The sequence below is a fragment of the Grus americana genome, chromosome Z (genome assembly GCF_028858705.1).
Source record: "Grus americana isolate bGruAme1 chromosome Z, bGruAme1.mat, whole genome shotgun sequence".
NCBI classification, from domain to species: Eukaryota; Metazoa; Chordata; class Aves; order Gruiformes; family Gruidae; genus Grus; species Grus americana.
This window is the reverse complement of record NC_072891.1, coordinates 32,078,741-32,191,770: the sequence shown is the minus strand read 5'-3', so window position 1 is coordinate 32,191,770 and position 113,030 is coordinate 32,078,741. Positions and strand designations below refer to the sequence as shown.

The 113,030-nt window shown below is 38.9% G+C and overlaps 2 protein-coding genes across 4 annotated transcripts; one reads left to right on the top strand and one right to left on the bottom strand.

Moving 5' to 3' along the window:
• Positions 1–10,076: 10,076 nt before the first annotated feature.
• On the bottom strand, positions 10,077–55,571 carry LOC129199194 (uncharacterized). Of its 2 annotated transcripts, XM_054809216.1 has the most exons (8): positions 55,499–55,571; positions 40,622–40,854; positions 32,721–32,885; positions 30,651–30,773; positions 30,161–30,208; positions 27,711–27,799; positions 26,130–26,222; positions 10,077–18,672 (listed from the first exon to the last, which is right to left on the bottom strand). In XM_054809216.1, exons 2-8 carry the CDS (start codon positions 40,674–40,676, stop codon positions 18,484–18,486), a joined length of 762 nt encoding a protein of 253 aa, XP_054665191.1. In that variant the 5' UTR covers positions 40,677–40,854; positions 55,499–55,571; the 3' UTR covers positions 10,077–18,483. The 2 variants fall into 2 exon arrangements, with proteins under 2 accessions (XP_054665191.1, XP_054665194.1); XM_054809219.1 differs by lacking the exons at positions 40,622–40,854; positions 55,499–55,571 and adding an exon at positions 36,241–36,285.
• A 298-nt stretch (positions 55,572–55,869) lies between these two features.
• On the top strand, positions 55,870–111,544 carry KIAA2026 (KIAA2026 ortholog). Of its 2 annotated transcripts, XM_054809214.1 has the most exons (8): positions 55,870–56,674; positions 59,150–59,350; positions 67,736–69,162; positions 81,172–81,248; positions 86,707–86,796; positions 98,975–99,090; positions 102,727–102,911; positions 105,142–111,543. In XM_054809214.1, exons 1-8 carry the CDS (start codon positions 56,085–56,087, stop codon positions 108,756–108,758), a joined length of 6,303 nt encoding a protein of 2,100 aa, XP_054665189.1. In that variant the 5' UTR covers positions 55,870–56,084; the 3' UTR covers positions 108,759–111,543. The 2 variants fall into 2 exon arrangements, with proteins under 2 accessions (XP_054665189.1, XP_054665190.1); XM_054809215.1 differs by lacking the exons at positions 55,870–56,674; positions 59,150–59,350 and adding an exon at positions 67,059–67,093 and having other exon boundaries at positions 105,142–111,544.
• The last annotated feature ends 1,486 nt before the right edge of the window (positions 111,545–113,030 follow it).

The following is a 113,030-nucleotide window of genomic DNA, read 5'->3' as shown; positions in this document are numbered from 1 at the left end:
CTATGAGATATAGACTACGAATCTAAGACATTTTAGGAATTCTTTCAGAGATATTCAGGAATTTTATAATTCATGTGGGTGATGTTATCAGGTAATAGACTTTGCAATAAAATCTCTATAGGAATAGTGCTAAAAATACAACCAAATGGAAAAACAGAAATAAAAAAGGCTTTACCTTTTCAACACAGGATGTGGATTTGTGTTACACTTTACCCACCATAACTGAAGACTCTGGCTTGTGTTAAATTGTGGAGGTCATACAATCACAGATTTTACCATCTGATCTAAAACTAATATGTCAGAAAAATTCCACATAATCAGCTTTTTGATCTGCAATATCCTGCAGTAACACTATTGCTAGATCTAACTAAGTAAAGGAGTGAGCAGGGCTGCCTGGTTTAGGATCGACTTGCTGTTAAAAGTAATGTGAATCCACACTGCAAACTTGAACTGCTGCAAGAACCAAAGTGTATGCTGACCTGACACCTCTCATTTTTATCATTCTTGACTCCCACAAGCCAAGCATTTTTGACATGCCTCTGTTCCTGATTTTTCTTTGCCATGTTGCCTTTGCAAGGTTTCTAAGGAGGATGGGTTACTTCATGATAGGATAACTATGTCTGTGACTTGCTGTAATGCATTATAAGAGGATGGAAGTTCCAGAATCTAACCCAATTTAATTTTTTGCCAGTATACTCTGTGGGGTTTAGGGTCTTTTATTGTGGTGGTTGTTATGTGTATATATCTGTTCTACCATCTTTTACACTCGCAGGTTATCAGCCACACTTTTGTACAAGAAACTGAAGTTCATTGTTTTGGGGGGACACCTTGCACTTGCAAACCTGCGGATCACAAATGGAAATGCTTTTTCATTTGTTCTGAGCAAAGTCTCCTGAGGCAGTGCAGCTCACCTTTTGCAGTTACAGCATGGCAATACGGTGCTCAAGGAAATGCAAACCCAGAGAGTGGTAAGGGAGCCATCCAGTGGACTATTGTGAAACATACAACCAACACAAAATTAACAATCTCAGAGCGGTTTTTTCTGCCTTTTTGGTTGCAAGATGTTGGGTGTTGTGCTTTTATCCAAAACCTACTTCTCCTTTACTTTTTGTAAAGGAAAGAACTAAATTGTAAAGAACTAAATTTCCCCAAAACGTGAAAGTTTTTGAAGGTCAAGATATGGAGCTGCATTTTCTAGAATACTCATTCAATTAAATTGTGAACACCAAGCTCAATTTTTTTTTTTTCAATGTATGTAGTGGAAAGGGAAATGTGCTATATAAAAATTATTGACGTTGGAAGCTATTCATTTATCCCTTTGATTTCTATTCTGAAATACAGTTTAATCCTAATGAATGTTTTCAGTTTTAAGTGTGTGATGTTTTACCTGAATTTAAAGGGTTTCCAAATTCTCAGTAAGAAAACCGCAGTATGTAGGCTGATCCCTTTGATCAGGGAGAACAAAACCTTCATAACAGTTGTTGCAATAGGTATGGATTGCATTTGGACAGAGTTGTGCGTGTGTTCATCCAAAGGTGCACAATGCAATCCTGTGCTAAACTCTCTCATTATAAACAAAGTGAGGTAGAGAGTCATGTACCAGGATCCCCTGCACCAGGGACAGCTTCCCATAGTTATCTAACTGTACTGTAAGTCCAGAACATCTTGAAACGTGGTGCAAAGTGACCATATTTCACATACTTCTCTCACAGGAAGTCCAGTTCTGTATTTTGAATAAAACAGGACCATTTTATTTTGTCCTTTCTTTCTGTTAGTCCAACAAATCTAGTTTAGGCTATTTTAAAATATATTTTCTGCAAAATGACTGATTTTAAAAGTAAACATTAAGGAATTGTAAATAATATGCACTTAGTTAAAAGAAACAATTTGATTATTTAATTAATGCTGGCAAAACAATTCATGCTGCTATGAGATACAAGGCTTTCAGATCTGATATAGCATATACTGCACACCATGTTTCCTGTTAACTCAAACCAGATAGAAAATGGTTCTTTCTCTTTTCTCTTGCTGATTTTATTCCTTGGCCTCCTTGCTTCTTGTTTTTCTGTTTCTATTCATTTTTTGGTAGTATTGGCAAGAAGAATACAGTTTCTTGCCAACACTGGGCTTTTTTGTATGTTGGGGGAGGAAAGATCAACAAATAGACCTTCTGTATTGATTTCCAGCAGAACTGAGGGGAAGTAATCCAAAGTGTATCCTTCTTGCATCTGTTTGTAAAGGTCTGGGGGTGGTGAAGAAGTCTGACTTTAGAATGTAATAACAGGTTTTAAAAAAATGGTAATTTAAGAACATGTAATAATTTTCCATGGTGGAGCTGATAAATAAATTAAGCTATTTGGTTACAGAATATATTTCATTGGCCTATTTTTACTGTTAGAAATATATCAGTATGTTGTATGATTCATAGCTACAATATGAGCAACTATATGAGTTATAGAAACTAAACTGCTAGATGAGAATGCAAAACACTCCTTCTTAGAAACTTTTTCAGCATCTCAGGCAAAATGGGACATGCATCTCAGGCAAAATGGAACATACATCTCCATCTAGGGATTCAGGTTTTTTACCATCTTCCCATACAGCTGTTAACAATGAGGCTAATAGCTAATCTTTTCCTAGTCTTTGATTAAGGTGTAGCACCAAATTATATTTGATTTATCTGTTTGCTGAACTTACCAGTTACTGGAGAATATAAAGCATTTTCACAGTGCACCCTGAGAAAGGGGCACTTTATTTCTGAGATTAAATTTTGAGCCCATGAAATCATATTTCAATTAGGAACCTATTTTCAAAGTAAATTGATTTCAAAACACGAGTTAAAATTACTTTCGGGTTTTACATCTGCCTCTGACTTTCTGCCAGTTATGAGGCTTTGGCACTGTTTTTTCATGTTTTAAGCAAAGTTATTCTCTTCTTGTTATGTTAAAGACCCATTCAAACAAAAGAGGATTGAAATACAGTCTTCCTTGTGCAGCTGAACCGGCAAGTATTCAAGAAACAGAACAGTTACTAGGAGATCTGAGAAACCATAACTCACAGTAGCCCTAAAGCCTTTCTAGAGTCTGTCTCTGCCAACACTAGCAGGTTCCAAAACAAGAAACCTCAGAGCCACTGTTTTCTTAATGCCAACTCCTTAGCACTGCCACTCCACCCTGGTTAATCTGGCCCAGAAACTGATATACTTCTTTTTTAATTATCTCAGGCACTTGTGCATTACTATCATCTACCAGCAGTCCTGACTAACCAGGGAGGTCCCAGTTGGCTGGAGGTTAGCAAATGTGGCACCCATCTACAAGAAGGGCCAGAAGGAGGATTCGAGCAACTATAGGCCTGTCAGTCTGACCTCGGTGCCAGAGAAGGTTACGGAGCAGATCATCCTGAGTGCCATCACGTGGCACGTGCTGGACAACTAGGTGATCGGGCCCAGTCAGCATGGGTTTATGCTTGACTAACCTGATCTCCTTCTATGACAAGGTGACTTGTTTAGTGGATGGGGGAAAGGCTATGGGTGTTATCTACCTGGACTTCAGTAAAGTCTTTGATGCCATTTCCCACAGCATTCTCCTGGAAAAACTGGCTGCTCATGGCTTGGACAGGCGTACACTTCACTGGATAAAAACTGGCTGGATGGCCAGGCCCAAAGTGGTGGATGGAGTTAAATCCAGTTGGTGGCTGGTCACAAGCAGCATTCCCCAGGGCTCAGTACTGGGGCCAGTTCTCTTTAATATCTTTATCAATGATCTGGACAAGGGGATTGAGCGCACCCACCGTCACTTTGCAGACAACACCAAGCTGTGCGGGAGTGATGATCTGCTTGAGGGCAGGAAGGCTCTACAGACGGATCTGGACAGGCTGGATTGATGGGCTGAGGCCAATTGTATGAGGTCAACAAGGCTCAGTGCCAGGTCCTTGACGTGGTTTAGCCCCAGCCGGTAGCTGGGTGCCACGCACCACTCACTCACCCCTCCCCCGGCGGGCTGGGGAGGAGAATGGAAAAACAACGGCAAAGCCTCGAGGGTTGGGATAAGGGCAGTTTACTGGGACAGCAAGGGAGAGGGAAACAATCAACAACAGTGCTGATAACAGATATTCACAATGGGTGATAACAAAGAACAATTTACCGATCCGACAACCGACCAACCGACCGAACGCTCAGCCTGTCCCAGAGCCACACCGAACCCGCCCCTACCCAACTAGCCCCCTTTTATGGTGAGCATGATGTCACATGGTATGGAATAGCCCATGGCCAGCTTGGCTCACCTGTCCTGTCTCTTTGTGAAATTAACTCTATCCTTGCCAGAACCAGGACATTATCCACCCCTTATTCCATACCATCTACGTCATGCCCAGATTATTTCACAGATCTCATTCCCTTAATTCTACGGGCTATCGCTCTAAAATGCCTGTCAAGTTCATTTAGTCCATGGCTTTTGGGTTCCATCTGCCATTACAGTCTCTCAGAGCAGGAGCAATGGTGCGTGCTACTGGATTGTTGCACGCTACATCCAGAGTTTTCACGGCCGGTGTATCTGGTGTGGTCCATGATCACAGTCTGGATGTCAAAGATGTGATTTTTTTAATGAAGTTCCTGGGCACCAGTTGAAGTCAGTTCTAGTTCCATCATCATGGCACTTTGTTCAGTTTCAAAGTCCATCCTTCATTAGTTTTGGGTGATTCTTATGGTCATACCATTGATACAGTATATAGCTATTAATATCATACAATTTGATTTATTGGCTATTTTCACCTAAAATCAAATCCCCTTGGGGTACACACCGGACTTCCCCATCTTTTCTCATCACCCACCAAGCACACCCTGGTCCCTGAGCAAAAGCAATCCCACAGATGGGCTTGCCTTTGCCTGAAGCGGAGATAACCCAAACTGTTTTACCCAACATATTTTTCATGCGCACTACAGGAACTTTATCCCCTTCTACTGGGCGTGGAAGTTTTGATTGGGCAGTGCCAGGTCGATTGGCAGATCCCCTAGTGTTAACTAACCAGGTGGCCTTTGCTAAATGGGTGTCCCAGTGTTTGAGGGTCCCACCACCCATTGCTCTCAGGGTAGTTTTTAGCAGTCCATTGTACCTTTCAATTTTCCCAGAGGCTGGTGCATGGTAGGGGATGTGATACACCCACTCAATACCATGCTCTTTGGCCCAGGTGTCTATGGGGTTGTTCCGAAAACGAGTCCCATTGTCTGACTCAATTCTCTCTGGGGTGCCATGTCGCCACAGGACTTGCTTTTCAAGACCCAGGATGGTGTTCCGGGCAGTGGCATGGGGCACAGGATATGTTTCTAGCCATCCAGTGGTTGCTTCCACCATTGTAAGAATATAACGCTTGCCTTGGCGGGTTTGTGGGAGCGTGATGTAGTCGATTTGCCATGCTTCCCCATATTTATATTTCAACCATCGGCCTCCGTACCACAGAGGCTTTACCTGCTTGGCTTGCTTGATGGCGGCGCATGTTTCACATTGATGGATGACCTGTGAGATGGCGTCCATGCTCAAGTCCACCCCTCGATCACGAGCCCATCTATATGTCGCATCTCTTCCTTGATGGCCTGAGGTGTCATGGGCCCACCGAGCTATGAACAATTCACCCTTACACTGCCAGTCCAAATCCACCTGAGCCACTTCAATCTTGGCAGCCTGATCCACCTGCTGGTTGTTCTGATGTTCCTCAGTGGCCCGACTCTTGGGTATGTGGGCATCTACATGACGTACCTTTACAACTAGCTTCTCTAGCCGGGCAGCAATATCATGCCACAATGGGGCAGCCCAGATGGGTTTGCCTCTGCGTTGCCAGTTGTTTCGCTTCCACTGCTGTAACCACCCCCACAGGGCATTGGCCACCATCCATGAGTCAGTATAGAGGTACAGCGTTGGTCACTTTTTCAGCAATATCTAAAGCCAGCTGGATGGCTTTCACCTCTGCAAACTGGCTTGATTCACCTTGTCCTTCAGCAGCTTCTGCAACTCGCTGTGTAGGACTCCATACAGCGGCCTTCCACCTTTGATGCTTTCCCACGATGCGGCAGGACCCATCAGTGAAGAGGGCATATGGTTTCTCATCTTCTGTTAGTTTATTATACGGTGGGGCTTCTTCAGCACGTGTCACCTCCTCCTCTGGCGACATTCCGAAATCTTTCCCTTCTGGCCAGTCTGTGATCACTTCCAGAATTCCTGGATGACTGGGGCTTCCTATTCGAGCCCGCTGTGTAATCAGCGCAACCCACTTACTCCACGTAGCATCGGTTGCATGATGTGTAGAAGGAGCCCTCTCTTTGAACATCCAGCCCAGCACTGGCAGTTGGGGTGCCAGGAGGAGCTGTGCTTCAGTGCCAATCACCTCTGAAGCAGCTCGAACCCCTTCATAGGCTGCCAATATCTCCTTTTCCGTTGGAGTGTAGCGGGCCTCAGATCCTCTGTATCGCCGACTCCAAAACCCCAGGGGTCGACCTCGAGTCTCCCCTGGTGTTTTCTGCCAGAGACTCCAGGTAGGGCCATTCTCCCTGGCTGCAGTGTAGAGCACATTTTTTACATCTGGTCCTGCCCGGACTGGCCTAAGAGCTACGGCATGAACTATTTCCTGTTTAATTTGTTCAAAAGCTTGTCGTTGCTCAGGGCCCCATTTAAAATCATTCTTCTTCCGGGTTACGTGGTAGAGAGGGCTTACTATTAGACTGTAATTCGGAATGTGCATTCTCCAGAAACCCACAACGCCTAAGAAGGCCTGTGTCTCCTTTTTGTTGGTTGGTGGAGACATGGCTGCTATTTTGTTGATAATATCTATTGGGATCTGACGCCGCCCATCATGCCACCTTATTCCTAAAAACTGGATTTCCTGCGCAGGCCCCTTCACCTTACTTCGTTTTATGGCAAAGCCAGCCTGCAGCAGGATTTGGATTATTTTCTTCCCTTTCTCAGAAACTTCCTCTGCTGTGTTGCCCCATACAATGATGTCATCAATGTATTGCAGGTGCTCTGGGGCTTCACCCTTTTCTAGTGCAGTCTGGATCAGTCCATGGCAAATGGTGGGGTTGTGTTTCCACCCCTGGGGCAGTTGATTCCAGGTGTACTGGACTCTATCCTTGCCAGAACCAGGACAGTCCTGTACTTGGGTCACAGCAACATCATGCAACTTTACAGGGGTTGAGGGGGGAGAGGCTGGAAAGCTGCCTGGCGGGAAAGGACCTGGGGGTGTTGGTCAACAGCTGGCTGGATATGAGCCAGCCATGTGACCAGTTGGCCAAGAAGGCCAACAGCATCCTGGCTTGTATCAGAACTAGCGTGGCCAGCAGGAGTAGGGAAGTGATCATCCCCCTGTACTCGGCACTGGTGAGGCCACACCTTGAGCACTGTGTTCAGTTTTGGGCCCCTCACTACAAGAAGGACACTGAGGTGCTGGAGCGTGTCCAAAGGGCGACAAAGCTGGTGAAGGGTCTAGAGCACAAGTCTTATGAGGATCGGCTGAGGGAACTGCAGTTGTTCAGCCTGGAGAAAAGGAGGCTGAGGGGAGACCTTCTCACTCTCTACAACTACCTGACAGGAGGTTGTAGTCAGGTGGGTGTTGGGCTCTTCTCCCAAGTGACAAGCAACAGGAGAAAAGGAAATGGCCTCAAGTTATGCCAGGGGAGGTTCAGATTGGATATTAGGAAAAATTTCTTCACTGAAAGGGTTGTCAATCATTGGAACGGGCTGCCCAGGGAAGTGGTTGAGTCACCATCACTTAAAAGACATGTAGATGTGGTGCTTAGGGACGTGGTTTAGTGGCGGACTTGGCACAGTCTCTTCCAACCTAAACAGATCTATGCTTCTATGATTCTATGATTACCAGTGTGCACAACGTTTTTAAAAGTGTGATTGGTAATTTGGCCTATTTTAGGCCAAAGTAAGAGCAGCATGAAAAACATTTGGTGTTCTAACGCAAGCTGAAGCATAACATTCAAACCCAAGGAAAATGATGGGGCAGTACCACTGCATTCAGCAGTACCGTGATATTTAGCATCTTTAAATGTAGCTGAACTTTACAGTTCAGCAGTGGAATGTAGAGGACTCAGGGGCAGATCTTCCATTAAGGACAATTGAGTTCAATACCACCACATCTTTACCACAAATCACCTTGGTAATATCTTTATTTTCTTTGTGCTGAACACAGACAGAGGCAGTCCAAATGCCAGCAAAAATGTATCATAACCACAGAAAAGGATGGTGCCATAGCTTCCAGGAAGGTGGGGACTGGCTAAAAAGCATCACAACTGCCACTCTTACATCTCAGGGTATAGCCCACATTGCAATCTGTCTTCGCCCCCAAAAATGCCTTCATCAGAATGCCTTCTGCATTCATCGACAGTTAAGTAACACAGAGAATAGATTTATGTAATGAAATTATTTTAATATTAACCATTTATAAATTAGCATCTCAGTGTACAGCCAATAATCGCTTTGTTTGCCAAATGCATAGTCCACTGTGATAAGGTGTATAATTGGGTTTAACAATGGAATTACACTAATGTGTCTGGATTCTCTTATCAGCATGTTATCAGATAAACTACTAGCTGTTCTGTTCCTTAGCACTAGTACTACACTATTGCTTACAAAGTAGCTCCATGCTTGGAGTGGGAGAATCACTTATCAACAGCCTACTTCATCCTTACTGTTAAAAAAATGTTGTTATTATTAGAGTTGTTAAGAGAGTAACTGTGTTCACTGTATTTATTTAGTGATTAAAGGTTCATAGTCAGAACTGGAACCTCACTGAGATGTTATTCAAACACAGTTTGTTTCGAGTTCTATTTAAAGTAAGGCACAATAAGACAGTATAACAAATGATAGAACGGGGTTACAGGCAAGAAAGGATAAGGGTTATAGTATATTTCTGTGTCTGACCTACTCTCTCCTGTAGAGCATTATACTTTTTGTGGATTTTAACACATTTTGTGATTTAAGTGGAAGCTTAGGGAGTAAAAGTCCCCCTGGGCTAAATGACTAGAAAGTAGATGTCTGTTACATCTCTAGTTTCACAGCCAGACTTTATGACTCAGCTGATCCCTTCCATTTCCATGGTTGTTCTGTATTTACACAGGTAGTTCATAACTTTCAGCAATCCATGGTAAATTCCCGGCCTTATGAAATTTAATTTCAAAGTCAACTTCAAGGCATATTACTACATTTAGGGGATTACCAGATGGAAGCTGAAAAATTACGGCAAATACACTGAGGTTAATCTTAGGTTGTAAATAAAAAAGTTAGTTCATCATCATGAGTTAAAGTAGTGCTTTTGGAAATTGAACAAATTACCAAAAGACAAAAGAAAACATTGTCATATTGTCTGTTTGCCCATAAAAGTACTGGACCCTGTCCTGCCATAAAGACTACAGGACTGAAGCCCAAGATATACTCACTTCAGTGTGAAGCTAAGTATACTGCCACTTAGTTTTGCAGATGGCTTATAATGAAGATATGGTGTGTCTGTATTTCTAAATTTTCAGTTCAAAGCTATCAAAGCCTTAAATGTATTTCAAATAATCAAGAGGTAAGCTGCATAAAGTTAGCTGATTTTTCCTGATCTTTGTCACATATTAAAAAGTACGCCATAACAGACTTAAGAGAAATATACGTAGGTTAAATTTTATGGCGCTGTAAGGAAGATTGTGGCAGGGCCTTGAACACGTGAGCAGGCTCTGATTGCCATGAGAAGCCTGTAACCCTCTTTCTCTGTACCCCTCTCCCTCTGCAATCTCTTCGCCTCACTGAGTGCTTCACTGCTTTTATTTAAGGTCAGCTCACTCTCCCTTGCAGAGAGGCTGACCCTTGCTGCTCCCTGGTGGGTTATCTGCCACTTCTTCTTCCAAATGTCTGTATTAGTGCCTCAGAATTGCATCCCTATTTTTTAAAAAAAAAATAAATGCAAATTCCAGAAAGTTCTCCTGTAGATCTCACAGTCGAGTTAACCTAAATAAATTGATAAAAATCTTCTGGAGTGTGAGAGTTTAATAAAGACCCACGATAAAGATTTGCAATAAATCTTTCTCCTCTGCCTCTCTGGAAACAAACAAACAAACAAACAAACCAAACGAACAAAAAAAAAAACCAACACAGCATTTGGGAGGAGAGATCAGGTTTACTTCAGTAGGGTTAGCTGAAATAGATTTTAATTAGAACACTGACAACTACTAATTTGATAACAAATTTCAGATGCCTTCTAAAAAAATTTATGAATCTTCTATTAAACTTGCCAATCCTCTGGTGTCTGAATTTTTATATATATATTAATTTCTGCATTACAGTAAAGGCAGATAATGTTTCTATTTTTAAGCAGTTTCTGGTAATTAGAATCATATCTGAAACTTGTAACACAATGCTGGAAGTCTGTGTCCACAGTTGAAACTTGTTAAATTTTTCTGAGATTTATATAGTACACATATACCCAAGCACTGTAGATCATCTGTTAAAACTAAGTTCAAAAAAATATTCAGGTTGAAGTCCTTTCTAGCTTCCTGTAAGTAACTTGTTATGTTTCATCAGAATAAAAAACATATGAAATCACTTTCGTTTCAGTTTTGAAAATAGCAATTCAATACTAAAAGGTCAAAATCAATCCTGATTGGTACATTTGCAAGAGGCTTTGCTTTGCTTTCCTTTGAAGTTCATACTCTAAAGTGTTCATACTCTGATAGTTATGGAGAATGTTAGAATCTTATTATCTAGCTGTGAGAATGTGTGTGGACGTCAGACATACCGCAGAGCTGCAATTCTGCGCTAGAACAATACCGGAGGAATGTGTGTAGGACTGGGAATCATGAGTTAGAACTCTGGCTTTGCCATTTGCTATCGCCTGGTCTTGGCTAAGTCATTTTTCTGTCTCTAGTTTCCTCTATTTAAAATGTACACAATACAATTTGTATTCACCTTTATTGCATGTTAATATTTTACAAAATTTTTGCTTATAAAGTACTATAGGATTGTGAAGTGCTATTGAAGACTTTACTAGTGCAGACTATGTAATTGTTTACAATACCACAACTTCAACCATTTTGCTTATTTACAATTTTAAGATGTGGAATAAATGGAAAAAACACAGTTGGTTTCCACCCAATTAGTACATTTGGAGAATGATACATATCTAATAATACCTTGTGAAGGTATATGAATACAACGCAAGCTAGGGAGCTAAGTTTATAGTTTTAGTACACATGGTACAGTTACTGTTGTCAGAAAGAATTTTTCAGTTACATCTAAAAAAAGTAGATAATGCAGTACTGAAAACACTGGACACAGAATTAAGAAGACATTGTAGAACTCTTACAGTAATATAATCTACCAACAAAAAGATTACTAAGGGTTCATATATGATGATTTAGCGCAGTGTCCTTCTGAACAGAAAAATTCATATGAACAAATGTTTTATTCTTACCCAAAGTATTTTTATCCTATTTCTATCTTCCTGATGCCCCTCCCAGAAGCAATTTTTCCTGGCATAAATTCCTCTTAGAGGACAGAATCACCAGCAATTATCATAGAGTAACTGAGGCTGGACAAGACCTCCAGAAATCCTGTAGTCAGCTCTGCTGTTCAAAGCAGGGTGAACTCAAACATGTTAGTCATCACTTGTGACGCACATCATCGCTTTTTTCTAATTCATGGCTAGTCTTGAGATCCATCTGGTCATCATGAACAAATCTTAAATTTCTTGTTTTCATCTACTACAAGAACTGGGGTTTGTGCTGCATCCAGATTATACTTTGTAAACTCGAATTTCAAAAACATTGAGCAATTATCCCTGTTAATTATTAGACTAATTTAAATGATAGATAATTGAGAAAAATGCATACTGTCCAGACATTGAAATGCCTCTCTATATTTTGTCACATGGTCTTTAAAAGTATAGCTAGTTGTTACCACCTCAGTGACATGGTTTTGAAAAAAAAAGTTACAGCAAAGGCACCTCAGTGTGACATGGTAAAATATTAATTTCTCTACTCTTTAGTGAAACCCATAGAATAGTTTTAAGGCTTATCTTAAGAGTGAAGCTTAATTGTCAGCAAAGATTGCCTAACTTTACAGAATACAGAACATATTTGTTTATATATAGGCAATCAACAAATGGTAGTGGTTAATACTAGTTTTAATACTAATGTATTAGTATGACTAATAGTCTAGTATTTAGTATGACCTTATTCAAGGTCATATCATTAGGAAAACAATATTAAATTAATTTCAGATAGAAAATGTGGAGCTACCAGTAACAGAAGCAGCAAAGGTCAGAATGTATGGGTCTTTTAAAACTGTACATTGGATTATATAGCCCCTATTTCTAAATAATAACTTTATATCTAGAAGCTCAGACTGAAAACAAAGCAAACTCATAATTAATTACTAATTAACTACTTTCTGTCTTTCTAATCTATCAAAAAAATGAAGTTGAAACCAGATTGAGAGATCCTGCAAATTCTGTAGTAAAGCTGCAGCAAATACTGAAGAACATATGACTTTCTAAATAAACAAAATGTAAGTACTCCACATGCATGGATAGCTGTATTTAATTTTTTCCCCCTGCATTTCTCCTCATACAGAAAAAAAAGTAATTCAATACGCCACTTAGACAGTTAACATGATGTCTACCAAGAAGCTAAATCTTCAAACAACAGACAATAAATACATTTAATATCAGTTGTGTATGAGCACATACCTGCTATAAACCCCAGGGCACCATTATGGTTAGTCTATCTCATTTGGAGCTCACTGTACAACTGCAGAATAACCTGGGGCCAGAGGTGAGCAGAAGCGTAAAAGGATTTTTTTAAATATACCTTCATGACTTCTTCGAACTGTGATTTGCACTCATTTGGGAAATTTGGTATTATGATAAAAGGGCTTTAGGACCAATACAGAGATTTCAAGACCTTGTCCTCTGCTCAGCTATGTGAGAACTACAGATTTTTATCTGACATTAGTGTAGTTAACTCTTCTATTTGTTAGTTTGGCAGTGGGAGGAAGGAATGCACAGAGAATCATGCTATTCTTTCTATGCTTCATTTTCAAACTTTTTCTTTATCCTTCCCCATTTTATACCTATTAGCTAGTTTTTTTTTCTTGCATATATTTCTGCTCTCCATACTGTGTCTTTCTATTCTCATCTGTCTTCTTTCTCTATATTTTTCTCTCCAATTTCAATCCTTTTCCAGACTTTCTCACCCATTTTTCAGGTACTTTTCATATTCATTCTCTGTAAGCCACCTTAGAATCCCTTTACCAATAAACTGGCAGCAAAGATACATTAAACGACAGTTTAGTTTTTCTTATCAGTGTCTGCTAATCACTTCAGTTAATTGCATTGACAACAGTTAGGCTTGAAGCCCGCTACACCAACTTGTTTAGAATACTGGAAATCTAACTACTTTCTCTTTGTAAATATTTTTATGAGAAAGCAGTGCAAATGTCAGTCTTGCTGGTGTAGTGACTAACTGTCAGCCACAACTTCAGTGTATATGAAAGAAAAATCTATTTACTGTAGGAATTAATTATTCTGATAGTAATTTGCATAACTTGTGGAATTCAGGTAACACTTGTAGCTAGGTGTATTAGATCTTTTAGCTTTTAACATTATTAGAGTACCTAATATACATTCTGATTTCTTTAATAAAATTGTAGTTTATTCATTACTTTTAATAGCAGGGTGGGGATCCTCACAGAACTGACCAGACTTCAATATGATGAGATGTGCTTACTGTATTTTGTGAGATCATTCAAATATTGAGAAGACTATTACTGCAAGAAAAACTATACCAGAGACAATCAGGTAAAATGTCAGTAGCTTTTAAATTCACCTGATAACCATATTGCAATTACTTTTTATTTTCTAAATGAACCCTTGCTCTCGTTACACAGTTTTCTGCGTTGACATAGGCCATGTGCTTCAACTGGAGTTTTCAGAAAATCAAGAGAGAATCTTTCACTTATTATGACTATTTTTTTTCTGACACTGAATGTATTTTCCCTTTGGCTCAAGCCTGCATGTAGTCATGAAAATATTGTGCTTTGGGATGAAATCAGTAGGATTTATTTTGTTTGCTTTTGTATGGTTCTTCTGTATGTTTGTGTAGGGTGTATTGAATATTTCTGCTCTTTGGATTAATCACTGTGTAAGTTCTGAGACACTGAAGCTGCCTTTGAATCATAGAATCACAATATAATTTACATTGGAAGGAATCTCTGGAGGTCATTTTGTGAAACCATCTAGTCAAAGCAGGCTTACCTTCAGCATTAGATGAGGTTACACAGGGCCTTGTCCAGCTGAATTTTTAATACCTCCACAGATGGACACTTTATAATCACAAAACCTGTTCCATTCCATACCCGAATGATTAGGGGACTGGAGCATCTCTCGTATGAGGAAAGGCTGAGAGAGCTGGGTCTGTTTAGCCTGGAGAAGAGAAGACTGATAAGGGATCTGATCAATGCTCATCAATATCTACAGGGCGGATGTCTAGAGCATGGGACCAGACTCTTCTCAGTGGTGCCCAGTGACAGGATAAGGGGCAACAGGCACAAACTGGCACACAGGAAGTTCCATCTCAATATGAGGAAAAACTTCTTCACTGTGAGGGTGACCAAGCACTGGAACAGGCTGCCCAGAGAAGTTGTGGAGTCTCCTTCTCTGGAGATATTCAAAACCCGCCTGGACACCATCCTGTGCAACCTGCTGTAGGTGATCCTGCTCTAGCAGGGGGGTTGGAATAGATGATCTCCAGAGGTACCTTCCAACCCCTACTGTTCTGTGATTCTGTGAATATGTGATTCCATTTGTTACATATCCTTATAATTTTTTTTTTCTTTACAGGCAGTCAAAATTTCCCTTGGTACGACTTGTGACTACTGCATATTGTCCTTCTGTTTTGCACCTCTGAGGAAAGTTTGTATCCATCTTCTCTACCATCCCCCTTCAGCTCGGTGAAGAATCGCACTCCTCATCTCCAGGCTAAACAAACCCTGCTGCCCTAGCCTCTCCTCCTCAAATGCTCCATGCTCCTAACCATACTTGTGCCTCTGCTCAGCCTTGCTCCAGTATGGGCTGCAAAGCCCAAAACGGGACACAGTACTGCAGATTCGGCCTTACAAATGCCAAATAGAGGGGAAAGATTTCCTTCCTTGACCTGCTTGGCTGACCCCTTCAGTCATTCCAGACACAGGAGATCTAGGCCCTGTATCAGTTGGAAATAAATATCAGGGTTTGGAAAAAGAAAGAAATTTTTTATTTTCAGCCGCTGAGGACTTTTTTGTAGCTTGCTGATGTGCTAAAATTTGGATACAAGGTTACTGCCGTTCACCTGAAGTCCACGAGATGGTGCTAGAGAAGGACGACTTCAATGAACCGTATGTTGAGTAGGAGCTGTAGGTTAGCAGCCGCCGTCTTTCGTCCTCAGCGCTAGTCAGCCCATGTAATTTGCCAGAAGCAATGAAGAGAGGAGCTTGCAGACAATCTGCTCCTCTGCAGCTATTCATATATACAGGGAATACAAGGAGTCTTATTTAAAACACACAAATAGCGAAGGAATTTAGCCTGCATATGATTTCTTTGGTTAGACAAATTATGGACAAATAGAAACAAATCCTGGATGACATTAAAAAAATAGCTGTTTGTACACACATTCTACTTCAAAATTCATGCCATGTATGTCTAAAAGCAGCAACACTCAAGACAGCATACTCTTCTGTCTAAATCAGTGGGTAACTACAAGATACAAACATATTATTGTATCTATTGTAATGACAACATCATCACATCATCCTATCTGAGAAAAAAGAGCCCTTGACTTCAGACTGAGTGACTGGAAGGGTGAGAACTTCACACCAGGGAAGAGGCATAAATGAGTCTTTGTCTATTGATGCATTACTAAAGATCGTTAATAGAAACTGCATGATTTGGAGTACTTACAAGTTTTAGTACTGTTGCAATTGCACTAATGCTAGATGGTTATATTTTGTTTAGACAAAACATAAAAACATTCATTAGACTAACAATTTCTAATTCTAAGTAAAAGTTAAATAATATCAGTACTGTTTTGAAAATAAACTGCAAAATAGTAATTATATTTTATATTCAACTGTTAGACACATTGCATAAATGTTTTTGTATTGTAAAGTGTTGGAGGCTATGCTTTTCTAAAAGACTTATTTGCTTTAATTTTCTATTTTTAAAATAAAATTTCTACATGTTTTCCACCTCAAAAAATAAAAACTTATCTGCCACTTATGAGACACTCAGATTAGTGGGAATTTGAAAATGTCAGTTTGAAGAATTTGTATGAGCAAAATAAGAGTCCAGGAAAGCTTAGGATCCAGAAATTGTTAACTTGTTTTTCTATGTACATTTATAGTTACAAAGCTGGCTGAATTTGTTGTGTTTTCTGAGAAAATTATTGAATTACATTACTGTCTTATATCTCAAACCTGAAACTTCACAAAATTACTACTGCTGCTTTCCATAAGGGATTTTGTCCCTTAAATTGTTTTTAAAAAATCTTATTTTTAAGATAGATTGTAAAAGTACAAAATTCTGCATATAACCATAATTTAAGTTTTAACTGTAAAATAGATTCAAAATTCACTGTGGTCGATGTTACTTTTTTGCTGACATGCTTGGTATGAGTTTTATGATGAGTTGTCACCTTTTCATCAACTTACCATCCAGAGAGCATGTTCTGAAATTTAGTAAGGTGATCACATTACTAATAATGTATATGACTGTGAAGTATTAGTGTATCAGTGAAATTATTATACTTGATACATAAATGAATTTATTTCTTGTGCAATATAATAGATAGTGCTAAAATAATTTTATTCTAGTGTAATGTACGCCGAAGTCAGTATCTAGAGTTTGGGGTTTTTTTCTTCCCACTGACTTCACTGAATTCTTAACAGATCCAGAAGTTGTAAGTATTATTTAGGGAATGATCAAAAGCTCTCTTCTGTTCAGTCAGCATTGGAAGCAACAGAATGATTTTCATTATTTGAAGAATACAACAAGCCTAGCAGTGAAACTCCACACTGCTAGTGGGCGGGCAGGGGTAAGAAAAATCTTTTAAGCTCTCACAGACCTTTGGAGTTTGGTCTGCTATAGATAATTGCCTTATTGTAATGTGCATTGGTGTGATTAACTGACGTTAGGATTCCTATTTCAGGTATGCATTGTTTATTATATTTACACGGAACAATTCCTGCAAGTGCTGTGTAGCTTGTAGGTTGTTCCACTGCAGCTAAGGGACAACCTCTTGCAATAGGTGTATGATGTCTATCATTTATACACATACATTCTCAAATGACTTGCATGAAGGAAAATTGCCACTAAATTACAGTGGGGCTCCAGGCACAGCAGTGGAGAACCAGATCATTAACACCTAGTGATCCTGTGTACACTTTTGGTTTGCCTCCTATTGTATTTCAAATGTTTTGTGCCTTGCAGGGTATGATCTATGGACATTTAAGTGTCAACATCTTCCATTTCACACCAACAGACCCTGTTGCTAAAAGGCAGGTACTCCTCCTGCTCCTCCAGTGTACCCCACATAGGCACCTAGTGTTTATTTTATTCAGACATTTTGAACATTTAATTATTTTTTCACATGTTGCTTTCTTCACTCTGCTTTGCAGCTGAACACATGATTGTTTTTCCCTCTGTGATTCAGAGATGGAAACCAGTATGTCAGAGCAATTTTCTGCTGGTGTTCACAGGCATCTGTTATGCCCCATCAGTTCAATGTGCCTCCCTCCCTCTGCCTGCACGTTGTGAGCCTGACGCTCTGAGTACCTTTTCTTAGAGAGCTGCCATGCTGGGTAGATGCTGAAATTGCATAATGGAATACATGGGCTGACTTGGAGCCACAGGGGTGGACAGATCTTCTCTCTAACTTTCAGCCTCTTCCTTTGTTCTCAGTTAGACCTAAGAACACCTTTTCTGCTCCTTTCCCAAAGGCAACCAGTCAATCAGTCAGTCAGGACTTACACATACGCGTTCAATAACTTCTAAATGTTTTCTTCTCAAGTTCAGGTGAGCTCATAAGACACTTTTTTTAAAAAAAGTAAAATGTTTACCACATAGAGAACTAACTGTGCTTTGTATTTTGTATTGACGTATGCTTTTCTTTATCCCCTGTCTTTGAAATATCCCCTGTGTATTTTTCCACTTCCAGAAGAATTCAGCTCCTTAAAAACATAATTGTGCGGTTAAGACACGAAAAGATTTATCAGTTAGTATTTCTTTCAAACTTAGCCTTTCTCTTTTCCTATTGAAAGTACAGAAATAAAGGATGTTACTCATGCAAAATGGTGACTCAAGAAATTACAAAAAAGGAATAATTAAGCCAAAATGGAAATCAGTTGATCTCAACCTTCCTTCTCTTCTCTTAGCTTATTATAGGCATTGTATGGACACTTCGGCCACTGAAACGTAGACAAGTTACTTTTCCTGTAAATATGACACCCTGAAGTAAAAATTTTTGTCCTCGTTTGGTTCTTTGTTTTCTGGCTTGCGAATATCAAGTGAGTCATCATTCACATACAGGTAGTAACTGGTATCCTCATAGCATTGGAACTGCACCGAATCTCCTTGGTAATGCATGATGAAAAAGTGATTATCTTCACTCAGCTATGAAAATACACAAAGTAAAGAATATATGTTACATTTTTAAAGCCTTTCTATAGAGTATCATGTGACAAAAATTCATTTATGTTGCTGGCTTGTTATATTTTGAATGCTTTTCTCCCGTGACATATATTTCCCAATTTTAAGATAAAGCTTTGGCAACACCTAATCATCTTGGGACAGATTCTGTGATAACTATGAATAAAATAATACCTGTCTCCCTCAAAGGACTGAGTATTTCCAGACCCATAGCTGCATTCCTTTGCTTCACAAAAAGACAAGCAGTTTTCCTCTGCAGTATACCTGTTATTGGGATAATTATGATTTTCACCTGGTTATTTTCTTACCACAGACCTACCCTGTCAACTGCCACTAGCAGCAAAATGTCAATCCACATTTTTTTCTTGCCTCTTTTGGAGTAATTTAGAATGTTATAGTACCAATTACTCTTAAACATCTGTTCTATTATCTATGATCTTTCTGTAGTTTCTCCAGTTTCCAATAGACTTGTTTTAAGATCCATCTTTGGAGGAATGGCTATTGTCAAAACAGCCCATGTCTGTGTGTGGATGTGTTTGGGTTGTCTAGGCACCTCAGGGTGAGGATGGGGAAATAGTTACCAGAAAACAGCATCCCAGAGAGAGGAAGAGTATGTGCTGAGAGTTAGCCTCTGAAACCATAAGCCCTGGACGCTAGCCACACTGTTAAATCTGCAAAAACTGATAAACTCAGGAGACCAAGGAGCTGCTGAACCTGCCCAAGGCCTCCAGCACACACTGGCACCTGCGATGGGTCACGTAACCCACACCATATCCAAGAAGGCAGCGGCTGCTATAGGTGGACAAAGACTACAGGGCAGTATATGTAAGCACACCTGCTGAAACGAGGGACCCGGTGTGTGACTCTGTGCATAGCTGCCTGGAAACCTCTGGAGTGTGGGTACGAGCCCCTGCTCCTCAGTGTACGCACTGAGTGAGGCAGTAACTGAGAGGACTGTGTGAATCGTTATCTGCTGCTAATAGTAAGTACTTAATTAATAAAAGGTTGAGATTTGTGTTTCCCCCAACTCAACCTCTTGTCATGGAGCAGGGAACTTATGATATCTTTTGAGGAAGACTGAGTTGGTAAATGAACGCATCATAATAAAATTATTTCATCTTCCCTTTTGAGTGATGTGTTTGAACACTCTTATCCTACCCACAGGATAGTTCTATAAATCTGACCAGTCTGGTGTATTATCATTGTACACAATGCTTAAGGGGACCTCTAAAATGAAACTGAATGCTTAGGGAAAAGCAGGAGGATATTAAAGAGTCCCAGCTACGCTGGAGATTACAGCTTTGGCAATAACCACCTTTCCATGGCAGGAGGAATGTGTCCTTTCAGCCCATATGACAACAGGGGAAGGAAAGAAAATGTCCTGCAAGTTATTGCAGGGTATGTGAAAGAAACTTGAGGATGCAACTCCTGTATTAGCAAAGCTATAACGGGAAGCAGCTAAAACATTCTGTCTTGATCAAGCCAGTGTAACAGAAGACTATCTGCAGCTTCAATCCAAAAATTATGTTTTAAAAAATACTATTAAGAAAGTTGAAGACAATTTGTCCCTTCTAGGGATTCAAAAAGGTAATAAGGAAATACAAATGGAATAAGATAATCTGGTGACTTCAGCGAAAAAAAAAAAAAAAAAAAGGAAGAAAGAAAACCTGCAGAAGCAAGGAGAGGAATTAATGTGTACAATGCAGAAATTCACACTAGACCAAGGGAGACTCCAATAGGATCTGGTAAATTTGAAATCAAAATCAAGATGTAAAAATTAAAAATACCTGCTGTATCTGCATGAAATGATGGAAAATTAGATGGACAGCCACCACAGGAAGATGATTTGGGTAATGATATTGTGTGACTGGGAGAAGAAAGAGGAGCTGGGAGTAGAAGCATACCCAAACATTGCTAGGGCTGGTAGTTGCAGCAGGTCATTGAAGAACAAGGTGTTTTGCAAGAAATCATGACACAGATAATTTTCTATTATGGCCTGTTAAGAAGGCTAGTAAGAAAACTTGGTGAATACAGTGGACTACTGCCAGATAAAGTTCAACCTGAGGACAGCTCCTATGGCAGCAGGCATGCATGAAAGATCATTTGCAAGTTCCAAGAAAAAAACAACTGGGTTTCAGTTACAGATCTGACTGTTTCTTTGCCATTGCATTAAACGAAGAAATAATTTGTAGGTTAGGTTTCACATTTAGTGACAAAAAATACACCATTACTCATGTCCCACAGCTGATTCACAATGCACATGCAATAGCATATGTATATTCATGTTAGAAAAATGCTACAAATGTTATCTCCACTGGTTAAAGAAAAAAACATTGTTTTATGGAATAGTATGTTAGCTATGGGAGCTACAGAGAAAGATGTGAGAGAGTAGTATCCAAGTTTTAAAATAAACTAACTCAAAATGATTTAAAGTCAGTTTGCATTAGGCACAATGAGCATTAGCCCAGACTCAGTTCAACTGCTGCACTCTAAACCAGGAAGCAGCTAAAAGATAAAAAGGAATGTATGTGAAGTTGTCATAGTTTAACCCAGTTGGCAACTAAGCACCACGCAGCCACTCGCTCACTCCCACCCACCCCCCGGTGGGATGGGGGAGAGAATTGGAAGGGTAAAAGTGAGAAAACTCATGGGTTGAGATACATATAGTTTAAGATGTAAAGCCAAAACCGCGCACACAAGTAAAGCAAACCAAGGAATTGATTCACCCCTTCCCATGGGCAGGCAGGTGTTCAGCCATCTCCAGGAAAGCAGGGCTCCATCACACGTAATGGTGACTTGGGAAGACAAACGCCATCACTCTGAATGTCCCCCCCTTCCTTCTTCTTCCCCCCGGTTGTATATGCTGAGCATGACATCATATGGTATGGAATATTCCTTTGGTCAGTTGGGGTCAGCTGTCCCAGCTGTGTCCCCTCCCAACTCCTTGTGCACCCCCAGCCTCCTCGCTGGTGGGGTGGGGTGAGAAGCAGCAAAGGCCTTGGCTCTGTGTAAGCACTGCTCAGCAGTAACGGAAACATCTCTGTGTTATCAACACTGTTTTCAGCACAAATCCAAAACACAGCCCCATACTAGCTACTATGAAGAAAAACAGCTCTATCCCAGCCAAAACCAGCACAGGTGGCCAGCTGAATCAGAACAAATCATCTTACATTGTCATGACATGTTACACAATGGAGTATAGGGCATACTACAATATCAGATGAAACAAGGAAATGAGCACATGATCAAAAACTGCATGAGTCACAGAATGATGATAAGCAAACTAGTAAAACTGAGCTGTCACCTCAATTGTATCAAAGAAACTATGGACCTTGGAAAGTATTATAAATTCATTATATGGCACTTTGGATTTGTGACTGAAACAGGATAGATGACACAGCAGTGTTTTGCCTATTACTGAGCAGTGCTTGCACAATATCAAGACTTTCTCTTTTTCCCACTCTGCCTCAGCGAGGAGGCTGGGGGTGTGCAAGAGGCTGAGAGAGGACACAGCTAGGACAGCTGTCCTGGACAGGCCAAAGGGATACTCCATGCTGTATAATGTCATGGTCAGCCATAAGGACTGGCATAGAGGAAGAAGAAGATGGGGTTTTTTTTACTTCCAAGTGGCTGTTGCTCAGAGACTGCTCAGAGCAGAACATTAATCTGCTTATGGGAGGAGGTGAGTAAGTACTTTTGCGTCACTTGGGGTTTTTTCTGACCTTCACATATTATACTGGTTTGCTCTTGCTATTCTCTGCCCTGTCCCACTGGTGCGGAGTGGGATTGGGTGAGTAGCTGAGGGGGGGGGGGTTTGGCAGCTGGCTGGGGCCAACACACCCTAGTGCTTTTTTTCTCACAACTGGTCCTGTCCTGACAAACGGTAGGTCTGTGCTTCCAGCCCTGGGGCACTTGGTTCCAGGTGTTTTGGACACCCCGCCACATGAAAGCGAACTGTGGCCTGCACTCTGCTGCCAAAGGGGTCAAGAAAAATGCCTTGGCAATATCAGTTGTAGCACACACTCTGCCACATTTGACTCCCACCCGTATTGGAGCTCTAGGACATCTGATATAGCAACACTCAATGGTGGCATGACTTTGTTCAGGTCAGAATAGTCCACTGTTAACTTCTACCCTCCATCAGACTTGCACACTGGCCATATGTGAGTGAACCCTGCAGATGACTCCTTGGGTCTCCAATAGATGAATCAACTTAGGGACCCAAAAAATCCCCACAAGTCTCATGCCGAGAGCCAAAAAGAACTGTGGTGAGTTGACCTAAGCCAGCAGCCAAGCACAGTAAACATGGCATTGTCATTACCGGACAAGGTCAAAAGTTCTGAACCAAGGTAATTCTGTGGACCTCACTTGCCAGATTTTGCCTGTTTGGGGCTTAATTTTCTTTATTTTGGCCTATCCACAGAATGTGAACTACTCTCCTTGGTAATTGCCCTCTATACTATTTGTTTCCCCTGTACTCCCTCCTCCTATGATCTGTTTAGCTGCCTGTATCCCAAGGATACGGGCCCAGCTCTGATATATGGCTGCATAATTTTGGTTCAGAGTTCTAAGGAAACTGCTAATTTATGAGACAGCCTGCAAGAAAATAAAAAGGGCATGAAACAGTAGCAGTCTAGTTGAGAACTCTGTGTCAAATCAAGCCATTAATGTCAACAGTGAATGCTAAATAAAACTCATTTCAACATCATAACCATATGCTGGTTTTGGGGGGGGGGGTGTCAGAAATGACTGGGATTAACACTTTCCTGTGTGTGGGCTACATCAAGTGGCAAAGTTTGTAAATGTAATCTTACTTGTGCTAAAAGAGACCATATTGGCTAGTGGAAAAATTGTTTATAAAAGGTGGGAAATATCCCATCATTGTCAACATGTTGTGGGGAGATGGTTGGGAAAAAGTTTTCTGTGGTGAGGCTAAAGGGAAATAGTGCTCTGTGTTTCTTAATTCATGGTGTTATGTGGGGTTAACTACATTGGCTTGTATGATATTATTAATTATGATAAGCATGCTCTTATAGAATTAAAATAATTACAGTTATAAGTAACTGTAAGCCTGCTCCTGAGTGAACCGCTGGGCTTGGCCTCTCCACTGCTGCTCCAGTTGGGCAACCACCAGTGTGTGCACTGTGTGAGGCAGTAACTGCATGTACGATGCAAACAGTTTTCCACTCTTACCAGCATAGTAAGTAACCAATAAATATTGGTTGTGATCTGTGTTACATCCCTGACTTAATCCCCTATCAGAGTAAGATGTTATTATAAACTATTATTTGCTGTTACAAGCTGTTATTATTTCATTGTGATAATAACAGCCTAATTAATAAAATATGTTTTAATAAATATGGTGAACTGTGTCTCCATAAGGCTTCGTTACAGAAATGTAAATTTACAACACTATATGCAATTCTTCCTGCTGATATAACAGCAGGCTCCACAGATTCTCATGTTTCTGGTAATTCTACTGGCAGTCTTCCAGAAAAAAAAAAAAAAAAATCCCTGTCTTTAAGAATTGCTGTTGAAAGCTAGCAGACTAAATATCACATTGCAGCACCACATAGCTTTGTCATTGGCGATGAGAAGTATTTCTCCATCTCAGTCAACTACTCCCACACTTTTTTGTCCCAAGGACAGTGGAAGCTTAATTCATCACACCAGAAATTTTTTCCTGATCAGTGCACTCATTCTAGAAGGTTTATTAATTATCAGATGATTCAGACTTGACTATGATTTTGCCTCTTGGCCTGACTGAATGTGGTTCAAGTGCAGGCTGTTGACTCCTCACACAAATGAGTAACATTTTTTTTCTTCTGCTCAAAATCCTAGAATTGCTTAGGTTTGAAAAGACAGTTAAGATCTTGAAGTTCTCAGCAAGAAACCATGATAAGTAGATCACTATCTGTCTTGTTAGGTAATTAAAGGGTTCCCAGAATTAATTTTTCATTTTAATTATCTGTTTAGAAACCCAGAGTGATGAATAGGTCTCTACAGGCAACTGTTACAGCTCTTCTTTCCAGCTGTCCCAAAAACTAATTGTTTCCCTATGAACAGCTCCACAGAAAAAGGCTTATCTTTTTCTATAAAAAAGCACATGAAATACATTTTAGAAGAATGCAATATGACTGTGGTAGTTTACATCATACAAGGAGGGGACTAGAAGTTGCCTTATAAATTTCCTAAGCTTTGTTGCTTTCTCCTTCTCTGTAGAGCCAAGGAATACTTGTGGCAAGTACCTCAGCAGGAACTTAATCTCAAGGACCCACGTGGATTTTCCAGACCCAGTGTGTAGAAGATCTGTTCATTAACTATTAAAAAAAATTAATAGTACTGTGGGTCATACCTTTGAAAGACCATTTCAGAATGGCTTCACACAAGAAACTTCTTATGATTTCAAATTACCAGAACTCCTTTCTGATGTAGGAGAAATGTTAGCAATGTTAGAAATATCAGGCTGGAAATTCTAGGTTTTCAGTGTTTCACATTCACTGTTATGAAGTTCTGAAAGCTATCTGATCCCAGTTAGCTTTAAATTTGCTCACTGAAATTGGAAAGATTGTCTTTTCAATGCCCCTGAATAGTAAATCCACAATTTAGCCACAATGCTAACAAAAATCAATATTAGCTACATTTCCTTAGTTTTTCATTTTCTCTAGGTTAGAAGATCTGTCTAAGATATCTTATAGAACAACTGAAGTAGCTTCCTTCCTGTGTTCACAATGTTTTATCATTTCTATCTAGAGAAGAGCAAATAAAATCAAGCTTTGGTCACAAAAATGTGTTAAGAAGCCACCTGGCTACCTGTATTTCTATACAAAATGCATTACTTCTGATTTATAATCATCTGCTGATACAGAATTCAGTCTGAAAGTACTTCAGGGACTGCTTACTTTTAATTTCTTATTTATATTCAATTTATATCTATCTATATATCTATATATATATATCTTTCATGGGTTTATTACTTCCCAGAAGTTTTTGACTGATGGATTTCCTATTTCTTAAAAACATTGTTACTCTTGTAATTTGACCCTTCTGGATCCGCTAATACACTCATCCAGACTTTCTAGATCTTGTCTAAGAATTTGTACCAGGTGAAAATTACTTTGTATCTCCCTGCATTTTATATAGGCATAATAGTATGGGAAACATCTCCATCTATTATGTTTTAATTGAAAGTCAGATATTTTGTCTGTAGATTGAAGGATGTATTCATACACACAAGTCAAGTCAAAAGTATGGAAAAGTTCTTATTTTCTTTTTTCTGAGGAAAATACTAAAAATCAGCTGACGTACAAAAGTAGACAACTAGTCACTTAATGAGTAACAATAGGATGCATTTAGCTGCACTTTTTTCACACCTATGTTTGCACACACGCTCTCACACACGTTTGATCATGATGATATACCTGTTTCAAGTCAGGATCTTCATGGTTGCATGTTTTCATGTTGCGTCTTTCCGCAAAAGGATAATCTGGCTCTGAACAGGAAGCTTTTAAGACCTGTGTTTACAACCACCGAGATTGGTAATTTTGTCTTCATATTTCGCTCTTTTAATCCATCAAATGTAGTATTAATTCTAAAGAAAACTCTCTTTTTTATAAAGTCCATTAATGATTACATTCAAGTTATCCAAGATGAGTAAGTTAGTAAGTTCTTAAAACACTTCCATGAATATGTTCCTCTTTTACCATTTGCAATGCAAAATGAATTTGGTTGAAAGCAAATACTGAAGACAGTCCTTCAAACTGCTTAATACCCAGATTCTATTTTGCAATGCAGCCAAGACTGAATCATGTTGTAACAGAATACCAAAACTTTATCATGATAAAGAGCCTTGTCATCTTCCATATCAGAATTCCTGTTGAGATTAAGAAAATTAGTTGTATTCTGCTGAAAAAAGAAAAGTCCATGATCTTCCCAAGGCTTTTACATATTTGGGAGACACTGACTATGTCTCACCTCATTTTCAGATAAGAACTGGTTTTAATCATGTCAAGAAACATAATCTGGTATAAAATCCATTAGGGCTCAACACTCAGGTTTTTTCCCTGATTTGGTGGAACATCTTTCAAATAATTAATTTATGAAAAGGTAATCTCTGAACCAGAAAAATCCTTTTAAAATAGTTGTTCTTTCAAGGACAGAAAGGAAAATCCCAGTGGGATAATAGGGATAAATATAATTAATGAATCTTGCAACATACATTTCCCCAGATAATTTCAGGAAATAGATTTTATGGAATGTCATCTCTGAATTGAAATCAAATGAAAAACATCAAAGACTTAATTTGCGGAAGTGTTTGGTGATTTACACCATGCTCCATAGCCAGCATTAGACAAAGGGTCACTCTTTATCTGAACACAGCCTGTGTAAACAGAGCTTAAACTTTTGCCCTGTTTTAGAGAATAAACTCCAACATAACGTTCTTCCTCAGACAGATTTTAGTAAAGGTTATAACCCTCCAATAGGGAAAACAATCCTTGCCGGCCCTTCCTATAGTAGACAAATCTTTACAAGACTGGAGAACATGAAAATGCTCTGACAACAGATGGTAAATGTCTAAAATAGGATACACCATTCAGCTGTATTTTATTTTCATCACACTCCTTATTTTGTAATCAGGTTCCTTAGGAGAAAATAATTCTCTTAAACTCATCTCTTACCAAGGCAGCGTTCCTGCTTCTTCCTCCCCTTTTATTTCTTGCATATTTTCTGTTAAGAAGCCCCCTCTCCCTCCACAGAGACTGGAACCCAACATCCTCCACTGTCTTCCAGTGACAGTAGTCAACTACTTAACCCAATGATTTTTGCAATAACCTACTTTAAATATTTCCCCAGATGGAATAGAGGGAGGTTGTCAGAACTTGTGAAATGTGGAAGGTGGTAAGTAAAGGAAAATTAATTTGAAAAGGTCTGTAGGGGAAATGTACTGTCCTACAGTAAGAAAGAGCACCCACAAGTTACAAAGGAAATAAAATACTTCTTACCTTCAGAGACAGCTGCTTCTTACCCTTGCACAATAGGACAAATTCATTAAGCTTTGACCTCTGCGTGAGGATCACCAGATTTTTAGAATCTGTTTTACATAGAAGGGAATATTGTAATAAAATGTGTATCCCTTTGTAAAACGAAGCATAGCTGGAAATATTTTGTAAAAAGACAACATTCAGGTTCACTTTACATAGATAGGCATAGGAACAGAAACAAATATAATCATTCTTGATACCATTCCCTTCTGTAAAGTATTTAAAGTCTACGACTTTATGATGCTTTAAATTTGCCATGTATACTTTGTGTTTGTAGGTAATGTATGGAATATCAGTTATACATTAATATACATAATATGAACTATAAAAGCATACATATTAGTACTTAATGCATACATTTAATATACATGTTTATGTAATATACCTATGTATACATCAGTATGGAAAATGTAGGATTTTTCCCTTTTTATTTTCTGCATGCTTTCTAGGTCAAAATCTTTCCACTATCATAATTGTGGGTGCATTGGATTTACTCCCTTTTGAGATAACACTGTTTTTTTCAACTGCAGAAAATAACAGTATATCAATAATATGGGATATTCCTCAGCCTGATAAACTGACAATATTCATTACCTTTTAGTACTTCAAAGCCTCAGCAAAAAGTAAATAAATTAAGGTACCCTTTGTTAACTAATACAGCATACAAGACCATTACCTAGCAAAGCCTGTGACATTAATAACTATCCAGTGTTGTTATAACTATCTGCCTTGCTGATTTACTTCAAACATTACCATTTGTGCTTTTAAAAGTACCTCATGTGTACTGTTTAAGACAAAAAATATAAAAGAATGTAGCAGTTGATCACTGCAGTCCATCACTGAGCAACTGAATACAAATTTTACAGAGGTTAGGTAATTATGCATTAACAGTTGCAGTTAAGTAGATTTTTTTTCATGTTACCAAAGGTATTTTTTGGCCTCTGAAGGATATTCTGAATCAGCAAAACATATTCATCCCATCTGACTGATTTTAGCTGCTCTAATCCTGGTCCTGATTTTAGTTGCCCTAACTTACCCTAACGGTAATGCTTTTGTGGAAGTCTTCTGAAGGAATTTTGTCTGAGCCAGCTACAGCATGAAAATAGCATAAAAATCCTTGTTAAAAATTGAAACGCACTCCAATCTAGTGCATTTACTCAATTTACATATGTATTCAGATAAATGCCATAGAATTTAGAAGGTCTAAAATTCTGCCATTTTTATTACTTTTTGTGACATCAGTTTAGATTACCTCAGCTGCAATTGTCCACCTTCAGCTGTAGCAGGTAAGAGGCACATCAGCAGGCAAGAGATTTCATATCCAAGTCAAGAGTGTTTTGACTTAGAGGTAAGAGTGGCAACAAAAGGGGGATGCAGGAGTCCAGCCAGTTGACCAGGGACATATGTCAATATGAGTTACATCCAACTATCCTTGGCTTTCTCTGTCTATGGAGTTTATTGTGACTTGCTTATACATTGCTTAGTCTGAGTAAATCTGAAGGACTCTAACTTTCCCTATCATCTCTGAAAACCAAGACAAGTGGTCTATCAGGCAGGCAGTGAATGGCAAGGAAAGGAAGGAACTTTTCCATGATTTCATACATGATACTTGCACTCTCTGATGGCCTTTGGGTGAATTACCTAGCCTCTCTGGCTAAAATCTTACCAGCCTCTAAGGGGCAACTGTACAAATTCATGCATGAAATTAACTAAATACAAGAAACTACTTCTTGCTTGGCTGTCCCTGAAATGCAAAGCGTTGGGATTTGGGTGGGTATCAATATTTTACCCTGTTACCTAGAAATCCTCATTTGGCTATTGTTCAAGGTGCAGTCCTGGACCAGCTGGATATTTGCTCTCATCTATCACAGCACTCCTTTATGGTTGAAACTGGAATACATTTCTCTTCTACTAGAATACCTGAAACTAATGTATCTTTGATTTTCCCAATCATTTCTTATGCTTACAATATGAAAGTTCCAAAAATGTGTCTCCTCTTTCTTCATAACCATTTCTTTTGTTTTTTCCGCTCCTGTTACAACAGTCTTTGCTAGCTAAGATCCATGTGCCAGCAATACAGCACACACACTTTTTTTTAAAAAAAAAATTCGGATTTTCTAGCTCGTATACATCTATTTCCTCATATACATTTGCCTTCAGTCCATGGCATTACTCATAACTTGCTATGACAAATTTTGTGACTGAAAAATTCTTATGGAACACAGAAAGGCTCTTTCATTTTAAGAATTGTCCAGCAACCCAAACTAAAAGAAAATCTGGTATAATATGTTACTTCTAATGTCAAGTCTATATATAAAACGTTATTAACTCTTTTTCCTACTCTCAAACATCTCTTCAAAACCAGACACTAACAAAGAGAATGATACCTCTTATTCCCACAGAAGTCTTACCAGTAACTGCTGGTTCATTTCTTGTGAACACACTTAACCATGCAATATCTACAACAGAAGATATTTAACAAATACATGGAATTAGATAGTTACATTCATCAAATTTAAAAACATCACAAACATATCCAATCTAAACCTCCCCTGGAACAACTTGAGGCCATTTCCTCTTCTCCTATCGCTTGGTACTTGGGAGGAGAAATCAACACCTGGCTACAACCTCCTTTCTGGTAGTTGTAGAGAGCCATAAGGTCTCCCCTCAGCCTCCTTTTCTCCAGGCTAAACAACCGCAGTTCCCTCAGCCGCTTCTCATAAGACTTGTGCTCTAGACCCTTCACCAGCTTCGTTGCCCTTCTTTGGACATGCTCCAGCACCTCAATGTCTGTCTGGTAGTGAGGGGCCCAAAACTGAACACAGTACACATAATACATTTTAAAATGTTCTATAGTACTACACATATGGTTGGTGAGTTTTGGTATAAAAAGTGCACTACCTTCATGGGATTGTGAATCCTTGGTTGATATTTCATGACGACCATCTTCATCTATGTCAAAATGCACTGTTTTTGAATCTTCAGTCAGTATATAGCATTTCAGCGTTTCTCGCAGACAAAATACTAATCAAAAATGAGTTGTAATTAATTTTACTAGCAACGGAAAAATGGTAAAATTCCATAGATAAAAAGATCAAGTGTATTTTAATAGCAATCTTTGCTTGATAATCTATGTATATTTGAACCATGATCAGTATAGCCAACATATAACAGAAATTATACAGTGGGCTTAAGCAGCTGGGGGTTGATGGCGGTGTGAAGAAGGAAAGCAAAGATTTCTTTGCCTGGAAGGGTATCTCAGTGAGAAGAAGAGATGTATGCCAAACCTTTTGGAGAGTTAACATGCAAAAACCTGAGCTTGAAAAAATGGCTTCCAACTCAAGAGCCTGAGGGATAGTGTAAGAAGAGGGATTGTAGACAACCTGCAGATAGCTGTGTTGAAAGACATTAACAGGGACAGAAGGAATTTGAACACGAGAGAGAGGATCCAAATTAGCAGTTGTCTGGTGAATGAGTAGTCTTATGGTGGGGGAAAGAGCCCTGTGAGGAGCCGGAGCCAGAGCAAGGCTGTGCGCAGGAGCCTGCACATGGAGAGAGATGTGAAAAACACAGAGTTAAGTTAAAAGTTTTCATTCTGAAGATGAGAAGAGGTGAAGTAGAGAAAGTATCTCTGCAGCATACTCTTTCTAGACTAGTTTCCTTTATTTCATAGATAAGTACTTGCCTGTTTCCCAATTTTGCACTTTGAAAATTGAATCTGTGTACAGACAAGAGTTTTAGGTTAGAGTGCATGTGGCTACCTAAAATAGCAGCATTTATTTTGGGGACCTGTCATCTCTTACTGAATGAAAAAAAAAAAAAAGAGGCCTTCATAGCTAAAAGCTGTCAAGAGAGAAATTGTTTCCTGTCACTACTGAAGACAACTGTGCTGTTCTGGTTGTCAGAAGGATTTAGGTCCAGCCACTTGGGTGTCAGACACCTTCAGGATAATATTATAAGGCACAATCTTGATTACATTAGGCTGAATATTGTTTTGCCGGAATAGGCTTGCTACTCTGAAATTCAGTTAAGACATTTCTGAGACCACACAGACCTCCAGGGTATGCTGTAAGATAAACAGTCCTTTCCTCGCCAGAACAATCAGGCAAGTAAAACAACAGGATATGCAAAATGCACCAGCAGTGACATAATATTCTGGGAATGCCTGACTTCTTCATGAAAAACTTTGTTACTCATTTTATATTGATGTACTTCCTCTGAAACATTTGTATTTAAGCAAACATTTTGGGAAAAAAAAAAGAAAGAAAAGAAAAAAAAAAGGAGTTGTTTCCTAGAACCTTTCTTTCCACCCTGTTTAGGCCTAGCAGAAACTGTGCACATACAGTCAGCAAAAGAGATGGACAATGCACACCCTGACAGCCCGAGTCACACCTTCCAGAAGTGTCAGGGCTGACATGTCCTATGTCGAACCTTTGGCACACGCACAGCTGATCTATGCATGGGCAAAGGCCTTTTCTTCAAAGGCCTGGCAACTAAGGCTATCAGGCTTCCAGAAAAAAGATGGGTTGATCTAAAAAGCACAGGACAACAACTGCAATAACCAATACAGCACACCTTTTAAAAACTGTTGTATTATAATAGTTATAGTGTAAGAATTCTACTTTTAAATAGTACAGGAACTAGTACAGGAACTAGTACAGTGTCCAAAATAAAATGGCTGGCAGGCCTGCTATGTCATTCACTCTTTTACAGGGAGGTATATATGTACTCTAGGAATTACTAGTCTGAATTTGGTGGTATGAAAAATCTAATGTCACTGCTTTGAGGAGTATTTCTGTACTGGTTGTTTTAAAGGCAGCTTTCATTTTTTTTCTTCTTCCAGGTATTTTTATTTTTTACTTTATTACAGATAAGTTCTTCCAGATACTACTTAATTTGGTTGGATTTGGCCTTGGATTGGAATCATCTTTCCAAGATTACAAACATACCTGTCACTCAGGAAAGAATTACCTGACTTTTCAGAAGCTGTTTTCACAGTTTTCAGCAGAGATTGCCTCTTAACAGACTGCCTTTCACGGAGAGACACTTCATATGGCTTTTTGCGGCCTGAGCGGAGCAGCATTGTGGAAGCACTCGAGAAATCCCAATAACCTGAGTTGCCCCTCTTTTTCAGTCCTAAAGTAGGAGTTAGAATTTGTCACAATACTTCATATTTCAGTTGAGAAATGAGTTTGCAAAGAGTATAATTTTCATAAATGACAGTTAAAGGCAGCAGGATAAACTCAATAAATGTTTCACTGCTTGCATGACCCAAGCCTGTGTCTTGCAAGGCAAAAATGGTGTGTTTACAGTGATGGTAAATCAGTTATCTACCTACACTTCCACTAAGATGCAGGTTATCATGGATACAGTTGTGTTGAAAGAATACATTTTAAAAGATTTCCCCTTAGATAAAATATAAGCAGTTTATATGACTTCAGTTTCATTTATTTATGCTTCTCATCCACTTTGCTAGCTGGATTGAAAAATCAAATTCTTTTTGCCCTTCAGAATATAGTCTAAGATAATTTTCAAAGTATTTGCAAGTGATTGAAAGTGATGCGAACTTCAACACAGAATAATCTGACTTTCAGTAAAGACATGGTGCCATACTGCAATCTTAAACCAAGGTTCAGGAAATGCTACTTCAGGAATGAGGACTGGAGTTTGGAAATTTGAGGAGTATATTAGAAATATTATGAATATCACAAATGACCAGAAAAATAATCAATCTCCTACCATTAGCAACCATTCATATTTTCAAATTATTAATGTTTCCTTTACAATTCAATAATTTGACTTCAATGTGCTCTGCATTTTCCAAATGATGTTGTATTTCTTACTATATTTACAAAAATTAATTCTTTTCAGTTTTTGAAGGCTAGAAGAATAAAAGGATTTAAGCATTACCTAGGCTAGATATCCTAAGGAGAGGCTGCTCTCTAAGAATGGGAACTACATTGACTGAGGAACCACCCAGACAGCTAATAAGATACCTGAAGACACAGCTTAAATCACTGCATTTCAGAAAAGCCATGGACCTTACTTTGGTTTGAAGAAAGGGAAACCGGAATTCTCAACATTCCTGAATTCAACTGTTAATGACAACCATTTATGTCCAGTGCAGAGCAAAGAAAACAATGAGCTTCAATTGTGTCTGGTACCCTGGCAAATGAACCAAGCAAAGGTGGGTATAATTTTAGCCCCATGCAGCTTTGCACAGAATAACTAAATATCAGTTAGGCCAGACAGATCATGGCTCTGACACTAGTGTAATGATTTGTGAATTCACTTGGGGGAGGGGAGTCCCATCTTCTAATTTGGTTCAGTTCTCTGATTCAGAATTTCATATTAAATATTTACGTGAAATGGTAGACATGAAAGATATCTGTCCATTGAAATTCTCTTGTTACTAGATTATGAAGGCTAACTAAGGCTCTTTTTCACTCTCTTTGGCTCTTTAGTTATAACTAACATTCAATTAGGCCACTGGAAAGTGAAATATTTATTAGAAGGAATTAACTTATTCTTCCTACTAAAGATGTCTTATTTTTCAAATATCTGATAACTTGTAGTCAGAGGTAGAAAGTAAAGGCTGGGTTTTCTTCATCTTGCTAAAATTTCTTTTATCACTGAGCATGCTAAACAGAAAAGAAGACCCTTCGTGGTTTTCCACTGACCTCTGCAATCATCTAACGGAACCAGGCTCCACAGACTATGTGGTCAGTGATACCAGTTTGTGGATCTTGAGAGATGTCACTGTGCTAGGTGTTCAACATTAACAAAGCACCAAGACTTTGTTAGATCTAGGTTGCTCAAAACCAGACATTTAGTCCCTTACAGAACATTCCTACTGAAAACATAAGTGCAATTCTAGTTTGGCTGCATTTGATCAGAAATTCTGAAGATCCTAATTCCTGATTTTTATACCCAGTGAAGCAGTCAAAGATATGTCTTCTGCTGGATTTGCCCTTCATACATTGCAGTTACTAATGCCAATTTATGTTGAGTTAGTCCTAAATGCTTAATGAAATTATTATGGTTTTTGTTTTAGAACCAATGTGATACCATCTAGAATCAGAGTCTTGTATCTGTGTTACTTACACCCACCACTGTAAGAAAAGAAGGCAGATGATTACAAGCCAAGACTCTGAAGAATTCCTGAAGAAGGCAGACCAGTTCAGAGACATTTTCAGAAGCATATTTAGGAAGTGGATAAATTCTTAGGTAACTTTCATGGTGAAAAACAGGTAATCTTGAAATTCTGAAGGACTTAATAATTTTGGCTTGTTTGAACAAGTAGAAAATTGAAAAGTCTAAGGTAGAATTTCACCTCTGTTAGCTCTCCAGAACAAATAAAGCTCTCTATAAAAAATGACAAAAGCTTCCATAGTTTGAATTTCCTCACACATCCCTTAAGACTGAGTGACATATGTATACTCCCATTTTAATAAGCCTTTCCTCTCATGTGATGTTCTCGCATAGATGTCACCTACTCCCACTTTTTTCATTCTTACTCATAGTTTTTGATGTTGTGTGCCCCTATGCCTATTTCTTTGTCTTAATGTCTTTGACAACCATTTCTTCAGTTCTTTTCTCTCTTCTGTAAGGTATATGCTGCTTGAAGAGGGCTAGGAAGAGCTGGATACTGTTTTTGGCTGCAGACCAGTCAGCCACTGTTTGTTTTGGAAACTTGCGTCTGTTTGGTTTTGGTTTGCATCTAAGCTAAGAGAAGCAGAAAACTCAAGCTATAGCTCTTTAAACTGCTGAAATCAGATATACATGCACACATTTGTGACCAATGGCAACAAGATCACCCTTAAAGCACAGGGAGTTTGAAATTTTTTCCTGCTACATAGACCATATCAATTCATTTATATGAAGGCAGCAAAGAAAATCTGTTATATAGCTTCTCTTGCCCCCTCGGCAATTGCATTTGTTCTTAGCCACCTTTCTCTCTTCCACTTAACCCCCAAACACATCAGATCATAAAATTAAAGCAAATTTGGAACATGAAAACAGAATTTAAAATTTTGGAGATCATTCCCACAGTGGTACGACCGACCTATTATCTCGTACTATACCAGTACGTTCATAACAAGATAGCTCTAAGACTGTTAAAGGTTCAGAACTGTTTTTGTCGAGTGTACTGGGTTGCAGCTGACAGTCCTGCTTCCAAAGAACGTAAGTAACTCCTCCGAGTTTGTTACAATTTGACAGTGAATTAAAAAGAACTCTTGGCATCCATTAATAAATAATGAGGTTATCATCTCTTTCACATCAGACAGACTTTACAAAATCTATACTCTAAAAAAGATACAGGAATATATAAAAATAGATATAAACAAGACTAAAGAAGAGATTTCAGAAGAAAACGTTAAAGTCAACTGAAAAAATCACTATTTGTTAGAATCTAAACATGCAGTTTGATAAAATAATTTTAAATCGAAGCCTATTTAAAATCCTGCTATAATCTTCCACTTCTGCTTACCTTATTTTGCTTGCTATTGTCTCTGCTGGGATACTTCTACTCAGCAGAATGCCAGAAGCAGCTCTGTTACAGCCAATTTATTGCCTGAACACATGGCAGGAAGCCAAACCTCCAAATAAAAGAAATGTCTGACGTGGACCTAATCTTTTAGATTTCTACATTCACTCATTTACATCAATATTCTCATGGGTCTAAATGCTGCTAGAATTCCAGGAGTGTTGGAAATAGTAAGAACAAACTTTTAAATGCCTGTTTCTCTAAGATGCCACAGAAGCTGTCTCCCCTGGAACTGCATGCAAATTCTTAGCTAGGAGTTCTGTGTAATGCCTGAATATACTCATAAATACAATTCTGATATTTTACGTCACTGATATTGTTCTTGCTATCTGTTATTCTTTCCAAGGCTGACACAAGGGCAGATGCTGGTTTTATGGTAATGTAGACATATTAAAAGTAGGAGTGTAGCCTCAGTTGCTGGGAGCTTGTTTCAAGCTGACTGCTTAAACATTTACCTAGCTATTAAATGGGCTTTGCAGGCATTGCACCAATGGCAATAGTTGGACTGCCTGTGACATGGGTAAACTTGTCTAAAGCGGATGTACAGTTATTTCTTTCCCATAAAGCCCAGATAATGGTTTTTATCATACAAGAACTAGTTCTTTCATTATCACATCTGGCATGTTAAGTTGGCTTTATCTACCTACCTACATACATTCCTAACCCTTCACTCACCTATTGGTCCCCTCTATTCATACACACTAAATTTGTTTTAATAAGTGAGCCTTGCATTTTTAAAGGAGTGAATCACACTTTTATATACCTCACTGAAATAATGAAACTCCTCTAAAAATAATAACTTCTTTTTTTGTCACGGAGCTACTGCTTTTGTCTAGATAATATACTATGTCAAGAAAGTTCTATATTTTACCTGTGTTTGGTTTAGGAAAAGTGTTTTTTCGTTTTTTAAGCCCTCACTGGGCACTGATAGTATATCAGGTCAGTAGAAATACTTTGTTAAAAGATACCTTTAATGACAAAGGAATGTGAAACTTTGAATCTCAAGTCTTTGGCTATTCAAGCAGACTGAAAAATGTGGGAAGGATTCTAAAGGTACTGTCATTTCAGTACAGGACAAATGCTATGAAAAATATATAATGCAGCAAAAGCATTTTCTTTTTTTTTAATACACTTGTTCAGAGGCTACACTGGGTCAAAATCTGATGATGCTGCAGCAGCTGCATCTTTTGGTAAGGAGCAAATGGATCCAGTTTGCAAGATGTAAACTGCATGTCACATAAACCATCCCTACAGGCTGTAACTATTCCTGGGCCATGAGGTAACTAACATTCCAGGTTTAAGTGAAGTGTTTGTGGTCCCTACAGCCACAGCACAGAACTATTTTTTATTTTAAATGACCAACCATATGAACATTATAATCCACTATAGCAGTACTACTGTAAAATAGCTAAATAATAACATATGCCATCAGCAACCACAACAAGAAACAATCTTAAACTAATTGTAATTGATACAATCTGGGTAGATTAAGCCATGTAAATACTGAGGATGCATCTGCATTTCAGTCGACCTTCCATCTTAGTCTTTACGGTTTAAACTTTATTGTTGTTTAGACTGTAATTGACTATGTCATTGAGCATTTCTGGATCTGAAGAGTCTGTCTAAATCCAGAGCAGCAGTAGTCTTCAACAATAAACAGGGGTTTAGTTTATTGCATCCCAAAGCTTAGTGTTGGCAAAAAGCTCAGCAATGAACCATCTGTGCAGCATCTTCCCTGACCAGCGCATGCTCCCATCAGCAATAACAGCATCAGAAGCAGGATCAACCAACGGGGAATTTGTGCAGGTCCTGATGAAAAATATCAAGTTATCACAGGAAAAGTACTATTGGGGGGACCACCTGCTCCACTGGAGAGGGAACCAGGGAGGACACTCATCTGGGGAGCCCCACACACTTTTCCTGGCTGGCCACTGGGAAGCATTTTCTATTCTCTCTCTCTCTCTCCCCATTCCCTTCCCTTCCCTTCTCTTCCCCCCAGACTCCATCTCTCTCCTTCTTGGTCCCTACGTCTCCCTTTCCCTTTCTGTCACTCTGTGTCTCACTCTTCTTTCTTCTTTTTATTTTTTTATTTTCCTGGCTTCACCATTAGAGTCAAGGTATTTCATCAGCCACAGACCACACTAATAACTGTATCCCTACAGTTACAACGCCAGGTCTAGTCCATCACTGGACATATCTTCAAAATTTTCTTCTAATTCAAATTAGTATCTCATATTAAACTATCTTGAAAGGCAATAGCCTTTATAAAAGAGTCATATTGAGAAAAATGTGAATAAAATTACTATAAAATTAGTTTTAGTGTAATTATTGGCATGCAAAGTAAGAAGGAAAACAACTGCCTAAAACTGGTTTGTGGAGTTTTTTTAGGTACAAGGATATTCATCTGCAAAAAGTCAATATTTGCAGCAATGAGAAGGTGAAAGTTTCCTGGTACTTGTTGTGGTTTAGCCCCAGCTGGCAGCTAAGCACCATGCTGCCAGTGACCACAATATACCACATGCTATTCATGAATAATATTGAGCATACTGTAAATACCAGCAACTACATTTTATCAGCCAGTTAATTTGCAAACAATTTGCAGGAGACCTAACTTAAAGTCTCTCAAGCTGGAACAAAACTCAAACATAACCAATGGACTGTACCAGAAAAAACAGATCACACATAAAAACTTACTTCTAATTCTGACTCCACTGTATTGCCAGATTTACACTTGAGAAAAGTTTGATCACAAATAGTAGTATTCTAAAGAAAGTCTATCCAAAACTTTTTCAGTGAAAGTGACTGAAAACATTACAACAGATGTGAAATATATGATTTTCAGATTTTGGAGATGTCAGGCCAAAAATGCTTCCTCTAGTTTTGAATACACAGTTTCTAGTCTAAAATCTAGTAGGTTACTATTAGAGAATACAGATTATATTTTCATTATCCCAGAACATATATTAATATTTGTATGAGACGTTCCTCTTTTTCTTCACATTGAAGTCTCTCTCCCCCAAAGGCATGAAGATACCAAACTGAATATATTTAGCAGCTTACTGAAACAAAATGACATGGCAATATATCAATACTTTTTTTTCTTGGAAACTGTAGGGTTTTTTAATATTTTAAGAACATTTTAACAGGAGTGTGTAACAGTCAACTTTATCTTACTTCGCATCCTGTTTACATAGCATGCCAAAGACATATATAGGACTAAACTGAGTCTACTGTAGCCTATCTCCTGCTCCCAGTACTTACGAACTGTCATTAAATAATTCTGTTCTACCGTATAGTGAAGCTTTCTACTACTCAAAACAGTGGGCACTTATTTAAAGCTCCATGTCTTTCTGTATACAACAGAAGACTATGACTTAGTAATGCCTATGCTGACCACTGCTGCATTGTCTACCATTTTTTGAGAAACATTTGTTCTTAAACACACAGTCACAAAAGTGAACAGTGTTGCTGTACAAACGGAAGCTATTTCTGGTCCTAATGCCATTTTACTATTTTTTAACATTTCTCAAAGTCTAGAGCTCTTATGCTGAGCGTTACTGCAGTTGTTTTTTACTCATTATGGGTTACATTATTTTTGGTGCATCCAGGAATAACAGAAGGATGACATCTTTTGATCACAAAAGATGTGCGCTCTTCACTCACTAGGGGACATGGAAGTCCATAGAGGAGGTTCAGCAAAAGTGCCCCACTCCACAGCAAAATGCTGCGATACCCAGCAGTGCTATAAGCCATGTGGTTTCACTGCATATAGAGGAAAACCTGGAGGCTGCCAGGATATCTTGGACTACAGTAGCTTCTCTTTCTTACATGCAAAATTAAGTCACATTAACTTTGGCTATAGCCATTCTATTCCAAAGGAGAGTAGGGTTAACTTCAAAAGAGAGTGGGAGTGACACAATATAAAGGCACATTCCAGAATTCTACATTTTCATATTAAAAGTTACACAAAGGGAGCCCATGCTTTATATTTAAAAAGAGATCACTTCTTCTCTTCTTCTGTAGTCGTTTTGATTTCAATGGGGATTTTCAATGAGGCACAATGAAGATTTATCCTCTGTAGAGAAGGATCCAGCTGGAGAGCTTTTAAACAAATTGGATGTAAACAAGCCCTTTGGACTTAACCCACAAATGCACCTACAAGTGCACCTACAGCTGAGGGTGGTGGCCAATGTCACTGTAAGCCCACTCTTGGTTATCTCTGAAAAGTCATGGCAACTACAAGGGGTTCATGAAGACTGGAAAACGGCAAATGCTACTGTTAACTCCAAGCAGGATGGGAAGAAGGATCATGGGAAGTACTGACCTGTCAGCTTCACCTTGATCCCAGAGAAGGTGAAACAAATAGTACTAGAAGCCATTTCTACACTAGATGAAGGACAAGAAGGTGATTGAAAGTAGTCATCACGGATTCATGAAGGGTAAATCATGCCTGATAGTCTTCTGCAATGAGATGACTGGCACAGTAGATCACAGGAGAGCAGTGGATGCTGTTAATCTTGACTAGAGTAAGATTTTCGACACTCTTCCATTGCATACCTATTGACCAACTGATGAAATATAGAGTAGATAAGTGGACAGTGAGGTGAGTTTAAAACTAGTGCCAGGCTTAGAGGGTTGTAATCAGTGGTATGAAGTCCACCTCGGAGGTCAGTCACTCATGGTGTACCCCTGTGTTGATACAGGGGCTAGTATTGTTTAACATCTTGTTGTGGTTTAGCCCCAGCCAGTAGCTAAGCACTGCATGGCCGCTTGCTCACCCCTCCCTGCCACCACAGTGGGATGGGGAGGAGAATCAGAAGAAAAAGGTAAAACTCATGGTTTGAGATAAGGACAGTTTACCAGGACAGCAAAGGGAGAGGAAAATAACAGCAACAATACTAATAAAAGAATATACAAAGCAGGTGATACATAATGCAATTTGCTCACCACCTGAAAGCCTGATGCCCAGCCTGTCCCTGAACAGCGATCCCTCCTCCCCAGCCAGCTCCCCCCTTACATATGGAGCATGACATCATATGGTATCAAATATTCCTTTGGCTAGTTTGGGTCAGCTATCCCAGCTGTGTCCCCTCCCAGTGTCTTGTGAAAATTAACTCTATCCTAGCCGAAAATTAGGACATTACCCACCCCTCATTCTACATCATCTACATCATGCCCAAATCCTACACTTTCCAATTAATCACCAACAATTTTCCTGTCTTTTATATATATTTTTTTATATATATATATACACACATATATATATACACACAGATATCATTCCCTTAGTCTATGGGCCATCCCTCTAAAATGTTCGTTGAGTTCCTTTAGTTCAAGACTTTGGGATCCATCTGTCATAACAATCTCTCAGGGCAGAGTGATGGTGTGTGTTGTTGCACTGTTGTGTGCTGCATCTGGAGCTTGCAGCTGGTGTATCTGGCATGGTCCATGCTTGCAGTCTGGAGGCTGAAGATGCCAATTTCAAGGAAGTTGCTGGGCACCAGTTGCTGAAGGCAGTTCTAGTTCCATCATCATGGCACTTTGCTCGGTTTCATCGAAGTTCATCCTTCATTAATTTGGGTGATTCTTACTGTAATACCATTGATACAGTATATAGCAATTGTAGCAAGGATGACATACAATGGCAGGGTTATTTAGCAATTAACATCATACAATTTAATTTATCAGCTATTCTTACCCAAAATCAAATCCCCTTGAAGTATACATCGGACTTCCCCATCCTTCCACATCACCCACCAAGCACACCCAGGTCCTTGAGCAAAAGCAATCACATGGATGGGTTTGCCATTGCCTGAAGCAGGGCTAACCCAGACTGTCTTCCCCAACATATTCTTCATACGCACTATGGGGACTTTTCCCCTTCTACAGGATATGGAAGTTTTGATTGGGCAAGGCCAGCTCAATTGGTAGACCCCCTAGTGTTAACTAACCAGGTGGCCTTTGCTAAATGTGTATCCCACTGTTTGAGGGTCCCACCACTCATTGGTCTCAGGGTAGTCTTTAACAGTCCATTGTATCATTTGATTTTCATGGAGGCTGGTGCATGACAGAGGATGTGATACACCCACTCCATGCCATGCTCTTTGGCCCAGGTGTCTATGAGGTTGTTTCGGAAATGAATCCCATTGTCTGGCTCAATTCTTTTTGGAGTGCCATGTCACCACAGGACTTGCTTTTCAAGGCCCAGGATAGTGTTCCGAGTGGTGGCTTGGGGCACAGGATAAGTTTCCAGCCATCTGGTGGTTGCTTCCACCGTAATAAGCACATGGTGCCTTGGCAGGTTTGTGGGAGTGTGATATAATAATCTGCCAGGCCTCACTATATTTCAGTCATTGTCCTCCGTACCAGAGACACTATAACCACTTGGCTTGCTTGATTGCAGTGCATGTTTCACATTCATGGGTAACATGTACAACAGAGTCCATGGGCAAGTCCACCCCTGCATCACGAGCCCATCTATATGTTGCATCTCTTCCCTGATGGCCTGAGGTGCCATGGGCCCACCGAGCTATAGGTAATTCACCCTTGTGTTTTCAGTCCAAATCCACCTGAGCCACTTCAATCTGATCCACGTGATGGTTGTTTTGATGTTCCTCAGTGGCCTGAATCTTGGGTGCGTGGGCATCTACATGATGTACTTTTACAACCAGTTTCTCTAGCCAGGCAGCAATATCTTGCCACAATGGGGCAGCCCAGATGGGTTTGCCTCTGCGTTGCCAGTTGTTTCGCTTCCATTGCTGTAACCACCCCCACAGGGCATTGGCCACCATCCATGAGTCAGTATAGAGGTACAGCATCAGCCACTTCTCTCTTTCAGCAATGTCTAGACCCAGCCGGATGGCTTTCACCTCTGCACACTGGCTCAATTCACCTTCTCCTTCAGCAGCTTCTGCAACTTGCTGTGTAGGACTCCATACAGCGGCCTTCCACCTCTGACGCTTTCTCGCAATGCGACAGGACCCATCAGTGAACAGGGCATATGGCTTCTCATTTTCTGGTAGTTTGTTATACAGTGGGGCCTCTTCAGCACATGTCACCTCCTCCTCTGGTGATATTCTGAAATCTTTGCCTTCTGGCCAGTCCATGGTCACTTCCAAGATTTGTGGGTGACTGGGGTCTCCTATTTGAGCCCGCTGTGTGATGAGTGCAACCCACTTACTCCACAAAGCATCGGTTGCATGGTGCGTAGAGGTGGCCCTCCCTTTGAACATCCAGCCCAGCACCGGCAGTCGGGGTGCCAGGAGGAGCTGTGCTTCAGTACCAACCACCTCCAAAGCTGCTCAAACCCCTCCATACGCTGCCAATATCTCTTTTTCGGTCGGAGTGTAGCAGCCTCGGGTCCTCTGTATCCCTGACTCCAAAACACCAGGGGTCGACCTTGAGTCTCCTTGGTGCTTTCTGCCAGATACTCCAGGGAGGGCCATTCTCCCCGGCTGCAGTGTACAGCACATTTTTACATTTGATCCTGCTCAGACTGGCCCAAGGGCTACTGCATGAACTATTTCAATTTGTTCAAAGGCTTATCGTTGCTCAGGGCCCCATTTGAAATCATTCTGCTAATCACTGCTAATGAATTGGCATACACTGGTGGTGCACTCTGTACAAACTTCCACCACGTGGGTCAGCACATGTTTTTTTGGTTCAGCTGCAGTGCCTGTAGCTGGGGCTGGAATGGCTACAGTGCCTGTCACTGGGGTTTCAGTAGTGTCAGTGCTTGTTGCGGGGTTTGAATAGCCGCAGTGCCTGTCGGTCTGTTCTCCCTCTCTTCCCCCGATGGTGCTGCCTACTATCAAGCAGTGTTTGGTAGATACTGGCCAGGGCCCAGGACAGGGCGGTAAGTTGTGCCTCTTTGGAATAGCCATAGCATTTTCCTTTCAAATATTCTATCACTTCATCAGGGTCCTGTAGTTGTTCGGGACCAAACCATTGGGGTGAGAAGGTCTCTAGATACCTGCCCATATTCTCCACCTGTGATGTCTTGGGGCAGATCCCTGGGTGGCATTCTTAAAACCATTTTTTGTAACCCAAAACAAGACCTGAAATCTATTCAGGTGACCTAGCAATAGGAGCAGGCTGGCTTAAACATCCTAAGGATATTCAAAATTATCAAAAGCTGCTGTAACCAGCCAAAAGGAAAAAGGGGAGGTGAAAGTGTGGGAGAAAGTATCCTCCCCGTTTTTCCCATAGATTGGGTTCAATTATTATACCATTCAAAGAGATGTTGTCCGAAGTACGGGCATGACAGCAAGGCCACATACAAATACCAGCTTAAGCTCATGACCACAGATGTTATCATTATCATAAGTTGATATTACACCACAGTACAGCAAAATGAGAATCCTGACCCCTCTCCCAGAGGTGACAAAGAGCGGCATATGAAATACATACAGCAAGTAGGGGTTTACACAACCATGTGAACAAACAAAACATCATTGTGACCAGCTACTATTTACCTTACATAATAAATGCATATAACAACTTTGTTTTAAAATGCTCTGGTCAGATCTGTTGTCATCTCAACCTTTGGTGCCCTATGCTGGGTGCCAAAAAGGACTTCTCATATGTCATGGTTCAGCCCCAGCCAGGAGCTGAGCACCACGCACCGATTGCTCACCCTCCCCGGTGGGATGGGGAGGAGAATGGGAAGACAAAGGCAAACCCCATGGGTTGGGATAAGGACAGGTTACTGGGACAGCAAATGGGGAGGGACATAACAACAACAATGCTAATAAAAGAATATACAAAATGTTGGTGATACACAATGCAATTTGCTCACTGCCTGGAGCCTGATGCCTAGCCCATCTCAGAGCAGCGATCCGTCCTCCTCAGCCAGCTCTCCCCTCATATACTGAGGATGATGTTATGGTATGGAATATCCCTTTGGCTAGTTTGGGTCAGCTGCCCTGGCTGTGTCCCCTCCCAACTTCTTGTGAAAATTAACTCTGTCCCAGCTGAAAACCAGGACACATCTTCATTAATGATCTAGATGACGGGGCAGACTTCTCAGTCAGGAAGTTTGCAAGCAACTCAGAATTGGGAGGAGTGGTTGATAGACCGGATGGATACACCAGAAGCTGCCACTCAGAGGGACCTTGACAAGCTGGAGAAATGGCTTGACAGGAACTTCATGGAGTTCAACAAAGGGAAATGCAAAGTGCTGCACCTGGCAAGGAATGACAGCCCACACCAGCACAGCCTGGGGGGTGATTGACTGGAAATCAGCTTGGCAGAACTGGAACAGGTTGTCTGCAGAGGTTGTGGAGCCTCCATCCTTGAAGATACTAAAACCCCAAATGAACGAGCCCCTCAGCAAGCTGTTCTAGTTGTCCCTGCTTTGAGCATGGAGGCAAGAGACCTCCAGAGGTCTGTTTCAAATTCTACTATCCTGTGATTCTATGAAATCAATACTAAGAAGAATATTAATTATTTTATTGATTCATTTATTTACTCTGACTTTTCTAAATCTCCTGTTCAGAAATAACTGTGTTTTTTCTTTGAATGTAGAGTCAAAACAGATATACAGAAGAGATGTGGTTGGATGAGACTGAAGACTGTTAAATTTTAACCAAATTTTACTGATGGATTCCTACAACTTCTGTGAAATCACTCCAGAACAAGCATCAGTATTTGTAGTTATCCAGAAATACTGATCATCCTTTTAATTTACACTTTTCAAGTATTGCCCAGTCTTTCCACTATTCTTCATTGATAGACTAGTACAGTAGGGTACACATGTTGCCTTGTATGTGTGTTCAGTGTGTAAGGTAACTAAGCACTGCCGCAGCTTCTTTTGTTTGACACCAGTCACCAGGCACAGTGACATACAAAGCATATTGCAGAATTGTTGATAATGTAAACATATTTGCAGGAGTTCTCTTTTCCCCTGTCAGAAGCAGACATTCATATCTAGAAGACTGCAGTTTTAGCCCTGGCCCATGATAGATCTTCTCAGATACTGCAGAACAGGGTCTTTACAGTTAATGATTATAAAGAAACTGAATGGGCAGTGAACAGGGCAAATGTTTTAGTCATCTAAATGCTGCCTCTCTGTGTACTTTTAATGTTCGTATCTAGCCTCTCTCAAAATCTCTCTTTGCTATTAAAATGATATCCTTGTATTTTTCCTCCACTCTTCAGCAATGCAAGAGGGAAATAACTGCCATTTCTATAATACCAGAACAATGAAAAATAAGTTTCAGCTCTGCAATTGGACATAGTAAAGTATAATTGCAAAACCTTCCACACAAATAAACGTTAAGTCTGTATGAAGCAATTTTGTGGTTACTTTTCTTGTGTTGCACAATTATAGAGGAGTAAAAATGTACAGTGTTGGAGATTACTAAGTTCCTGTTACCCTGATTTTTGAAGGAACATGCATTTGTGCTGCCTGTCTGTCCTCTCCAGTGCTTTGAACCTGCTGCATAATTTTGACCAAGTTTGGCAAGGGCACGAAAGGAGGAAGTTTAGCTGAAAAAAATAAACATTCTTTGAAGTTTTATGAACATGAGCAGCTGAATAGCAGACAGACTGACACACATTGCCGAATGAAAAACTGCAGCTTGATCTCAACAGTTATCCCTTCTCTTTGGCTAAGGATCTAATTATCAGCCTGGATGTACTGGCTGTCCAGCTGTCCAGGTGTAACAGAGTAAATGACAACTCACAGTGAATCTGAACAGTGGAGTTTATTTCACAACCAAAGAGATGAGAGCTTTTACCCTACTTGATTATCCGGCACAATCACTCACTCACGTCACATTCCGAAGTCTCAACTTGCCTCCTTTGCAGGAAAGTTCCTGCTGGTCTGGGATGGTCAGGCAGAAAATCATGTTGGTGCCTGCTGCAGCCTCTGGTCTCTGGTATTAATGGCCAAGGTCCTTGGGCATCCCACAGCATTCATCTCCACACAGCTCTCTGATCTCCAGCATCTTCCCCACTTCCAGGATCTTCCCTCCAACCAGGATTTCACCTTCCTCTTTCTGGGCTCCTTTCCACTTTCTGAGATCACTTCTATTCGGGGACCCTTCTTTTTGGAGCCAGCTCTTCTTTCCAGGGCCCCAAGCCCTTGGTTTTCTAAATCCAGACAGCCTATGTGCAGTCGCACAATGCATGATCTGCCTCCTAACTGGTGGTTTTGTCTCTTTATTAATTGGAGGGTTCAGGACATGTCACTTTTATTTTGTCCAGATATTACCAAAATTTACAGACAGCCCATATAAATTGCCAGTAGCAGGCTTGTGCTTCAGAGTTTCAAAGATCAGTTTCATATATTCATCACCACCTCAACATGCAGCCATTATCTGCCACCTTTTAGCATTCACAGTTTAAGTTATTTTTTGATCTGTGACACCAGCAAGCACGTATGTAGCCAAACCAGTCACAGCACTGGGCTGTGACACTCTTGCCTTGCTGTTAATGGAAGGCAGAGGAGGGAACAAGGGAACGTTTAACGACGTGAAGGTACAGCAGCAAAGTAACTTCCTATCAGTACACATCGGTTCACAGAGAACCAGCTGAGATTAGTTCTACTGTTCAGAAGCCAATGTTCGAGCTACATTGCTCTTCTGCCTGTCACATATTTAGGTGAAAAAAAGTAATTTCAGTGCAGTGCTATGGAGAAAAAGTAGCTAGCACTAGGCAAGTGAGCTATAAAATGCAGAAGTGGGAAAGAAAATAAAATTTTAAACTTTTAGAATGAAGATGGTAAGTTCCATCACGCTACTTTTCAGGAGAAGCCTGGTTTAGCAGTCTAATCAGGAGTAACTACCTCATGCAGTAGACTTCAAAGGCAATCTGGAAAGAAGAAATAAACATTTGATTTTGTTCAACAGCTTTATTCTTTCTCTAGTTCTAAAAAGACATCGTAACAGAATTTTGAATCATGTCATATTAATAAAAATTAAATATTTATTCATGGTCTTCGTAAGAAAGTATGGATTTTTGATGCATTGCAACACATTGTAAAATTTTACTTCTGCTTTACTTTAAGTTGCTGTGAATTACTTATTTTAGGTAGAACTGTAGTTTTGCAGCACTATTTGCTGCAGAACTTTGGATACAAAACAGTTCACAGCATTGAGAACACAAAAAAGGGGAATGTCTCTAAAGTGTAAAATTCAAGGATGCTTTCTCTGTTTTCTGTCAGCTTGTGTCACCACACAGCTTGGTGTCGTCAGCAAACTTGCTGAGGGTGCACTTGATCCCACTGTCCATGTCACCGACAAAGATGTTGAACAGTGCTGGTCCCAATACCGACCCCTGAGGAACGACACTTGTCACTGATCTCCACTTGGACATTGAGCCATTGACCACAACTCTTTGAGTGTGACCATCCAGCCAATTCCTTATCCACCGCGTGGTCCATGCATCGAATCCATGTCTCTCCAATTTAGAGTCAAGGATGTTGTGCGGGACAGTGTCAAATGCCTTGCACAAGTCCAGGTAGATGACGTCAGTTGCCCTTCCCTTATCCACGGACGCTGTAACCCCATCATAGAAGGCCACCAACTTTGTCAGGCACGATTTGCCCCTAGTGAAGCCGTGTTGGCTGTCACCAGTCACCTCCTTGCTTTCCATGTTCCTGAGCATAGTCTCTAGGAGGGTCTGCTCCATAATCCTGCCAGGCACGGAGGTGATACTGACCAGCCTATAGTTCCCTGGGGCTTCCTTTTTACCCTTCTTAAAAATGGGGGTTATGTTCCCCCTCTTCCAGTCAGCAGGAACTTTGCCAGACTGCCAGGACTTCTCAAATATGATGGCGAGTGGCCTGGCCACTTCATCCGCCAGTTCCCTCAAGACCTGCGGATGCAACTCATCAGGTGCCATGGACTTGTGCGCCTTCAGCTTCCTCAGATATTCTCGAACCTGATCTTCTCTTACAGTGGGCGGTTCTGCATTCTCCCAGTCCCTGCCTTCTGTGCCCTGGGCAGTGTGGCTCAAGGATTTGCCAGTGAAGACTGAGGCAAAGAAGTCATTGAGTACCTCAGCCTTCTCCATATCCTGGGTAACCAGGTCACCCGTTTCATTCCGGAGGGGACCCACATCTTCCCTCATCCTCCTTTTCTCACTGACATACCTATAGAAGCTTTTCTTGTTGTCCTTGGCATCCCTGGCCAGACTAATGTCTATCAGGGCTTTGGCTTTCCTAACCTGATCCCTGGCTGCTCGGACGGTTTCTCTGTATTCTTCCCAGGCTACCTGCCCTTGCTTCCACCCTCTGTAGGCTTCCTTTTTTTGTTTGACTTTGCCCAGGAGCTCCTTGTTCATCCACAGGGGCCTCTTGGTGTTTTTGCTTGACTTCCTCTTTGTTGGGATGCATCGCTCCTGAGCTTGGAGGAGGTGACCCTTGAATGCTATAGTCCTCTTGAAAATGTTAGGATAGACAACAACTTGAGCAAGAGGGCCTTTGGATTTAAGAGGTTTAGAGTAGCTTTTGTAAAATATTTTACACATTTTCTGAGAATTATGTACAAATCTCTGAGAATGCACATCTGCTGTTAAATATAGACAATGGCCGCAAGTAACTCAGCAAGTTAAATTTTTGGGGGTTTTGCCTAATAGTGCATTTTACTCTGTATAATATTTGTAGCCACTAGCTTGTTCCTTTATGGCCTAAACCCACTGATTTCAGTTTGAGAGCAAATGTAAAGGCAAAGCATCAGGTTAGGGCACACTATAAACACTTTATAACAATACCCAAATCAAGTTTCAGGAAGAGACTAAATATTTACATTGTAAATGGGTTTCTGTAGAAATTGTGGATGCTTTCATGGTCAGTCTAAAGTACTCTCTTACCTTCAGATCCCTGAATTTGACCTCCATGACCTGCTAAGGTTCCCTCACCCAACAATCATATCAGAGGTAGAGGACACTGGTCATGTCTGATAGTTGCCTGTTCCTTTACAAGATCATCCTGTCCTTCGTGAACTGTATACAGAAGATTATTCTTTCCCAAGCATATGTCACATTTCTCCCTCATGGTATAACTTTATCCACTTGATATTTGCACTTGCACTTTTCCCTAACCACCTCAGGCACTATGGATAACACTGTAATTGCAAAATTTCTTGCCATTTTTGTGATAACATGAAGGCAGAAGCATTCATTTAGTGTAACATTCTGTCTTACAGAAAATCATGCAGATCCACATCTGCAATTATTTATTTTAAAAAGATGTAAATCTATATCATGACATTTTACAAAAATTGTATATCAAATTCAGACATATGGAGAGAAATTAAAATAAGCCTCATTGAAGTGTTAAATTTATTAGCCCTATTTATTCTGAAAAAATTTCTGATATGTGGGTCAAAGCTCCTATTAGGAACACTGAATGTGGTAAACCACAGCTATATTTCATCACTGTTACATATTTCCAAAAATTTGTTTGCTTTTCCTCCAGCAGTTATATCCGGGTTACACTGAAATGGAGTACTACCTCGAACTTAAAGTAGGAATGGGGTATGGTTTTTATTCAACAGTGCACTCATGTGGCAGGAATTAGAAAGTATATAAATAATATATTATGAGATTGTTTAAATGCAATGTATTTTTTAATTACAGGAGAAAAAAATAACACATTTAAGTTGTTGTGGATAGGTACAATGATCTGTTCTCCAATAAAAGTCATTTCTGGTACTTTTTTTTTATTCTTTTATCCTATTTTGATTGCATACTTAGAAAAAATACCCTCTTTCAAATATTTTGGTGATACAAGTCACAGCTCCCAGTAAAGGATATTATCTTGTTTTGTCATATGTGGCCCCATTCTAAGGCAGATCTGAATGTATCTGAGAAGTTATCACACCAAAATCCACAGACATCACATTTTGTGGCTCCTCAGGTACTTGTCTATAAATTGTATGCAGAATTCTGACTACAAGTTCTCAGAGCCTCAAGGCAAGGTATAGCAAGAACAACTTTTATTAAGCTACCTGGTATTGTCTAAGAAAGTATAAATGCAGTCAAACAAGCCCTTAAAAATAATTAAAAAAAGTGGAGTTGAAAGCTAAACATATATTGAAAACAACCGCTCTTATTTACTTGGATATGCAGCATATGATATAACCATCTATTTTACCTCAGTCCTGACTTGCATGGAAGACCTACAAAACATTTTCAAAGGATAAGCATTGAACCAAAATTCTAACTTTCTGGAATACAAAAAAAAGTGGAAAACGGATACTGGCTTTGTAGTTCATTATAGTCTCTCCCCCCATCACAAAGCTGCATATTTCAGAGACTACAAATTCTTTTTCTTTTATTAAGAAGACAGCCACCTCAAAGAAATCATAACAGGCACCTGTACACCACCGAGAGCTTTTAGGCAGCTGGAGAGAAGGTAACTGGTTAGCTGACACAGGTCAAATCAACTTTACTGTTGCCATTTCTAGTCTTTGTGAAGTTGTATTTCAGGGAGAAAGCAGCCATTTGGAGCACTCCTCCCACATTTTGGGTGATCACGAGCAGGTGTAGATTGGTATAATGTAACTGGCTAAGAAGGTTAACCAGGAGCAGAGAGACACAGCAAGGCACGCAGGGCAGAGTGCTCACTGCAAGAGCTGCAGTACCACAGTACCCAGGCAAGAAGAACAGGACTTGTAATTCCCTCTCTCCTCCAACAGTATGTTTGGTCCAACTAAAATAGCTGGACTTTCTATAGTCTTGCTAAGTTTTCTTTTGCTATGCCATTTCCTGTGGCTAACAGATTTCTTGCAAAGTGTCTGGCTGCCAGCAGGTCCCACAGCAGGGAGGTTGCAACAAACGTGCATCTCAATGGGGCTGGAATACGGGAGGATGACGTTCACAGTCCTGAAGAAAGAAAAACCTTGAAGATTACTGGAGAGATGATCCTCGTTAATCCAGGGCAGGCGTGATCTCAAGACTTGTGAAGACCCGTGGCCTTACATGTTGCTAGGCCAAGGATTGAAGGGAGGAGGGAAGCCACTCTTTGAGTGTCCTGTGAGAAGAGGCCCAAGAGTCCCGCTTGGATGGATTTTCCCATCTGATTGATCCAGCAGTACCAGAAAGCAAGTGTTGCTAGCCAAACATCCAAAAGCCACAAAGCTGCCAAAAGAGCTGCCAGTCTAATCTACTTTTATTTAATTTGTACTAGAAATTCCCACTGTAACTTGGCTGGCTGCTTTCCATCATCTTCAGCCAGTCTTTTTCTACAGTTGATTTATAGAATCATAGAATCACAGAATGGTTTGGGTTGGAAGGGACCTTAAAGACCATCTAGTTCCAACCCTCCCGCCATGGGCAGGGACACCCTCCACTACACCAGGTTGACCAAAGCCTCATCCAACCTGGCCTTGAACACTTCCAGGGAGGGGGCATCCATAGCTTCTCTGGGCAACCTGTTCCAGTGCTTCACCACCCTCACAGTAAAAAATTTCTCCTTTGTACCTAAATCTACCCTCTTTCAGCTTAAAACCATTACCCCTCATCCTATCACTACTTGCCCTTGTAAACAGTCCCTCTCCAGCTTTCCCATAGGCTCTCTTCAGATACTGGAAGGCTGCTATAAGGTCTCCCTGAAGCCTTCTCCAAGCTAAACCATCCCAACTCTCTCGGCCTGTCTTCACAGGAGAGGTGCTCCAGCCCTCTGATCATCTTCGTCACCCTCCTTTGGACTCGCTCCAACAATTCCATGTCTTTCTTATGTTGGGGACCCTGAACTGGACACGGTAGTCCAGGTGAGGTCTCATGAGAGCGGAGTAAAGGGGCAGAATCACCTCCCTCGACCTGCTGGCCACGCTTCTTTTGATGCAGCCCAGGATACAGTTGGCTTTTTGGGCTGCAAGTGCACATTGCCGGCTCGTGTTGATCAACCAGCACCCACAACTCCTCCTCCTCAGGGCTGCTCTCAATCTCATTCTCCTCAGGGCTGTAGTTGTGCTTGGGATTGCCCCAACCCATGTGCAGGACCTTGCACTTGGCCTTGTTGAACTTCATGCATTTTACATGGGCTCACCTCTCAAGCTTGTCAAGGTCCCTCTGGATAGCACACAATAATCTCCACATAGCACATAACAATCTTCCTGCAACAGAAAGCCCTCCACCACTTCTGTACCCTTGATGACAACCCTCCACCTTCAGCTTGGAGTAGGAATTAGACAAGCTGAACACCCTCCCTGAGATAAGTTATCAAAGAAAACACAAACCACCAATCCCTTTGGAACCACGACATGCTGGTCCATTATGTTCCCAGAAAAGCATTCAGACTCTGCAAATTATCACTTCAAATACAATTTATTAGAGTTAACACCATAAAGAAAGAATTGTTATCTTACAGCGTTTCAGATTCTGCAAACCATGAGCAGTGCAGCACCAAACAGGCCTCTGATCAGGGCACACTACAAAGACCCTGACTGCAGAAGAGCTACCCCATTGTGGTCCTTCAAGCTATTAGAGAATTTTCTTACAAGAAAACTATTCATCATTTCTACTGTCAAACAGAAATGATATTCACATGATAACTTCTTGCTGCACTTTAAGGTAGAGGCAGGGTCACGGAGGTGGTGTAATTGCCAGTACAATGTGGGAGCTGCCCGCCGGCTCATTTAACAGTGAGCTGGCCGAGTTTATTCCGTGGCCATAGGGTACGCATGGCAAAACACAGGAATGAAGATCACGCTGTACGTGGGTACACTTGGGTGAACTGTTGCACGGATCACTAAGGTCTCAATGCACTCCAGGCAGGATCACCTCCCTCCATTGTGGAGGCACACTGCAGCCTCTGCTCCAGTACCACACCCCGCACACCGAGGTGTCTGACCTCGTTTCTTCGGAGTCTGCAGTTCAAAAGGAGGTTCTGGAGGACAAAACCAGGCAACTGTAATAACAGCAGGTGATCAGGACAAGATGGCAGGACCTCAGAGATCAACGTGCATGCATAGGCTGTACCAGGGCTTTGTAGAGGGGGCTTTTGCTGACCTTGTGGGTCCCAAACTTCTATCCTATAGGCATGGCTTGCAGGGGAAGCGTAGCACTGTGAGCGGGGTACCATGCTGGTGGCCTCTGCTCAGGCCCCTTCTGCAAAAACAACTTGACAGAAGCATTTATGAAAGCTGTCTGTGACCAAACGGGTATAAAGGGGACCAAAATTTCCTGGTGTCCTTAAAACAAAAAAGTGCAGTAACAACAGGGACTGGTTCTACATTTCTTTATGTTGCCAAGTCTGATTTATTCCCATCAAGATGGCACCATGAGCAAGGTCTCTGGAGTGATCTCTGCAGAAAGTTACTTTGCAGAACGGACAAGAACTTCTATAGAAGTAGAGACTTGATCAAAGAAAACTTGATTCCCCAGCCCACCCACCCCTGCCCCTTACATTCACTGTCTCTCTCTCTTAGCAAGGTACACTAAGCTTTTCAGACGCTTGTATGTTGGAGGGGCTAAGCTCAAAAGTGTGCGTACAAAAAACTGCCTCCCAGGTGCTTAATACTACTGCTGTGGAGCCCCTGAAGCCCTGGCGATGTATGTCAGTATGCCAGCATGGGGGTGAGCAGGCCTGGAGGGGGCTTACGGGCAAACCTGAAAGGGCCACAAGTGCACTCCCAGGATAGTTCAACGTGGTTTGTAGTAGCTCCAGCTCACGAAACACCAACTCCTCAGGTAAGTACTTCGGTAGGTGTAACTGAACACTTTCGCAAAATTCCTCACTTTAACAGCTGAATGTCTTTAACGGAACACCTTTAACATTAGGGAAACCCGTTATTCGGGTGTGCTTAAGAGGAAACCTCGTCTCCACAGCACAAAAGTGCGTTGATGCTTTCGCGAGGTTGGCTGGTGTTACTATGGGCCTCTATCGACAACTGTGCCGAGTGAGAACAGCCCGAGAGCCCGGGGGCCCGCACCCACCACCCGCCCGGGGCCAGCGCGGCCCCGGCCGCCGCCCTGCCCCAGCGCCCCCAGTCCCGTCCGACCCGCCCACCCCTGCGCGTGCGCACCACGGCCGTCACCCCGGGGCGGCGCAAGCGCCCTCAGCTTCCCGCGCCCCACTCCAAAGCAAGCGCCCTCTGATGACGCTCCCTCACCTGGCGTCCAAAACAACCAGCGCGCCGCCGCCGCTGGGGCGCATGCGCGCTAGGTGAGGCGCCGCGTCCCTTTCTCTCGCCTCTTTCCCGGGCCGCCGCGCCCCCTTCCTCCCCCACCCGCTCCTCCCGAACGCGCTGACCGTTAACTGGCACCGCTGCCCGCCGCGGCCGCCTCCAGCTGCTGCCACTGGGCTGGGCCCGCCGCGCTGCGAGGCGAGAAGGGGAAGCGCTCGCCGCGCAGACACGGGCTGGCCGGTAGCGGCCAGCGCGGGGACGGCCCTCACCGCCCGCCCTCTCCCCTCCTCCCTTGAGGAGGGGGCTGCCGGCGAGCGGAGGAGGGAGGCCCCGTGGGGGAGGGGGACGGGGACAGGACACCAGGGGTGGTGAGGAAGTAGGGATGCGCCGCTGCCCGCCGCTGGGGGCGGCCCCTGAGGGCGAGGGCGCGGTCCTCGGGCGGGCGGGGCCGCACGCAGGCCTGGGCACGCCAGCCGGAGGCCGGGGGAGGCTGGCGCTGGGGAGGGGCGGGCCAAGCCGGCGGCCGGCCGCTGCCTCCTCCCCGCAGCCGCGGTCCTCGGCCCCCGTTTCCCCCACCCGCTCCGCAGCTGGGGGCACGGCTGAGGCCGTCGCGGGGGAACGCGGCGAAGGACTGAATCGTGTCTCTCTGTATAGGTGAGACCGATGTCGATTCGCCGGCTGGGCGAGGAGGAGTGCGGCGGTCCCTAGCTGATGCTGAAGAGCCGGCCCGGAGCCGGTAGCCCCCCTGGAGCCGGCGAGGCCCTGTGTGTGCGCGGGGTGGGAGAAATGGACTCGGCAGAGCCCGCGGGCGCCGCGAGCGGAGAGCTTTCGGCGGATGGGCCAGAGTCTAGCCGCCTTCGGTGCGGCGAGGAAGAGCCGGACAAGGAGGGAGATGATGCGGGAGGAAAGAGCGGTGGCTGCTCCTGGGAGCAGAGCCTGAATCCCGAGCTGCAGCAGGGATACCGCATCTTGCGCGAATTTCTCATGGAGAAGTACCGACCTCTGACAGCACCGTTTTTGAAGCCCCTCGTGGATGAGGCATCCGTCAGGGAGGAAGGAGCTGGCTCCCTCTCGGGTCGTAACACCAATCCCTCCTTTCAGCAGTCGCCAGCTGGAATGTGGCTGTTGAAGATGGAAGAGAAATTTTCCAGTGGGCAGTACACAGGCATAGCAGATTTCGTGGGTGACTTCCGGCTAATGCTAGAGACATGTTACCGGCTGAACGGTGTAGATCACTGGCTTTCCAAACAGGCCCAGAAGCTGGAGATGATGCTGGAGCAGAAGCTGGCACTGCTGTCCCGGTAGGTGTAGAAAACTCTATAGGGGCCCTGGCAGATGCTGTTTACATAAAGCAGAACAGGAGAGCGTGTTTCTTTCTGTAAAAAAAAAATACCTCTTGAATGTTTGTTGAAAAACATGCAGTAAAACACATTGAATAATTCCCATTCAGAACGTTGGATTCTCAGTACTTCCACAAAGAGGAACGTTGCATACTGGGAACTACTTGAATCTCAATTCAAAATGCTTTGGAGATTCCAAACCCAAAAATACCAAAATGCAAAATAGGGCACAGCATTTCCTGGCTAAGATTTTCCTTCTGAAAGAAGCCTTTTATGAGCAGGGAGGCACACTTGTTTAGACAAGATGTCAAATGCTCCTTTCTTTATTTTATGCTGTCAAAAGACAAGTGACTACTGAAACTCTGTATGAACACCTGGCTCTTTAAATTTGTGATTTTTGCAGTCTGAAGTTTTTACTCTCTTTAAGTAGGAATAAAATCTTCAGCCAAAGTACTTGCTTTGAAATGGGTAATTTAATATCAGAATAATTTTGATAATCATAAAATGAAAGATAATACTTGGCATATTATAGTCTTGAATAGCAAAATGAAAATTGTGATTTCCTCTGGGAGGAAATTGTTTATCAACCAAAGCAGCTGAAGCATAGAAAACTGTCAAGTTACATAGTAGAAAGCCCAGTTTAAATCACAACTGAAATATATGCGTTCTCACAAGTTTGACATAGGGTTAGTATTAGTCATATTTAGAAAACCATGTTAGCTTCTTACAATGAAAGGTCCGCAAGACGTAGAATTTTGTATTTAAAAAACAAGAGGATTTTTTGGCAAAGGGTGAAGGTGAAGAAGGAACAGTATTAGGAAACACGTAAAGCTGTGAATGTCTGTCATCTGTAAACTTGCTAGTGACTCAGGGCATTAGCCACCAGCTGGTAAGAAGAACTTTGCTTGTGTAGTAGGAACACTTGAGGAGTGTGGTGCAGAGCTCAACTGTACAAGCCAGAGTGAATGTATTCTTTGTTGGTGTAGCAACGCTGTATTTGAACCTGGTTTTGCTTAACAGCAGTTTTGGGACAGTTTGGGAGTAGAAGGGAAGGAGCTGAAGCTATTGGGGCATGAATGTTGCTAGTTTGCTTCAGTAAAACTTGATTAAAAAAAATAATCAAAACTCTTTGCTTAAAAGAGTTACTGATTGCAAATAAATAGCTAACTAAATGCAGCTTGGAAGATTCGTGCCAAGTTCATTTCTGTATGTTGTGTGACTGTAACGTCTTGACTGTATTGAATTGAAGGACATTTTGTTGAAGGCTCTTTGCTGAATTACATGTCTACTCACTGGATTCGGTAGGACCTGGGAATGCTCAATGCCTTTTTATTAGAAACTCCATAAGAAGTCAATTTAGGTACTGCATTACCAAATAGCGATATACGTATTTACTAAAAAAATTCAGTTGCTGTTGTCATGTTTTCACAAATGCACAGTCTTGTTGAAATAAATATTAAGAGATATTAAACTGGCCAGAAGTAATCCTACCTCAGTATATAATGAATTTCTCTTATATTAACTCTATAGAGATTTGTGAAGATTTTTGCAATATGTCTGTGTACGCTGGCTTAGTAAAAGTTTTTAAGAACTATATATAGAAAGGATTATGGCATCTAGAAGTCTCAGAGTTCTTTTACAATTTTTAATCAGATTTAAGTGTTTAAGAGAACTAATTTTATTAGTAAAATGAAATTCAAGAGCTACTTGGAATAATCATTTTTGCTTCATTACAAAGCATATTTAGCTCAATGATCCTCATGAAGTGACTTAGTGGAAGCGATCAGTGTTGGTTGTTAAATTCTCAGATATTACAAACCATAGAAAATTGCCTTGGAGTGGAGGTTGCTTTTCAATAGAGGTTGGATTTTTTCCCCCTCCCCTCAAATGTTTTCAGAAGTTGTGTGATAATGTTACTTATCATACCAGTTTTGCTGGAGTACTTTGAAACACTCTAAGATGAAAGATAACTTTACAACTAAATTTGTAGTGTTTTGCTTTTAATCTTTTTTTAATTTTTAACAAAACTAAAACCGCTGTTCAATACCTCCTCCCAACCCAAACTAACAAGTGCACTTTTCCCCCCAGTATTTTCAGATGTCTTCTGAAAATGGTAATTTCCTATCTCAGGTCTTGTGGAAGTATTCTCTTTCCAAATATTTATGGATTAATACAGGAAATTCAATCTCCAAGTAATATTTGGTTACCTGAGATAAATATCCACCATTTTTAACAGATGTGAAAACATAGCTCATGTTAGCATGTTGGTTTTAAGTTTAAAATTTTGTAAAGGAACTTTCAAAGTGGAAAAAATGGCAGGTGAATAACTGGTTTTTTCTGAGTAAGTATGCTTGATCTGTGGTTGGTAGTGTAGGCATTGGAGTGCTGTTGATAAGGGAAATTGTAATTGTGGACTGGCTTGTTTTTTTCTTCTAGACATTTAAGAGAAAAAACATCAATAGCTGTAACATCTAGAGGATGCTGTGGACTGGAAGATGAGAAAGGAACAGGATGCATTTCAACAAGACGTCGTTCCGCACCTCGCAATTTAGTAGGCTTGTCAACAGGCATGTTTGAGTCTGTGATGGTTCAAGTTCTAAGACAAGAGGAACAGCTGAGAGCAAAAGAGGAAAAGAGGTAATAGGAAAAACTGTTTTGGTTTGGTTTTAAATAATTATGTCTTCCTAGTTCTCTACAGGGGCTAGCTCCTTAAGGCTTTTTTAGGTAAATAAATGCTGTGGTCCTCTTTGTCTTAAATTGATGAATGAACCTGGGACTTCAATACAGTGCATCCACAAAGCAAGAAATTAGTTTTTGATTTACCACCACCTTGAAAAATTGCTGAAGTTGTATAAGCTTAGAAATAAATTAAGGCTGCTATTATTTTAGGATTGTGAAACTTTTAATAGCAACTGAAAGCATCCACATCAATTCCCTGTTAGGTCAGTCATGGTTTATTATACCTCTCCTTGGACTGCTTTCCATGCAACAATTAGATTAAAAACCAGCAGAATGTTTAACTACAGCATTCTGTGATCTTGTCACTGCCTCCCTCACTGACAGCCAGAAGCAAATTATCTCTGCCAGTGCCACTCCTGTTATCTCACTGACGCGGCATTTCAGCTTGTCAGTTAGGTAACAAATTTACAATGTGTGTGTAATTAACTCTGTGGGATTTTGTGGTGTTCATAAACTTAAGAGGTATATAATTCCAGGCAGTGTTTGATGTCAATTGTGATATGTTTCACTTTAAGGAAAATGAAGCTTGTATACTTGAACTTGACAGACTGTGTCTGAACATGGAGCATGGTGATAAGATGCTATTAGCCTTAGGAAACAAAATATTTCCAGCTTTTGTCAAAGTTTACAGTGTTGGAGATTTTTTTTCCATTTATAACCAGTTCACTCTCATTTTGCAGGTAATCTTCATTTTCAACAGATTTGAAGCCATACAGTTTTGACTGACTTGAGTGTTAGCCAGTACTTTGTCCCTAGAAATGAGTGAATCGTTCTTCTACTCCACCTCATACTTTGCAAAAAATCAAAAATCACCAGGGTTTTGTTTTTCTGGTAAAAGTCTCTGTGTTCAACTGTGTGTTCTAGATCTCTGAGCTTGATAACACTGTTATGAAAAAGGACATTTTAATTGGATTTTAGTTAATCTGTAGGGTCAGTAGAACATACTACCTGATAAAATCTTTGCTTTCATACAGCTGTTTTAAGCCTGTTCCTGCAAAACTGTAGTAATTAACAGTTAAATCCTTGTATCTGGATATACTCAAAAGTCCCAGATCCTGTGCAAAGGATACTCAACCTGTTAATTCTACAGAATGTTCTATGATAACAGAAAAAGATCACAACTAACTTGCTTCTTTATTTTGAATTATGTCACTTCTTAGGAAGCAATAAAAATGTGTCAGTAGATAGCTGGTTGAATAGTTCTTTGACTCTATTAATCTCCTCAAATAATCATGCTTCAGATATCTTCTTAACTTTTCTTATTTCCTAATGGATCCACCATGTTTCTGAAGTAACTTGGACCTCCTTACCAATTGTTTCCCAACTCACCAAAATGCAAATGTTCCAAATTGTAGAGGTATTTTATGAGGGCTTGGAAATTGGAAGGCCTATAAAATTAGTAACACATTACCAGTGAAGATCATATGATACAGCATATATACATTTTCAAAGTGCTTTATATATAAATGCACGTACTTGCAACACTAAGTTGGGACACTATTTTTATTCAAAAATGTATTACAACTTCCTAAACTTACTTTGGGTTATTGCTAAAATGTAGATTATGTTGAGAATATTGTTATTTGTTAAGAAGAGAAAATTGTTATTCAGATATTTTTTATTTTTATTTTTTAGAAATCTGACACACTGAAGTTGGCACAGAATAGATACTTTCAAAACTATATGCAAGATTGCAGATGTGGGTAGTTTAATTGAAGTGCACAGTGCCGCCCTTTTGGTAACCCCATTGCAGTATTCCTTAGAGCTACAGTCTTGGTCCATTGACAGATGTGCATTTTCATTACTGAATCTGGTTTTCACTCAGTGTTCATTTTTTGTAATAAAGTTTGCTGAACTGAAATTGCACCTGTTTAAAGCTTATACTAAATCTGCAAGGAAAATTCAAGTAAAAATATGTGATTCTGAACAATTATCTACATCTTTTTCAGGCCACAAAATGTTAATGCAGAATTCCTATTTATTTTAATGTATCCCAGTAGAATTCATGGTATAAATTGTATTCTTAAAACTAAAATGCTACTTTAGTGCATACAGATTATTTTATTGATTATTATTACTATTATTGATTGTTTCATTTAGTCTTTCATCATAGTTGTAAAAGAATGAGTGTCCCAATCTATTGATGTAATATAGGCTATCCTATGTTGGAGTATAATTATGAATGATGGTGATGGTCAACTCAGATGAGCGGATAACATATTTAGGATTTTAATTTCTGCCATACTGAACTTTGCCTTTCTTTCGGTCTTGCTGTGCTGTTGGTTTTCCCCATGAAACGGTGCGTAGTGTGGTAGTGCGATGGATGGACCACGCAGTGGATAAGGAATTGGCTGGATAGTTGCACTCAAAGAGTTGTGATCAATGGCTCCATGTCCAAGTGGAGATCAGTGACGAGTGTCGTTCCTCAGGGGTCGATGCTGGGACCAGCACTGTTCAACATCTTTGTCAGCGACATGGACAGTGGGATCAAGTGCACCCTCAGCAAGTTTGCCAATGACACCAAGCTGTGTGGTGTGGTCGACATGCTGGAGGGAAGGGATGCCATGCAGAGGGACCTGGACAGGCTGGAGAGGTGGGCCTGTGCGAACCGCATGAAGTTCAACAAGGCCAAGTGCAAGGTCCTGCACGTGGGTCGGCGCAATCCCAAGCACGACTATAGGCTGGGCGAGGAATGGATTGAGAGCAGCCCTGAGGAGAAGGACTTGGGGGTATTGATTGATGAGAAGCTCAACATGAGCCGGCAGTGTGCGCTTGCAGCCCAGAAAGCCAACCGTGTCCTGGGCTGCATCAAAAGAGGTGTGACCAGCAGGTCGAGGGAGGTGATCCTGCCCCTCTACTCTGCTCTTGTGAGACCCCACCTGGAGTACTGCGTCCAGCTCTGGGGGCCCCAGTACAGGAGAGACATGGAGCTGTTGGAGCGAGTCCAGAGGAGGGCCGCGAAGCTGATCAGAGGGCTGGAGCACCTCTCCTATGAGGACAGGCTGAGAGAGTTGGGCTTGTTCAGCCTGGAGGAAAGGCGGCTCCAGGGAGATCTAATTGCAGCCTTCCAGTACCTGAAGGGGCCGACAGGAAAGATGGTGAGGGACTGTTTATGAGGGAGTGTAGTGACAGGACAAGGGGTAATGGGTTTAAGTTGAAGGAGTGTCGATTTAGATTGGATGTTAGGAAGAAATTCTTTACTGTGAGAGTGGTGAGGTACTGGAACAGGTTGCCCAGAGAAGCTGTGGCTGCCCCCTCCCTGGAAGTGTTCAAGGCCAGGTTGGATGGGGCTTTGGGCAACCTGGTGTAGTGTGGAGGGTGTCCCTGCCCATGGCAGGGGGGTTGGAACTAGATGGTCTTTGAGGTCCCTTCCAACCCAAACCATTCTATAACTTGCTTGTGTGCTGGCAAATCAGCTGTGTTTGGATAAACAGCACCTGCTGTTCACTCAACCTGCAGATGAGTTATCAGAAACATAAAAACATGCTCAATTTCTGGCCATCCAGCTGACCACTCAGCATACAGGTACTTTCTAGCTAGTAATTATCTTAGTTGAGACTGTTTAACTGCCTCCTAGGAGTTACATACTTTCAGCCCTAGCTAAGTCAGGTTGCAAATGCAAATGCCTTTCTACCAAACTTAGCCTCATACCTAAAGAAACTGCCTGTTGAAGTCCAAGGTAATAGCTAATCCTTTGCTTTAGGTATTTAGATACTCTTGTAAGGCACAGGCATCTTATGATAAGTAGAAAGAACTGCAGTAAATGAAAACTTTAAAATAGTTTTTGATATTTTTTTTTTCCAAAATCCTTGAAATTAATTTTACAAGTCGTTTTTATCTTTTCTGTAGTTAACTTCATGGAAATCCAAATCCTTTCATTATTTTTGTTATATAGGTATCTATAACTTTCTAGGGAGTTCTCTTCTTCTTTCTTGTAGTTTATCCATTTCTTGCACAATCTATTTCATTTTTTAATTATTTAATGTTTTGTAATCTCTCCCAAGTGCTACATTCATCATGGCAGACTCAACATCTGAAAACTAAGAAGATGTCTTTGCAAAGATGATTTCAGTATTTTGCAACTAATAGTTTCTGTACGGGAGCACATGCACTTTCCACCCCCCCAAGTATATGTAACAACATCTGATTTACTTTCCTTGTCAGTGTTGTTTATAAGCTTTCCTTTTGTTCAGTTGTTCTAATTATCAGAATATTGAATATCTTTGAATTATTGGTTACCTTTCCATGAGGTTCTACTCAGCTGCTTGGTTATGTGCTAATTAAGTAACATAGTAATATACTTACTAACTTACATATTAGTTAACAATAAATAATTGTGGAATTATTATATAGCTGGAAATGCTTGCCTGTTTAGAGCCATTTAGATACCAGAACATAGAGGTAGATTACTACTGAAATTTTTAAACCCACTAGTGAATAATAGGTAATTAACTGGTTAATTTCAAGAGGAATTAAGTGTCTGTATGACTTTGGTTTGTTGAAAATTATGCTCGGCAGCTCTATGTCCTTACCATCTCTGAAAACGTGGTCCTGGGATAAGTTTCAGATATGTTCATGAAAACATCTAAAGAATTCAATTCTGGTTGCAAGTTAGTAATTTAAATTAGGAAATGGTGGAATGAGGTATGCTCATACAGTCAATTTTGCCTTTTATGGGATGTTGTGAGCATGGAATGAACTGGGTTTTACCGAAAAATATAGAGTATGTCATAATATAAAGTAAGACATAACCGATACAGAATTAAGGTCACATGGACATCTCCAAATTTAATTTGTTCTGACAATTAAACCTTGATGTAGTTTAGAATAATGCATAATATTGCTATTTTTGTATGTAGCTTTCTAGTTTATTGTTTAAAAAAAGTTTGTAGAAACAAGTCATTGTAGAATTTAAAGAGTTCTCTTTACTTTGTCACCAGAGTTCCAATGCCTTACTTTTTACCTGTGAAAAATTACTCAACACTTACGTGGGTTAGAAGTGGTAATTGGGGACGAAAAAAGTACAATCTAGCCTTTGCTTCCTTTCCCCTCCAAATGAAATCTCTTGATGCAAGTGAGAAGGAATTAGCTGGTGAGATGCCTCTGCTGTCTTAAAGTAGAAAATGATAAAAAAAAGTGGGGAAGTATGTCTGGATTTTGTTTTAGATGATATCTCTACTTTGGGACCGTGTCTGCTGAGTTTTAAGGTCAGGTGCCATGGTTTTATCCACTCAAGCTTTAAAACAGCTGCTGCAGATGTGCTTTAGGAATGTATGTCCTTTATTAATCTGGAAATGTCAGCTTGACCTTACTTTAGTGTTGTTATTGTAAACACAATACATGTTTGCAAAACATATTTCTGGTAAATGTAAATAAAAGTATGAAACAACAGGGTTTTTTACAATTGCTGTCAGCATAAAAGCCAAATGTGTTTGTCCAGAGAATTTCTCAGTGTAAGGATATTTGTCCTGCTAAATATCAAGTGTTTATCTCTCTCTCTCTCTCTCTCTCTCTCCCCTCCATGCCTGCTGCCCTCTTCATGCCGCCCCACCTTCTCTCCCCTCTTCATCCCCCTCCTCCTTCTCAAAAAAACACCCCAGGAAAAAGTTATGCCCTCCAAAAGATGGGCAGCTAGTAGGAGGACCTCAGTAATGAAGATATGAAAGTGTACTATTATTTACATTTTCTCTTGAATGTCTACTGAGAATGGAATGACTACAGATAATTGTGATAAAATGATAGCTTAAAAAAAAAGAAAGGCAAACTTTTGGCAAGTGAAACAATGTATGTTTTTCTTTTTAAAAAGATCTTTAAAATAATGTAATGATCATTTTATGAAGTGCAAGATAGGGGTGAATCTAGGGTATTGTATTTATTTTGAGAATTCTGCCTTAATTTAACTTACTAATTGATGATAAATTGAAACTGCTTGCAAAGATGATATTTTTAGATAATCTACAGCCCATGTTTTTATTAAACGATACTGAAATGTGATTGTTTTTACAAATGTTCTATCTTACTGTCTATCTACTCATATTTAAGCTTATTTCCATACTATTTGAATAGAGTTCACACGTTTTGGAGGCAGCAGGCTATTTGGAAGTATGTTTTACAATTAGGAGGGAAGAGGGACTGGGATTCAGGAATGCTTTGAAATTTATTTTTGAGAACACCTTTTACTTAGTATCGTTTCTTCCTCTGCCCCACTTGTAAGTTATTTTTATTTATTATTTTTAGTTATTTTTATTTATTATATTAATGCAATATTAAAGCATGCAAATAGAACAAAAGTCAGAATTAAAAAATGCTCACGTTACTCATGCAAGTAGTATTGTTAAATGTACTGGTTTATTCACCTAGAATGGCTAATGGGATTTTGTTGTTAGGCCACATTCATTATATGCTTAAATTACTGCTGCAAAGTGCGATTTTTGTCTTTAGATCTCATCCATTATACGGTTAAATTAATGCAGCATTGGGAGAGTGAAGTTGAGAATTTACTGACCTGCTTGCTTTTACATTTTAATTTTATGTTTTACATTAATCTGTCTTTCTGCATTTGATAGATACATAAATAACAAGGATGCGTATATGTGGTATTAAAAATTTCTGTTAAAATTATGGGAACAAGTCACTTGAAATTTAATTTTAATTATGTAAGATAAAGCATTCAGTGGAATCTTACTGTACTATATGTCATTTTGCATAGACAGAGGATGCAAATGTTAAGTTTGTGCTCATGGCATATTTTTCCTGCATTGATACTAAAATGTGGGCTAAGCTAGGTTTGTTGCATTTTCTACATTATCGAGATATCTCGTCAGTACTTAACATTTCAAATATGCATTCTTCATACCAGAAGCCACTATTAGCTTCATTTTGTCAAAAGAAAGATTTTAATATACCATTACTCTTTGGCTGAATTTGGAAAGCATTGATGCTTTGAACGGATACATGGCATTTATTCACTACTTGTATATGAAGAAATATACTTGGAGGTTAGCAATCTGGAAATAAGGGCATGTAAATTCCAGTAGCAGGTCGCATCAGCGATATGCACAGGTGATTGTTTCTAGCAGTGGTCAGTGATAGAAGCTTCAGAGAAAATGATACAAGAAGCTTTGGATGAGGTCTAGAAAAATTTTCCTGCAAGTACAGCTGTATCCTAATCCTATCTTTTGGAATTTGGTCATGCCTTGAGGCAAAAATGTTAGTTTACCATTGCAACATTGAAGAAAAATCCTTCCTGTTACTGGTAACCCTTGATATTCTTGTGATTTGTGCAGATGTCCTATTTTTCACTTTGGAACTCAATTAACATATCTTGTGTTCTAGTAAGTTAGATGGTAAGCTACACATGATCGATTATCTGAAGTGGAAGCATTTCTTCCTCTTAAACTTGTTGCCTTTAAATTTCATGATGAATTTACAAATAAAAGTAAATAGAAGTTCCCAGTCTATCATATTAGTTTTGTATATTGCTGTCATGTTTCCTCTTGCAAGTGTTTTGTGTAGAGTCCCAGATTTTTCAGAAGTTTTTACAGGCCTCTGATTACTGATAACCTCTTTCTCTGAATACCCACTATTTCTGCTCTATCCTTTTTTTAGATAGGGGGACCAGAACTGAATACAGTTTTTCAGGTGAGGGCAAACCATTTATTAATGTAATGACATTTTATTTCTGGTGTTATTTTCCATCACATTCTTCATGCATCCTGATATTTGTTTCCTTTTTGACCACCATTGCAAACCAACTAGTAACACACCTATGGGTGGGAGGGAAAATGGCTTTTGTATGTGAATGAATCACTTAACTGTTAGGCATGTATACCTGTGTACTGAGGAAGGGAGTTACAAGGTAGGTGACACAAGCCACAGGGCAACCATTTGAAAGTCAGACTTATCAGGAATTTGTTTTCAGAGATTTTTATAGGGATAGTTTGTTGGAAATACTTCATCCTACCAAAAAGGGATTGGGGAAGGGAATACGTTTTTTTTTTTTAAATCTAAACCACCTGAACTACTGATATCTGCCAGGGTTTTTCTTACATTTCCCCTTTTTTTAAACTAGTGGTGACAGAAATAAAAGACTATAATTTGCCATTTTGGTGCAGTGATGCGTTGTGTAATCCAAAGTAGGACAAACTGAATTACAACTTTACGTACTGTGTTCTTTATTACTTCAAGATAAGTTAGTTTATTGTGCTGTAGTTCTGATTATTTTCTCCCAGGTTTCTTTTTGTTCACCTGATATCTGAATTTTCATGAACTTTCTTTTAATAGGCTGAGAGAGCAAGAAAGAAAAGAAGCAGAAGAAGCTAGTCAGAAAGAAATAGAAGAATGGGAAAAGTCACTTTTAGCTCAAGCAGCACCTACAAGGATGGAGACAATGTGGGAGATTCCAGCTATTGGTCATTTTCTTTGTTTAGCACAACAGATTTTAAATTTACCTGAAATAGTATTCTATGAATTGGAACGTTGTCTTCTGATGCCTCAGTGTAATGTTTTTTTATCTAAAATAATGACTTCTTTGTTAAGCCCTCCTCATCGCAGATCTACATTACATCGCAGACCTACACTTTCTTACAGGACTTGGGAAGCAGCACTCAGACAGAAAGTACAACACTGGTATACTGTTGTAGGGCAGACTGACAATCCTAATAGCTCTGCAGAAAAACTTGGATTGTGTCCCCAGTTTTTCAAAGTCCTTGGAGAAGTTAATCCCTTGGAGGAAAAACCATTTCATGAGCTACCATTCTATCAAAAAGTGTGGCTGCTGAAAGGTCTCTGTGATTTTGTGTATGAAACACAAAAAGATGTTCAGGATGCAGTGCTAGGTCAGCCTATCCATGAATGCAGAGAAGTAATTCTTGGTTATGACTACTTGGAGAATGCATATGTTCATTTTCCACAGTTCTGTGGTGCAGACGTTCGGATTTACAAACAAAAACCTTTTCAGGCTCCTGAATTCCCATCTCCTCCCATCAAAGTTAAAAAAGTGTCACGTATTAAATTGGAGAAAGTAAAGCATGAATATGTAAGCAAAAGCAATGGGGAGGTCAGTTCTGGTGGTAGAAGGGAGCAGCTACATCATTCCAAGACGGAAGTAGGCAAACGTATGGACTCTCTTGTTACCTGTCCAGAAAGAAAAACACATTTAGGTAGCTTTAGAGTCACTACAGAGGAGATTAACTGTGAAATCAAGACCTCAAGAGTCTGCGACATCAATAAAACTGGTTGCTATAAAGAGAACTTGAGGAATTTGGTTAGTTCAGAAATTGTTGGTATGTGTGGTCACCCTAGTTCAGGAGAAATAAGAGCTGTGGAGAATGGACAAGGTTGTGCTGAAATGGCCAGAGTAAAAGCTGAGATCAGTCCGTTCAAGGAGCACACATTGAAAGCTTGCCAAATGCATGTCAATGGCACTCATAATGACAACCAAGACATAAATTACCACGAATCTGCTAAAGAAACAATGCTAGAGAATTCACTGCGAAATAACAAGAACCTAAGTAAGTTGCGGGCAAAAAGGAAGAAGAAGAAAAAAAAGAAGTTGAAGGATATTCTAAATGAAAATCTACAGAGAAAACTTGATGACTTGCAAAGAAAACGTGAGATTCATCTTCATCCATTCAAATCTTATAAATCTGAGATCCAGAACAAGTTGTTTATTATTAAAAAGAAAGCAAAACACAAGAAGCACAAGTCTGGTAAGTTGACATTTTTACCTATAGTAAAAATTAGGAGCATAGTGATTTTTTTTTTTCTTGGCTGATTAGTCTACCTTCTATTTTGTGAAACAGGACATCCTTATTGCATTAGAGTTTTCTGATGTCAATTTTAGCATGAAAGTTTTCCATTTAGAAAAAAAAGCATATAAAACAGGCTCGTCAACTGGTGAAACCATGATTCATTTGCAGAATGTATCTTTAGAGAACATAATTCATTGGAAGAGTGAGTTTGTTACAAAAAATATTTAGGAGAATGAATCTGACTGGTTAGCATCAGAGAGTGTAGCCTGAAGTTGTTTTATGCTGGTTTACTTCGTAGCACTTGTGGAAGTATTTCTCACCTTTCTGATAATACTACTTTATCCAAATTATAAAGAAATGCAGAGTAGTTACATGAGATCATGAATCTAAAATCATTCCTACTGGAACTGTGCAGTCTTAGGTCACCCAGCAGTACCTCTTTGACTGTAGGCCTGATCACATTTCTGCTTAGTCCAGCAATTAAGATACAAAATTTATGCAGATGCCATTTTTACTGCAAATGTGGGCAGCATCTAGTTAAGTGTTTCAGGTAGATGATACATGATCCAGATTTCAGTTAACTCACTGGAAAATTTTAAAACAGTAAAGTTACAAAGTTGTTAAGTCAGCTCAAATTGTCAGATAGTTGTAGTATTTTTGATGTCATATGAGGCACTATAAAGCTTGATCTACTATCCTGTTGAGTCATGGGCTAAGCTATCTGTGCTAGATTTTAGCAGACTACTTCAAACATTACGTTTTTTTGAAATGACAGGCTTATTTTCAGAACAGTGTAGATTGGCAGGTAACTACTGGATTTCAGCTGAAAAGCAGAGAGCCAAAACTAAAAATCTGTGTAACAAAATGACTTCTAAAAGGTAAGAGAATTCAGAGATCTGATGCCAATGCATTTTAGCTAGAAGTTGAGTGGAAATTTAAAGCTAAGAAAACAAATAATGTTTAGCTTCCAGATATTTGTGCAGAATACCCAAAGAACTGTCTTGTCATATAAATCACAAACTCCTCCCTCCTTGAAATTTCAATGGCCACATCTAAGCATAAATTTTAAGGGTTACAGTTGAAGTTCATATATGTACTATTCATCAAAAGTAATGTATTTTACATTCACTTTTGTGACTGTTAGCTCTCCAAAGGTATCACTGTTTTCGTTCTTCTTAAAACCAAACAACAACAAAAAAAAACCCAAATTGCAAATAAGAGCTCTTTAATTTGGAAAAAAAAATTGGGACCAAGCGTCCTTTATTTTTCTGGAAAATAAAGTAGGTCACCATCTTCATTGTAACCCTCATTACATGTTACGTTTAAGCATGTAACTCATGCATAAAAATCTACTTTCTGTGAATTGAGCAATGCATGTGCATGCATTGAGCAAAATGGCATGTGCCATTTTCTGATTATTATTTTGCAAGACAGCCACTGTTAGCAATACAGACTGGGAATATTCGAAAGTAGCTTTTGAAGTTAATAGAGATGATGTTTAGTGTGATAACTGTTTTTCTTAATATGTGCCATAAAAATAGCAAATGTTCAAAAAAGCTGCTTGTTTGCCTCCATGTTGATATACTCAATATACTTGATAGCATGTTAGCAGATTTTTTTATAGTTACAAATTATGTTTTGTTTTTAAAGATGAAAAGAGACAAATTTTGAAGTGCTGTTAGAAGAACTGTAAATACTGGCATATGAGTTTAAACTTTTTTTAAAGAAATGCATCATGAACAGCTATCACAGCTGTATATTACATTTATACTAAAAATGTATTCTATAATATAATCTCAGTGAAAATTCTCACATTTTCAATTTCTGTTTTTTAGTCTGTAACATTAAAGTTTTGGTCTTGAGTAGATCCCAGCCAAAATCCTGGACTGTTAGTGGAAACTGTAGTGCTTACTGTAATATGCTTAATCACAATACCTAAATACAGTCCATTCTTTTGGTTTGAAATTCCTGTCTTATAACTGAAACAGTGGAAATTAAGCTCATTAATGAAACTGGAATCAAGAGAGAACTTCCCTTCAGTCAGTTTCCTTTTGGTATCTTGCATATGGTGCACAGATGCTACAGTGAAAACAAAAATCCCTGGCTTTTCATTATCCCAGTTACCTTAGGTATATTGACCTGTATAGTTATTATATGATCTCCACTTCTTGCAGTAAATTTGTTTTGTTTTCTGAAATGCTAAAAAAAGTTTGGGCTTTGTAATATTTAATACCAGGGCTCATCTAATGCTGATCTGATACAGGATTATAATGGAGATTATTTATCCAATTATCATCCTTTGTGCTTTATGCTGAGCTTTTTTAGTATGTATCTTAGGACTCAAATATGTTTCAGAAACTTATTATAAAACAAGCTAGTGTTCCATACCACTAAAAACATGGGAGTTAAAGCAGTTGTTCTTTCAGTTTTAATTTGTGGTTTTACATGACTGAATAGTAAATTCAGCAGTAGAATGCCATGTACCTCTGTTTTTCCAATTCCATATTGTGTCATAAGGAACTTAATGTTATCAGAGGTAATTTAGTATAGAAAATAATTAGTGTATAGTTTTGTTAGGAATACGTATCTGTAACTGTAGACCAGTACCAGATGCCATTAATCATCTGAACTTACGTTTTAATTATACATATTTTCATCATCAGAAAACACTGCAGCTATAGTATTACTGCCTTTCATTGTCAGTTTCGGACAGGAAGGAGATGTGTCAGCACAGGTGGAAATCCAGAGAAGAGTAACGAAGTTTTCTGTCAGGCATTCTTATGGTGTTTGCACAGTTTTGCAACCCTGACTGCAAACAGAGATGTCACGTGTGTCTGTTGAATGAGGAATGATGGAAATTCCTCTTCTTCACTTTTACATTTCCCATGTCTTTAACTTCTTGATCTGATGAATCTGATAGTCGAAGTTATGTTCAAATAGGGTGTTCATTTCCATTCAAGGTGGACAGCATAAAACATTCTTTTTCATCTGCAGGTGACAGGAATTGTCCTGGGCATGAGATGAAGGGTCCTATTTCATCGGGTCCTCTCTTGTCCTTTATCTCTTAATATGTTGAGGCATTTCCCTTCTAACTCTGACTACTTCTTCAATGCAAATTTTGGCCTCAGTTGAGAAAATTTTCGTAAAACATTACAGTATTATGAGAAAGAGCTTTTCTTCCTATGGTTGTTAACTGTCCATTAGTCCTGTAGCTGTAAGGCTGAAATAGATAGGATTGGATTGAATTCATGCTAATGCCTTATTGTTTTGTAATATTTCATAATGTTTAAGGCTGAGCCGTATTTCTCAAAGCTCTTCTGAAATGTTGTCTTCTGTTTAAAGATACTCTTACAATGTAGAACAGAGAAACAGATTTGGTAAAACTTGGTCTGAATTCACAAAAACACTTGATTTAAATCTGATTATAGCTGTAATCACTCTAAAATGTTCTTTAAAAGTACAGGAATTAGAAGAGAGCTTCAGGAATGTAAAAGTGAGTACCTTTCCTTACAAGGAAATCACCTTAACAAGGTGATTTTTTTTTTCCCCCCCACTATTGGTTCTCTAAGACAGCGAAATGTAACTTTTGAGTTCATGTTTCTGTTGAGATAATTTGCACATTCCTGACTTGCTGTAGCAGTGGTACCCAAAAGATACTGTTCATGAATACAAACTGGCTGTGCAGGTTTTTTTGCTGGAAACTTTCCATAACTATTGTGAGCAAAACTTCCTGGAGAGCACAGCCATGTTGTGAGCATTGCCATAGTTAAGAGGTTTTCTTACAAGTTATGAAAAGAAAGATGTAACCACTTTATTGAATCTGTGTCTTTGAAAAAAGGGGATAGTGGCAGCCTTGTGTCTCTATACTATTGACAGAGTAGTACTGAATATAATGGAAAAACAGAATCAGAGAGAGTAGTTCTGTAAACAACTTGCATGCTACGCATTAATTTTAAATGTTATTTTATTACTAGAGTTAGATAAATTAGGATATAAGTCCTTGAATTACACTGTGACAATGGTGATAGGCTCATTGGATCTGGATTAAGACAGCTACGCTGAAGTAAATTGTGGGAAACAAGGAAGATTGCAGTGCAAGGCACAGTACAAAAGCATGAGAATTCAGTGATTGCATGCTTGAAACAAGGATTGGATGAGGTTCAGAACGTCCATAGAGTTGAGGAAATAGGAGGGACCAGAGGCTGCTTGACATAACTGTGATGTGCCTGAAGCACAGGTTGAAGTAAGTCTAAGTTGAATCTCTTTTATTCCAGTTGGTGTAGAAAACTCCAATATAGCACAGACCTTTAGAAGAACCTTGATGTAAATTCTATGCACTGTACTCGTGCTTTGAAAGATTCACAGCAGTCCATCTGCTTAAAGTCTATTTCACAGTATATTTTATTTATTTGGAGTACCATTACATTTTCTGTATGAGATCCAGCATCGCTTGAATGTCGAGAAATTAATTTAACAACCTGGCAGCAGTTTTGTAGTGTCTGGTGTACTGTCCTTGGGAGCTTAATCTTCACTTTTGTTTTCAGAACTGTAAAAACTTCCTTGTAGTGTTGTCAAGCCTCTAGATGTGAAACAGCCTCTTAACCACCTTGAAAACATTACATGAGATATTCTACCAAGTTGTAACAATGTACTCAGTGGATTAAGCTGCAGTGTCAGTATCTTCAGAAACACATACCACTGAGATTTATTGGGTTACTTACATTGTTCTGTAAAGCAGCATTATTAATGCACTTGTTCAGACCTGCTTTGCTGTTTTGACTATATAAAAGCATATGCTGTGTCGGTGTGGAAGCTTCAAAAGTCTATAGTAATGCTTCATTTTCCAGATTATTGCACATTGTATTATCTAAAAGAGGAGCTGTTGGGAGCAAGATAGAAGATCAGGAGAATAAAGAGAAAACAGGACATGCTCAGTAGCTGCCAAATCTTTGAAAGGCATGAAATGTGTCTTACAAATTTGTGAACAGGAAAATTCAGGCCAGTTTTTCAATTTGAGAACAGTGGAGTTGCTGCTAGAATGCAATGAGAAAACAGGAATTCTTGCAGTTGGAAGGTGTTAACTTCACTTTATTTTACCCTGTCAGATGTTACTGAGATAGTAAACATCCATTTCCCTATCTGGGGGAATGAGGCTCCACCGCATATGCAGTAAAAATTAATTTTATTAAAAATTATTAATAATTACTTTTAGTTTTTATTAAAAATTGATCTATGTTGTCACTTTATAATTTCAAGCATGGATTGTCATTACTTGTTCTTCAAGGAGGAGCCACAAGGACTCAAATATCGTAGTTCATAACAAAAAGTTTTACTGGATCTGTAAAAATGTTCTTTTTTTTCTAAGTCAAAATGTTTTATGTTATGGTAACTTTTAAATGGGTTGTATTGTCCTTGCTGAGGTAATTTACAAATGTCAAGAGCATTTCTGTGGCTTAGTGTTTTATTTGTCTACATTTTTATGCCTCTAAAATAGGACTAGAAGAGATCTGAAATATCATTTACTAATTTATTCCCCCTTCTTTACCCTCAGATGGCGAGACCAACTTGAGATGGCTTCTGTTTTAGTTGCATTGAATCTCCCTAGTGGGTTTTTTGGATGCTCATAACTAGTGTCCAGGCCACAGTTTTTATGTTACCTTGTTAATTGCCTGCACATCTATTCAGTGATAACATCTGTGGAATTTGTTTTGGCTTGAAAGGAAATTCTATGGCAGCCAGGCATCTTGTGGACCTACTGAACTTAAATAACATCCAAGAATTTTCTCAGAGCTGGCTAAGGGGCTGTTGCTTAGTAAAATGTTGATTTCCAGTAAATCTTAGAACTTAGAAATGTTCCAGCAATTATGTTATTTAAAAGAAATATATGTGAAAGATCTGTAGATCTGGATTTCGGTTTTTTTACTTTCAGCTATCAGTTTATTTAACAAATTACGTGTTGACAATTATAAATATGTAGAAGGAAAATAAATACAAACCAGCTCTTAACTATCAGTCAAAGTGTAAAATAATCCAATCTCTTGGAATTGAGATTAGAACAGATGATAAAGCAATATTAACTCAGGGAAGACATATTTCTTCCGTTCCACCTACTGTGATCACTATTAATTTAGTATTAAAAATTAAAAAGTAGTAATGTAAAAATTTTTCACCTTTGAATTATTTTACTCATTTATTTTGGTTTAGTTTTGGTTTGTTGTATAAAGTACTGTCTTTACTCTGAGACTGATTCATACATGAAACCTGGAATACACTATTTCAAACAGTACAAATATTTCAGTGCTTTCCAATACAACATTCACTTACTTTGAAATCAGCTTTTCTCAGAATAACATTTTTCACATGCATTTCAGTGCTTTCACTAACCTCTGTTACTGACTTACAGTGATACTCACTTATGGTTTAACCACAACGGGCAGGCAGCTAAACACGGAGCTGTTTGCCTCCCACTGCCTCCCGCAGTGCAATGGGGAAGAGAATCGAGGGGAAAAAAAGGTAAAACTTGAGGGTTGAGATAAAGAGAGTTTAATAGGACAGAAAAGGAAGGTAAAATAAATGTTGTTATTCATAATAATACTACTATATAAAACCGGTGGTGCACTATGCAATTCCTCACCACTGACTGATGCCCAGCCAGCTCCTGGGCAGTGGCTACTGCCTCCCCCTGCCCACCCTGCCCCCTGGCCAACTCCCCTCAGTTTTGGGTTTGTTTTTGTTTTTTTTTTTTTTTGTTCAGCATGATGTAATATGGTATGGAATATCCCTTTGGCCAGTTTGGGTCAGCTGTCCTGGCTGTGTCCCCTCCAAGCTTCTTGTGCACACCCCTCCTCCTCATTGGCAGGGCAGTATGAGAAGCTGAGAAGTCCTTGACTTAGTCTAAACATTGTTTAGCAACAACTAAAATATCGGTGTGTTATCAACATTATTCTCATCCTAAATTCAAAAGACAGCACTGTACCAGCTACTAGGGAGAAAATTAACTCTATCCCAGTCAAAACCAGAACATCACTTTACAGGTTTCTGTCCTCATCATCCTTCAAGCACCAAATGCTGTCTGGGTGGACAGGGCAGTATCCAAGTTAATGTTACTTTGGTCCACTTCATACAGTTTCCAACTTTTTTGGCAGATGAGTAAGGGCTTACTCAAGTAAGTTTACTGTGAAAAACCTGTATTTTACTGTATTCCTGCTGCAAGATGGTTTGTTTCAGCAGGTAAAGTCAGAAAATGTGCAAATTGAGCTTTTGGGTTCTTATGCTATCAGCTCTAGGTATAGGTTGGTAGCATGTTATTGGAGAGAAATATTGCCTCAAATCAATAGAGAGTTTTGTTCTACATCCACATATAACTGAATTATAGTTTAATTTAGGATAAGATCTGTTGTAGTTGACTTGAAGAATAAAGTGATGGTGTATTTTCCATTTATTCTCTGGTAGGGAATGAAAAGTACTCTTTATTTGTTGCACAGAACATGGAAGGGCTCTTGCCTTAGGTGTCTGAGTTGTCCTCTCCCTAGTTTCAGGAGCAGCTTAGCTCTTGGTTAATACTGAAGGTGGTATAAAAAGAGCTGATCCTCTCCTGCAGCATGGGAGGGGAAAAGAGATGATAGTTACAACTTCTGTCCAAGGTAAGATGTCTCATAGTCTTTTCCTCTCTGAACTGAAACCCAACTGAGATATGGAGCCTGTTGGAAAAGGCAGTGTGGAGACATAATTAGTAATTGTGGCACAGTAAAATCATGTTAGTGGGTGAATGTAAGGTTACGCAGGAATAATATAGGCTGACATTTCCTAGCTTTAGAACAGTTCCATCTGCAGCAAAGTAGATACATATAGAGAGATAGATAGATATAGTTTTGATGTGCATATATTTGAATACAAATCAGGGTTTTTATTCAGTAATGTTATTTTATAATTCTGGCAAGGGAGAATAAAGCTCTTTTTTTCCAAAGAAGTGTTGACTGTATTTGATATCAAACTTGATATCAAAAAGTAGTAAAACTTTAATTTTTATTACAAGTATTGCCCTGTAGTGGGAACAGGAATAAGAGTATATCAGTATATATTTATCAATATTTATAAAACATTTATCAAGTACTTGTCCAAGTAAGTATTTCTCTACTCCACAAAAAATAATTTAGTGTTGTAGCTGTTGCTGTATAGGGAGGCCACTGTTAGTACCTGAAGATGGTAAGCCTAACAATAGCTTTTATGCAGTTGCAGCTATTGAAGGAGAAGGCCTCTTCAGCTGTTTCAGGATCATGATTTTCTTTGGACTTCTTGTTCTAGTTTGGAAAACTCTTAATTTGTTTTGATGAAGAGTGTTTTTTCTCATTTGGTTTTACATAATTAGGGAGAAGTGTAAAGAAATTGATTGGACAGAAGTATTATCTGATTTATCTTCCTTCTGTTCAGTGCATTCCAGAGTTAGTGATTCCTATGTGTGTTACTAATACATGTATACTGTGCAAGGCAGTCTTTTAAAGACTCACAGAGCCATAGAAAGGCTGGTTGGAAGGAACACCTGTAGGTCCCTGATTCTAGGACTGTCACAAATACCAGATCAGGTCAGCTGTGACTCGAAGTCCTCTAAAGATGGAAATCTGTTTAATGAGCCACTGTTTCCCCTTTCCCTTCTGAGAATTTTTGTACTGAAATTACTTTATTATTTTGTCTATGTGTGGAACTCTTGTTAAGTGCTTTATAAATTAGGGCTAGTAAAAGCTGGGGACCAAGAGATGGGAAGCAAGCAGGGTGTCTTGAATTGGAATAGGTGATCTGAAGAGATAATGCATATGAGCTTCTTTTAGAAATACTTTTTTTTTTCTTCATTATTTCTTAGGTGTGTTTTTCTAACTCCAGTTGCTTTCAGAACAGAAACTAAATATATTTGTAGATTGAGTGTGCTCTCAAGGGTTCAGTGTGCTGTGATTCAAAATGTGTCTAGCTGCTGTCAGAAACATTACTTCATCTGCTGAAGTAATTAATTTAAATCATATTAAATAGTCTCTTTACCTAGGATTATGGGCAAAGGAGCTGTAGACTTCAGTGGAGTGGTCTGAGAAGCTGCAATCACAGTTGATGCCTGTTCAACCCTGTAGTGGGTTTACATTCCATACAGAATCTATGCCCACCTCAGCCTGGCCGTTCAAACTAAGTGACTGCTCTGTGGTGGCATGGCTGAAGTGTTGGCGTGTTTATGCTACATGCAACAGGTCCAGTAGTACGCAGCTGGTAGAGGCTTATATCCCTTACCATTGCTGTTGGTTTTGCTGAATGTGTCAGCTTGTGGTCTGAGAATCTAAACTAGCAGATCTCGATATGTGGAAATCTGATCCTTGGTTAATCTCATCCAAAAATTTTTCCACTTACCTTTAAGTGAGTTGGACTACTTTTAGGTACTAAAGTCAGTTTGGAAACTGGACACAGGTGCAGCTGCATTGTTTCAGGAATACTAAATAGTTTTCCTTTATCATCTTTGGGTTTTTCCCTTGAAAACCTATTAAAGAAAACATTTCTTTTAAAACTTGGCAAACAAGAAATAGTATTTTTGGAAAACCATAGATAACTTTTATTTGGGAGAGAGATTATCAGTTATTGCTATAACTTCATTTGAATTTCAATTTGGTCTAAGGATCTTATTAAGGTAGAAGATGAAGTTGCCAAAGTCAGTTTGCTGTTTATATTAATTACCTCCCATTGTTCAAATACCTGTAGTGTTTTCTTATTTTTTGGTATGTAATATGTGCCTGCACTATAGGGCATCTGCTGTGTATAGTCACAAAGTGGAAAAGAGACTGTGGTGCTGCTCTGTACAGATACGTTCTTAGTTCATGGCAAATGTCTGCCTGGGAATTGTGCAAGTCTTATGGTATGTATATTCTAGTAGGCATGCTTTATGACAACCCATGTGTCATACTCTATTTTCAAAGACTTATTTTCCTTGATTCAGTTTACGCAGAAGGTAAGGCTCATTTTCCTTGTGCTTCTAGTCAGTTTGTTGGTTTTTTTTAATTCTGTCTGTTACCCCATATCTTCCCTACTGCATGCTTTTCAGATGTTGCTGTGAAGGAAGAAATACTTACTTTCTTTTTTTTTGTAATTAATTGTAGTTCTTCCTAACAATTTTTACCCCCTTTTTCAAAAGGAAATATTGGGGGAAAGAGAGTATATCTCTGTTAACTCTGTTATTTTTTGAAGTACACTGCATCATACAGCACCTGATGCTGAAAATATTCAAATAAATATTTGCTGAAAAGTATTCTGAAAATATTCAAATAAAATGAAAATTTTCATTTTAATCTTATTCAAATCTTTCTTTTTGTAAAGAAGCAAGAAAGTCTAGCTGTCCCATGTTTTTATTCCTTCATGTTCTTGCCAGATAACATTCTTTTACAGGACTATAACAAGGAATCATGATATAACCAGATTTCTTTTTGAGTCACTTTGTCAAGAAAGCTTATATTGGAAGTCTGCTTAGTTCATTAAATGTTCAGCACTGTTCTCAGTAGTAGCAATTATGTTTTCAGTGCAGCTGGATTCATAAAATACATAACAAAAATGCTGACTTTTTTACACATTGTCAAAACACTTGAGTTGTTCTAATAAACATGCTTCTCCGTTTTATCACTTGTTCTGTAAGGTGAAATCTGTGAGTATTTATTTTCGGTAGTTGAGGGCTCTTTAAATTGTGTTCAGGATGTGGAGTTTCAAATCTAGTTTGATTTATTGGTTTTTTGTATGGTTTGATTTTATGTGGAATTTCAAATCTGGTTCCATTGAGCCCTGTCTCTTAAGTATGCTTTATTTCAGACTCAGGTAAGATGTTCAGGAAACTCACAGTGTAATAAACTGAAAATAGAATAGTGTAATAAACTGAAAATAATAGATGCCTAGGCATCTGTGAATAGGTGTATGTATATCTACATACACATTTGTACACACAAGCAAGCATCTGTTAGGAAAAAATTAAATGCAATTCCTGCCAATATTTTCATTAGTATGCCTATCAAATCTGCCTGTGTTTGTGTTATTACTAAGTGCCTGTAATGATTCTATTTGACAACAAATTTCGCATACTTTGTATGATTTAATTTTTTTAGGTTTTTTTAAGGTTTTTAATTATTGTTCAGGACTCCTAAATGTGAGCACAGCGGTAATCTTAGGCTGATGGTTTTGATTTGAATGAACAGGTCAAAAGTGGGCTTGTTTCAATTTACCATGTGAATGTAGAAATTATCTTGCATATATGGCTCGGTGACATAACTACTTGATTTATGTGACTTGCGAACCCTGATACTATAAGCAGTAAAGCACTTGCCTTACCTTTAAGGAGATTTTTAGTTACATCCATGTCCTTATATAGCACAGGAAGGCGTTTGCTTTCTTCTAAAATAGTAGGTTTTGCCACGGCCAGAAAAAACAAATCAGTAATCTGATTTCATTGATAACTTCAGTGTGTTAATTCAGGGATTTCTAGATATTGCTTGTGCTTTGAGGGTATTTTTTACTGTAACGTACCGAGGTCCCAGACCCTAATGTGTGGTTCACTTTACAGTGTCAGAGAACAAATCTTGCAGGTAAGATGACATATTCTTAAGTTTGTGGCATAAGTTATGGATTTCACTTCTTTCATATCAGTGATTTGAATGTTTCTTTTATGACTTAAATTATTAGGAGGTATATTATGGGCCTTGTAGTGGGTTTGTTCTTTTTTCTTTTTTTTTCCCTTTCCTTTTTTCTTTTTTTCCCCCCAAAAAGATCGCCCTACACAGATACTTGTAGTTTAATGTTTGCTTTTGCTGAGTCCAGTTCTGATTTGTCATGTTTACGTGACTTAACTGTCAGCTATCTGTTAGTTATAGTTTAACTTTCAAGTCTGTATGTAATTTGGTTTTATTAATGAAATACAACAAACAGCATTATGAAGCTTTTCTCTTTTAATCTTACAAGGAAAAAAATCGATATCTAAAAAAGCAATCACAAAGAAGAGGAAAGGTGTCACAAAGTCTACCATACCAGAATTTCAGGTAAATTTTTTTTTTTTAAAGCACTTGAAATCTGAATGTCTGTAAAATAAGTCCTTTAGTTTCTGATAGAGATTTTTGGAAATCTTAATCAAAGATTAATTTCCTTCTTCTCATTCAAAAAGTTTAATCTGATAGTGTTTTTAAACATGCATTTCACCTTTTCTTGGTAGAAAATGTTTTAGCATTTTTTATTATGTGCAGCTTACACATTGTTTCACAGTACTGTTTAAGATTCCAGGTAAATCTGTTACAGGATAAAACCTGTAAAAACTAGTTGTTGTTCATGGAATTTTTAAGGTAGATACAGTTTTCTGGGATAAAATGACTTGGGTTTTGTATGAGGTGTGACATTGTGGTCCTTGAATTGAAACCTAGCTTGCTTTACTGAAGGACTGGGAAAATCTGTAGGTTCCTGTGCTCATCTTGTTTGCAACTTTTACCCCTTATCCGCATGTGACCTTTAGACCAGAGAGCACTAAGAGGGCTAATTATGATAATAGTTTTATGGTACTGTAATAGAAGTGTTACAGTACTTCTGTTCTAAGTCACAATTTATGTATGAATGCCTGCTTTTACTGAAGTTCTCCTTTAGCTATAATTTTTTTTTTCCGAAAGCAATCTGTGCTATTCTGAGGAATAGACCCACATTAAATCATCATTCTTGTGTAAAACCCTCACACTGAATTAATTTATTCCGTGATGATGATGTGTTTCAGGTGGAGCAAGTGGAATTTCTGGTGATGAAATCGGTTAGTAACAGTCAACATTGAGAAAAGACTGATTTTTAAGTGTGCACTGTCTTTTATCTGTATGCTAATGTCAGTGACTAAAATGTTTCCTAGCAGTTCCAAAAAAATAGGTACAGTGTCTAAAAAATGTTATTTTTCCCAGGACATTACCTGCATGCCATGGATGTATGTGGTTAGGTTAGAAATATTTTTTTACAATATTAAACTAAACTAAATTAACCTGTCTTTTTTAAGAGGACAGGGAGGACTGGTATGACTGTTAGAAGTATTTGCAAATATTAAAACATTTCTATTTGGAATACTACTAAGACTTTCAGAGCCTAGTAAAGCAGGCTTCAAGATACTCTTCTTCACATACATGGATTGCCAAGCTTAATGAAATTATGTAACTGTTTGAAGGTGAGAGTGTATTCTTTTAAAATACTTGATAAGACGGCTTGAGTGTGGCCCTGTGAGGTATGCCAGGGAGGGTATAACCATAAGAATATTGCTATTCATATCTAAATATCAGTTCTTTTGGAAAGAGAGTAAATAAATGAAAATTTGTAAGATATTTTGCATGCCTGCAGCCTACAAATGTAAAAAAAAAAAAAGCCATAAGGCACTTCATTTCATAAGACTAGATCCTGTACTTAAGTATAGATCCTTTACCTGAAAATCACAACTTGACATTAAAGTTGAGAAAATTAGTATTAATAAATCTTCTAATATTAACAAAAAAAATCAGGACATAGTTTACTATTTAATCCTAACATTTATAAATGCCATTTTTAAACAACCTTTTGAGGAAACATACTGCACAGATTTTCTGTTCTCTATCATAGTTTGAATGTCGTGGACAAAGCAGTAAAAGCATAGGTCAGTGAACATCGCTCCTTCCTTGTATGTGATTTCAGACCTTATATTAATTTCTAAGCTCAAGGCTGCTTTAAAAAAAAAAACAAAAACAATAAATCAAAAAAACAAACTCAAAACAAAAGCAGATGCAAATTAAATTCTCTTTACCAAATAAAAACCTGGTTGTAATATTTTGAAAATTAGTTGAGAAGTGAATTTATAGCTTCATAGATCATGAGTTAGTTGACTGTTGCGTATTTCCTTTTAAAAGAAATTCTGCATTCCAAGCTTATTATTACTGTTGCTCATTAATGTTTTAAAGAAATGACAGTAATTATATTGCCATACGGAAGGGACACTAATGTGGTTTTGGGGGGTTTCTTTTCCAGTTACAAAGTATATTTAGGTTTGGTAACACAAAGACTGCTTTGTTTTAGTCTTTCCTCCTTTCCCCTCACATATATACACATGTAGCTAGATAGACCTACATGTACTATAAGGAAGAAAGGAACACATACATTGTAAGGAACTGGACTAACTTGAGCTTTTCTGTTTAACCGTGTCTTACCAGTTTCAGTTTTATCAGCTATGGTCTATATTAAATACAGATATTGAACGGGGCTATCTGGATATTTTCCACATGGACATGGCAGCAATAAAAGAGCAGGTTCATTGGAAATAAAAGTATAACTTACAATCATTACATAGATAATCTGAAGTTAAGCACAAGACCCCATTGATGTGAGTAAAAAATTATGCTAAAAGATTGGCTGAAGTTAAGGGAGGCAAAGAGGGAGCATCAGTGATCTGGGGGAGTACGCTAGGTTTGTATTTATGAATAGATCCACAGATTAGATTTGTTTTTATAATGATAAATCATTCATTTATAATTTCTGAGAAATTAATCACAGGAGAGTCCCAAGTTGGAATAGAGCTTGGTCACTGTGTCTTTCCTTACAAAAATCAGGGGAGATTTCCTGTCTTTCCTCTTTGAAGTTCCAGCAGTCAGTGAGAGAGCTTACTGAGATCTAAGACTGTATCCTAACAGGAAAGTTGAACACTAAATTTTAAAATTTACTGGAATACTGAATACCTGAAGCTTTCATTGTATTCAGTTGAAAAACAGGATGTTTATTGCCTATGAAAATTAAGCCCATAGGTAGTATGTACTGTACCTGATGTGAAAATGTCTGTGTTGTAGTAAGCATGTACATCACTAATGACATGACTTGTACATTAATGGAAATATTTACAGCTTGAATCTTTAAGCCTCCATGTAGTGTTCTAGAGATTAGGGACTAATCTTTTACTACTTTTGATGAGTCATAAAAGAAACATTTTTTCTCTTCAGATTGTTTTTCTCATGATAGATGATTAGAAGGCATGTTCTTCAAGAGCAGTATGTGAAACTACCAGTGAGCTATCAGAATGTGACATTAGACTGTAATATTAATACCTTTCTTTTTGCCTTCACATTAATTAACCTGTTAAAACACACAAAACATTTTGGAAAGGCAGTGCTGTTTGCAGAAAATTGAATTTCTAAGTTCAGCCAATTAAAATCCATGAGCAAAGAACACTGAAACATATATTAGAGTCTCATTATGAGAAATAGCTAGATTCCATATCAAAATGATCATAAACATATGCTACACTTGTTTATTACTGTTCTTTTCATCTTTCCTTCAAAATGCTGGCTTCATTCAGTAAGATGGGAAATGTTAACCAAGTGAGAGAAGTTTCAGAAATAGCTTGTTCTTGATCAATGTGCATCTTTAGTACTGCATCTCAAATTCTACTGTGAATGAAGAAATACAAATTTCTTCTTGAACCTTTTTGTAGAAGTTTTCAGTACAGTATTGGAGTATTTCAAATACTAAACTCATTTTGACAGTAAATCCTCTAAGCTGAGGTGCTGTTACTTTCCTTGTTTTACCAGTGGGTAATTGACACACAGATATTAGTCTCAAATGTACACCTCTTCTGATAAAAATTGGGACTTAGAGATTTGATTGCTCTTCCCTGTCAACCCCAGCACAGAGACAACTAAATTTCATATATTTGCCTTGTTTTTCCCATTAATGTAGTTTGGATTGGTATATACTAACAGTTTTGCAAATCGGATCCTTATGTCTCAAGTTACTGTTCTGGAAATGAGAAACAGGACTGGAACCTGTGAAAAGTTTGACCGCATGAATTGTCTGATGACATGTAGGAGTTTTTTATGGTAGAGGCAAAGATAGAGTTGGTATTTTCAGGGCAGCATTCAACTAACAATAGTGAAGTCATCCTTCTCCTTAAAAACTCTTGCCTTTCTAGAAGGGAGTTCCTAGAGAGAAATGCAACCACTTACAGCACATGAAGACAGTATCTTTCTTTGTCTCATAGGAGAAAATAAAAAGCAGTGATAAAACTTAAAAACTGAATTGTCAGGTGCATAGTCAAAGGAGTGGATTATAATTGCATAGGGAAGATCTTTATCCATGCCTTTATTGACTTTTGTCAAGGGCTTGATGTGACAAACTTGCACCTTTTTGTATAATAATACAGTATCATAGATTTCTTTGCAGGCCAGATGGGAAAAGAAAAGCCGGTATTTGGCTTCCAGTTTACACCTTATGTATTTGGAACTTCTTTAAGTGCAGGACAGACGTGCATGTTGAACGTAGTAGAGTTACACATAGTAATACTATTTTCTGGGTTGAGGGAGGAACCTTTTGCAAGTTACTTTTACATACATTGTCTACAGCAAGACAGTGCCAATTTCCTTATTCATTTGCTATTTTAAACTTTATAAATGTGAACACTGTAAACTTTAGTTTGAGTAACTCCAATTCCCCAATGCTTTCACATGTACACAAGTGTTATGAAAATAATGGCAAGTATGCATTAGAGGTTTTCAAAATTTATCTCTTTTGCTAAAGGTGTCAGTTCTCTGTTTTAATAGAGAAACAAGGGGTTTTTTAATATGAATATGCTGCAAATCTAAAACTTCACATGTAATTGAAGTAAAAATATATTGTTATGAATTACTGATTTGGAAAAAAAATTAAGAATCAGCAGTTGTATGATAAAAGCATTTTTGTGGTTTTCTTTTTCTGTTTGGATTTGATTTTCTTAAATTATTTCAACATGTTTTCAGTAGTAATGAAAACATTTCCACTTAAGGCTGTTCAGAAGGAAGCAAGTCTTAACATACAATAAGTTGAAAGAACCTAACAGCTTAATAATTTCCAGTTTATTAAGTCTTTAATTGCCCTAAATGATGGTAAGCCAAAACATAGAGATTACTTTTGTTTGACATTTTTTTTGAGAGAATAGCATCTATGTTCTGAAAGGAAGATTGTAAAAAGCTATTTTCTAAAGACAGTAATAAGAATAATATGATACTTTTTCAAAATGTAGATAGATTTGATAGACATGGCTAGGTTATCTTTCAGGAATACTCTGTGTAAACATACAAAGTTCAGGAAAAAGTTGTAACAAGTGTAATGATCTTATAACCACAGTGTAGTCCAAAACTAGTACACTTTAATTCACCAGGGAATTGTTTGGTACTCAGACCTCTTCCAACTCATTACTGTACTTGAGACAAATTGAGTAGCTGTCATTCACACAAGTTTTAAGAAAATACCTACATTTTGAAATGGAAGCTTACAGGCAGAGATATGGTTTATGACTGAAGAGTGAAGTCTTTTCTTATTAGTTTTTCTTCCTTTCAAAAAGTCCTATTTTTTAACATTTAAAAATGCTATAAGAAAATAAAAATCAAATGGTGGCACTAAGTAATAACATGTGCTTTTAGATTTTAACTTCATTGTACATTTTCCAAGTCCCACATTACCAAGTGTTTGTGTTCATTTGTTTTTTAGCTTATTTGCACTAATCTTGATGAACTCAGGGAATTAATCACAAAGATTGAGAATGAACTCAAAGATCTGGAGGACATTAAAAAGAAATCGGTATGTGATGTTAAAAGCTTTCTCTTGTATGGGTATAAAACGGTGCCAGTTATTTGCTGCGGCCTGTCAACTGGAGATTTTATGTCTGTTCACTAACTGCATGAAGCCTCATAAGGTTGATACCTGGAGATTGTAACCTTAATCTTTTCTGTATGTAGTGCTCTGTTCACAATGTTTTTTTGATAAGTAAATTCAGTAACTGTGTTAACACTTTTCCCTGCCAAAATAAAATGTGGATAGTGGTAATACCTTAGAAGGAGTAGTTCATTTCTATTAAACATGTGACCATTCTTCCCTGAGGACAGACTCTTGCCCAACAAGCAATTACAGGATAGAGTTCTCATATATGCCTATGCAGTGCTGATTAGATCTTCTTGTGAGCTGACTCTTATGTTGCTTATTAGGATTCCTAACTCCTTTTGTTTGCAAGTAAATTATTAAAATTGGCTTTCTTTAATTTTTATTCAAGTAGGTTGTACAGGAAAGCATGCTATCTGTCTTTTGATACCAGACTGAGATACAAATTTTACCAACATACCCTGGATCACTCAGTCTATGCAGCTGAAAACCTCAGAATAATAATGATTAGACAAGAGAATCCAACACATTTGGGGTTTTGTAGGAAGCAGTGATTCTCATCAAGATGGTGGATGGTTTTAAATACATAAATAGTACTCATTTAAATGGCTCTCTACAGCCAACTCTTATTACTTTCTCTTTCTCATTGCAGTTTTCTTAAACCTTTGGTAGGCCTATCTGTGGCATTTCTGTGAAGAGTAGTAGTTAAAAATGCTGCTTTTTCTATACCTTAGAAATTAGGCTACTAATTTCTGTGAATGTCTTTAGTCTTACGCAGAAACAGTTTATTCTTAAATTATTTAAGTAGGTGAGAGGCAATATAAATTAGGAGTCTGAAAGACAGATTTCAGTGCAGACAGTTAGCATAATAGTTGTTAAAATATCCAAAGGAATAAAACCAGACTTAACTTGAAATTATTTTGTAGTTGCTAAATTGCAAATTGGTTTTATGATAAGATTGTCAAGAGGTTATCAGAAAGGCTATGTCAACGAAGAAAAAGCCAAAAATGAGAGTACACATCAGTATATCAATAATCTTAGTATAGGTGAGACTTTTAGTCTACGAGTAAAACACTACCAACAAGACTTCTTCAAGGGTAGACAAATGCTAAATATGTCATAATTGCTCTTTGAACTGAAATCTGATAATGTCATTATGTAATTAAGTTGCATGACTTCAGCAGGAATACTATGTTTAGTTCTAATCGCACCGTCTTAAAAACAACAAACACAAGTACAGGGGAGTTAAGATACAACTCATTCAGCATTCAGAAGTTGCAAGGTAAGGACAATCTGTGTGCTTGTATAGATCTATCAGAACATGATTCTGGGTCTGTAAACACTTGTGTTGTTAGAAATTTTATATAAATCAGAAAAGCTAGGATTAATTGCTGAAGAAGTGATTATAAGGAAACAGTAAAGTGAAGTATTGATTTTTAAGAAATAAGTATCAGGCAAATTTTATATTCGCTTTTAAAAAATACAAAAAGAAAGATGTTAAATTAGATGAATAGTCAATAAACTTGACTTGCAAAAATGAGGTTTCACTTTGCAAGGGAAGGCGTTAGAATTTCATGTTTGATGTCTAACACCATGTGTAATTAGGTTAGATACCTTAAAAACTGGAGGAAATGCAGATTTTAGTGCTTCAGCTCTGACACAAATGACAGTGGTAGTTTCAGAACCATCCAGAATAAAGTTTGTTTCAATTTTTCTTCAGCGCCTAGTCTATTAAGTAAACATTGTTCTAATTTGATGGTGGAAATTTGACCTTATGTGAAAGCTTATTTTAATATGATGGTATTCATTCTGATGCTGTTCATGGACTTCTTTCCTGTTTTGACCCAAAGATAGTGTTCTTACGACTTCATGGTAACTTTATTGATTTTTTGTTTGCAATAGTGACCTAGGTGAAGCCATAGGAATCTTTCTTCTTTGTGGCTGACCTGCTCGGTAATTCCAGGTTTAGTAGTTGTTAGCACATGCTACTGAGAGAAGCCCTCAAGGCAAGCTTTAAAGCTTATGTTAAATACTAACACATATTAGAAACAGAGCTTGTCTAATTTATATTAAGACTTTAAAGTACAACCTTTTTCTTAGTCCTAACTGCCCTTTGTTTCCTAGGAGACCATTCTAGAGTACTTAAAAGGATTTCCTTCTCCAGAACTTGGAAGTACTGGAGGCTGTAATGAAAAAGCTGAGCTGTAAGACTTCTTTAAAATGAGTAAACTTACTGTTTTCCTGCGTTTTCTGCAGGTAGTTGGACTGGTTGTTTCTGACGCTTTTCAGAACATGAACTTGAGCCAACAAATGACACGAGAGATTTTTAGCCCAAACCAGTTTTGTTTGGCAAGTTAAAAGCAAATTAGAACAGGGTTATGTAATGGAAAGCCATGGGTAATTTTAAGTGTAGGCATTACTACCAGTTTCTCCTACAACAATGAAGTAATAAACCTGCTGGAAAGGATTTTCACTGTTCGGTTGATTAAAACAGTTTGGTTCTGGTACTCTTTTGTACATCTGTATTGTCTGTTGAATTAGCTATGAGTAATATTTTTCTATTAAAGTCTTGCACTTTTGCTTGATTACTAGTGATTTTGTTGTAACAATGATGAGATTTGCCTTAGTGCAAGTTTGCCATAACTGTTTAGAGAGGAAAATTAAATTTGACCTCAGTTCTTTGATTTCAAACAGAAGTTCAACTCAGTATTTTCTCTTCCCTGACTGCTTCGCTCTTGAACTCTAGCCACAGTTCTGAAAGTGAGGCTGCAATTTCACATATGCTTTCAACTGACATAAACCAAAACTGCTGCCAAATAAATAGTTGTTACTCTCTGTGTCTCTGGCAGTTTATATTTTCTCTGCCACCCTATGGGAGAGGGTGGCAAAATTCTTTGTTCAGCTACATCGTGAGAGAGTCAGTGATCAACCTAACTACTTTTTTACTGCTGCTGAGATGTTTGTAACCCAGATCAGTTTTCTAGTGCAGTTTGTCATGTAGTTGCACAAATACCTGTGCTTGTGTTCTGTCACTTTGAGGGGTCATTGTAAGGACAGGAATGAGCATCTAGGAGCAAAAGAAAGTGGGACTGCTTTTGACTGGAAAAATGCCATTTTGTGGCAGATAAAGTTGTACGTGATGTTACAATCAAGGGTGTTCTAAAAAGTCTACCCCTTCAGCTACTAAACGCCTTACCACCTACTACATTTCAAGAGGGAGAGGAGAAAATAAGTTAGTCAAATTTACTATTTGAGTGCCTGACTGGAAATCAGAAAGCGGGAGCTGCAGAAAGGGGACTTGAAGGACTTGAGTCTAATGCTCTGTGCACTGTCTAGTGAAAGGATGGAGGATAGATCCCTAAGGAATGTCTAAGCTAGCTTTAGTACGTTCCTTAGGACGTGTGAAGTGACATCCTTTCACTTTAAAGCAGTGTGACTAAAAAGTAGAGTTAAAATGGAATTAATAGAAAAAACCCACAGGATTTACTGTAACAGGAGTCAGATTCTAGAAAAAATTGTCTGGTTTGTGGCTAATACTGACATAGGTAAGATGTGGGGGAAGTTACAAGCAGTCAGTAGACAATTATAAATCTGAAGTAGAACATGCTGGCTAAAAATTCTGTTGAGATTTTATGGCATTCTTACCTCATGTTTGCTGAAAATTTAGACTGTGTATATATAAGCATAGCAGTTCAGTTGAATGTGAGCTCTTAGAAACTTGCTATAACTAGCAAATTGATCAAAACATGCAAAGTAGCCCAATTCCACTTAAAAATCTATTTGAGGTATTGATGAAAACATAATTTTTACAGACTTATGTAGCAGTGAAGCATTTTGCCAATATATTTAGGATAACACAAAGGCTTCTGTCTAATATATGAAATTTCATTTATGAGAAGAGATAGTAAAGTAGCACCTTCTATCCTGATCAGTACTCAAGATAACAACTATCAGTTTCTGATATTTTGGATCCCATTTTTCCCTGTTGTCTTCTGTGTCAGGTAAAATCAGTGGGAGGTTGCAGAGGGATAGGAAATATCTCTACTGTCTTTTGGATAGTCAGCTTCTCTTGTGATCTGAAGTCATTGGGGTTTTGTTTGAAACTGTTAATTAAGCTATTCTGTAGATCAGTTGTATGTATTTAACTGTTGCATGTCATAGCATAACTTGATAATTTTGTTATTCCCTTTTTGCCACTGTGTAGTATGAAACTGCCATGATTGCAGATACTTGATCAAATAGTCAACTTTGGGCTTTTTTGTAGATATTTTGCAAGCTGACTTTGTAGTAAGTATGTTTATTGTAAAATGAACGGGGTTTTGACAAGGACATTTAATTCTAGACCCTGTCCTGATTATGTGAAAGCATAGATTATCTTGGAGAGAACATAAACATTGAACGATTCCTTGTTTACTGAAATGCAAGACCTTGTTTTGGTAGCACCATTGGATTTCAATCATTCCCTGCAAGTCTGATTGGTAAGTCCATAGCTGTCTGGGGAGTGAGAAGGCAGGCTGGAACACAGGATTCTCACAGTTAAGTTGACATGGTTAGAATGGATGAAGGGCTGTACCTTCCTGAGAAGGAGACAAGACTCTCCCTGCAGGGAGAGAAAAGGACACCAGCCAAGTTCACGACTAATTAGGGTTTGGAGAAAATGGATTGAAGATTTTGTTGTTTTGCAGAGGCCTGTAACACACTGATGTTCTTGACTTAGTAGTACAAAAGGTAAAAACCTGCTTTAGAAAGATTTTGGGTTCTGCCATCTTCTAATGTTGTTCCTGAAAGTTTTAATTAGACAGTTGTACTTCCCAAGACAGGTGAATATCTTTGGGTTTGGGAGTGAATGTATTTTTTTAAGCAGGTGAATCAGAAGGGCTGAAAGCAAATTGAGGTTTTCTGCAGCTCTAAGTCCATATCACCTGCACAGTACACCTGAAAATTCAGAGTTAAAAACCCACAGGTTCCGGTCAGAAATATTTAGAACCTCAGACATAAATTTATTTGTAGGATACTGAGGCTATCCAAGGAAATACATTAGGCCAGAATGGATCATATTTTCTATGTCTGCTTTTTTTTGAAATTCCAAACAGAATTTGTTCATAGGAAATGGAAGTATCTAAACTAAGAGACCGTTTTCTGGTTTTTTACTGATGTGCTATACTCCACTTTTTTTTTTTTTTTTTAAAAAGTTAATATATGGCAAAAATAATGTAAAATGACTCATTTACTAAGTAAAAGTTTATAAAATATTTCCTATGTGTACAGTAAGGAAATGGGAAATATTGTCATATGTTTGAAAATATTTCGTAGGGAAACTGTGTTTAGACAAGACCATACAGGAATTTCCCAGGATTGCTCAGCAGGAATTCATGTAACCATCAAAAATAGATTAGGGCTCTTACTAATATTTTAGTGAATTGGACCTCAACTTTATGAACAATAAAGTGGAAAAACTTACTGTGTCTTCTAATTTGGGCCCTGTGGAAACTACTGGGTTATATCTTATTCACTTTTTAGCAGGAGGTGAACTTCATTCTCCCCATTCCTCCTTTCTCCTCTCCTGGCCTCTTTCCCCACTCCCCAGTGAAATATGTACCATGCTTGAGACTTTTTGCATGTAAGGAGTTTTCAGTTATACTTGTTTTCATCTGTATTACTATATCTACATAAATGTACATGCAAACAAATAATATTATAGACTGAGAAATCTGTGTTTGCACATACATTTGCAGGTTTAAACTGCAGATTAAGAGATCCTTATTCCAATAAATGTTTAGGATAACATAATTTAGTAGACCTGCTTGAAGTCTTGCAGCTGAAAAATTTTCTTTAATTTAAGCTTTGCTTCTGTTTTACTATGCATCTTTGTCTGTAATGTGTCTAACATACTCTCTTTTTCCATTCTTTGTCCCAAAAACTTGATTTGTACTTTAGTCACTTCCAAATAGTCTGTTACTGCTTTTTCTGGCTTGCCTGCGCCTTCTAAAAACACTGTTATGAGCCCAAAATGTTGAATGTTGAGTCTGAAACTTACACATTTACATCCATGCAGTTTCCTGTACTTCTAAGGAGAGATTGCGCATGTGGAAATCCAACCAGTTATTTAATTGTCAACCAGCGATTTAGTTTCATAATATGGATGAATTAAGCCAATTTTAGGCTTCAGATTTTGAAATCTTCTCCATAATAATACTTTTTCTTCCTCTGGTATTTCTGCATTCTGCTTATCGCACTAGCTTTCAATTTTTTTGTCCCAGTCTTCAGTTCTTCTTAGCTCCTCCAGTATCATCTTCTGTCTATATTGTCTAGTTTTTACACAACTATTTTCTGTTAACTTCCCACGATCTTTCATGCCTTTCCTTGTGTGGCTAGCCCTCCCATAAATATTTTCTAAGAAGCTTTCCTTAAGCCAGTTTTATCATGTACCTTTCTACAATTCCAAGTGTGGATTCTGCATCAAAGATGTGAATGTGTACTCATACATTTGATCTGGAACATTTTTGTCATAGAGATACTACTGTATATTCGGAACATCTGACAGTGCTTTGGATTTTGGTCAGTTAGTACATTATTTTGAAAAAAATTATTCAAGGCATTCCTGTCAGCACACAGTTATAACAAAAGACCTGATCTTAAGATGTTCAGCTGAAGAATAGAGAAATACTTGTATATCCAGAGTTAAGAAGATGCAAAATTCATCTATATGAAAGGGAGTTAAGTAAGATCCATAATAGCTTAAAAGATACAGCTCTTTTGTAAATAGTTTAAGAACCTATATACATCCAGTTTCTTCCTGAGTTACAGAAGTGTAAGTTAGATAATATTTTGAAGTTCTTCCAGTGACAAGTAATATGTGACAGTTCGCTGCTGGATGACTTCGCTCTTCTGAGTTAAGTTCAAAAAGATAGTAAGATAATACTGATAATAAACTTTCTCCTGTGTTTTTGTGTTTTATATCTTTAATATGGTAGATTAATCAACACGATGATCGTGTAGTAATTTTGCCTGAAGAAAATTAGAACATGTGGCTAAATGAATGAAAAGTCATTTCATAGTAATGAACTAAACCATGTGATAAAGACACTATCGGTAGCAAGAAATTTATTGCTTTGTTTTTTTAAATTCATTTGTTTGCAATCTTTAATAAGAGATTGTGGGATACCACTTTAGCATATAGATTGGTGTGACCAGATATCTAGGTCATGGAAGTGCAAGCTGAAATCTTTAAAAAAAAAAAAAAAAGTTTCGGGGCTGATATAAGATATCTTTTCATAAGTTGCCAGTAAATGCCCAAAGATAAAATTGATTCAGGGATGTCATGAGTCTTTCATCCTGACTATATCCAGTCCTAGTTTTCAAATAACATCAGAGGTTTGCTGTTGATAGATATTTATAATATTCAGAATGACATTTCTGAGGGTAAAATGCAAGATACTGACTTTCAGAAACTTTAACTCTAGTAGATAACTACACATTTTCAAAATGAAAACACTTTCAATTATAGATGAGTTTGTATATTATGTATATAATCTCATAATGCATTTTTATTCAGTCAAAACTGCCACTGAAGTGTCTGAAATTCTAGTATTTGGCCCATAAATTGGTTAATAAGAACATTCAATATCAATCCATATCTGAATTGAAAAAGTTACCGATCTCTTTTCTTTAGGTATCTGATGTCCAAAGCAGCTGCAGATCACCAACTCCCTCTCTGTGTGACATCACTAGAAAACGCTAGACTGGTGATGTCACACATACCACAGAACCCCGCTGCAGAATGGAGCAGGCCTATTAAGGGTAAGTTTTTTCCCTCCACCACCACCCCTTTTCAACAATATTGCATGGTTTTATAAGATTTCTGATTTTCTTTATTTTATGTCCGTGGGATATAAAGTAAAGATTAAAGAAAATCTTACAAAACTGCATAATATTGTGGTTGTGTGTGTGTGTGTTTATTTAAAAACAAAACAAAAACTCCCCTATAAAGTTCAGTCCTTACCCCATATATCCATATCCTGGCTCCAGTCTGCTTTGGGGTTCCATGATGAATATGCCAGAATAGTGTATGTTGGGGCATCACGGAGAGTGGAGTCAGCATTTCCTGGCTGCTCTGGATGTCAGAAACCTTATTCTAAAAGGTAAGTTTTCAGTTGAGAATGTGTTGAATGTCTTTCTGTGTTTACATGGAAACATTCAGCACATTTCTAAAATGTATTTTTATTGTGTTTTCATTTTTAAAATTTAGTTGTAACTTAACACAGCTGAAAGTCACATTTTATACTTGTTGTCTGTCTAGGACTTTTTCCTCTTTTGTTCTGTTGTTAATGCCTTACATTAGTTTCTGGAAGAAAATAATGTTTTGTTTGTCACTACCTGGAGCAAGATGGTAACTAGAAGTCAGATCCAAGCAGTGGTACTGGGAATGTGAATTACCACATAAGAACATAACCAGTAAACAACCAAGTTAGGTACTGGATATTTCTATTTAAATGATCAGTTAGGAATGCAAGCTCTTATCAAACTTAGGATTAGCTGTAAATTGAAGGGGAACAGTTTCTTCACGCTTCCATTAAGAACAAGCACTTCAGCGATAGAGAAAGATTGTTTTTACCTGTAAAGTACTGTCTTGGGTTGATGTAGTTGGTTAATTTTAGTTCACGTCTACTAATAAAATCCTGCTGGATTTCGTAAACACCAGAGGGTGGTGCATCCAGATCTCCGTTTCTACAGACCCCTTGTTGACAAGAGGACTGAACTATGGGGCTGTAATAACTATCCCTTTGTACTAACCCTGCCATTCCACTAAACCACTCCTCCTGAGATTTCCAGAACAGCTGTATTTTGATTACTTTGAGTGGAACAGTCATGGATACTCTACTTTGGTCAGTTCCTTCTGTGCCATTAGATGTTGCATTCCATCTATTTGTTAATCCCATGACACAGTAAGTCATACTTAGAGGGTTTTATCTTTCATCATAAGGAACCCTGCAGTCAGTGGTTGAAAGGGACATTTGGAGGTCCCCCCACCTTGAAGCAGGACTTCTGTCAGTGCTGCATTAAGTCATCCATGACCTGACTAGCCGAGTTCTGAAGATAAGAAAGAAAGAATGGAGGTTCAAGAGCTTCTCTGCACAACCTGTTCCAATGCTGTGTGTTTCTGATGAAAATATACTTTCTAAGGTCCAGCCTGAACCTCCTAAGCTTCAGTCTGTAGCTGTTCTGCATTACATCATTTGGCATAACTGAGAGGAGTTTGCAACACAGATATTTTTAAAGGCAAGTTTATTGTATGTAGAAATTAGTAGGCAGCTATGTAATGTTGAAGTAGGGAGTTAAGTCATAGCTCTATCTATTTTTGATTTGCCTTTTTTTTTCCCCTGGAAAAAACACAAGACTATGTTAGAGAATGAAATTGCACAGGAAAGGTAATGCTAGATTTTGTAGTGATGTGTCTTAAGATTATAGATTTTTTTGTCACTTCCTTTTTACTATTTTAATATTTAAGGAATAATAGCAGGTAATTTGTGTAACATCTGGGCTTTGCAGAAATCTTACGTGTTTGCACAGAAAACCAACTGAACCACAATAATTAAAGATAAGGCCTTTTTTTAAAAAAAAAAAAAAAAATTTTTTGGCCCATATTTGTTCTGTGTCCTTACTACTTATGAGGAAAGAATATTGTTCTCATGGCTTAAATTTGTGTATGTTTCCACTAACAGGTTTATTGTCAACTCCTAAACCCCAGTAAGAAAAATTAGTAATTGGGATGCAGGGAAATAATTAATTTACTTTTTAAAAAAACTTATGTTTCTATAATATTTGCGTTAAAATTATTTGGAAGCAAATGTGGAGTTTTCTAGATATTATATCCAGAGGACACTGTTTTTGTTAAAAACTAGTTCTAGAATTTGGGGGGGGCAGAGGATTGGTTATTTTTTGTTCATTTTTGTAGGCAAGGAGAAAAGTGGTTTGTATTTGTTCTTCTTGAAAGTGTTAATGAAGGTAGTAGAGCCTTGAAGTCTGCTCTTGACTAAGCCACCTACTTGTGGCTGGCTGTCCAATGCATGATACAGTTATCACTGTAAAGCTTACTCAGTGGTCAGCTGATACTTACCTGGCTCATATTCTTTTTTCTACTTAAGCCAAGATCTTAGCCTTATTTAAAGATAAAGAAGTCGCAGAAATTAAAAATCTCTTGTTGTTTTTACTCTAGTAATTTTTCATATCTTTTTAATATCATGTTTTCAGACATCCCATTCTTTGCTATATCAAATGCATCCGTATCCTGATACTGATGGCATTGTTTATTGTTGCTATTTTGATTGTCCAGTAATATTGTGTGGTATAGAAATTAATCCTTTTTAAAACTGAAACGTTTTGTATATCTTACAAGAAAGATAAATCTTTGCACATAATATTCTTTCGTATGTTAACAATTAATTCTATTGACTACTAACATTAGGAGGTGCTACCAAATGCTTTGGTAGGCTACAGTATACACAAGGGCTGTTTTCTCTTGCAGTGCTCAGTGGCAGGTTTTATGCTGCAGTGCATTACATGTGCAAATATGGCCACAAGTGAAGGAAATTAGAATACAGTTTGCTGGCTTGTCTGTGTGCTCAACACTAACCATTATGTGGTAACGTGGCATAATTTCCTACTTAAAATCTTTGCTTTTGTAATTTTAATTGAAGAATGAAGGAGTAGTTTTGTTATGTAACATGTAAACGATGATCCATTTTTAAAAAAAAAAAAGATACCTGATCTTCAAACAAGCATTCAGCCTGACTGATCTTGCTGTACATTGGAGAGCTGCTGAAATGTGTGGAAAGGAATTATTCCAAAGTCCATATAAAAATTATTGTTGTAGACTGCTGAAAGGCAGCTGTGTCAAGGTTTATCCAGCTTTTCCTGCCCTACATTTCTTGATGTGCTGGACCACAGAAAGCTGTGAAGGATATGATATCTGTCAAAAGCTGAATATGTATATGAAATAAATAAGCTCCCAAGTCTTGCTTCTTTTTCTTGCAGAACCATAGTCTCTTTACTGTCTTACATCGTATCTGAGAAGTCAAGAGATAAAATCCTCATTTACATTAAAATGCACAGAATAAGTAGAATGGCAGAAGTACTAGAGTGTATCACATCTCTTTTTGTAGCTGTTACATATATATGCATTGTTCAGTCTTTTATGTAATAAACTAGAGAATAAAGGTTTGGGGAAGAAATACTTACAGCGAGTATCTAAGAGTGTTAAGCGATGTGTTCTGCAGCACTATGGCCACCATGGTTGTGCTGCATATATGTATATACATGCTAATTGTCATTTCCTGATGTCTTTTATCCTCATTCAGCCTTTCTAGATTTATTAAAACGTGAATTCTTCATGGGAGATCATGAGGTTATATGTATCATTTTGGAAAAGAAAACCGTTTTTAATTATACATTTCTGTTGTAAGCTTCAAGCTTTTATGTTGGAAATCTGGTCTCTGCTGCATACTCTGTTACTTCAGAAATGACAAATTTGCAAAACTTTTCTTAAAAAAACCCCTTTATCTAGAACTTCAAATAAAATACAAAAATGTAATGCAAAAACTGTGGGTTTTATCCCTGAAAGTTATAGTAAATTGTTTTTGCTAATAATAATAAAAATTATATCACTTATGTTAAATGAGATTACGGTAGGATTTTCTGAGAAATTTTATCTGTTAACTATTTAACTATTTATCTCTTAAGCAACATGTACATACATGGTTTGTTTCCCTGACCTGAATGGATTACTACCTATGTTAGTTACTCATTTAAGTAATTTTAAACACATGGTGTGTTCATAGGATTGTGCTTTAGTTTGAAGTTTGACCTGTAAAAAGTTAACATCCTGGCAGTACTGCTTTTTTAACTCTGACATTATCTCTCTGTAGTATAAAAATGTCTTACAGAGGTTGAGGATGGATGTAACTGTGTAGCTTACTAATATTTTCTTCCAGTTATTTTCCTCATATGCTATATTAGTGTACCAGGATTATTGTAGTACTAATACAATATAACAAGATTCAGGTCTAATGCAATGGTAAATAAAGGGTATTTATGTTTGCAGGGAAGATGGTACCACCGGAAGCAAGCAGTAAAGGAATTGCATGGTACGTTGATACGACTGCTTAATGAACTGTTACCATGGGAACCAAAGCTAATGAAAGCATTTCAAAGAAACAGGTAATTAGCTGCTCTTTTTTTAAACAGTAGTGCATGGGATGGAAACCAGAACAAAATTTACCTTTTAAAAACTAATGAATAAGTTGGCTTCTCAAATAAATTAAATGAAAATACTTTGAGGAGAGGAATGAGGCACTGGCAGTGCTTTAATTGGAAGAGTTATTTTATGTTCCAAACTTACTGTCTCTAAACAAAGTTGAGTTTAACCACTTAATATTTTTTTCCTCTAAAATGCTGTAGAATCCTTAAGCATGCCTATCAATAGTTGTATCACAATCCAGCTAGGATTTGTTTTGCTGTTTATTTGGTTAAGAGGTGCTGAAAACCTGTATCTAGAAAACTAGAGCAGGGCTTCTTAGAATACTTTGTCAGACTACTGAATGTCTAAAGCTACCTAAATTGGTTGTTAATGAATTTTCCACAAAGCAATTCTTCAAACATTGTTTTGAGGTCTTTGTAACTCTGTAAACGTTAAATGCATCTGGAATAAGGTGTGTAGGAGAAACACCAGTGAAGCAGTGACTGATGTAAATCTAGTAAGGGCAAGTATTAGTAGCAGTGAAGATGCTACCCACATTATAAATCCTAGAGAGACTGGATATTGACTTGGTGTCGTGATTGCGTCTTGAAGCTTGGTGCCATTGTGATCTATTAGTCTTACAGCTGTTGCTTAAATCATACCTTAGCTTTGCCACATAGACATTTGAGAAGAAAGTAATGATTGAAGCTTGAACTCTGTGTCAAATGATGGGTAAAGTTAGGCAGCTGCTTAAACGTTCAGTGTGAAGGAAGCAGCTTACACAGTTATGTGGTGCAGAAGTGATTCTGAAAAGTGTTTAAACAAAAGCAAAACCAACACCATAGTGCTAAAGACAGTAAACAAATAGAACTACTAAGAGTTGGTTCCTTAGGAGCTCATTTTATGAATATCATGCATGAATTAAAATCCTTATTTGGAAATCTAGGATGTTGTTGAACATTTTCATTTAAATAATGGACCACAGTACAAGTTTTGGGGTTTGGGTTTTTTTTATTCCTTTCAATTCAAGTTTCTGTTCATTTTCCTTAGCTGTTCATTTCTTCCTGTCTGTAGCAATTCAGACTCCTTTTGCAAATGTGGCAGATAGTAATCCTGTTAGAAAGGATTTCAGTTTCTGGTATATGGAGTTTCCAGTTAAACCTTTATGTAAATTCTGCTGTGGAATGGTTTGGTACCCAGTATTAGTTCTTGTTTGTTAAAAGTGGATATAAAGTACAGGAGTAGAACTGCCATGTAAAGTGTGTAGAAGTACTATATATGAGGTGTGCATAATATGAGAAAATTTTAGTCTGGTACTGGGTGGTTGAGGTCTTGGATGTACATGTGATGGTAGCTAAAGAAGCATCCACTTAGTGGTGGACAATTTCTGAGATTAACTTAATTTCTCAGGATGTGTGTTTTAGGCTGTAACTCTAGTTTATTCAGCAGTGCTAGCCTCGGTATTTCCATGACATAACTGTTTGGGTAGACACATAGTATACCAGGGAACAGTGCCAGCTGAAAAACAATTTTTACAAATTGGGGGGAGGAAAGAGAGATGGGGAGGGAGGCTAGATCAGTGTCTTGGTCTGGTTCATTATGCAGCTGCTAGGCAGCTGTGTAGCACCAATGACTATGGTGAAGAAAGGGAAAAAGCAATTGAGTAAAGACTGCTTATGCTGGTGTAAACAGGAGCACCACCGCAAGCTTAGCTGCAGTTGCACACTAACAGCTTCAGCTTTGAAAACTTCAGCTTTGAAGTTTTCCTTCCCTGTTTTTTTATTGTCTTTAATTAGTAGGAGCATTCTGGATGATCAAAATCCTTTTTTTTTTTTTTTTCCCGTTCTGAAAGCTCGTCTGGTCTTGTCAAAATTATGACAGAGTATAATGTTGAATGGTATTTGAATAGCAGCAAGGTTTAAAAGGAAAGGTTACTTGTGGCCCCTGATCACATTTGTTCACTGGCCCCACAGCAGAAGTTCCTCAAAAGAAAAAAAAAAAAAAGAAATTCCCATCCAGAAGCTCTTGTACAATAGTGGTTCCCTAGTGTCCTCCCATGGCTCCCTAGTGTCCTTCTATAGTTCTTCCACACCTAGACTTCAAGGTCAAAATCCTAATGACAGAGTTGAAGTATCATCCACAGTACATCTTCCTACAGATTTCAAGGTTGTCTTCTCTCAGTGAGAGTGTCAAAGCCATAAGTAAACTGTTAGGTCTTACTGACCCTGACCAGCCTCATCTGGGCGTCCATGCGTATCACCTGCCCACAGGCCCAGGATCCCCATTTCAGGTCATTCTGCAGCCTTCAATCTCTGCTGTAGAAATGCCAGTTTCCAGCTCAACAACAGCAGTTACCCTGCTTGGCCTTGGGTAACCCTGGACTAACCCTCAGACTGACCTTGGACCTGCATCATCACAGTGGACCTGTCCAGAAATCACTCAACTGGGTCCTGACCCTGGCAGCCATCACTGGACCTTATCTTGATCTGAACCTGTGAATTGACTTCCCAGCCTGGCCTCAGACCTGCCTCAGCACCAGGAACTTGCCTGTTGATCTGGGGTCTTGGTTGATCCCAGTTACCAGCCCTAGGCCTGCCCTGCTCCCTTATTCAGGGGTGGTGGAATGGTGTTCTTGTTGCTGAGGCTCATGCCCTGCCAGCTGTGACATCATGCTTGGCTCCTCCCTCTCCTTCCTTTGGGGAGTAGCTGGCCATTGTTGGTCTCAATCCAAACAACTGTTATTTTAACGCATAAGAATAGGTAAATTTAAGATCTTATTCCTGCTGTCATAACGGTTAGATCCAGACTAGAGTCTAGATCCCACAAGGTGCTAATTGCTACAATCTATTTATTCATTTGCTAAATAATCCTCCTGGATATTGTGTTGGTTACCACCAGCTGAATCCTGTAGTTCAGTATATTTTTACACTAAGATATCCCCTAGATCTCATCTAAACAATGGTTTAGAAGAAGGGACAATGGAAATATGTAGCAGTTCAGGAGTATCAAGGTAAGTGGATGTGTTTCTGAACAGTGTTCAAATGAGTAAAGCAGCTATCTATTTTCATCATACGCACATTCTTTAGTGGAGTGTGAGCCTATGGAAATGACAGTGGCAGCTGTTCTAATGGTCCAGATATGAGAAAGTTTTCTTAAAGGAGAAAGTTACATTACATTGTCATAGCTGGGCCAAAAGCATGATGCATATAAGAAAAACAAGACTAACTAATTCTGTAGTTGGGGGTTGCCTTCAGGGCAAAGAGTAAACTTGTTACAGTTAATACTCAAGTCCACACAGGTACATTTGTCACAATGCATGATGAAGGAAGAAACAGAAGATGGATACAATAAAACATGATGGTCATATTTGACTCAGTCTTTTTGCCTATTGTTAGAGGGCTTAATGACATAGAATTCAGTTTTGGTGAGGGAAGGGATATTACTGTCACTTCATATTTTCTGGGTTTTAGAGACTTGCAGAAAGAGCTACCCTGAAACTTTTTGAAGGGCACAGGCAATTAATTCTACACCAACTTTTTGTGTTGCAGCAAAGACAAATTAAAAAAATGTCAAAAACAGTGTGGTTCTTTAGTAAAGTTAGTTTTGTTATTTTCAAGGTCTAGATTGAAGAAGGACTATGATGACTTTAAAAGACATCCAGACCATGATAAATTTACCAGAGAATTGTGGAGTAATGATGAAAGTGAAGTTGATTCTGGCAAAGATTCTTTTGCAGTATGCAGTAAATCTTCAGAGTCTGCAGAACATGTGGAAGTTCCCAAAAAAGATCACCCAGACAATGGTAAGCGTTTACTGGAATTTGATAGCTTGAACTGGCTTCAGGAGCTGAATGAAGTTGATTCAGGAGCTTAATTTTTCCATGTGAGCTTGTGTCCTACTTTTTACCTTTACTACTACTGTGGTAATATTGAAATGGCTTGTGATGCATGTCTGACGGATGTAGACTAGTAGGGGGCAGACATGACCAAGATAAAAATTCTGATTAATGCAAGTTTTTGCCACTTTTGTGCTTAACTGTTTATGCAATAAAATAGTAAGCCTGCTCAGAATTTACATTTATGGTGGGTTGACCTTGGCTGGCTGCCAGATGCCCATCCAGCTGCTCTGTCACTCCCCTTCCTTAATAGGACAGGGAGAGAAATAAGATGGGAAAGCTCATCGGTCGAGATACAGACAGGGAGATCACTCAACAGTTACTGTCACAGGCAAAACAGACTCATTTGGGGAAATTTAATTTGATTTATTGCCAATTCAAAATAGAGTGGGATGGTGAGAAACAAAGACAAAAACTAAAACATCTCCCCCTCCTCCCCATCTCCACCTTCTTCTCAGGCTCAACTTCATTCCCAGTTCTACCTCGTCCCCTGTCAAGTGGCACACGGGATGTGAGGATTAGAGGTTGAGATCACTTCATAACACTTTGCTCTGCTGCTCTTTCCTCACACTTTTGCCCTGCTCCAGTGTGGGGTTCCTCCCATGGCATACAGTCCTTCACAAACTGCTCCAGCCTGGGTCCTTCCCACAGGCTGGAGTCCTTCAGGATAGGACTGCTCCAGTGTGGGTCCCTCATAAGCCACAGTTCCTCTCAGGAGCCTGCTCCACTGTAGGCTCTCCGTGGGCTCCAGGTTCCTTCAGAGCATATTTACCTGCTGTGGAATGGGATTTTCAACAGGCTGCATGGATATCTGCTCCAGCATGTTTGTCCATGGGAGGGAATCAACCTGTTTCACCATGGTGGTCTTCATGGGTTGCAGGGGAATCCATTCCAGAGCCAGGAGCATCTCTTTCCCCTTCTTCTTCACTGACCTTGGTGTCTAAAGGGTTGTTTTCTCCTACATTTTTTCTTCACTGTTCTCTGTCACACTGTTCTGCACAGCATTTTCCATGAGGCATCACCAGCTTGGCTGACAGGCTCAGCCGTGTCCTGCAGTGGATCTATTTCGGAACCAGCTGTGTCTGGCACAGGGCAGCTCCTGGCCTCTCCTCACAGAGGGCCCCCTGAAGCCCCGCGCTGCCAAAACCTTGCCAAAACCTTGCCAAAACCTCAATGCACAGCCTCGCTGTCCACCCAGCACCCCTGTCTGCATCCTGGGCCCTCTTACCCACTTCATGCATCCCCTCCTTGCTGGCTGGTACAGCTCAATGCTTAGTATGAAACCTGTGGCACTCGCACCCTTGTCCCACAGGCACCCCACACCAGTCTGCATGAATTGCCAGCCCAGACCCCAGGGCCCCTGCTCACCGGCTAGTCTGGCTTGAAGTTTGACAGCGAATACACACACAGTGCCCCCACCCACACTGGATTTAGGGAAGATGCAGACACTCACCCCCCAGGTGGCACCAGGCACACAGGCTGTGACCTCCTGCTCTGTCCTTGCAGCTCCCCCTTCCTCTACACATCCCTTCATGGGTTTATATAGCTCTAGTGATTCCCTCATGCCTCCCAGCACAGTGTCCAGGATCTTTCCTGGTTTACAGTCATATCAGTTGCGAAGTCCAGGTTGATTTTCCTGGAAGCGGCACCTGCAGTTTCTTGATAGCCCATCAACTGGTGTGATTGGTGAGGTTTTTTCTTGTCATTGCCTCCATGCTTGTTTTGTTAGATCTGTGTCTCTTTTTCTTTTTTCCTGGCTTCTCCCTTTTTTCCCTTAGTTTCCCAATTAACCAGGTCCTTGATGAGATAACCTTGCTGGAATAAACATTCTCACGCTCTCACATGCCTTCATCAATTAGCATGAATGACCAGCTTTGATATCCCTCACTGTCTCCCATGCTGTTCAGGTTTGTGTCCCTGTATGTTCTTGTTTAGGACTTCCTCCTTTCTTTATTACCCCCTTTTTGCATTGAAAAAGGTCCTTGGCCAGGTGCCCTTAAAGGAGCAGACACTCCTTCCGCATATCCTTACACTTGCAAACTAGCATTTTGCCATCAGCTAGACACTGTAAAATTGTTATACAGAGGTATCAGTTGCAAACTTGTAAAACACAGTTTCTGTTTTAATATCCTTGCAGATGAAATGAAACTATTGGAGATGAATTTACCTGCAGGAAAAAACAGAATTCTGAAAAAAGAATCAATTTCTAAAGAAACACAGAAGACACTGCCCAAATGTGTTAAACGACAGTCCAAGCAAAATAGTTGTCTGGATCAAAGCACTAACGAGCTTTCACCAAGGAAGAAGGCTAAGCTGAGCACTAATGAGACTGTGGTGCAGAGTTCAGAAAGTAGCCTGCAGCCAGATAATTTTGTCACTGAGCTGAAACAGTCTGAAGGGTCAACTCTGGAATCCTTTTCCTTGACAGATCCTGCAACATCAGTATCAAACTTTGTGAAAGGGACCAAACCCATCCAGGCCTTGCTTGCCAAGAACACTGGGAACAAAGTGACCTTAACAAATCAACTGTCACCTCCCCCAGGCATAAATGTATCTACTTCTGAAAAGCCAGTTTTACCACCTTTGGAATCATCACTGATAAAACCAGCATTGCCCTGCCAGACCAGTTCAAAGACTCCTTTACAAATGGTATACAAAATGCCAAATGGACACTGTGTACCAATAGATCTTCACAACAGCTCTGTGAAAATTCAGATGCAACCTGTGATTGACCCTAAAACTGGAGAAAAACTCATGCAACAAGTTCTTATTTTACCTAAGAATTTTCTTATTCAGCAGAAGGAAGGAAAAATTGTTTCCAAGGACATTCAGTCACTACAACAAAAATCATCTGAGCTGCACTGTACAACTTTACCAGAAATATCAAATGTCAGTGTTTCTTTAACACCTGTTCTGGTAACAGACCCTGCAAATGCTACTACTCAGTCACCTAGTACAATTTTTAACAAGAATATTAGCCACTTGTCACACGCGACTGGTCCCATGAACACTATACAGCCATTGCCTGCTGTAACTTCAGCAGGTAACTTATTATCATCAACAGCTAAGGTGAGCCAAATGGAAACTGACAAAAGCAAGACTACAGTTTCAACTGCCGCATTCCTTGTGTCTTTGAGTTCACCTACTTTTTCCACAGCTAGCCAGTCTGTGATATCAGCAACAGCATTAAGTGGGTCTACAAACTCTGCTTCTGCATGTCATAGTCTTGCATCACAGCAGACAACTGACTCCTTTGAAACTAGGCAAGAGCTGAAGACAGTGTGTATAAGAGAATCACAATCTATTCTGGTCACAACACGAGGTGGAAACACAGGAATTGTTAAAGTGCGAACAAACCCAGACCAGATTTCACCCAGTAGTTTACCTTCTAGTTCAGTTTTCACTTATGCACCTCAACTTCAGGCCTTTCTTGTGCCAAAAACCACAGCATTATCATGCTCTACTCTTCCATCTGTAGCAACAGCCACATCTGGTCTCCCGCATATTGGACAGTCATCTCTTTCTCAATTTGCCCCCTCAACAGCTTCTTCCGTTAACATTCCAGCTTTTCCAGCTGATTTTACCCAGGCAATAGACAAGAATATCAAATTCACATTACGGCAGCCTGTTGTTGGGGCCACTTTGGGTAAAGTAATAGAGAACTCCTGCTGTGTGTCCTCTCCTTCTTTATCCTCCATTTCATTAACCAGCAATTTGATGGCAGCAACTCCAAACAGGCCTGTCAGTGTGACTGGCATTGGACAAATTAACACTGTCATAACTCCAAATTGTTCTGTGCAGCAACAAGGTGATACTAAAGCTAAGACAAATCCTATTATACAATCTGAGTCTATATCAGCAATAAATGGAGATTTAATCGGTGGTACTCCAGTCCAGAAATTTACATTAGTCACAAATCCACCTATTTTATCACCCTGTGGAGCGTCAGGAGTCAATGTTATGCCCTCTCCGGCATCCACTGGTGTTAATGCCCAGAAATTGGTTTTCATTAACACACAAGTTCCCAGTGGCCCATCAACCGCCAACCTTCCTTCTTCCCTAAGCAAAACCTTCGTTAGTGCCACAGAGCAACCGCAGTTGGTTCTGATCCCATCTACAGTAGGAACACCAATAAGAATAAATTCGTCACCAACTATTGCTCAAGTAAAAGAAGTGAAAATTGGACTCAATATAGGTCAAACCATTGTAAATACTAAAGGCAATGCACAGCAGGTTCCACCAGTTAATATATTGCACTCTGCCATTTCTAAGGGAGAAGGCAAAAAAAGCATGGGCTTGGCACTGTCTTTGACAAGCAGTGGTACTTTGGTTCCTGTTCAGAGTTTTGTGAGTCGAAGTGCTGTGTCAGTTAATGAATCTGTATGTGTTGCAACAAAAGCTGAAAATGCCTTAACAGTAACAACAGCAAATGCATGTCTAGAATCTGTTTCAGTAACATCAAGCGGGACTTCTTCTGGGACACGGCCCACTGTCTTGATTGGTGGAAATGATCCCTCAAGAATAAGGCCAATTCTGGGTAATCGAGTGTGCACATCAAATATTGGAAATACTGTGGGTATATCAACTGTGAAAACAGGACATCTTGCTTCATCTGTGCTGATTTCAACAACACAGCCAACACTATCTCCCCAAAACTTAGCATCTGCTTTGCAATTTCCAGTTATTAGCTTGCCTGGATCTCTAGCCACCCCCCACAAAGTGTTACACACAGTTCCTCAGTTGGCAGCAGTTCCAGCTCCTCCTCCAGTACCAAAAAGCCAGTTGCCCACACTTCTTCAGTTTCAATCATCAGGCATTTCAGCTGCTATGCCAAGTAACACAGGTATTCACAAACCTCAGACTGTGTTGCCCCCTCCATCACCAGATGCAGGTAAAGTCATTAGTTTTCCCAGTTTTTCTTCCCCACAATGCCAGCAGGTGCCTCCCCATACAGAGAAACAAAGTCATGCTTACACTTGTGCTTCTACCATTCAGACATCTGCAGCTTCAACTGTAATAAGCAAGGCAGGAGGTCAGTTGAATGAACCTTGCATTCAACAGAAAATAGTCATTAACACCTGTATGCCTTTGGCACCTGGAACTCAGATAATGATTAATGGTACTTGTTTTGTTGTTCCACCACAAGGCGTTGGAGCTGGCAGCCATGTTGTTCTTCTCTCTTGTAATACAAAACAGACACCTTTAACTATTAACCATGGTCAGGAGGCTCAAGGTGTACCAATTGTTAATCCCATAACCTCAAGAATCATGCAAGCACCAAGTAATTCATTAAGTTGGCAAATATCAAAACATCCTTTGAAAAGCTCTACAAAAATTGTGAACTCTTTTGGGTCTGCAGATGCTTTACCCATCGTACATGCAACACCCCAGATACTTAATACTCCAGCTAGCTCATGTATTCCACTGTCTGCAGCGACCCTGTCTGCATCTTCAGTGATCAAATCTCCTGTTAATGTTGTAGCTACTACACCTTCTGTGATTTCTGCCATTCATCCTCCGAACTCTCATTTACCAAGCAATACTTCAGTGCTTCACTTAGACACTTCTATCAAAAAACTGTTGGTCAGTCCAGAGGGAGCCATTTTGAATGCTATAAATGCTCCAGCATCAAAAGTTTCTTCCCTGTCTTCATCACTGCCTCCTGTTGTTGTGTCGACAAGCAGAAATCCTACCACTGTCTTCCCTGCATCTCAGTCAACTTGCCTTGATAAACCTGATAAAGCTGCACCCTGAATTTACCGCAAATGAGCCACTTTGAAATTTTGGGGCATTCTTCTGACTTTGCAATTTGTAACTATTGAATAATTTCTTACATTGTTTGAAACAGTTGATTTACTCAAAATTACTTAAGATTACAGTTCTTTCCTGTTTACCTGTGGGGCTTAGGGGGATGAAAAGTTATTTCTTTTGTCAGAAGTTTTCAGAGAGTTCTTTACTAAAAAGGTCAGAAATGACTAATGAGTTCCTTAAACATTTTAGTTTGGAGAAATCTAGCCCTTTGCACATGTTCCATCTTACAGTATGGACTGTTTGCCAGTGTGTTTATGACAGTATATATCTCCTTTTTATTTGTCAAATTTATTTTTTATTTGTTTCTGTAAAAAAATATTTATGCATTGTAAAAATGCAATCTATGGTATAGAATTGTACATACTCATGAATTCCTAACAATCTGTACTAAACTATATGTACAAAGAACTATGCTGTCTTATTTATGTTTTGTTTACATAATGTATAGTTTTTTAAGTATTTTAGTAACTTTGGACCAGTGTACTGTTTAGCAACAATGCAGAAGAATCTGCATATAATAAATGAAGTTGCTGTACTGCTTTGTGTTGGCAATAGTTTAAAAATGTGTATATCTGTTATACCATGGCAGAATACATATATATACATCTTCCTACCTAATGCAGATGCATCTCAGCTTTTGGAATGTAGTAGAATGAAATTATTTAATCTCTTCTGCTCTTCTTTGTGGTTTGCATTTCACATGATTTGATAGGAGTTGGAATGGAGGCCGTCTTGTTGATCTTCCTGATACAGGGTTGGATAATCCATATTTTATCCATTCTTAATAAACATTTGGTTATATTGCCTAAAATCTCCATTGATGTGGTAAGGCTAGAAATGGTTTCTCAGACACCAGTCTAAGCTGCACTGGTTCAGGACTACCATGTTTTGTCATAAAGCTCATAGGTTTGTTGAACAGTTCATTATTCTCTATTTTACAGCCCTGTATGCATTTCCACATATGTGGTAACTGTAACAAGGTCAGTCTTTAATCTTCTGTCTAGCTGTAACAAGCTACCCAGTTTTTTCACCAGTCATGCTTTCTAGATCTGTATTTTTCTCTTTAGCTTTTAATTGGTTTGTCTGGAAGGATAGTGCTAAAATATCACACAGTGTTAAAGGAGGCCATATTAGGGCTTTGAGTGAGAATAATTCACATATTACATAAACCTTCCGTTTTTATGCAGTGTATTCAATATTTGTTGGCTTTTGATCTGATAAAATCCTTGGGTATTTTCTGTAGATTAGCTGAGTTCACAGGTGCCTGTTGCAGTGTTTATGGAAATAGAGAAGTTTTTTGGTATCTTTTGAGACTGAGCATATAAAGAAAGGGTGCTCATCTAGCAGCTGTTATTTTATGGAAGATGGTGATTTTAGAAGTGCTTTTTAAAATCTGAAGTCATAGTCTCTCTTAGTTGCTTGGAAGATCCAGTCAGGCTGAACATGTTTGTATATGTGGGATTTTTTTTATTATTATTTTTAGAAACTTGAAGGGAAGATTTCAGAAGAACTCATGAATGTTAGTTGCCTTTTTAATAGCTATGACTTCGAAGGGGGATAAAAGCTTACACATCTGTATTTAGCAGCATTCTTCAACTGATTTTCATCAAGACGAAGCTAGAGCTTTTGCTCCTCATACTGTTGAGTTTTCTCCTTCCCTTCCCCATTTGCTATACGCAGTTTGGCAGTTTGGATTTTGCATTGAAGAATAAGACCCCAGCTTACTCCTGCAGTGTTGGCTGCCCTTCATATTGTTCTGAAAAGTAACCTGGTAACTAGTTAACTAGAGTTCTGGGACAGTGGGGGGAAGAAAGGCTTGTGCCTTCCATAGGTACCTTCCCTTTCTGCACTAACTAAAAAATTTGAATTGGAAAATTGTCTCTTTCTCAGTAACCTCTATCTTATCTCAGGGCTGGGAAAGATGGAAGCTGTCAGTTTTGAGGTGAGAGGTTTGTTTTTATTTTAGAAGAAGCTACCTGGTACACTTTTCCTACTTCTCACTAAAGATGTTCTGTAATCAATTTTGAAGACACCTATAGTAAGTGGTGTCTGCCTGCCAGAGTTTACAATATTAAGGATTTTAAAATCTGAATGCATTTTGCAGTTGAATGTTGCAGGTGACTTTTCGAACAGAGGAAGATGGCAGAGAATGGCAGTTTCTGCATGGACATTTTACATAGTCTAAAACCATATATACCAGCAATGTATGTTATTTCCATTTCACCTACTTGGTGAACCTTGGGACTGACTTTCTTGGATTGTTCTTTTACAATGGCTGTTTTTCCTTTTTAATTTTTATTTATGTTTGTTGTAGAGTGAATATCTACATTGTTTGGAAAGCTTAAGACTAGGTTCTACTATTGCAGGTGGCCTGGATGTAGAAAAAAATCTTGCATGACATTTTTTTGTGTTAATCCAGTAGAAAGATTTATGCTATAATTAATTCTAACAAAGAGAAAAGTTAGAAAAGCTTAATTGAGGAAATCAGAACTCAAGCTACTTACCTGAATTATTTCTGGAAAATTTTCTGAATTAGTACAACAATATTTTGTAATTGTTTTATAAATATTTTATAATTTGGGAGACATAAACTTTTTAACATGTGAAGTTATATTCAGTTTGATTAGAATTTTCATGGACTTTTATTCTCTACTGGACACATGGTCAGATTCCAAGTCCTATGGGAGAAAGGCTTGAGAATGCTATGTAATGCGTTTGCATGGTTCATTATTTTGTAAAAACAAATTTTAGTCATTTTTGTAAATAAAATTCCTCTTCCCATCACTCTCCTTTGATAATATGAATGTCAGAGTAAAACTTTCTTTCAAATGAAAGTAAATAGCCATTGACAATTTGCTGCTTATCTTTTGTTCTCTATACCAAATATATAGTTCTACCTATAGCATAAAAAGAACTGTAAAAAAGTAGATTATATTCACAGACACAATGAAAAAGCAGAACTACCTGCATCTTTACTTGAAGTTAAAAAGACATTTAATTACACATATAAACATATATATAAAAATAAATCTTTGAAGAAAATATGTTCAGTTTTTCAGGGCTTGTAAAATGGCTTGCTTTTAGACTCCTGCAGATATTATATACAGATATTCAGACCCTATATTATATACAAGACTTTGGTTTATTAATGACTTGCAACATTTTGGATGATATCTTTGATATTATCCTAAATGGACATATGCTGCACAATAATTTTGCTTTGAGTAAAAAATTACATTCATTTTGCCTCACTTTTCAAACTCGTGTGTGTGCTGCCATTTACTTCCGGGGATTCTGCCGCTACCACACTAGAAACAATTAAATTTCACAAGTATTAGGAGTCATAGAAGTACCTGTTCCAACCAAGTGTGTTACTATCAAATCATTCAAACCCACTCTGATTTCACTGTGTGACATACCAAAGGGTACAGTGCAAAAAGTGAAGCAAAAATTCTCCTGATAAGTAAGTGAAGAGAGACTTTGTCTCATGTAAGTAGGTCAGAAAATTGCTAAAAGCTGGCATTTGAAGGGAGTCCATAGCCTCATCACAGAATTTGTTTCATAGCTGGTTTTGCTTATATTTTGTGGCAGTGCAGAATTTTAGTAGCCCAAATTGATTGTAAAGTAAATTAATCATTTTTATTAAAGCATGAATGTTTGTTGTGGTGAGGCTGTTTCCTTTAAAAAGAACAGCAAGAGGTGCTCACAGACTTAACATTCATGTAGCCTGTTCTCTATAAGCTGCACCTGAAGTGAGTTTACTGACTCAAATTAAGATTAGTAATGCTCTATCAGACTAAAGGTCCATCTATCCTAGCATCATGTCTCTGGAGCAGTCAACAGTAGCAGTCCAAAAGAGCGTAATAACAGGCCTGAATATTCTTCTAGTATCCACTAATCTGTCAGCCAGAGTATTCCCCAGACAGCTGTGGGGTTTTTTCAGTTTAATAGTCCTCAGTGTATTTTTCTTGATGGAATTGACCAATCCTTTCTAGAATTCTTCTTGAACACATGTAAACTATTACAGTCCACAGCGTCATGGGGTAAAGAGTTTTTCACACAGTGTATCAATACATCAGTTTCTGAACCTGGCACCTGATAGTTTCATTTGATGCAGATAATATTTATATTGTAAGATACAATAAGCTTTTGCTCTTTATTCATTTTTCCATGTGGCCTATGCAGACCTTTGCCATGTTGGTTGTCTTTTTTCTA

Bases quoted from the DNA above. Each gene is read 5' to 3' on its own strand.
- LOC129199194 (XM_054809216.1), bottom strand. From the start codon at position 40,676: ATGGCTTCTAGTACTATTTGTTTCACCTTCTCTGGGATCAAGGTGAAG. The intron at 30,209-30,650 runs GTAGTGCACTTT...CTTCTGTTGTAG, and splicing joins GGATTCACAATCCCATGAAG to ATATTGCATGGTTAAGTGTG. The intron at 18,673-26,129 runs GTATATCATCAT...GTATTTTCATAG, and splicing joins AAGATCCTGACTTGAAACAG to CTGAGTGAAGATAATCACTT.
- KIAA2026 (XM_054809214.1), top strand. From the start codon at position 56,085: ATGCTGAAGAGCCGGCCCGGAGCCGGTAGCCCCCCTGGAGCCGGCGAG. The intron at 81,249-86,706 runs GTAAATTTTTTT...TTTGTTTTTTAG, and splicing joins CTACCATACCAGAATTTCAG to CTTATTTGCACTAATCTTGA. The intron at 99,091-102,726 runs GTAATTAGCTGC...GTTATTTTCAAG, and splicing joins AAAGCATTTCAAAGAAACAG to GTCTAGATTGAAGAAGGACT.